This window comes from Protomyctophum bolini (genome assembly GCF_963924005.1).
Source record: "Protomyctophum bolini genome assembly, chromosome: 1".
Classification (NCBI taxonomy): domain Eukaryota; kingdom Metazoa; phylum Chordata; class Actinopteri; order Myctophiformes; family Myctophidae; genus Protomyctophum; species Protomyctophum bolini.
The window spans coordinates 22,138,602-22,272,079 of record NC_137862.1 but is presented as its reverse complement, the minus strand read 5'-3'; the positions used below and the strand labels follow the sequence as shown (position 1 = coordinate 22,272,079).

At 42.4% G+C, this 133,478-nt stretch overlaps 3 protein-coding genes across 6 annotated transcripts; 1 reads left to right on the top strand and 2 right to left on the bottom strand.

The window, feature by feature from the left end:
• Positions 1-4,211: 4,211 nt before the first annotated feature.
• Positions 4,212-28,996, bottom strand: lrrc28 (leucine rich repeat containing 28). 3 transcript variants are annotated; one of them, XM_080756411.1, is made up of 12 exons: positions 28,856-28,996; positions 26,941-27,031; positions 24,056-24,158; positions 23,491-23,665; positions 22,114-22,154; positions 20,820-20,857; positions 19,199-19,336; positions 18,361-18,567; positions 15,702-15,804; positions 14,732-14,907; positions 9,578-9,737; positions 4,212-8,387 (listed from the first exon to the last, which is right to left on the bottom strand). In XM_080756411.1, exons 4-12 carry the CDS (start codon positions 23,656-23,658, stop codon positions 8,318-8,320), a joined length of 1,101 nt encoding a protein of 366 aa, XP_080612537.1. In that variant the 5' UTR covers positions 23,659-23,665; positions 24,056-24,158; positions 26,941-27,031; positions 28,856-28,996; the 3' UTR covers positions 4,212-8,317. The 3 variants fall into 3 exon arrangements, with proteins under 3 accessions (XP_080612537.1, XP_080612538.1, XP_080612539.1); XM_080756412.1 differs by having other exon boundaries at positions 23,491-23,660; XM_080756413.1 differs by lacking the exon at positions 24,056-24,158.
• Positions 28,997-30,499: 1,503 nt separating this feature from the next.
• Positions 30,500-34,360, top strand: LOC308310096 (uncharacterized protein). 2 transcript variants are annotated; one of them, XM_080756194.1, is made up of 3 exons: positions 30,500-30,629; positions 31,475-31,570; positions 32,553-34,360. In XM_080756194.1, the coding sequence occupies exons 2-3, from the start codon at positions 31,507-31,509 to the stop codon at positions 33,683-33,685; spliced, it is 1,197 nt and encodes a 398-aa protein (XP_080612320.1). In that variant the 5' UTR covers positions 30,500-30,629; positions 31,475-31,506; the 3' UTR covers positions 33,686-34,360. The 2 variants fall into 2 exon arrangements, with proteins under 2 accessions (XP_080612320.1, XP_080612321.1); XM_080756195.1 differs by lacking the exon at positions 30,500-30,629 and adding an exon at positions 30,767-30,878.
• Positions 34,361-39,607: 5,247 nt separating this feature from the next.
• LOC308309492 (insulin-like growth factor 1 receptor) lies at positions 39,608-129,062 on the bottom strand. The gene is made up of 21 exons (XM_080755366.1): positions 128,407-129,062; positions 112,157-112,720; positions 85,860-86,169; positions 84,052-84,191; positions 78,436-78,580; positions 74,214-74,422; positions 73,805-73,931; positions 73,029-73,261; positions 71,998-72,165; positions 71,678-71,885; positions 68,653-69,011; positions 67,838-67,971; positions 66,976-67,135; positions 65,833-65,932; positions 64,688-64,758; positions 62,451-62,680; positions 62,157-62,267; positions 61,814-61,979; positions 56,155-56,284; positions 55,491-55,625; positions 39,608-49,545 (listed from the first exon to the last, which is right to left on the bottom strand). The coding sequence occupies exons 1-21, from the start codon at positions 128,486-128,488 to the stop codon at positions 48,741-48,743; spliced, it is 4,587 nt and encodes a 1,528-aa protein (XP_080611492.1). The 5' UTR covers positions 128,489-129,062; the 3' UTR covers positions 39,608-48,740.
• Between the last annotated feature and the right edge of the window lie 4,416 nt (positions 129,063-133,478).

The following is a 133,478-nucleotide window of genomic DNA, read 5'->3' as shown; positions in this document are numbered from 1 at the left end:
GACTGTTTAGGTTGTAATCAGGTCTCAGTTTGAGCATAGAGGAGAGCAGAGTCAACACTTTGTGCCACAGCCAACAGAGTCTGCTCTGCATGCAGGCAGCCCAACGCTGTCCAAGGATGACATAGACTTCTGTCTAGAGAAAATAAATCAGACCCGTCTGAACCGAGCTGAGCAGGCTTTGTGTGTGTGTGTGTGTGTGTGTGTGTGTGTGTGTGTGTGTGTTAGGCTGCTCAACAGTGACACTTTAGGTCACCCTGCAGTATTACCATACTCAAGCGGACATACATGGATAAATACATAATATACATAGGGACACACATTGCTGTTCATTGGAGCGGTTAGGCACGGCAAAGAAAAGAGAAAAAAATAAAGAAAAGATACCAGAATACCAGAATGATATGCAGTTCAGTGATATGAACTGACTGCTATTATACATTTGTAAGTGTTTCAATTGCACACTCTCGGAGTTAAATAAACACTGAGGATTTTACTGTGCAGCGGAGGCAAAAGAAGATAGTTGATTGAGGAAAGTGCAGGAGGATGTAGTTGGTGTTAGAGAGGAGAGGAGAGAACGGGACAGGAGAGGGAGGGGAGAAGAGATGAGAGGGTGGGAGTAGAGGAGAGGAACAAAGGCATGGTACAGAGATCAGGTAGGGGACAAGGCCCCCTGTGGAGCTTAAAGAGACATTTCACTAAAGCAAAACAGTTGACATGCATTACTGATAAAATGCTCCTTTAAAAGGAACGTCACACCTTAATGGGATTTGATAAGACTCAGCAAAAAGGAAAAAAGAAAGTAAACTCCCTTTTCTTCTGCAGGAAACCTTAAACTTTTTTAGTAAAAAAAAAAAAAGAGAGTAAGCCATAACTCTCCTTTGTATTTTATTTCGTAAGACATAAGAATAGTTGAGAAGGAGACCATGTAGACAGACAGCAGGAACCCTGACAGGGAGACAGTAGGAGAGACAGACAGTAGGAAAGCTGAGAGGGAGACAGACTGTAGGAAAAGCTGAGAGGGAGACAAACGGTAGCAAAGCTGAGAGGGAGACACGCGGTAGCAAAGCTGAGAGGGGGACAGACGGTAGGAAAAGCTATAGGGAGACAGACGGTAGCAAAGCTGAGAGGGAGACCAACGGTAGCAAAGCTGAGAATGAGAGAGGGAGTGTATAGGAGAGATAGATGGGGTGGGGGGGTCTTATAACCATATCTCTTGTGACCCCATTAAAGCTGATTTTACGGCCATAAGGTGTGAAATTATCTTTCAATAGAGCCACAATAGAGGAATAAATCCTTTTAACCCATTAAGACCTGAGGCTGATTCCGAATCAGTCGTTCTCAACGGTACCCCGCCAAATCATTTGGGGACCCACAGTTTGAGAACCATTGCTGTAGCCAACTTCAAATGGTAAGGAAAGGTGAAGAAAGGGAAGGAGAGGAGAATGGATGAGGTAAGGGGAGCTTGTGGTTCGTTCTCACCTTTTTGTCCGACTCCTTTCCACTCACTTGCATTGTAGAGCTTGTAGGTTGGCTATTTTCACCATTAAATAGGGCTTAGGCGGTCAATTCATGCTGCATTTATGTACGTCCAGGGTAGACACTAAATGTATATTTTGTGTCTAGCTGATGAAAATACATATTGGGGACCAATGTATTACATGTAATAATAAGCACTGTGTTCAGATATGAACCTGAATCAGAGCACCTGCCTGACCATGAACCCTGACCTTCTACGGTACTTGACCCTGTCCTCAGGACTATGTGATCTCTGATTGTGTGTCTTTCAATGCAGTCTGTGTGTAGCCATTGAACTTTATACAGACTACAGATGTGTGTGTGTGTGTGTGTGTGTGTGTGTGTGTGTGTGTGTGTGTGCGCGCGCACGCGTGCGTGCGTGTGTAAGGGGGCAGAGGGAAGGCGATAGCCAAGACATTGATGGAGACAAGGACACTTGAATGACACATTCACTGAGGGAAACAGGAGAGAACTAAAAAAAAGTGCCCCTCGGGGCACAGGTCTCCACCAGGGCAGGTCAGGTTGTGGCCTCCTGGTGGTGCTATAATAGGCCAATGTGAAAAGGGTGCCATTTCTTCTTACGTCTTGGATGGCAATTGGATTTCACATAAATTGAAAGATTTCATGTAAATTGCACGCTCCGTTCATGATTTGAGGCTTTTTGTTCAAAACGGGCCAATCCTGCAAACTTTGAAAGCCAATGTTAAGCAATAAGAATGGAATCTGAAATATCGGACAGATCCGTCTCGAACACATGACTATAAAGATAGTTTGTAACGATTTTTGGACAGAATCTGGAGGAGTAATCTGCCATCGACCGGGTTAACTGTGCCGGAGATTAGCTGTACACAGACGGACGGACGGACAGACACACGCACACAGTGCAAAACATACTCTCTCCCCATGCCTTCGGCCTGGTGGAGACAAAAAAGATGGGATGGTGAGGAGAGGAGAGAAGAGGGATTCAGGGATATGTAAAGGATAATGCACCGTGAGGAAGTCAGTTATGAGTAAATAAGCACACAGCAGGGGAGTGGCATTACTGTCTATGGCTATTTACTCAACTCTCTTGCAATGGGAGCGCCATGTTTTTGAAAACTGTTGTCCTATTTCAGCAGAGTACCAACTAGTAACTAGACTATACGATATACAGTATAGACACCCTGATGGGCTTGTTGACTGGAGAAAGATACATACATCATTATTATTATTATAGTGCACAAGTGCACTATAATAACAATTATGTATATTGTTGTTGGGCAAAAACCTCCAATCTCCATACTTTAACTTTGTAAATGAATGCCCTACTTGATCATACTACTACAGTGGCACACAAAAACATCAAAAGTAACAGATCCATAAGCTCGGTGCGAACACGTTTTGAGCTTGTAGATCTGCTACCATTGAATTTGAATCCTGAAAATTTACCGTTTTGGACATATGAGGTTTCCACCCAACAGAGATGATAAACCACTACTCTGTGTATGCTGTTATTGAGTGTAACTCATCGACTTCATCGAGACATTCTCCCATTGGTTAGGAGGCAAATGAACAGAGAGCATGGTGTAGTCTCAACAACTCTCTCTGGGACCAGAGGGGCTCATGGGAATTGAAGTTCCCTTGATGTTGGGACTGGTTGAGAAGCAGAGATTCACCAAGTATTCCCAACAGTCAGAACATAGCAGTAGAGTAGCAAAGCTGTTTGCCCGGTAGGCAAACAACACAAGCTCATTTTGTGTGTTTAAAAGGTCAAAGGTCAAGACTAAAGTTTAGATGTTCACGTCAATAAAACTGCCACTTGTAAATGGTATAAAAATATCTATGCCACCTCTGTAGCAGTAAAGGTCCTTTCAGATGAGCGTTTAACACGCCTAGTAATTAATTTTCAATGACACCTGCATATTTTATTCTGTGCGCAAAGAAGTCGAGGGGCGATGTCTGCGTTAATCGATGCCCGTCTGAAAGTACCTTAATACTTTAGCTGAACGACGTGATCTGTTTCCAAGTGGTTATTACTGGACTGGTTCCCACCTGTCTCCAGCCCTATATAATGAGTTTGTTGCTGTGTTTTGTTAGCCCTGCTGAAGACCGGTATAGGTCGAAACACGGAACACGTTATTCCAACCAGTTCCTTTCCCCTCCATCCTATAACCACCCCCGCCAAACCCTTTCCTCCTTTTTTTGAGTGGTGCAACCACTCCAAGGAACAGCAATGTCCGTATGTCATAACCTATGTTTAGAGTACCAATAGGGGATGCTGTTGCACCACTCGCTTCAGACTGGTCTGATTTGAACTATTAAGTGTGCTCCATCTATTTTTTTACCTCAATACTTTAGCTGCTAAAGTAGGCCTATCTGTCTATCAGTCATGTGAGAACGGTAAGTTAAAGTGCCAGTGTTATTGTTATAATTCTGTTTGTTGGTTGACAATGCTTATATTTTTATATATAAATTAGAATTAATTTGCCTCATGTGTGATAGAATGAGATAGGGTAGGTGGTACTTGGTGAAAAATGGTTGAGAACCACTGCTTTAGCAGATCAGGAGATTAATTATTTAGGATTTTTCACCTGGTATACGACAGCATAGTGGTTTGGCTTTAGGACACTTATCCATAACTACAGTATATCAACAGGATCTAATGTAGGTGCTCGAGTGGCACAGTGGTAATGTGCTAGTATATAATCAGGCTGACAGAGTTAAACATCAGTGAATGTTTATTGCCAAAAGCAAAGACATTCAAATGAAAACCAAACACTCAAAGTGTTGAACAAAGCAGCAGTAACACGGACATACTGTAATTAACTGCACATATTACACACAGACCATGTTCAGGTCAGTGAAGAAATTAACTCCTTAACAAGCCTCCGTGGGACCACACAGGCTAACTGAGGGATTTACCATTCTGCCTCTATTGGTTCAAAACTTGGACGGCACTGAGTCGACTGAATGACTTCGCAACGCTCAACACGGAGACTCGCTCAAAGTCACCTTCAGGCGGCTCACCTTCGTTGGTGAAACAGAGTGCACCTTTTACAATCATACTGTACATATAGGGGGTCCCCAGCAAAATGATAATTCAACATCAAAATCCTTTAACCATACGATATACACTTCACTCATGATAAAGAATCAACTGACTGTGAGAATACGCTAATGTTCCGAATTAGTTACAATTTCACTAGAATCAGACTGTATCAAACACCTCCCCGAGATTTTAAGATGACCCTGGTTTTACTTACACAAACCAGGGGATGAGCGAGTGACGTCAGGACTTCGGCACTTGTTTGTTTCTTCAATATCAAAAACATTACATCCATGAATAGGCTTGTCACAATTATGTGGCAAATTTGTCAATCGTTTCTGTGTTGAAAATCTTCATACATTTTGTTGAAAGTATAAAAGTATTAAATGTCAGTAATTTCATTATTTGTCATATCTTCCCTGTGCATATATTTTATTACGAAGCTATGTTCCCAATGTTAAATTCCCAAAACAATTATTTGTAGGACAATTAATAGGTAACTTATCGTCAACTGTATCAACAAGCTAATTATATTTTTCTTGATAAAACTTTTTTCATTCTAGTGATTTTTCTCAGGCAGAGTTTGCTTTCTGGCTTTTATTGGACAGAACAGGTCCTGGAAATATGTTTTGAGCCGTCAACATAGTCAACTAAATGAACCCCACATATGTACTGTAGGTATCAGATGACCATGGCCAATGGTCTGCACTGCGTCATCTATGGGCATCTGAAAAAATCTATCAAACATTTTTGATATTTTTCAAAAATAGCCAGATGTACAAGCTCGCAACGTGGCACGAATTGACACTAGTGAACTAGTAGATCTGCTATTTTTGAATAGCCAACATATACATGGATAAAAGATTGTGATGTTGTATTAACTACGGTAAATTGCTGAGGACCCCACTTTGAGTACCACTGATCTGGTGAGACGTAAAGGACAAAATCAATTATCACAATATTCTTTACCAAATAACTCCAAATCGATATTGTGACAATATTATTGTGGCAATAATATCGATTACATATAAAATAAGGCGTACACAAAAAAACACAAAAATCCCACACAATGTTTTTTGGTCTATATCGGTATTAGATCGATATTACCCACACCAAATATATTATCCCCAAAATGATTTAAAGTCAAACTAGAGGTTTTTAATTTCTTCATTTGTCAAATGTCTGTCTGTGAACAGAGTAATGCTGCATATGGCTGTAATACTGATACATATGTCATCAAGTCATTTAAAGTGACAGTAATGTTCACACGGAGCATAAGGGTCCATTTGGAACCCAGAGGCTCCCTGGACCCCACTTTGAGGACCACTAATACTGTATACAGTATAGGTCCAATATATATATATATATATATGGAGTGATCCAGGGATGATGTATTTCTGTAGTCGGAAGCAGTGGGAAGTTGCACCACTAGAACTAGGCTATGTTTGAACTTGAGGTGGTATGAGGTGGTGCAACTGCATTCAGGGAAATAGGCTCTATGCACAGTGCACACAGAATAACTTTTCCTATTTCCGGGCCCCTTCCCTACTTCCTAGGTGTTACAGATGATACTAATGAAGGCTCTGTTCCATTCTGGTCAAACAGAGTCAGGGTGCTGCTACTGTGCATGTTGCTACACACTCTGCTACATCAGTGGGTGTCTTGAAGTGTCCTTGAGTGCGTTCCAAAAGGACGTGTAACAGTACATTTTAACAGCGAGAGACCAACGGCGAGCGTTGCTTGAATTCTATTGGCTATCGCTGGGCGACGTCGCCCAAAAGATGAATTATTTGGATCTTTTCGGCCGACATTCCTCCGCCCACTTTTCGACCATTGCCTGTTCGCCTGCTATCGCCTCTAACGCCAGTAGTTGCCGGGTCCCATTGACAAATAATGCAATTCCGGACTCAGAGAGTGTACAAATGGAACAAATAGACCCATGGGGTCCATTTGGTTCCATTTGTACACTCTCAGAGTTATGGGGGTCCTTGAAATTTAAAAGTTTGAGAACCACTGTACACTAAAGGCATATTCATACTCCAGTTATAGGTGATAAGGTGACCATCAAAACAGGGGGTTAGTAAAAACAGAGAGATGTGTTGGGGTGAGCAGTGAGTCGCTTATCACCGTGGCTCAGTGACACCATGTTGTAGTTTTCGGTGGTCACCTTATCACCAAAAACTGTAGTATGAATAGGCCTTAAATGGAACAGCCTTCATTAGTATCATCGATAACACCTGTGAAATAAGTAGGGAAGGGGCCCGGAAGCAAGGAAGCTAACGAAAGGAAGGTCACGTGACTCGACGCCAGGGATGCACCATGACGCTCATGGGTGGCAAACCTCCCACCGGAAGTTCGATGAAATACATGGCAGTGAATGGAGCCGGCTGGACAAGCTCATGAAAAAACACTATTTATGAACGATTGCGACCCTTGTCGCTTCAGGAATATAAAAGAAGACATATCATATATTTTTACTTGCTTTTCAATGTGCGCAGTACATCATTTTATTGAGGCATCTAAACATCCGTCTCGGAGGTATTGCGAGATTTGGTTGCCAGACAGGAAATTATGGACAGTCTTGTGGTACTTGGCACGTTCAGAAACATACTTCTTAGGTCTTTAGATACCTCTATACACAGCAGACAATAATGTGTAATATGTCTATATGTCAGAAATAATGTTTTGCCGGACGGTTAGCTCAAACGTAGCTCCACCGGCTGCCAAACCAGCCGGACGGCGTGCCGCGGGTCTCTCCCCCTTTCCTGTCTGACTACTGTTTCCCATCAATAAAAGGCATAAAAAGCCCCCCAAAAAAAACTTTAAAAAAAGAAGAAATAATGTTTTGACTCCAATGTATTCCACCCGAGTTTTGGCAGCAGTTTGCCACCCAGCGTGACGAATCTACCGGCTGGAATTGCAGGGTAGAGAAAATGATGTCAGCAACCTTTCCTCGTAATTTTCCTTGCCCGGAAGTAGGACGAGTTATTCTGTGTGCATAGAGCCCATTGTTATCACCTTCCTCGTTCTCTTGAGAAAAAGGGTTAGGGTTGTTTATTGGATTTTTGATTACAGTCAAAAATAAGAATCTTACACATTTTGTTCCATAAAATAATCTTGACAAATAAATTAACACACGTTTTAGGATTATTATTTTTTTGCTTAAATGCAATCACCAGAAGTACAAAGTTAGCCAAAACTCATGAAAAAAAACTCAGACTTGAGAGAGAACCAGGAAGTACAAAATGCTAACTTGTTTCTGGGTTTTGAGACTATAAACTCTCTATGCCACTCCAAATATGAAATAACACAATCTTCATTAATTAATTAAAGGTGATCTTCATCAGCCCTTTAGGACCATCTATCCGTCCCACTTTTAGGGTCATGGCCAACATTGGTTTGGGGGAAATCTACAGTACCTTCCGAGATGCCTTTGAGCAAGGCACTTAACCTGCAGTTTCTTTCCCCCCAGTGGAGCTGCTCTGTGGTCAACAACAGTAGAAAGAATGTGGTAGAAGTTTAAAGCAGGGTGTTGCACTCTGTCCACTTACCCCTGGATAAATAAAGGTTAAAAAAGCACATCCACTAATTAGTGGCTTCAAATCCCGTCAATCAGGCTCCACAGTCCCAACCGTACTGGAACCAAGAAGAACCACAACAGATCTAACTGCTCTCAGAACCTGCAGGACTCCCAACAAGCCTTCATCTGTCAGGGTTGTTCTGGAGAAGCGGTCAGGAACATGATGGAGGAGGTGGAGGAGCTGAGAAGAGAAGGCTGTGTCATCCTTGGAGGTCAAAGGTCCGTAGGCAGTGACTGGAGCAGCAGTAGGCCACAAAATTCACAGTGTTCCTGCCAGAGAGAGAGAGGGAGGGGGGAGAGAAAGAGAGATAGAGGGAGGGAGGGAGGGAAAGAAAGAGAGCTTGGTACAGCAGTGTGTGTGAGGTTATGTAGGTGTGTGTGTCATCATGTGTCTACAGGTATCCCTAAAAAATAATCAATCAGACACTGCTGCTCAAGTGGCCTGTGTCCACCAAGATGTTTTGTTTTCTGGGCTGAAAGCGCCATGGCGCTCGCCTGAAAAATGCCTCCAAACACCCTAAATGCCTAACCCTAACCCACCACACAGGTCTTCGTTCTGTCCCCAGAATCATGACTAAACGTGGAGAAGCAGCCTCCAACTGAAAAACAATGTCCATTCTGTGTCTGTCTGCAGCTTCTACACAGAGCAGTGAGGCCTTGAACAGGCTGTGTAAAAGAGGCTTGTGAAACCTTGCTCCCACCGATGGGTGGTTATGCACTTGAACCCTAGCCTGAAAGTACCCAAGCTTTTCTTGGCAAAGAGGGGTGGATCAAACTAGCGCTGGAAACGGACGTCGGCTCCCTATTGGTTCACCAACCTATGTGTCCGCCTCCCATCCCCGGTGCAACACAGCTGAGAACACTGATGTCACTGGATTTGGAGCGACGCCCTAGTGCACTGTTATTGGTTAGGGAAACACAAGGTTCACTCCCACTCCTATGCCACATTTCCTGGGTCGTTCCCCCAGGCTTTTTTCCCCCCTTTTGAAACAAAATCACCTGGGTCTCTGAGGCTTCTTGAACCCTAGCGTCCACATTTTGGGGCGTCATGCCATAATATACCATACTCACACGGCGCCCATGTTGGCATTTTCCTTTGAAAAAGTGCGATGGCAACGGGGTGGCATGTAATTATATTGTGGTGAATAGGTGAACATTCACCCAAAATAGCAAATCTACGTGTCGGGCAGTTGTTTTCAGCGAACAGAGGCTTAGAGGGGTAAAAAAGGAGGGGTCAGTCAAGGATAGACCGATGGGGCACCCGGCCGTAAGTGGTTACAGTGCAACTGTACTTGGTACGCTGGTACACTCTACGCCAAGTCTCTTCGCCAAGAATAGCCGATCTACTGTACAAACTCACAGAGGTTTTAGATCTATTTTTCTTGGTTAACTTTCCCCCCACCCAGCATAGGAATGCTGGGTGGGGTATTGCCGGTAATTTAGCTGTACATGTTACTCACCTGCGATGCACGCCCGCCAGGGCGGTCTCCCTCAGGGGGAAGAGTTTGGGGTAGACGATGGTGAACATGGCCTGGCTGCAGCGATGGCAGTGCCCCAGAGGACACAGCAACAGGTCAAACAGACTCTTGGGCAGCATGATGGGAGGCAGCAGCTTCAGCCCTGATGACACAAAGACAACATGCTTACAATTTACAATGTAGGCATTTAGCAGACGCTCAATCCAGAGCGAATTACAGTAAGCAAGGTAAACATGTAATTATTACATGTAAATGTAATAAATCAGAAATGCATAGAAATTGTAATCTAGGATCACAGGTAAACCAAGATCAAAACACTAGAATATCAAAACATGAATAACCTGTACATTGAAACAAGTCAAACTATAGGACGCAAGGTCAACAAATGAACCGGGCGTATACTGAAACTGGAAGTCTCAAACATACGACATGCTCTCCATTGCTAAGCTGGAACAAATCCGTCATGACAGACAGAATACACAAGTTAAAAAAAATATGGATGCCATTCCTAGCAGTGCTTGACAATATAGTTGAGTATTATGTTCTGTATATCTGGCTGCTATGGTGCATCTTTCACTATTGGAATCATGACCATCCTGCTTTCTGATAGTCATCCATCCCACCCATGTGTACCCTTGATTTTTCTGTGTTTGTGTGTGTGTGTGTGTGTGTGTGTGTGTGTGTGTGTCTTGTATCATTGTATGTAGCGTTAATCTTACTTTTCTGTCATTTGATATCTTGTATTTTCGTGTAGTGTCTTGTATTTGACCAAAAATCAAAATAAAGTATGAAAAAATAATAATAATAATGAAAATAACCTGGCATCTGTCTACATAACATGCTATCTAAAATTACATTTTAACCTTTGCATAAGCCTGCAAGGTCATCAGGGCTAGGGCAAGTGCTAGGTCGAGTGCTACAAGTATTCAGTTGAGATTGCTGAAGAAGATCGGAAGCGAGTCTGTAGTTCTAACTGCAATGGGGAGTTGGTTCCACAGTTGGGGAGCCAGAAGGGAGAAGAGTCTGGGACGTGGTTAAATGGAAAAACACACACAATGACACAATTGTCCCAACGTTCAATATGGTGGCCATTTTGATGGTCGACGCATTGGTCAATGAAGTGCTTTTCCGCGAACAGCCCTGACCGAGTCCAGCCATGCCATGTTCTTAAATTAGCCCTTTGTGTGTGTGTGTGTGTGTGTGTGTGCGTGCGCGCACGAGCGCACACGCCTGCTTGTGATACAATTACTGCAAAGAGACAGACAACAGACAGTTAACAAGAATTCCTGTGGTCTGAAGCAGTGAGTCTTCACCAGCAGATGTTATGTTGAAGCCAGCACTCCTCACTATCGTCCATGTTGGGTGGAAAGCTTTGTACTGTATGTCCAAAATCTCTTGTTAATATTTTTTCATTGGTTCAAAATTGACCTTAACCCATTTTGGGCGGGAACCCCTTTTGGTGTTGCATTATGTAATGCTTTAGCTATTACAAAAAAAATAGCAGATCTACAAGCTCATAGCGAGCCACCGAGTGTCGCCCTATGAGCTTGTAGATCTGCTATTTTTTTTAAATCGAAGAACCACTGACATAGAAACATATCTTTTTCAGAAAACTGAGAGCTACTACTGTTTTTTTTAAGTATAGTATGAAGCATAAAATTATGTTCAAGTTGTTTGTAAATTGTCACATTCTCCCTGTGAGGTTTTAGTTTACGAATACGAAACCTAAAAGGCAAACAGAAATAAAAAATGTATGCCTTAAGTTCCAATGTCAAATGACAAAAACACAATTAAATCATTAACTGTGAATTACTTGTATGACAATTCATTGTCAAGTTAAATGTCATCGTGACAGCCCTGCCTGTACTGTAGATTTGACATCCAACCTTGAGAGATTGCATTAAAGTGTACTCTGGCAGAGGCCAGGAGAAGGAACAGACAGACAGATGGTAGGGAAGGAAGGCAGGGATGTTGTCCAAGTCCTGAGTGCTTCCAGTCAGTGGGTGAGTCGGGCCAGTGGTTACAGGAGGTCATCATACAGGGTTCAGCTGAGTAACACATCACTAGCATTTATGTGTGTTTGTGCGTATGTGTGGAGCAGCCGTGGCCCATGTGTCCGTGTGTGTTTGTATTACTATATTTCTGAGGACAGCCCAAGTATAGTATACACTGACGGAGGTCCTACAGTATGCTATGACCGAAACATTTGCAGATTTCTTTCACTTTGAGCACAGAACACTTTATGAAAATATATTTTCTTAGTCAATGCCTAAGGAGTCTTCCTTAAACAAGTATTTTTCTGCCAGTTTTCCTTTCATGATTTTGAGACCACCTGCAATCAACCCTGAACCAAATATCTGCAATTTTTACACCTTTAGGCTTACGGTTAGAAATGGCAGGGAATTGTAATGGAATGCCATTCATAAAATCGCCATCCTAAAATGTTGATGTCCTCACAAGCATAGTAAGAAAAACGTGTGTGTGTGTGTGTGTGTGTGTGTGTGTGTGTGTGAATGACTGAATGTGTGCAGTACATTGTGTGTTTATGAGTGAGCAAATTGTCACTGTTGGGGAGAAACCTTATACAGTATGTCCAACTCCAAAGTACAATTACTACTGCATTTGTAGAATCGACCTCAGATCTTAATGGGTTCAAGCGAACCCTGAATATTTTCCCTTCATTTGTTGGGTATATGTGTGTGCAGTGCACATACAGTTTTCACCACTGTATTGGCGTGGATGCCATTTGAAGAGAATAGCTGTACGGTTGGCCTGCATATGACATGTGTAATACAAATAAAAGGCCTGACCTGGCGTTGACTTGAAAGCTAACTGTAACATCAAAGACCTGCCCTGGTTTCTTCATCCAGTTAGTGAGTCATTCATTGCTGTGGTCTCCAGTCTTTAAGCAGTTTTTCACAAACTCCTGCTGTCTTTGTGTCGAGTGAGTGAGTGAGTGAGTGTGACTGAGTGACAGAGAGAAAGAGAGACTGGGAAAGAATATGAGCATATGTGCATGTGTGTGCATACGTCTGTATAATTATTTAATGGTACGACCAAATTTCCCCACAAGTAAGGTAGAATTTGAGACATCAGACAATGTGAAGACCATATTTTTGGTCCTTACAAGAAAAATGGTTGTTTTACATTACAAAAAAGATAGTTTGCAGATATGTTAACTATTACACAAAAGGATTAAGTTTGTGGTTAAAGTTAGGATTGAGCATTTAGAAAATAGGGTTGGAATTATGCCTAATTCATAGCTGCGTTCCAGGCAGTGTCGCACACCAATGAAAAATTATCAACTTTTTTGGCTTTAGGCTTATGTTTAAAAATGGCAATTTTCTTTGGTTGCATAATAGTATTCATAAAATCACCGCTCTAACATGTTGAAGTCCTCACAAGTTTAGTAATATAAACATGCATGTGTGTGTGTGTCTATCCTGTTCACTGGGCATTCATCTCTCTAATAGCAGGTGCTCGTGTGTATCAGTATTAGAGTGCTGTAAGACTCCGAGACATCACCAGTTTCAATTCCCTACCGCACCTTGGTCACCGCTCACATTGCACTTGAGCACTTTTGTCTGCATTTCGCTGTGCCTGAAACCTGCTCTAAAAAATAAAACAAAACAGGTTGACTTTGAGTTGAGCTGAAAGGTAGATCAAAGGTCTGGAAGGAGATATGAACGATTCTTGTTTCCCCATCCAATGAATGAGTCATTGCTGGTGGATGAGTTTTAAGCAATTTGCCAGAAACGTAGTGTGTTTTGCTGTTTAGACGGCTGACACCTCATTATGTACCAGTTACATCTACCATCTGTTCAACAGGCCCTGCTGTCTGTGTGTGTGTGTGTGTGTGTGTGTGTGTGTGTGTGTGTGTGTGTGTGTGTGTGTGTGTGTGTGGCGGTGTCGTGTGCATGCTGTCGAAGTCAGTCGGTTATCATTGAAAACACTTTTTGAGTTGCTGTCTTCTAAGGACTCCAATTGAAAAAACATTACACCCTAATATTCAGCTAAATTAAAAATGAAAATGAAAAACATCCCGTTTGAAGACGAGATCATCTCCACTCCACTTTTCTTTTCCATTTTGTTTCTCCAGAAATAGTGTGTGGTTGTCACAGAAATCCCCAGGCATCCTGTTTTAAATCCACTGTCATCGATCAGTGGCTCTAAAACATGTTCATGTCAAAGACCCTCCAATTGAAACACAGTACAGTACAGTACAGTACAGTATTAAGCCCCCTAGTTGAAATAAATTGATGCCAGACCCCCCCCCCTCCCCCATAAAAGATCTTAGTTGTTAGATTAAATACAGATTTATATGCTGTGAGTTGGGAGACTGAATCCCATGATGTGAACAGAATCCCATGATGTGAATATCATTACATACATTCGCTCATTGGATTGGACCTTCTCACTGTTAACCACTGTCATATTGGCAGTGCATCGTGTCATGTCACATCGTTCGTGACGTGTTGTGAGCTTGAAGATCAGCTTTTTTCACTATTTTTTAAATAGGACTCAAGTGAGGTTCCGACCTCATTTTGCTGGGGACCCTCCGGAACCCCCTCAAGGAACCACGGGGGTCTCGAACAGTGAAAGGAACTGTAGTTATCAACGGTCGGGTGATCGATCGTAGTGGACATACATATTCTGTGGCTACTTAAGTTAAAAGGTAGGAAGAAATCACACCTTTGTGAAGTGAGGGGCGCTAATAGGTGATGATAATTAGGTGCAAACAGTGCCAACACAAACATTAATTCCTTTAGAGACATCTAGTGTTGTAGCACACCTAAGGAATGCCACCCGTCCGCTCTCACTCTACGGTGCTTGTTTCCTTTCCAGGTTATTCAGGAAGGTTGGGGCTTTTGTTCTGAGCTTGTAGATGGATTATTTTCACTACTTCTTAAACAATTGTTTTCTAATGTCTTAGACTTTCTTTTATTTCTTCCTAAAATTACAGAAAACGTATTTGAAGTTTGTAAATTCATGAAATTGCTTGTTTTTTTTGTTCTAAACGTTTTTAAATAATAATTTAAAACTAAACAAAAAATAAGGGTCCCATAAAAATGTTTCTGCGGCGCACAAATGGGTCCCGACCCAGTGTTTGGGAACCAGTGCCACAGATGGAGTTACCGTTGGGGTTGTTTTGGTATGAGCAGTGCAGTGTCCTCATTGCCAGCTCCTCCAGTGGGACCACGCGGTCCGACTCCAGCCCGATGGCTTTGACCTCGCCGGGCAGCGGTACCGCCACCTCCCCCACGAACAGACACAGAGACTGGCTGATCGACTGCTGCGGCGACATACCACACCTATACACACGCACACACACACACACACACGTGTTAATTTTGTTAATGTTTGTCGACTACCATTTTTCACTGACAAAAACTAAATAAAAACTAAGCTACGATGACTAAATAGGAGATAACCACTGGAGAAGAGATCTGGTAGAACTTTATGTCCTTTGTTATGTCATGTGTTGATTGTCCTTTTGTGCCAGGGAAACAAATACATCTTCAATAAAAGAAATACAACACACCAACATAGCCAACGCAAAATGTATGCTTATCAACAATAAATAAATATCAGCTACTGCCATCGGTTAATGTCAGTTTTATTTGCCGATACAGATATTGACCGATAACGGCAAATATGGCCCCATACTGATATGTGGCCGATACATCCCTACTAATAACCCTGACTCTGGCCACTTACACTGGACAAATCTCCTCACCATTTTACCAGCTATCTACTCCTAATTCTATTATAGTCACAGTCGTTCTAAATCAAGATAGAATTAATTAATTTGAAATTGATAAAATTGTCTCTGTTCAGGTGGAAACCTCACATCACTCAACTGTTACTTTTCAGGATTAAAAAAAACAGCAGAAGTAGCAAATCTACCAGCTCAAAATGTCTTACGATTTGAGCTTGCAGATCTGCTACTTTTGATACTTCTGTGGGATACTGTAGTGTGATCCAGTAGGCCGCTAATTTTACGAAAAAACAAACACAAAAACATGAAGATAGGAGGTTTCTGCCCGACAGCAACGATATACTAACTGCATACAAGTAATATGATACTGAGATAAGTGAGTTGTACCCGCTGCAGCCGATGACCTTGTTGTACAGGTAGGAGGGAAGGCCTTTCAGATGGACGTTGTTGTCAACAAAAACAAACTGCAGCTCTCTGGACCGACCCAGGTCTGAAACACACACGCACACACACACGCACACACACACGCGGTAAGGGCTAGTGTATTCAATTCATTAACTAGGCAAGACAAAAAAGGTGCGTGAGCGACTGAGCGTAGCAGCAGATATATATACCGTTACTGTACATGATATGCTATGGACTTATTCTGTCCTCTGACTAAACTCTGCGTGGAAAGCCCCTGTAGCAATTATCAACCGACAGTGAGCGAGAGAAAGCCTTTGAAGACGGATCAACCAAAGCAGGGACTGCGTGTGCGTGAAGTGCAAACACACACAGATGACTCCCATAACCCCCGTGTTACAGTACGCTCCCCACAGCCCTATTAACATGATGGGTTCATTATGCTTCCAGTTGGGCGTACTGTACAGCATTATCGTCTTTGTCTGCCGGGTGGAAAACTCATAATCCGTTTGTTACTTTTCAGGATTCAAATGTAGCAAAAGTAGCAGATCTACAAGCTCGAAACCAAGCTTGTGGATCTGCTACTTTTGATGCTTGCGTGACACTGTAGTTTGATCAAGTAGTCAAGTACGGCATTGATTTACAAAAGGTTATAGAATATGGAGATAAGAGGTTTCTGCCCAACAGCGACGATGTCCTCAGGCCTCTCTCTCTGAGCGCCTCTCAGCATGGGGGTCTCCTGGCACCTGCTACGTAACCACGGTAACCACCTCACCACCTCACCACCCACTTCCACATCGTGCCCATCCCCCTTACTATAGTTGAGAGGACATCCCCCTCAGGATGTATGCACACGCACACATATGTTTGTATAACTATAGTTGAGAGGGCATCTACAAGCTCCTTGTAGATCAGCTATTTTTCCTGCGCACCATGCTTCCATAGAATGCTGCCTATTTTGTGCATAAAATAGGCAAACATGAAACATCCCGCAAAAATAGACAATCTACATTCTACAAGCTCGTTGTGAGGTTGTAGATCTATGTTTGGCACAGACTCACAGAGACAACTCCTACACTTCCAAGTGCCTGTCAGGGTGGGGCGTCAGGGTGCCCGTCAGTGTCAGGGTGGGGCGTCCCCAATTCAAATAGGATTATTTTGGGTGGTCACGGCAAGAAACGTTTGTTGTTCTAGAATCTAGACTAGAGGACAGTGACATCAATCTGTTTCACTCCATCCAGCGAACCACCGGTCAGCTGCATCCATATGTCCACCAATCAAACTGACAGCTTCACTGCTACTGAACTGCTATTGATGAGTGTCAGTAGCGACACAGTTGACCTATGACCTCTGACCTACATGGGGTGGGGGCGCGACCTAGAGGTTAGAGAAGCAGGCTCATGACCTAGAGATCACCATTAGTCACCATTACCAGAACAGTGGGCACAAGACAGTGAGGGACGATTGGTTTTCTCCTCCATCAACATTACCGGGGAAAATAAAAAGGATAAAAATATATATCTAGCCATTACATTTTCCAAATATAGGAGGGAAAGTTAAAGGCTGCATGATTTATTTATTTTTTATGAAAAAAAAATTGGCAAACTCAGTACTGCCTAACTCTTTATTTAATGTTTTATTGCACTTTGTATTTCTCCATGACACCAGCAGTCTGCTACTGAATGACACAACTAAAGACCAATTTGTCAAACTCCCCCCAAGTTGGTCAATAACACCAGTATTGGCCAGATCACTAGAGAGTGACCAATGCATCTGCTTGGCTGATAAATTGGCCATTATTTGACTTTTCTGATGACATTGCTCAGACGATTTTAACCACTCGTCCTGATTTTAACCACTTTCAACCAGGCGTTCTTATTTGGGCATTTAGTTCATTTCTGACCCAGAAAGTCGAGTCATGTCGGTGGTTCAAACTTGGGGACCCCCAAATAGATATGAATTTGGCCAAGGACCTCCATTTGAAAATGTTTTGTATCAGTGAAGATTTATGTTTACAAACTAAATTATTAAAAATGTTATATTATAATATTTTCAAGATTTTTCCAACATTTTCAAAAATAGCAGATGTACAAGCAGATGGACAAGCTCGCAGTGCGGCACGAGGTGAACAACCACACCCCACCCAAGGACCCCAATATGAGAACCAATGCTCTACTCAGCGGGTACAGGAGGGAGGCAGATGACATGGTGTCATGGTGCTCCATCCAACAACAAAACCGGAACTCAAAACTAGCAAAACTGTGGAAAAGGTCAATGACTCCACCCACGCACCCGCCCTGGAAAAGAAAGGTGTCACGACCTCAAATGGGACAATCACATCACCGGCACCTAAAAAGGATGTACTTCCTCAGCCCTCCTCAACGTCAGCCCACCACCACGCACCACCACCACCACCCATCATCCCGGTCCAGTTCTACATGCATCCCCACGTCCTCCAATCTAGTAGATAGTTCACTGTCATTTCACTCATTACAGTTTCACCGTCAGTTAATGCTTCATATCCATAAGAGTAAAATAGCCGGGCAGTTCTAATATGCCACGAAGCTATTGAGAAGCTATAAGGGCAGAGAAGTGAGACAGGTAGTACTACTAATCTAGAGGCAGTGAGACAGGCAGTACCGACCTAAGGGCAGAGCGGTGAGACAGTTGGCAGCCATAGACAGCTCGTTGAGGCTGTGCAGCTGACACAGCTGTCTGGGCAGCAGTTGGAGGCGGTTGCGGTCGGCGGTCAGACACTGCAGGGACAGACACTGGTGCAGCCTCTCTGGCAGAGACATCAGCAGGTTAGTGGACACGTCCAGGGTCTCCAGCTCACGCAGCTCACCTATCTCTGCAGAGAGAGGGTGTAGAGAGAGCGAGAGAGCGAGAGAGAGAGAATAGACAGGGTATTTTCAATCAGTGATCACTCACGCGCATGTGCACGAGACGTAGCTCTCCACTAGTTACAATATCCACAGTACATACTGAGCTGTTCTGAGCACGTTAATGATGACACAACCAGATGTTTATGGAGAACATGTACAGCCGTCTGCAACAGCAATAGGGCTGTCACCATCATGACATTTCACATGACGATTAATAATGATAACCAATAACTATTTGTGTTTCTTGTCATTCTTGGAACATATAGAAATTCCAAATTCCATTGCACAGGGCAGATATGACAAAAAACCTAAATGACTGATATATTTAATAACTTTATACTTTGAAAAACATTAATCACATCGCGACACGTTGTGAGTTTGTAGATCAGCTATTTCCTTTTTTAAATATATAAACATCTTTCAACATGGAATCGATTATGATGATTATACAAAAATAATTGTGATTAATTGATACATTGTAACTGTTGTACGTTACCTGGGGGAAGGATCGGAGCTGGTTATTGGCCAGTCTCAGGTGTACGTTACCTGGGGGGAGGGATCGGAGCTGGTAATTGGCCAGTCTCAGGTGTACGTTACCTGGGGGGAGGGATCGGAGCTGGTTATTGGCCAGTCTCAGGTGCCGCAGCGACCTCAGCCGACCAATCTCTGGGCAGATCACCTGCAGGGCGTTGTCACTCAGGTCTAAGGACTGTAGCCTGGCCAGGTTCCCTATGGCTGGGGGAGACCACATCCACAGAGGGCTGTTAGCAGTGTTGCCATGTCTGCTTATTAGAAGCTACTTTGAAGCTTATCTTTCTCTAAAGTTGCTTATAAATATTGGTAGTTGCATTTTTGGGCTTGTTTCAAAAGTGTACAAGCTTATTTGGGCTTGCCTTGTTTTTTATTATTAGTAAATCAGTGGTTCTCAAATATTTCAATGTCATGGACCCCCAAATTAATATGTATTTGTCCCAAACCCTAGTCTGAAAACATTTCATGCCAGGGAGAGCCTCATGCCAGATTTGTGTTGTTAGAATGTTAAATTGTTATTACTAGCCCTTACCCGTTGTGAGATATTTGCCATGGGTGCGTTTTCGCATTTTTCATTCACTAATAAATTCATTGTTCATTTATAAGTTGTTAAATTGGAAAAGGGGCTTCGTTAAGACCTCCATATTATTATGGTCAATGCCTGTGTGAAAAGTGGGAGCGATTGGTGCAGGCGGTGAGTAGATACGGCGATGTTTCTGACACACAGACAGACAGACACACACACAGACAGACACACACTCAGACATTGACTGAATTATAGTATGATGATGATTATTATTTCAAGATTTTTTGAAAATAGCAGATCTACAAGCTCACAACGTGTCCCATTGCGATGTGTTGTGAGGCTGTTGATCGAAGTACTCAGTTTCTAGGTTCTCATGTGGTATAATAATAGTCGCTTCTTTCTCACAATATCTGCCAACACTGGCTGTTAGCCGCTAGCACTTCACTTCCATTCACAACATATGGAGCAGTCACACCCACAGGGCGTTTGCTTCACTTCGCTTCCACATACAGTCATAAATGTTGGAAATGTTTGGTTTCCCCCAGAATTTGAATGCTGGGGTTCAAGTGATCGAACATGGAATTGGGAACTTAAAATCGAAATATTTTTCGTGGATTAGGCAAATCGCCGTGACACGCAGTCATACCAATTTTAGACAGGTGTCAAATGACTAACATCTTTTTTTTATTATTATTATCATTGAAGCAGTTTTGTTGTCTTTACTGTGTCAAATAAAAATGCACTCTTTCAAATTATGTAAGATGATGAGCTGTACAATGTTAAAATAATGTACAAGGTTAAAGGGAAACATTATTAGCAATATAAAAATAAAGAGGGCCAACTATCCCAATAGAAAAATATGACTTTGTAATTTGGTATAATGGTTTTGATTTATTTTTATCATAGACGCTGAACATGTGTTTTGTGTTGAAGATGATGCGATACGTGTGGTCCGTGTGGATTTGTTGATGTAAAACGTTATGCATTTCCTTTCGGAGATTAACTGAGGCTATGATGGTATGTTTGGCCAAAGGAAAAAAGAGAGAGTATAATTAATTTGTGTAGGTGGCCATGGAGGGATGGGATAATAGTATGTTTTAATGATGTATATAAAAAGTTAAAACATAAACAAAAGATGAAAAGAATAAATAACACACTCACCCTCAGGAATCATGGCTATGTTGTTTGAGTGCAGATACCTTCAATAAATAAATAAAAGTTGGAATATGAAAATCTATAAATGACAGCGATTACTGTATATATACTAAATAGTAAATAAAATGGTAAATGGTGCATTCATATCGCTTTTATCCAAAGCGCATTACATAGATATTCAACCATTCACACACACATTCATACACCTATGGAAGGAGGAAACCGTGCAAGGCACCAACCTGTACATCGGGAGCAATTAGGGGTTCAGAGTCTTGTTCAATACTAACTCTGGGGGAGCCCGGGATCGAACTGGGAATCTTGCGGTTGACATCCGGCCGCTCTACTGGCCACTCTACCTCTGAGCCACTTCCGCCCTAATCTGAGTTCCCAGAAGTACTTCTGCCCTATACTACTACTACTACTACTACTACTATACTATTCTTATTATTATACTACAATTAGTAGTGGTTACATTCAATTCATTGGTCAACGCTTCAAAATATGTTGAGAGGTTTCAGTCTGTACCAACTTACTTGACTGACACCTGTATAATATGGTACATCTCTGTCAATGTGTGTTATTGTTTGTGCTCTACTGTCTGCAGTGCACTATATTTTGCCACATTGCTCACTCTACATGAATCCCTACATGCTAGTTTATTTTTTGCCCATAATCTTTATTTGATATTATCCTCGTTGTGCATTATTTTAAATGAATTTAACTGAGCTGCATGTTTTTGTATGAACGTTTCACTACAAATGAAGATTATTGTGCCGTGATTAATATACCGATTCTGAACATTATTATTCTTTGATTCTGAACACAGTGTTCTAGTGACACCTGCTGGACATTAAGTGAAAGTGCGCCAACCGGTTTGCTATTGTACTGTGTCTTTCTCATATCTACTTATCTACTATATCTACTAACATTAACATTTTCTTCATCACCATCACTCAACATTACAGCACTCAAATAGACACATTCATTGTAAATCAATAATCAATGTGTAATGTGTGATGAATTCCTGTTCTGTTCTTTGACTATAACTAGAAGTGTCTATTTGTATGTCTCTAAATGTTTTGATGAATTGAACAAGGTGGACCATCTTGTAAACAAATGTAATGCTTAATTGGGTCGTCCACTCATAGTTAACAGTCTTTGTATTGAGTTTGTGCTTGAAATGTACTGTAATTCTGCAAACTGTTAATAAATATTTCAATCAATCAATGAATCAATCAATCACTTGTAATGTGTGCTTCATACACAGATAGACCATTGACTGTGCAGTGAATAGACTCACAGTTCAATCAGATTGGGGAGTTTCTGTGCAAGATTGTCCGGCTATTAGAGAAAGAGTTGACAGAACATAGAGAGATTTTACTAACATAAATACCCAGTAAACATTCTCAGTATTTATCTTAGCTATAATATCACATAATCATATATAAATACTAGTATGGATATATAAAGTATATATGTCAGGCAGAAACTATTCTCCATATTTCAAAGGACAATTGAAACAGCGGTTGAAAGATAAATAAATGTATAAGACATGCTTATACTTTTAGACTAAGGCACTCATTTATCAACACGGCGTACGCCGGAATCACCGCAATTTTCAGCATTTATCATTCCAGTATGAACTTGAACTTTGGCGTGCGCCCGACCAAATATCACGTCAGGTCGGGAGCTGTCGTAAGCTTTGTCCTCACCTGTATTTGTAAAAAAAAAAAAGGAAAAAAAGCGAAGCAGCATTGACTGACCAGCTGACACAGGCATCTAAACATATGTTTTCACTCCTAAAATGTATAAAACTAATAAATAGCATATATACATGTGAAAAGGCATGTCATATTAAATTGGTAGGAATAGTTTCATGCCAGGAAAGGCATTGGAGGGAGACTAGCGTCACTCGAATGCCAAATGTGCCGAGCCAGTGCAAGTGGGGACTGCATCCACCATCGGGACTTGTGAGATCGGAGATAGGTATTAACCCAGCCAGCCCACCAGCCACCACCACCAGTACCACTGTACCCCACACGTTAATGACTTTTAGACTACGCATTCATATAATTGAGCCACTGCAGAAGGCTATCTAATATAGACTGTCATAAACGTGCATGGTCACAGTGTCACGGACTACAGTGACAGAGACAGACAGGACAGGAGGAGGAGATGCAGCTATGCGTGTGTGCGCGGTTGTCACAGGCTGTGCACGTCCAAACTCATTCCAATGACATGTGAGCTATTTAATTCATGGTTCACAGTGACAGGTTCAGGTTTTTTACGAAATGGGATGAAAATTAAATGTCACGATTATTGTGGCAAAATTAAAGATATTATTGTGATAAAATATGCTTAAAACTTAAATTGCCACTGCTGTTAACCACTTCGCCAAAAACATGTGTTGCAATACGCTGTGAGCATGTAGATCAGCTATTTTTGGCAAATTGATTTGTGTAGAGTGAAATAAGAACATACTAAATGCAGTCTTTACAGGTCCGTTTTATCAAGTATAGATGGTTTATTGCAACACAATAAATTTAAATCTCTGCGATATGATTAGTGATACTATTTATTATCGTCCGCTCCCTAATGAGAATGCATTACACCTGTCTTGTGTTCATTAATGTGCACTGTCCCAAACAAACAAATAAACAAAGTCAAGTTAAAGTACCAGGGTTGTCAGGGAGTTTCTCTTCATGTACAGTCTCTCCAGGAACTGCAATCCCTCATCCTTCAGGAGTTCCACAGGGAACTTGTTCAGGTTCCTGTAGTTAAGGAACAGGTTCTTGTGCCTCTCCTGTTTGGCCATGGAGATCGTCTCATGAAGCTCGGTGGCCATATCTGCCCTGCAGAGGCAGACAGCATACAGAAACATGTCATTTCACAGTTTTTACATTTCATATCATTATCAAGAAGTTCAAGAACCAAAAATAAGTATTAAACTACACAACAGTAACAGGAAGGCTCGCCCCAAAACATACCCGTTACATTTTGGCATAGTTTTACTGAGGTTAAGTTTAGGAATAAGGTTAGGTTTAGGGCTTTAGGAATAAGGTTAGGTTTAGGGCTTTAGGCATAGTTTTACTGAGGTTACATTTAGGGTTAGGATTAGGCATAGTTTTACTGAGGTTACATTTAGGGGTAGGATTAGGTTTAGACATAGTTTTACTGAGGTTACATTTAGGGTTAAGATTAGGTTTAGGCATAGTTTTTACTGAGGTTACATTTAGGAATACCTGGTGGCGACCGTTCTGAGGTCACCAGGGGCGAGTGCGTTTTGTGGCGAGCGTTCTTGTATTCGTACCCCTCTAGACCAGAAAGCACACAGGCTGGGCCAGGCTAAGAAAAACCAAATTTAAACAAATTTAAAGTTGCATGTTCAGTGCCAATAAACATTAAATCGTTATTTGTGTGAGGATTAATCATCAACTTCAATATGACAGCTCCAAACAGGGTAGAGCAGAAAAGCAGCAATAGTCTGGGGTACCGGGACCAGATTTTGAGAGCCACAAAATGTGATCTGTCTCCACTTCAATAATTCAGACAGATTTTACTACTCATGTCATGTTCTCCCCGTGTCCCCGACCCCTAAGCCAAATTCCAATACCGCAACTTTCACACTCGCTCACTCCCCTCGCGTCCTCCACTCGCTCCTCGGCTCCGCCCCCAGCGAGGAGGAGAGGAGGAGGAGAGGATTCGATGCGAGGACAGAGTGGTGGTCGAATTTTCCTCTAGAATCGGAATGTACTACACTGTCATTTCAAAGCGACGGCACATTCCGCGATCACTAATGACGTGTATCAATTCAATTCAATTCAAAGGGCTTTATTGGCATGGGAAAACATACGTTTACATTGCCAAAGCAAAAGTGGTGGAACAATACAGTGTCACACAGCTGGATCACTGGAACTCCGAACAGAGCCGAGGCCAATGTGTATGTATTGGTAACATGTGCAAGGCAAGGCTATTTATTCCTGAAATAGTGAATAAGCGCCAGGATGCGCACACGTATAAATCACCCCCCCCCCCTCCTCCGACAGTCATTGCAAATAACGGACACTATAACAGGAATTAGGTATAGTCTCTCTGACTTACATATTCAGTTAAGTCCACATATGAATAAATACATTTTTGTCACCGTCATTCATAGCAGTCTGTGCATTCAGGCATGCACAGAGATAAATTAACTATAGCTTTTGAGGTGCGCACAATATAGCCGGCCTAATTTATATATCCTACTTTTATTATGCTTATATCACACAACGCAATAAAGCCAGTGGCTTGTTGTGGTTCTTTCACTTTCACATATGTAGGCTAGATAGGCTACTTTATCATTCTGAAGCTCTATTCATTCAGCGAAAATGTGTCTCTTCAACAAACAGCAAAGCTTTTTAGTGTGTGTGCATGCACAGTACGTGCATGTGTGTGTTGGGTCAGCGACTCAGCAGCTAGTGGATGGGGGGGGGGGGGGGTGCATAGTATCGGGTTTCAAGCAGTGTTTTCTGTGCCACATGTGGAGGAGGCGGACTTATGTCACTGGAGAAGGAAAAAAACATGTACAGTAGGCCTACACGTGATGCGGAAATATGCTGCGAGGAGACAAAATACCCCACTGAGCCTGCACCTGATGTACACTCGCTCTATGCGGTCTCGGAGAGCCCACTCGGCTCCACTCTCCTCCTCGATGGAGCACTTTAACAATTGGAACGTTAACCATTTCCGGGTCACGTGACGCTGGAATGACCCCGAGTGACCGAGTGGGAGTGAGCGAGTGGCCGAGATTTTGGGTATTGGAATTTGACTCTAGTACCGTCACAAGAAACATGCAGTAAACCTAGGCCCTCATTTATCAACCGTGCGTACGCCAAAATATGGGTGCATGCCGAAATTACCGACATTTTCGGCATTTACCATTTCCGCCAAAGCTTGAAATTGAACTTGAGTAGGAGAAAAAGTCACGTCTGGTCGTGAGCTGTCGTACGCTTTGTCCTCACCAGTTTTTCTGTCGTACACAAGCGGAGCAGCATTGTCTGAACTGCTGACATGCTGTCACAGGCATCTAAACATTATGTTTTCACTCTTAAAATGTATAAAACTAATAATACATGTGAAAAAGAAAAAAATTGTAAAGGCATATGAAATTGGTAGGATGTTTCCAAGTGTGCAAGCAATTAAAATCACGCAATTAAAAACAATGTTGCAAGTCATATAAGCCATTTAAACAGTGTTTTGCATGAGCGCAAACCCGACGCTTAATTACGTCGCTCGAATGCCAAATGTCATCCCCGGCCGTTAGGTGTGAAGTGTGGACAGTTTGGGCGACCATTTAAAACAAAGGCGGCTTGCATGCTGTGGTTTACTAACCAGAAAGGCAAGCGAGGTGAGAGGAGAAACAGACAGGGTAGGCCTTTATTTAATTCATGCAGGTGTTCGTTCTTTATATATTTAAGATACAATAACACACCAGATGGGCTTGCAAGTTGCGTGTGCGTGCGTGCGCCTGTGTGTGTGTGTGTATGAGAGGGGGGGGGGGGGGGGGGTGAGGCGGGCAGCAAGGGGAAACTTTATTTGCTTTTTTCATTGTGTAACTATAGGTTAACATGCGTTGTTTGGTCGTATTGCAGTATTGCATGTCGCAAAAACGAGGGCAAGGCTTGATTTCATAGGGCGTGCCAGATAGATTTCAGCCGTCACATTTATTAACGTCAGAACGAAATTAAGGAAGACGTGGGTGTACTACGAAACCTGCACTCGAATCTGTGGCAGATTTTACACTCAATTGATAAATGAGGGCCCTAGTCTCTATACTTATTACTGCCTCCCCCTGGTCAGCCGGGGCGCCTGATGGAGGGCAAAGGAACTGGTCGGAATAACGTGTTCCTTCAACACGCTAGGTCCTACTGGGGAAACTCTCCCCTATCAGGTGATAAGAAGCGGTCTGCTCACTCCTCATGCATTGAAGGAAGCATGAGCTCAGTTCGGTGCTCTTCCCAGGGTGCAGAGAGAGAGAGAGTAGGGGTAGGGCCGAGGATTACAGACATTAAGACAATTGGCACCGGTTGAAAAATGGCTTACAAAATCGTAGGATCAAAAATGTAAGGAAAAATAAATGGTTACTCACACTCACTGCTCTTTGGCTTTTTGGATAAATCTTTAAAACGTCCCCATCCAATTAGGGGATTTGATGATGTCGCCTTCTGCCTATAGCATCCCTGACACAAAACAAGAGCAGCACAAACTTAAAAAACTAAAGTATTTAATCCGTTTTTAATTAATGCAACCATCATCGTCTGTGGCATTGATTTGTTTGTGCATTCTTCTTCGATGCCAATAAAACAGCAGTCAGTGTTTTGATTGAATCATACGAAATCATAACTTTCCCAATAATTAAACCAACCAAGTTGGTTGGGTTCAATTATAGGACAATTTACCAATAATCAGTCCTAATGAATAGAAATGATGAAATTCCAGCTTTTTAAAATCAATGATCAATTATTCATCCTACTGTGTATGTGTAGTATTTACCTCTATTCATAGGATATACATTAGATTAGATTTAGATGTCTTTATTATCCACAAGAGAAAATCGTTTTCCTCTGGTCAATACATATATTAAAGACAATATACAATACAATTACAATTTACAATTTAGGCATTTAGCAGACGCTCTTAATCCACTTACATTAAGCAAGAACAAAAAAGCATGGGAATACATCACATAAAGACATTTATCATGAAACATGCGTAAGCTAAGAAAGTAACAGTGGAATATCTATAATGAAACTATACATATAAGCTATACATCTATACTACTATGCTACACATATGTACTATGACGTGCTATGACTACATACAATGCACTTATGCTGTCTACATAACATGCTATAAGTCTGTATCAAATGCTATCTAAGTCTACAGAATTGCTATCTAAGGGGGTGGGGTAAGTGCTATGGGCCATGATGGAGTCTGAAAAGGTGGGTTTTCAGACTACGGCGGAAGATTGGGAGTGATGCTGCAGTTCTGACTGCAATACATATATACACCATAAGTACTTAAATTCTATAAAAGGTAAGCTAATTCTAAATTTAAGTCTTAAGAAAAGCAATGGACATTGCCACACTTGTGGAATGGAATGGCCATAATGTATTTGTGTCGTTGGTTGATTTCCTGTTTTTAGCTATATAGAAGAGTTTATTTGTACATCTCGAATTGCTATGATGAATTGAACATGGTGGGCCCTATTGTAAACAAACAAGTGTCGTCCACAGTTAACAGTTTTGTATTGAGTTGTGCTTGAAATGTACTGTAATTCTCCAATCTGTTAATAAATTCATCAATAAATCAATATTGAGTGGTGGAGGAAGTAGGCTACTCACATTTTGTACTTGAGTATAAGTACCAAAGCCTAATGTAGAAATACCCAGTTACAAATAAAAGTCCAGAATTGAACATTTACTTGAATAAAAGTACAAAAGTATTTGCATTCAAATATACTTAAATACTGAAAGAAAAATTACTATAGTCACTATAGGCTATTTTCAAATAGCCTAAGTAATAGTATACATAGGGCTGAAGTGGCTAAATAATTTGTTTTGTAATAATAATCATTAAATATCTACAAACTGTACAAATGAAGTAACTACTTCAGTATTAGTCAAAATAAAAGTGCAGTACACGCACACGCACACAGGACAACTCGGTAAAATGGCACGGTCATTCATAGCCCTGAAACATGACTGTCATGATCCGAGCGTCATGTGAACCATGGCTAGGTCATTCAGTGATGTTAATATATTGTGTCGCTGGTATTATCTTCTAGGCTGATCTTTGAACCGTGAAATAAAATCATATTTAGTGCATCAGTTACTAGTATTTCCTTGCACAACAACTGCGCATGTTTCATGTAATAATTTAAGCATATACATAATGTTTTTGGATCAAAGCACAGCATGGTAACATCAACCGTTAGCTAACAATACAGCTTCATTTTGCTGTGATAGTACAACATCCTCATAAAACAGACTTCATGACTTTACCTGAAATGTCCAGCATCACTTCAGACAATAGTTTATTTTGATTTGCCCTCATGAATATTACAATCTATTTACCCCCAGCTGAAGCTAACGGACTACTAGGTAGCTAATACTAGCTATAGCTTGAGCAACAAACGTAAACAACGTGTGACGTCATCGTCCAGGCGACAACGGCGCCCGCTGGTTGATGGGAGTTGAAGTTTTTAATTATTTAATTATTTAAAAAAACTAATTAAATTTTAGACATAGACGTCACATAATAAATATGATTTTACACACTCAGTCTCACCAAAAATGTCCAACACATAACTTATTTTAACACTTAAATCACTTTATAACTTGCTTTTAATCGGTATAATTAGGTTACTTTTAATACATAGGATGATAGGACCACAATGGACTAGGGCTTTTTGTATAGCATCATTGTATAATCGCACTGCTGTAGGCCTTTTTTTGCAAACTATTAATAAAGGATTAAATCAATCAAGGGGCCAATGCCGAAGGGACTTTATTGCATTTTTTTCTTTTCTCTTCTCCTTCCGCCAAAAATAGCAGTTCTGGCTATTCCGTTTTTCACGAAACTTGGCAATATGGTAGAGGGCTATACTAAACGGTGAGGACGCGAAGCCCATTGACCATTGGCCAAAGGGTGGCGCTATAGCACTCAATTTAAAATGCTAACTTTAATAGCTCATGAACCGTTTGGCTGTCAGCAATACAACTTCGATACACATATGGGTCTCTTCATGCCGAGGACGAGGTAGCCGCATCCGCCTGGGTGACAACAGACTGCTGGGCGAGCGCTGGCGCTTTGGAATGGGGGATCAACATATGGAATGAATTCTCTACTGGCCATATATGGAGCATGTCTTGAGTGTACAGGGTTTGATGAGGTCAGATCAACATATGGAATTTCAGAACAGGTCATCTCATATGGAGATCTAAGGGTGGCAGCGGGGTACAGTGTCTTGAGTGTACAGGGTTTGATGAGGTCCCAGGTAGGGGCCTTAATTTTCGGGCCTGTTGAGAAGGTAACTTTGGGGAAGGCCCGTCCAGAGGTAAAATGAGCAGGCTCCTGCTGTTAGGGTCTTCAAGGTGTTTTTGTTGACCAGTGAGGAGATCCTGTAGTTAGTGTACAGGAATCTTATTCTCCACATAATAGTAGGCTAGCTGTTACTGTATAACTGTTGTCCATATAATATGGACATTACCCGAAACCAACAGTAGGGGGTAGCAATACACCAACTGGCTAAATCATCTTGTGTTGCATCTATTTGTAAATTATCAATAAACCAGCATTTATGGTACTAACAATCTGCCTGGGGACTCAGAGTAGTGCTTTTCACCTAGGCGTCACCACTCACCAGAGTTCTAGGAGCTGCGGCCTTTTTGAAACTAGCTCCTCACCCTAGTACACACGTCTTCCACTCGGTTTGAGCATATATATATAAATAATAGACGGTGCCGTCTCTATTATTTATATTTTATATATGTATGCTCAAACCTGGCTCTGGCTCAAACCAAGTGGAGGGCGAGTGGCAGACGCAGTACAGTCTATGGTCTATGGTGGCGAGGGGGTAGTTTAAAAAAGGAGGCAGGCTTTCCACCTCAGAGAAGAAGAACATATTAGTTACCCACAATGCAGTTGTGAAAACAACATGGTGGTTTGTTTACTGACTACAAAGAAAACTAAAACATTTCGTTTCAAAACAGTGTCGTTGTTAAGCAGCAGGGGGACGTTTGTTTTGTTAGCAGCTCAACCACTGAAACGCAGCAGGTAAGATTAACTGATTCATCTATCTATCATTTAAATATGAACGGACGGCTGCAATTCGAAACTGGTTCCCGTAAAAAGTCAGATTTCCCCCATCCGGCCAGCCCGTTTCCCCCCTTTCCCCTCACTGACCACTGACTGTATATGTTTTTCCCCTTTTTCCCTCCTTTTATGATGATGTACGTTGTACGCCAACAAGTACCTTTTTATACGTGTGGTGGGGTCACTGGGGTGTAGTGCGTCCTTTGTTTGGTGAGTAGGTAAAACGTTTTTTATATTTACGCTACAGACGAGAGGCTGGTCTGCATTTATGCTAGCTCTGGTCAATAGCTCTAAGAGCTATGGCCCAGAGCTACATTTATGCGAGCATAGGAAGAGAACAGATTGATTGACTGAAATATTTATTAACAGTACATTTCAAGCACAACTGTTAACTGTGAGTGCGTGGACGACCCAATAAAGCATTACACTTGTTTACAAGAGGGTCCACCTTGTTCAAATCATCAAAACATTTAGAGACGTACAATTAGACACTTCTAAATGGCCAAAAAGAAAATAACAGGAATTCATCATAAAGAAGGTAAAAAAGGGAAAAGAAACATATACAGTGAGGGGGAAAAGGGGTATGGGGGGGGGGGGGGGATTCAGATCTTTACGGGGGCCAGTTTCGAATTGCAGCCGTCCGGACGTAGGTGCCCTTTGAGAGAGGTTTTGAAGGAGTCAAGGGATTCACACATGTTCTTAATGACTGTTGGTAGGGCGTTCCAAATACAATATTTAAATTGTTTTTAATTTCAAATTTTAGTTATAGACTAAGGGTTATCTATTGATTCCTTCCTTCATTTCAGACCAGTGTGTGGAGTCCAGGCTGCAGGTGAAGATGTACTCTCCAGACTCAGCCAGGGATATCTCTATTAAACAGGAACCTGAAGACCATCCACTCGGTACGTTTCATGTTCTCTCCCTTTCGTTACAGATTATTTTCTGTTCAGTTGTAGAGCGGTTACGTCACAATGACAACACAGATCTTCAATGAACTTTTCCAGAGAGGATCCGATCAATCAGCCTCCGATCAGTGATCGGTACACATTTTACTCGATTGGTGATCTGCAATTTTACCCGACCTGGAGAAACCGATCTTTCATACCATTTAAGTGGTATAAAAGTCAATCAGATATATAGTATATCCTTTTGCATCCTTTGACAGTCCTAAACATTCTCCCCTTCCTCGCCACACCCAGGCAGTTTTGACATATAATAATTTTGGAAATATTCTAATTTTCCCCTTACGCACAAGATGGGTACATGAGTATCGGTATCGGACAATCGTGAGAAACTCACAGTAAATTGTGTCTTGGCGGTGTACCGAGGCTAAATTGTTCTGGACTCCCTGCATGCAAAACCTATTCTAAACATTTTTATTACCAGATCAGAGCCCACATGTGAACAGTATTGTGTTTTAACATAGTTTCATGACTCAAATTAATTATTTTTGCGGACCCTGTCGCTAGGAGGCGTTATTTGCTAGGTCCGTATATATGCGGCGGTACGGACCCCAACGTATACTCTGTGTATATAGTGGTTGAGGCAGCTTTTAACATTGATCCGGTTGCTATGGCAACGCCTCCGTGCTCCGTCACCACCAGCTATGGGACGTTAAATCCTATCTAGTTTTCCTCGGTTCTTTCTCTTAAAGTGAATGTGGGTGGTGGCACAGGGAACTACATTCATGCCAACAGCTAGCTGGCAGAGAAATAATTAAATAAGTAACTAAACATAGCAATTCTAATTACTACTCACAATATTTAAGTTGCTAATATGTTAAAACTTTGAAAGTGAGAGCTCATTTTCTACATGGACAGTGGAAGAATAGTTTTACATTTTAGGAATCTAGTATTAACTATTATGTAATTGTTCTGCTCCTAGACATCCTGCACATGGTTGTGTGTAACGAGGACGATTCTCCTGAACAGGAGAGGAGCCCCAGTCCGCTCCAGGAGGGACCAGAGCCTCCACACATTAAAGAGGAACAGGAAGATCTACTTCAAAGACCAGAGCAGCCTGATGGGTCAATGTTGACATTAATAGCAGTGAAAAGCGAAGAAGAAAATGATGATGATGAAGAAGACATCTCTTCCCACTGCTCTGAAGTTGAAGTTGAACTTCAAGCCGACACTGAAGTCACCGAAGACGAAAGTGAGAGAAAACCTTTCAACTGTATATTTTGTGACAAGAGTTTTAGAAAGTCACGTGATCTGAACAGACATCAGCGTGTCCACACTGGAGAAAGACCTTACAGCTGTACACTGTGTGACAAGAGTTTTACACATTCATCTAGTCTAAAAACACACCAGCGTATCCACACTGGAGAAAAACCTTTCCACTGTATATATTGTGACATGAGGTTCATGCAGTCAGGTATACTGAACAGACACCAACGTATCCACACAGGAGAAAAACCTTTCCAATGTAAACAATGTGACAAGAGTTTCACGGTGTCAAGTCATCTGAAGAGACATCAGCTCATTCACACTGGAGAAAAACCTTTCAAATGTGAACACTGTGACAAGGGTTATGCTGACTCATCTGCTCTGAAAACACACCAACATGTCCACACTGGAGAAAAACCTTTCCATTGTAAACATTGTGACAAGAGTTTTATACAGTCAGGTGACCTGAACAGACACCAGCGTGTCCACACTGGAGAAAAACCTTTCCACTGTAAACATTGTGACAAGAGTTTCAGTAACTCAGGTTCCCTGAAGACACACCAGCGTGTCCACACTGGAGAAAAACCTTTCCACTGTGAACATTGTGACAAGAGTTTCAGTCATTCAGGTGAACTGAACAGACACCAACGTATCCACACCGGAGAAAGACCTTTCAACTGTAAACATTGTGATAAGAGTTTCAATAACTTGCCTAACTTGAAAAGACACTTGTTTATTCACACTGGAGAAAAACCTTTCCACTGTAAACATTGTGACAAGAGTTTCAATGTTTCAAGTAATCTGAAGGCACACCTTCGTGTCTGTCCACAGTTCTCACAGGACAAATAAATGTCCTGGCTGTGAATGTATTCCTGGAGACGGGCCTTGTCCTTCTCTAAGGCTTGAAGAGAACACTGCAGTGTCTTAACGGACTTGAACTCATGCTTCCTTCATGCACGAGTGTCCAAGTAGCTCCTTTACATCTGACAGGAGTCTCCCTGGTTCTTCTTAAACGTGTTAAAATTAACCATTTAATTTATGTTGACTTTTGCTAGAGGATGCCATTCAAGTCATCTGTAATTGTAGTTCTGATTAGAATGTAATTAATTCATGTTTCAATCAATTCATGTAATTAGAATGTAATCTTGTGATTTATTACATGCCCAGTGGGAGGCACTACTTGCATTATAATATTACTCATATATCAGTTTAGGGATTTATTTATTAATAATTATCATGACGATAATAGATAAGTATAGGACATTATAACCTAGTATATCTATTATTCATATCTTAATCATATATTAGTACACAATCATGATAAAGTAATGTTCTAACTATATAATAACCGTATAAATAACATTCTTCTCATGTGCGACTCTGGATTCTGTGTGATCAAATCTGTCTACTGTTTTCGCTCAATGTATTTCCTTTTTGGCCCTTGTTATTTTTTTCTGTTCGTTCCCCTGAAGAAAAATACTTTTAGTTACTCCAGTTAAACTGTCTTTGTATTGGCGAGTAGCGAAAACGTTCTTTTTATTTTCACTACAGTCGAGAGGCTGGTCTGCATTTCATGCGAACGCAGGAAGTCGAGAGTAGCATAGCTCTAATGCAAAGGCATTAGAGCTATGGACCAGAGCAAATTTAGGCCTGCAACTATCCATTATTTTTCGAGAATAATCGAGAAGCTTTAATCTTTTTGCAAATATATTTCAATGATTCGATTAAGCATTTAAGCTCTATTTTATACTTATACTTATACTGTCACAGCATTGTCATGCAATAATTAGTCGTGAGCTTATACATTGTCAATTTTCACTATTTTTATTTGATTGGTTTGACCCAAAATGGGGATAAATGATTGTATTAATTAGATTGAGTCTAATTGCACCCTACATCCATTGCACAGAGCTCATCATGTCCTAGCCTTAGACACCATTACTCCATGCAGCCTACCTGCAACCTATGATCTACAATTCTACATCAGTGCTTCTTAGGCCATTCACACGTACCAAACGCCAATCAAGCAAATGTTTTCTTGATTGGTGTTTGAATGACAAACAACGATTTTTCTAAATCTTTCAAAAGTATCAGATCAACAGAGCTTGTAGATCAGCTACTTTAGAAAAGCTTAATTATAAGATAGTGGTTTAACCGTTATTAATTCTACTTACATTTTGCCCACTTTGAGAACCACTGCACTGCATGAACAACCAACGGTGTGCTAAAACGTGTTTCATAACATGCCTGATGACATGGTGTGAAGTTCACTGTATACATGTTAATCTTTATCACCAGTGGTGTCACTATATGGACACTTATGAAAGATTTAATAAAACATTTCATGCAGATTTTCAATGTTGCAACACATTGTGAGCTGTAGATCGGCCCATTTCAGCAGAATCCAGATGCTGTGGTTTAAGTGGTTTTAAATATAGCTCTGCAGCTAAATGCATATTTTTAGCTAAACTACTGCCTACTACTGTATGGACCTATGTGGTGATGGAGGTGGTCAAACCTCCCAAAAGTATCACCTTCTAGGACTCTAGGACGCTGCTTTGGTGGAGCGAAATCAAAGACCTGCTCTCATCTGACCCTGGAGATTCTGTGCTGTATGTAGGCCACCATTGATTGAATACTTCATTACCAAGTAAAAAGTTATGCTAAAATGATGTCTCTCTGGCCTTGCCCTCGGGGCGAGGGTAATGAAATATATGATAAAGTGGCAAAGAAAAATCTAATGAAATGAAGATCTGAAGGTTCAGATTGGAAAATGTGAATGCTTTAACATTAAGAGAACAACTATAGAGCTCCAGTGGCAAAAAGTGTACAGAAGAGCAGAGGGAAAAAGTATCACACTGTGCAATCATGTCAAAAGTAAGAAGAGTAACTATAATGAACTCTGGTAGAAGGGATGGTGTTGTTTTGGTTGACACTCACTGGAACATTATTGGTCTAGCCCAGTGATACTCAACCTCAGGCCCGCGGGCCACATCAGGCCCGCGGGACCATTATGACTGGCCCACCAATGAAAATCTAAAAAAAAGAAGAAAAACAAATCTGGAAAATGAAATAAAAATAAATAAATCTGAATGAAGTTATCTTTAATTACATTATTATAAGTAATACTATTAGAGTTGTACTATTACTCGAACGAAAATAAAAGCTTGGGGGGGGGGGGGAGATGCAATGCAAATGAAAGACATATACTGTGTATCCCTATTCCCTGACATAATTTTATAGCTAAACGGACAGAATTCTATTTTATTTGAATGATGAAACCCAGCTGCCATTAATAGTTGGAAATGGAAATGGAAATTGCGGAAATGGAAATTGCGGAAATGGTAATTGCGGAAATGGTGGAAATGGAAATTGAGGAAATTGCGGAAATGGAAATTGCGGAAATGGTAATTGCGGAAATTGCTCTTCACTTATAGCTATCTATTTTCAGGTAGATTGTTTTATTTTACTCAGTCAGCCATATCACTACTCATTTTTTTTCATGAAAAAGGTCATAGCTGGGTAATCTATTTTCAGGCAAATTGTGTTTATTGTATTTTATTTTACTCAGCCATAACAATTTATTTTCTGTTAACCAACTTGCTGGCTGGCAGGCAGGCAGACAGCTACTCATAGACAGGCAGACAGACAGACAGCTACTCATGGAGAATTGGACAGGCAGGCAGTCAGACAGCTACTCATAGACAGGCAGACAGACAGCTACTCATGGAGAATTGGACAGGCAGGCAGACAGCTACTCATGGACAATTGGACAGGCAGGAAGGCAGACAGCTACTCATAGACAGACAGACAGCTACTCATGGACAATTGGACAGGCAGGAAGGCAGACAGCTACTCATAGACAGACAGACAGCTACTCATAGACAATTGGGCAGGCAGGCAGACAGCTACTCATAGACAGACAGACAGCTACTCATGGACAATTGGACAGGCAGGAAGGCAGACAGCTACTCATAGACAGGCAGACAGACAGCTACTCATGGACAATTAGGCAGGCAGGCAGACAGCTACTCATAGACAGGCAGACAGACAGCTACTCATGGACAATTAGGCAGGCAGGCAGACAGCTACTCAGACAGGCAGACAGACAGCTACTCATGGACAATTGGACAGGCAGGCAGACAGACAGCTACTCATAGACAGGCAGGCAGACAGCTACTCATAGACAGGCAGACAGTAAGACAGCTACTCATTGACAGACAGACAAATAACTACTCATGGACAGACAGACAGACAGACAGGCAGGCAGGCAGGCAGGCAGGCAGGCAGGCAAAGAGCTACTCATGTTATGTTATTATGTTATTATAACAGCTACTCATGTTATGTGCAATAATTTGTGCAGTTATGGAAACAGCTCTTTGTGTTTATGCAAGAAAATGTAACACATTTATTTATTTACATATTGTGTGCATGCACATTGTACTTTAATACTTTTTGCGAAAATAAAGCAATTGAAAGAGAGAAGTTATCAAGTATCATTAATGTCGTAATTTTATCTACTGGCCCCTGGCCCCTTGCCATTTTTGTAATGTGGCCCACAGGTAAATCTATTTGAGTATCCCTGGTCTAGCCAGTTGCTGGAAATGTCATAGTTAACATCCAGACAGTGTGGACGTGTTCTCATGATAGGCAGCAACTGTTAGGCTACACATTAAACCTAATTGCATCAGATATTTGGAAATATATTCTGAAAAAAGTGATTTGTTTTTTAATATTTATATATTGTGACGGATGCAACGGACTGAACTCATGTTTCCTTCAATGCATGAGGAGTCCAAGCCGCTTCTTTTCACGTTGACAACAAGAGAGTTTTCCTGGTTGGCTGTAGTGTGTGGAAGGAACACGTTATTCCAGAGGGAGGCAGTTCAGAGACCAGGATTGCATGACCATGTTTTACAAAGGCAAGAGCTCTACCCACCGAGCTAACTGGACACAATCAGTTCTTCCATTGTTAACAGCAAAATCATTCAGTGTTTGTTCTGGTCTCAGACACCGCGGTGCGGTGTATTTGATATTCCGTTTCTCTCCAAAGTTGAATGTTGCAAACTCCACACAGAAAGGCCCTTTTGCTAGACCCACCTAGGGGGTTCTCAACCTGGGTTTGGGGGTCCCCAAATTAGATAGAATAGAGAATAGAATACCGGTAGATAGAATAGAGTTTACATAGTACACATAGTGCATGCATAAACTTTCCTTAATGATTCTCTGGTTTCAATATTTATGATGTATTTTCTCTATTATTAAGGTTATTGTAGCGGTCAATTTGTATTGGTGGTGGGGAGGGGGGCGGGGCCAAAGCATTTTCAGGGGTCCCCAGCCAAAAACATTTAGCTGTGAGGCGACAGTGCTACCGACTGCAGGCACCACCGTGCCCCATCAGCAGACCCTCTTAATCCGGTTAGTCTCTCAAGACTTTTTTGCCGATAGGATTCTCAGATTGACTAGGTATACAACAAATGCATAGGATCATAGGTAAACCTATCACCATGCAGTCTCTAAAAAGTAGAAATATCAACATTAATAATCGGTACATTGAAACTATACAAACTATAGGATGCCAGGTCAACAATGAACCTGGCAGCTGGCTACATAACATGCTATCTACTGCCATCACTGTACAGTATGTAGAGTGAAGATAATTGATGTTTTGTGCTTTGGTGTTGTTCACTCCCCCGGTGGTCCATGTGGTTGGGGGGGGGGGCACGACCTGGTCCTGAGGCCAAGTCTCCAGCAGGGCCGCTTTGTTCACCATCCAACTGCTTAATTGGTTTAGTGAAAAGACGGTTGTTGCTGCTACCAAACACATTCCTGCGGTAATGGGGAGGAAACGGCTGGTTTGAAGGCCATAGGACTTTGATCTGAAGCAGGGGTCTTCAACAGGGGGTCCGGGACCCCTAGGTCAGTCAGTGCTACTACAGGGGGGACCGCCAAATCTGTGTAATGGGATACTTTCTGGTTTTACATTTTTACCACTTGTACCCATTCCTATTCTGAGAACTTTCTTTAGCCACGCTATGGACCAGAGCTTAGCCAAAAATAGAAAATAGGTTTGGTGTAGAGTAGATGGGAAGAGCAGAACAATTACAGAGTGAAAGGTCAAGTTTACGGAGTGTCTGAAGAAAACCCTTGCAACAGTAACTAGTGATGTCAAATAAGCCTATGAAGTTATCTATGGATTCTGAGAAAAAGTTGCATCTGCAACACAATTTTATGCAATATGTAGTGTTGGCCCCTGCTTCATCTCTCTCAGCTAAGGCTGATCTAAAAACAGGCTGATCAAAACCAGAAATTATCTATATTATTATATGTGCAAAGGTACATAAATGTATGAAAGATGGTTAGGATAGAATAAATACGAACCTCCTCAGGGGAGTGTTATTAACAACATGCATGAAGAGATGCAGTCTTTTAAGAAGAGTTACCAAGAACAGGATACCTTGCAACGGTGTGCAGAACTGTGCACGATCTCTCTCGCGCACACGCACACACACACACACACACACACACACACACGACTATGTCCCCACCCTTATCCACCACTAAAAGTTGAACATTGGCTACACAAGCCTACCTCTCTCTCGCACACACGCCTTCCAAATTCAATTAATCCATTACAGGTATATTTTGCATACATTTTTATTCAACTTTGAAATCTTGTGGTAAACGCCTAGAAAAAGAATCAGAAAAACGCAATATTCTCTTTTCCTTCAGCCGTTCAAAAAAACACTCCCCCCCCCTCCCCCCCTCCAGTATGCAGAATTTTATATATATATTTATATACTGTATAGGAATAATTTCTTACAACTGAATATACAAAAAGAAACCCGCCTGAATGAAACCTCTGTTTTAACAAAAAAACATCAGTCCAACAATATAAACACAGGAGGTTGGAAGGTCGTGAATAAGTTACAAGACATCGTTACAAACAGATTGGCCATAGATTGCAACAAAAAACACAAATACAACAAAAAGAAAGGTTGCTTTGTATCAAAAAGAAGTACAAAATAAAATAAAAATAAAACAGTATATTGTAGTTTCCAGTGGTAAAAGATTGAAGAAAATAAAAAGAAAGAAAGTGAGATTATCATCCATCCACCATTGATTGACATGTTCCACCAGTAGTAGTAACGAGTCCAAACAGGTCTTAACCCAATAACACCTGAGGACCCAATTCTACAAATGTATTCGAAAAGGTGCTCAAACCTTTTCATTTCAAGGACCCCCAAAATAATTATAATTTTTTTGGCTGCCGACCCCATCTCAAAATATTTTGTTCAGAAACAAAGATTTGCTCTGTTCAGTTTTTTTTTAATAGCAGATCTACAAGTTCATGGTGCGGCACAATGTGACAGGCTATGAGCTTGTATAACTGCTATTTTGTAATAACCAACCTAAAATGACAGAGATGCATTCACGGTTTTAATGGGTTAATGAGTTCAAACTGGTTTCAGGCTGCACAAACCAGCTGGGATTGTTTTTTGCTACAAGAGAAGCCATAATAGCTCATGTTGAAGTTGATGTACTGTACACACTGAAGTACTGACAACCTACTTCCTCACACAGTATAACAAATGTTCATTTATCCATTTGCCATAAAAGTGTACAAATGTAACCATTAATGGACCCTGCGGTTCCATTTTGGTTCCATTTGTCTGAGGATTTTTACAGTGTAGTTGGAACGCAGACACCAACAGAAAGCAGAGGATGTCCTCTTATTCAGTCCAGACAGAGACAGACACACACTTCTAAATTATGTATAATAAAATGAAAAGATAGAGGGACTGCTGCAAGACAAGTGTAGACAGATATAGCCACCAAATTCAACAAAGAATAAGGAAACAATAGGCAGGAGAGTCCTATTCAACCAACAACCATCTCAGACTAACAAAAATAACATTTTACATTTCACCCCATGAAAAAGCTGGTAAATGAATTATTTTAACCAACAGAGAAAATCAATCCAAGCTTTCTTTCAACCTGTGATGTGCCTCCAATCCCTTAATTAGCTTCTATTTGTTACAGCATATAGTTTCTGTCGGGTGGAAACCTCATATGTTCAAAACTGTTACTTTTCAGGATTCAAAAATATCAAAAATAGCTTGTAGATCTGCTCCCTTTGAAGCTTTTGTGAGACGTTGTAGGATGATCAAGTAGAGCATTAATTTACAGAGGAAAAGGGTTTAATATTGGCGATAAGAGGTTTCTCCCCGAAAGCAACAATATAGGGGTTTAAGTGCCTGATTTATACTACCACAAATAGCTCACAAGTCGTATTTTCAGGCAAGTGTAAATCACACTTTCCACAGGACGAGTTGTTGTACTCCATGTGCTCTACTGCGCCACACGTGTGTAAAACATGTTTAAACAGCAGTAGCATTTTGTAAGCAGTTAAAACCGAGGGAAATGACCATGCATCGCTGTGGACATTATATTACAGCATTAATTAGCAGCATTTAAAGCTGCTATAAGCAATAATATGTCAACATTTTAATGACCTTTCTTTTTTGGTATTTAGACAGCCAGCAATGGGTAGAACGCTCCCAATTTTTTGTGTCTCCGACACATCTAGGGGCCGCAATCTGCATTCAATGATTTTCCTAGAAGCTTTGTCATTGGTCGATTTGCCTGTCTGCTTCGTGATTGGTTAGTCATTGCGACCGTTTTTTTTTCTTTTTCAACCAATGACAAAGTTTCTGGGAACATTTTTGAACGCTTCCCCTAAATGTGTCACAGAGACTACATTTTTGGGGGAGCGTTCTACCCATTGTTGTCTGAGTCATTACACTTTTGACATATATATATATGGGTATGGGTGGTGGTGGGGTTTCAAATACAGGAAGTGACCTTTTGCTGCATTTGTAAAAAACAAAGATTCTACAAAAGTAGAGATCTTAGGACAGTAGAAATGCAATGGCTCTCTTTATGTCAACTTCAATTATGGAGCGGTGGGGAAAAAAACACAATAACACTTTATTTATTTTTAAGATTTTGTTTCTATAAAGGGAGTGGGGGCATTGGAGTGGAGTGGAACTCATTTCAAATTCCACCACTGAGATTGGTCAATGGACACTTTTGGACAGCATTTTCTTTTCAGACAGATCTACACTTGATACCCTTTGATCAGTGTGTCTCAGCATGTGCCTTCAGAGGGCCGTGTGTGCATATTATGTTCATTCCAAAATGGATCTGGGCGGCAATACTTTTCCAGTATGATTATCAATGTAATAATTAACATATCTTTGTTGTCGGGCAGAAACCTCCTATCTCCACATATTAACGTTTAATTTTTTCGTAAATGAACGCCATACTTCATCATACTACAGCATCACAGAAAAGCATCAAAAGTTGCAGAGCTACAAGCTCGAAACACGTCGATCTACTTTTGATACTTTTTAATTTGAATCCTGAACAGGTTTAACTTTCCACCCGACCGACGATATGAAAGATTTGATATTGAGATATCGCAAATATCGGTAGTTTATTTTAAATTAAATAATTTAAGAGGAAATTTGCCACAAAAAACAACCTCCTCTAAGATCCCTCTGTTGCCTCCCCCGTTAACCCGTGTTACCTAAGAAGTCTGATTGAATTGATAAGACATAAATTATACAGTATAAAAACATGGAGGTACATTGTTGCATTGTGTAACTAAGGAAGTTTCGAGGAAACGTGACAATACTTGAGACATATTAAATATCAAATGTTTCGTCAATAGTCCTTTGAAGTTGTCATCTGGAGCACCAATTCTACTTAAAACCAATGAATACACTAGTCTGCTATCCACTCATATTACACCATTTGATGTCACTAATTAAGGAATTGATCACTCAAATCAAAGTTTGTTTGGAATGAAAAAAGAAGAAAATACATTACCCTCTGCCTGCCCTCCATTGTACATGACTGGACACTACTGCTACAGTCGGGTACATGACATCTGGGCACCTCCATGTAAAATTGCCTATTTTGTCAAAATTGTATATAAAAAAAAGGAAACTTTGTTGGAAAAAAGAAAAGACAATTTAACACAAGGTGCCCACTCAGTCAACACAGCAAACAGACACGGGATCAAACACAGTCATAAATACATACTGGCATAATCAATTTGCTCTCCTCCATTGGGAATAAAATAAAAATAAAAAAAACACATCTCATGTTTGCACACAATGACTTATCAAAACAGTACCCAACAAAATGTACCAGAACAGCAACCATACTATTAGCAGTTATCATGCAATAGTACACAACAATCGTACCAAAATATTACCCTCCCAAAAAAGGTCAATGTTTTTCAGAGAATCCCTCCAAGGTTTGGGAAGGACACTAAAGGTGTGAGACAGTGTTCATTATGTGTGGACAGAGGACAGTTGAGGCCATTGGGACATTAGGTATTGGGGGACACACAGAGAGACAAGAAGTTACTGGCAAACCTAAGATAATTAACTCCCAAAATGATGGTTTCTTCACTCAAAGTGTCTGCTAGAGCAGTGGTTCCCAAACCTTTTCATGTCAAGGACCCCCAAATTGAAACCAATTATCCCACAGACCCAATTTGAAGAGATATGCCATGGACCCCCATAAGAGAAGATGGAACAAATGGTTTCATTTGTACATTCTCAAGAGTTAAGAGACCTATAAGGGTCCATTTGGTTCCAAACTATCATTTAGCTGGGGACCCCCTGGAACTCCCTCAAGGACCCCTGGGGTCCCGACTCCCTGGACCCCACTTTGAGAACCACTGTGCTAGAGAGTGGACTAGTTTGCTGGTTCTCAAACTTTTCAGGCCATGACCCCCCAAAATAAATCAGATTTGGCCAATGTTTGACCATTTCTATAGTAAAGTTTGTTTGTTACTTTCAAGGTAATGGTCTTTGATACAAAATCCACAGTTTGAGAACCACTGGACTAGTTTACTAAACATGAACCAAGACTGAATGTCGGTGTCAAACGGGTCAGGGGATATTCTGTGTGATGAGGTCGTACGGACACAAACAGCACTAAGTCAGTCGCGTGGCGGACCGGTCCGTATTGCCCCAAAACAAGAGCCCAGAGCGATCGATCATGTATCGTCCTTTTCGTATACACCACTTAATGCCAGAAATTGAAAACATCTTTGATAAAGTTTTTTTTTAAAGAAGCAAGAAAACAGAAATAAAAACAAAAGAACAGAGTGAGGTAGATGGATGGTTTTGAACGAGGAGGGGGGGTCTTCAAAATCACAATAGATAAGACAAGGAAGAATAAAACAAAATAGGATGTACTGTAGCGGTGTTCGTTGTACAGCTCACAACTCCTAATAAAATAATTCATTATCAACAGTATACTGGGGCAAGGAACAAAAAAATCTTCTGGAGCCAAGGGGAGTGACTAACTACACAAGGTACTAACTGGAAAAGGTTCTAAAGCCTGCTTTGTATGGACCCTAAAAAGGTTCCACATTATTCCCATTTGAATCTATAAAGAATAGTACACTATAGCATTGATTACATGTAAATTATTCAATGCCAGAAAATTAAAAGAATAGAGGGTATGCGTGTGACATCATCATACCCAGAAGTTATGTGGGAACACCTACAGTGTCAAAAAACTGCTTTCTGGCCTTAACAGCCCATACATCCAAACAGAAAAGTCCCATCTTATTGCATTAAACGACAAACTCGATTTCCCACCCACCTTATGCATGCGCATACCCTCTATATATAAACAGTTGGGTCATTATAGTACCATATTGGTTATGACATCTGTTTTTTACTTGCATAACCTGGCCTGTATTTCAAAAGGTTTGGCAAAAGAACTGCGAGTGTTCTTTGAAAAGAACCGTAAAGTGAGATATGAAATTAATTTCAGGTAAATATAGAAACAGTTTTGCGTACATATACTGTCTGGTTTTATTTTATATCTAGAACCCTACTCATGAATAATTAGAAAAGACAGTTTTTGTAGGTGTGTAAGCTACAGCTTTGACCTATATGGCTAATGTATTGCAGTGTTTGGATGTGTGCTTGTTGCTGAGTGACAGGTCGTCTTAGCCAAAGTCTCTTTTTCTACACTGGACAATATGCATGTTGACTCTCAAGTGGTTTTCAACCACGAACCAAATTAACCAAATATTTTCATTCTGTATGAATTCACGACCAAAATTGGAAAATCACACGTTCCCCTGATACAAGTGAAGTGTTTACGTGACCCTGTAGAATAGATCATTGACCACCTCACAGTGTCACAACCCAATACATACACTGGTTGAGAATATGCTCCATGCACAGCAGCCACAGTGGAAATACATTAGGCCACTTCCTTACGGACGACCATCGAGTGGATTCTGCTCTATGGCTCCGAGACATGACACTTTCAAAGAAATTAGAGAAACGGCTGGATGGCACTTACACCCGCCTTGAGAGCGCAACATCTCTCTTGGAAGAGCCACCCATCGACTTCCTCTTCCCTTCTTCTCTGGAATCCTGCCTCAAAGCAGACCAGAGGCAGAAAACTGTTGTTCCCTGATGTCATCGCTAGGGACACATGCATCAGTAGGCAGGAACTGGCCAACTGGGGATGGCAATGAAGGACCAAGGACTGTCTAAAAAGGACGAGACGCGAAGACCAAATTTGTACAAATTTGGGCATGTACAACTTCCTGGTCTCAACCTTGCCAAAAGTGTCACAGAAAACTATATGTTCATAGAAGCTTTCTCCAGCAGCATCTCACTAAGAGTTGCATTTGGGAACATTATTTTAACTAACATTTAAATAAATGGGAGATTTCAAAAATATTAAACTCAGTAACTTGGTGTGAAAATAATAGTTCTAGGGGAAACATGGTGAGATTAGGTATGGAAATATTCAACTGTGTAAAATGCCTCATTAAACTACAAGTGGACTAATGCAATAGGGGCCCAGTAGAGAAGACTGTAACACCCCTTAGCAGGGTAATGACAACATCTAGAGAGAAAAGAAACATAATAGATTTGACTCCTTTTTAACCTGAGATTGAGTTGCAAGTCGGCAGCAATACCTTCACGACTTCAATTCTAAAACACCAGGGACTATTGGTGGAGTCAAAGTGTCCGAGAAGAGAAGTCAACGTGAACAGTACAGTAATATCAACACAATTGACAGATATCAACATTGGGTCTCTACTTACTATGAGTAAACATATCGGTAGACAGAAATATGACAGAAGGCATACTGTAGGACCAGTGGTGTTCAGTCCTGTAGAACCAATGGAGAGCAGAGTTTATGTTAGTCTTTAAGCTAGATCTGCACCAAACAGATTACTACTACAGACTGGCAGTCCAGTGAAGTCGGGAGATGAGTCGTTTGGAAGATGTGAAATAACCTTGCTGAAAGCACCTGAGAGCCGACACGACAGACGGCTACTGTGGTGCTAAAATAGCCTATGGCTTATGTCTTTTTCAACCCCGCTGCTATCTGACAGCCAAGAGCCTACCGAGCATGCTCGGCTTTCGGCGATTCCCTACAACTTGCGACCCAACGTGACAGTGTACCCATTCAACGATGGATATTTACCAACAACTGTGTGGTGGAGTGCTACTCCAACCAAACACTACAGCAGGCAGCAGCTGACTGTACTGTACTGGTTTATTCTTCTATTTTTCACAGAATGTTTGCCTATGACATAGGGGCATGTCTTGTTCTTAAACCCTGTCCATGATGATCCATTGATCCTATATGATTGAACACCACTGTGAATGGTCAATATGCTGCACAAAAGACCAGAACTTCAGAAGCAGTATTTCTAAGCAGTAACAGCAACAAGGTTGTGCCAGATGATTTTTGTCTCTTTTTACAGAAGTTGGAGCATGGGGAGTAGGGACTATTAGTGGAAAACTCTCAGAATGTGAACCTGAAGGATTGTATGTTTATCTTTACTTTATATAATAGATACAACCTATTTTACAACCACAAGAGAAAAATCAAAAAGAATAAAATAGCAGCTTCTTTTCTGTACAGACTAGTAAGAGATGAACGTCTCCCAACCGTAAAAAAGGTAGAAAAAGTGACAACAAACAAAGTATGTGTGTAAATGCTCTGTGCCCCAACATACAACTGTTAGAGCCATACAAATGTTTCTCATATCCGAGATATATATATATATATATATATATATATATATATATATATACACACACACACACACACACACACACACACGGAGTGAGAAACTAGTGACTAGTCAAAACAAACCTGCTCGTATAGAACAAACCTCTTATTTAAGACTCAAATGAAGGCTCTGTTAATACAAGAATCATCCAGTTTTTTGTTTTGTTTCTTTTTTTTTTCTATTGGCTTTTATTCTAGGGCAGTGGTTCTCAAGTCCGGTCCATGGGACCCAGCCTGGTCTTCCAATCAGCTGTCCAATCAGGAATTAGTGTAGATAAACCTGGATCCCCAGGTGAATGCAGTTAACTGCATGGTGAAATATAAAATTAGAAGCGGACTACCCTGGATCCCTAGGACTGTAGTTGTAAATCACTGCTCTAGTCCCTTCCCACCTCTCTTTTGGTTGTGTTCATTTAATCTTGTATTTTTTTTTGTATGATTTCTGCATTTCTTTTTTTTTTCCATTTCTTTGCTTGAGAATGGAATCATAGTTTCCTATCTTGTGCGCCGCCTTACCCCTTATGCCTAACACCTTTTAGGCATTTTATTTCTACCATTTTTATTAAAATAGCCGAGCTATAAGCTTACAACATGTCGGCTATGTTCACCATTTTAAATTTCAATTGTTTTATAAAATTGTAAAAAAGAAAAAAAATCCTTCAAAATGTCGGCATAAGGAGTAAGATTGGGTCCATGGTCTTCATGTAACAACACTTTGTGTCAGATGGGATGTGGCTCAATGCTGGAGATCTCTCTGAGATGTTGATCTATATGCGCAACAATGTGCATCCCTAATTTATGTTTAATGATGGAGGCAGTGGGAAGGGACTTGGGGGGGCGCTCCCATGTGTCACAATTACTCTACCAAAAACATAGTACCATAGAAATCAAAACAGATTTACCAGTGTAAAAAAAAAAAGAATAAGAAAAGAAAAGAAAAAGAGAAAGAGAAACCTCTGGAGTGATAATAATAATATAATATAATAATAATACAATAATTGGTTGCTTCCATGTTGAAATGGAGGAAGAGAGCCCAGCCCCCAAAAATGGAAGGACTGAAAATGGAGGACAACTGAAATATTAAGACAAAAATAACAATTTGGCAACACATTTGGCAGATTTGAACCATTCCTCCTTTCACGTGCCCCATGTACACCTCCCCCTTATGTTCGCTGACCTCAGCAGTCTCTGACTATGGGGGCGGAGCTGGGGCTGGGACCTACAGTATGGCGTTACAAAGACGCAACGCTAAACCACACACACACACACACACACACAACCGAGTGGTGTAACAGAGAGAAAAGCCAAGCCTGTTTGTGTGTGCGAGTGTGTGTATAGTACTCCAGTAACGAATAGCCTCCACACACGTCCTGCAATACAAAGTTTTCAATCAGTTTTTCCACAAATAGAATAATAATTAATGCCCGAACCCAACCTGCCTACCTATACCTTCCCAACTCAACCTGACAAAGGAGTTTATATTTCCCCTATTCCCAGAAAAAGAAAACAAAAGGGGATAAAACAGTCAGGCGGTATCCCGTCTAACATTTCCCATGAGTCTTTTCTACTCAAGAAGACAAACAAAACAAACTCCCGCCTGTCGGACAGGCAATTCAATATTTCAATTAAAAAAAGAAAAGGGAATAGGGGTGTTGTGTGCGTCCGTTTGATATTGTTTGTTTGTTTGTACGAGAGCGAGTAGGGGCGTCAGGACGTGTAGAAAAAGGTCAAGGGGAGGGGTCTAAGGGGCTAGGGGGAGGGGTCAGCAGGCTGAGGAGGACTGGGGGAGGGGCATGGCTCTCTCGTTCTTTCGTTGTCCTCCCGCCCCTCCCCCCTCTCCTCCTCCTCCTCCTCCGTTCATGTGAGCGTACGGTTGAATGTCGTCCAGGGACGGCCGCAGCATGACCACAGACTCCGCCCCTAAGCCCGCCCCCAGCCCTGCTCCGTTAGACGCCAGCCGGCCGGTGGCGGTCGGCGACGAGCGCTTCCGGTGCAGGGCGGAGCTGGGCGTGGAGGAGCTGGAGGAGGACGTGGTGGAGGAGAGCGGCGGGAGGTGGTGGGTGGGGCTCGACGCCGACGAGGGAGGCGTCAGCGGGAGCAACGTAGGGAGGACGGAGGAGGAGGGAGGAGGGGCCTTAATGTAGTCGGAGGAGCTAGGAGTGGGTGGAGTCTGTGGCTGCTGCTGGGTTTGGGAGGCGGCGGTCGGACAGACGGGAAGTCGTCCGGAGGAGTGAAAAGACGAGGAGGAGGCGGTGCCGACGTCCAGCGGAGGAGGAGCAGCCCTCTCTTGCTGCAGCTCCTCCTGGTGCTCTGGAGGAGTGTCCTCCTCCACGACCTTCTTCTCCTTCCGCGTCGACGACGACGACTGGTGGTGAGGAGGAGGAGGAGCAGGTGGTGAGGCGAAGGAGTCGTGAGGAGGAGGCGGAGGCCGCTGGTTGTCCTCGCCGTGGTAGAAGGAGACCTCCTGGAAGGAGGGATGCAGGTCCTCCCTGATGGTCTGGATGATCTCCAGGAAGGTGGGCCGCATTCGAGGGTTGTACTGCCAGCACAGGCGCATCAGCTCGAAACTACACACACACACACACACACACACACACACACACACACACACACACACACACACACACACACAGACACTCTAAAGTCAAATACAATCTCATGACTGAAACAGTTTGTCAGTCCTATTAGTGTGATTTGTGATAGTGTGAAAGGAATCCTACTCCCACACTAGCGCAGATTCCTAAACAATATGAACACAATTTGTAAAATTGACAACACAGATTGAGGCTTTAACTTTAGCTTTTATATGAAGAGAGACTATTAAGATTGTATTTATGGAAGTTGCCGAAAATGACTGAATATAGCCGATCTACAAGCCCTCAATGGGCTTCCGTAGAAGATATGCTGGCTTCTATGACATCCAAATGCACATGCACGTACACGCACACGCAGAACTCCATGTTCTCTGTACAGGAACAATATTGACTTTAGCTTAAACTTGAAGTTCCACTTCCTAACAATAGTTCAGTGTTTGTCAGTCTGGACTCTTCTAGATCAACGGCAGCCGGCCTAGCACTCCCGATTTGCCATTCACTTTATGCATGCACGTACCCTCTATTACTCAAGGGGTATGTGGGCTTTATGTGTGTGCTCACAGCGTGTGACCGAGTTGAAGTCCAGTTTATCCACCAAGTCAGAGAAAATGATTGACTGATTGAAATGACTGCCACTAGAGGCCGCTATCCCCCTGGGTCAGAGAGTTATTTTTTTCCCCATTGAAAATACCATACCAAACCACAGGGTCATCTTACCAGCTCATGGTCATAGTGGCCTTGTGGTCATAGGTTTTTAATGTTTATGCCTTGCTTTTTTTCTTTTCTTTTTTTTCTCCATTGCTCTGTAAAGCACTTTGAGCTGCATTTCATGTCATGAAAGGTGCTATACAAATAAAGTTTTATAGTTTATATAGTTTAAATACCATACCATACCACAGGGTCATGTGACCAGCTCAGTGGCCTTGTGGTTATAGATTGTCCACACCGGCTAGGTGTCTATAGTGGTAGCACACCAACAGCCAATAGAATCGCATCAGGTTTCCCCCAAGCAAGGCCCTGCAGTGTCCATGTCCGCATTGTCCGGCCAGGTGGAGCCAGCATAGCTTGATAGGGCCACTTTGAGGCCAGCACACATCACACCAGTATAACTGGCCACCAAATGGTGGCAGTATTGCACTGCAATAACAGATAGATAAAGCTTTGCTATTACACGTTAGTTACTATACGCTCTTGCCCGCGAACGGACGGCACATGTGGGTGTGGCGGGCAGCAGGGTCATCCCTGTCCATCATGGTAGTATGTGATATCATATCAGTCATGATTCACCCTGTCTTGCAATTTATGTAAATGATGAAATATTACACAATATACATAACATGGGGTAAATGTCCTTCATTTCGTGAGTCTGAAAAGGAGATATAGGGCTGTATTTTGCGTCTTAAGTACCAGGTCATAAACCAACTAAATGGAAAAAGCGGCACAAAAAATAAAAGATGCAAGACTGGCTTAGATGCAATTTCTCATGTTTATTTGAGAACGCTGAGGCCTTCTTCAGTGATACTGGGGATGTAGGTACCTTAAAGTCTAGTAGCCAGACCAACGTTTTATGTTAGAAATGTTTAGTATGGGTCCCCAGCATGTAGAAACTGCCGGATGCTAAAACTTGCATATGTTGAGCAATTTTTGTAATCGGTAACAACCTATAGAAGGCAAAATATTCAAATGCACACATGCTCAAATGCTTTATGTAGCATGTGACGTGTCAAACTAGGGGGTTTTCATGATGCTGAATCCATTCCAAGCATTAGTTTTGCAAAAATCACTCATTGGGCTAAAAACGGCCATTGCCGTCATCACAAATGTGATGATGTCAGCACAATTGGGTAAGTGGGCATGGCCGTTTTTAGCCCAATGAGTGTTTTTGGGAGGTTACATTCTGGCTACTAGACTATAAAGCCTAAAGCTCCGTTCACATTGAAGAAGCTGCTTTAAAAAGCAGAAGCAGAACTCAGAAAGACGCAGCTTTTTTTTGAGAAAGTGGGCGTGTACAAGGTACCTGTCACTCAAGCTGCCTGGACTGGCTGTCTGGCTTTGAGACGAGAGACAGGCAGTTTGAGCAGATGCGCATTTGAAAGTCTAAAATGTAAAATAGCGACTGTAGAGGAGACATACTTATATATTTAGTTACATCATAACCTATGTATGGATGAATAAATAATATAATCTTGGTAAACTTGTTTGTAAATAACCGAACGGACCGGATCTCAATCCTCCCCGTCTTCAGCGCTCATGTCTCCCCCCCACTCCGCTCTCCTCTCCCCCAGCTGGCCACGAGCGAAACCCTCCGGGCATTTTTTTAAATGGCGGCTCTGTATGTAATGTTAATGTTGATTTAGAAAGAGCATACCGTAGAAATACAATTGTATATATCCAGCACGTCGTAAAAGCAATTAAAACAGCTTATGTTTACGTGCGATTTCCGGACATTCAGTCCCAAGTCTCCCGTGGAAGGGAGCCCCCATCTCGGCGCTGTCTGTCTGTCACTGACCTCGGCTGGCTATATGTGGCAGTAGCCTAGAGTCAGACCGCTCCTCCACCACCCCCACGGACCCTCACCGTTTACACTGACTACAGCATCAGCACATTTAAAGTTTGCTTTTAATTAGCAGATGATGTGAAACATTGTGCCAACTAGTAGTAGGCTATGCATACTTTAATTACTTAATTAATAATCAATATCACGGTGATATTATCACCGGAACGGAGTCCAGTGCAACGGACATGTGCACATGCATATCATACAACTGATATAAACTTTATATCAGTTGTATGATATGCATGTGCATAGAGAGATCAATAATTAATAGCCTTTATAATAAAGGCTATTAATTATTGATCTCTCTCGCGCACACACACACACACGCGGTGCATACGACGCGCTGGGGACTCTGGACTTTAGTTCTTTGTCTATAGACTATATATATATATATATGCTCATTTATAAACCGTGTGTGTGTTTAGTCCACGGTCAGAGACAGCTACGGGGTTCAGTTGTTCACCTCGGTGGGAACCGGGAGGGGGTAATTACTGCAGGGGCACTGAGAGAGAACTGGCTCGCAAGTGAGCCCCGTGTCGGCTCCTCCACCGTCCACGGTGCTCAATATCTCACACACACACACACACACACACACACACACACACACACACACACACACGTGTTCTATCTATCTATAAATATAGGCTATCTACTATCTTTCAACTTTTGGTATGAGGTTCATCGATAGGCCTACATGAACGCAATAGACCAATTTAAATGATTCCCTCAAATAAATCTTATATGCGATTGGTTTATCGATTCAGAACGCAGCAAACCAATCACAAAACATGGGCAACATATTGCATAAATAGAGGGGGTACATACAACTGATATAAGGTATGATCAAGGCCCCACTCCTGTAGTACGTACATTACTAGCGCCACTGTACCACGGGTGACCTGCGGCCAGACCCCGTCGTCGAGGAGAAACCTCGAGCGAAAGTGGACCGACTTCTGGACCCTGTGGCCCGGCCCGCGGAGGACCCCCTAAATTGAGACTGGGTGTCGAGGAGCGTACACCAGTGGTCAACTCCCTGTGCTCAGGGCGAGGTCCCGCGACAAGGGCAATTAATTTTAGTGCGAGGAAACGTCCAGCAAAACACACGAGGACCGGCACAGAAACGCGCTGACAGCGGGCTGCTGTTTTTGGGAAAACTCCGACACAATATTGTTTAGTTGTTTGTCTATCTATCTATATCTGCTAATTTATCAACCGTGTGTGTGTGCGTGCACTGTTTAGTCCACAAACAGTCCACAAGCGACGGATAGCGTTCTGGAGAGTTCAGTTCAGTATAGTTCATCCATAGCTTCGATGAGAACCGGAGGGGGGGGTGAATGCACGATGACTTGTCCCCAGAAACGTGACACTCGCGACGGCACACGGAACACAACCTGTTTTCACCGCTTCGACAACTTGTTTCTCATATAAACTTTAATTTCTATCACAAAATATGCTATGGTCTTGCCAAATATCCATTCATATTTCATATACAGCCCATATTCAAAAAGTTTATTTTTTAATGCGGACAATTGGGTCGGACAGCTTTCCAGAGGGTTTTCGGTTTTGTAAAATGAGCTCAACTCCGCCTCCTCAAACCACGCTGTGCTCTGATTGGCTACACGCAGATTTTTAAAGCTCCAGCTTTTAAAAGCTGCTTTAAAGTTAAGGTCCGGTGAGAAAAAAAAAACGCAAAAACAAAAAAAAGCTATTGTTCCAGCTTTTAAACGCAGAAGCTGTTCAGCATAGAGATAACATGGGACCAAGAAGCAGAAGCTAGCTTCTGCTTCTTCAATGTGAACGGAGCTTTAGAGTAAGAATAAAAAAGTCTGCACACCAATTTCAGCTCCCAATAATTATTTACTTCGAGGTGGTAACGTTTCAGCTCCCAATAACTCTTTACTTAAAGGTGGTAACGTTTCAGCTTCCAATAACTCTTTACTTAGAGGTGGTAACGTTTCAGCTTCCAATAACTCTTTACTTAGAGGTGGTAACGTTTCAGCTCCCAATAACTCTTTACTTATAGGTGGTAACGTTTCAGCTTCCAATAACTCTTTACTTAGAGGTGGTAACGTTTCAGATTCCAATAACTCTTTACTTATAGGTGGTAACGTTTCAGCTTCCAATAACTCTTTACTTAGAGGTGGTAACGTTTCAGCTCCCAATAACTCTTTACTTAGAGGTGGTAACGTTTCAGCTTCCAATAACTCTTTACTTATAGGTGGTAACGTTTCAGCTTCCAATAACTCTTTACTTAGAGGTGGTAACGTTTCAGCTCCCAATAACTCTTTACTTAGAGGTGGTAACGTTTCAGCTCCCAATAACTCTTTACTTAGAGGTGGTAGTGTTTCAGCTTCCAATAACTCTTTACTTAGAGAGGTGGTAGCGTTTCGGAGCCAAAGCCCTTCCTCAGACCTTCAACCTCTTTTAAAGCCAACATTTGATCATCCCCACCTGGGTAGGGGGGAGGTCCTTAATTTGTACATTGCAGTATTGATACTTTTACTTAAGTAAAACAAAGTACTTTCCCCACCACTTCCATTATGTATGACTATGAGGCACACACATGGTATAATTTGCTAGCCATCCATTAGCTCACCACCACCAGTGACCAGGTGGTTACCATTTCCTCAGACTTCTACGCAGAGCCCTGTGTTTCTTTCCCACACCACCACTAACCAGGTGGTTGCCATTTCTTCAGTGCATTGTGTCTCTCCTGTTGCAACACGGAATGTCTCATATTGAGCTTCTGTATTTGAGCCAAGTGTTAATCATTCCAGTCTTTACTGGAGCTGTCTGTCATGTTAATGGACACATAACGATGACACTTGAGTACATTGCATCCCCCCCCCCCCCCCCCCGGGTACTTCTTTAACAAGTTCTCATCTATATGGTAGATATTTTTCCAGCCCAGAGTCCATCTGTCATAATTTACTCCCAATGAGTAAGCCAGTGTTGCGTCTCTGGCAAATCGGTTCAGGTGGGGGGGGGGGGGGGGGTCTGTGGACAAATACACTTGGAGGTCCTTGACATGAGAATGTTTGGGTACCACTGGGTTTAAACAACATTAGGAAGCAAGCCCAAATAAGCAACTTAACTTTAACTTTGGAAACAACGTGAGCCGCAACTACCAATCTTTATAAGCGACTTTGCAGAAAAACAAGCCCAAAATTTGCTTATAAAAGGCAGATATGGCAACGCTGCATGTATGCTGGGAGAGAAGGTGTGTGTGTGTGTATGTATACAGTAGAAAGATGGCGACTCACAATACAAGGACTGACAGGCTTCATTTTACGTTCATGTTAGACCCGGAGAACGCTTTGTCCATATTTTTTACAGTCTATGGTATGTATACAGTACTTACAGCATATCGGGACAGTTCTGTGGTTTGTCCAGCAGTCCTCCGTCAATGACGAAACGCAGCACCTGCTCATTAGACATGCCCTGGTAGGGCTGCTCCGCTAGCGTCGCTATCTCCCACAGCACAACACCAAATGACCTGCACACACACACACACACACACACACACACACACTTAATAGTTGTGGAGGGCGGATGTGGTTCTCATGGGTGTCTTGGCTTCAGTTCAACCAAACTTCAAGAAGCCAGACCTCCTCCAGGAAGTCTGTGCGTGCATTGCTGGATTGTAGGACAAGTAGTTAACAGTAAAGGGTCTGCACTGTAATTTAACATCTGGAAAACGACAAACTCCCAAAGACAGGCAGTGGGTCCAAGCCTAGAGACATGTCTCTCTCTCTCCTTTCACCCCCCCCCCCTCTCTCCTTCTATCCCATTTATCTTCTTCCTCTCTCTTTCTTTACTCCATCGCATTTCTTTTCATCCTCTCTCCATCAGGAAGTGAGATAATACGGGGGTTAACAGGCCCTCTGAACTTACAGGAAGAAAGCTTTGTGACACACACACACACACACACACACGCACGCAAACAACTGTCTGTTGTGCTGATTAATATGAAACAGGTGGTGTGTGGAGTGTGTGTGTGTGTGTGTGTGTGTGCATTGTCCTACCAGACATCAGAGTTAGTGGTGAAGACTCCGTCTTTCAGGGACTCAGGTGACATCCATCTGACAGGCAGCAGACCTTTACCCCCTTTACGATAGTAGTCCGTCTCATAGATGTCCCTGGTCATCCCAAAGTCTGTGTGAACGCGCATGCACACACACACACACACACACACACACACACACACACACACACACAGTCTTACAAACAGGCTACACAGACATTATGGTTTGTGTCGGACAGAAATTAACGCCCTACTTCCTCATACTACAATGTCACACGTCACATTTCAAGCTTGTAGATCTGCTACTTTTGCATTTGAATCGTGAAAGGTAACAGTTTTGGACATATGAGGTTTCCACCCGAAATAGATGACATGCACAGAGACACATTCACTCACACACACAAATAAATATGAGACATCTTTGAATCTTGAAAACACACACACACACACACACACACACACACACACACACGGCTAGAGATGGTTTGAGGATGTCGTCACGATGATAAACAAAGAGTAAACAAATAAATCTCGTGTCTATCAGGCAGCCAATAATGTCTTCATCTGGAGCCTGTGCACTAATGTGTTCCATACAGCTGTTAAATAAATGTCATCTCATCACTCAACATTTTAACTTCCCTGCCATGTGTACGGAATACTTTACTCCCCCCGTACATTCACCCACGCAGTAACACCCCTAAATAATGTGTACAATGGAATACTTTTACTCCCCCCATTCACCCACGCAGTATCACTCCTAGTAGGCCTACTCCTGAACATAGTTCAGAATTAACTCTTTGAGTGGCAGGTATTAATTATTCAATTCTTCCACCAGTGCCAAGGACCTCTCAGTCGGGTCCTTATTTTAAGGCAAACATGACCCCTGGTCGTCAACCGGAAATGAGTTAGCACACAGCTAACGGATCCTTCAACAATGAAATGAGTTAGCACACAGCTAACGGATCCTTCAACAATCTGAAATGAGTTAGCATACAGCTAACGGATCCTTCAACAATGAAATGAGTTAGCACACAGCTAACGGATCCTTCAACAATCTGAAATGAGTTAGCATACAGCTAACGGATCCTTCAACAATCTGAAATGAGTTAGCACACAGCTAACGGATCCTTCAACAATGAAATGAGTTAGCACACAGCTAACGGATCCTTCAACAATCTGAAATGAGTTAGCATACAGCTAACGGATCCTTCAACAATCTGTTTTTAATTCACCTGAAACATACATTTTGTAACCGTGATCAGCTACACTTTACTTACGCTGTGAATAAAGCTTGTTTTGATTAAAAACTGAATCTGGGAAAAGAATCTGAGGTAATAGCATTTGAAAAAAAGAAAAAAAGTGTTTCCGGTTCATTTCCTGTTGTATTTTTATCTCCTACATCTTTTATCCCACGATTTTTGTAACCCATTTTCTTTCACCCAGTGTTAAAGGTCAGGGATGGAGTTTATACAGTGAGGTTACATCATCACAGGGATAATAAAATAAACATAAAAAGTTACACAAGCTCACTGCGTTGCAAGCCTGAAAACCACCTAGATTCTGAACATAACACTGAAATATGTATGCATGGATTAAAGCAAAATATATCTTTTTTCTTTTCTTTTTTATTAAGATTTTATGGAATATTCTTCTTAACATATTTCTATGCTAGTGTGACCACTTCAAATGATGTCAGTGACACATTGGGAGTTTGTAGATCGGCTATTTTCACATCATGCATCCATAGAAGACATGCTGGCTTCTGTGGAATCCAAATGACTGAAATCTGTCAGAACTTTAATTCATGCGTATGATGGTCTAATTTATACTTTGTTTATTCAAAGTATAAATCAGGCTTGAGGGCTGTCCCACCACCCGTTCTAACAGTAGTCAGACTCACCACATGGTACAGTATATCAATGATATTTTTGAAACTTCAACTCTTTTGGGGTGTAGTTTATTTGTAGAAATTGCAGAAACCCATTGTATCCATTATAGTCTTGTAAGCTCTTACTAAGTAAGAGTCGCCGGGGGGTCCCCGCAACATACAGACCCCCAGGAACGAGCCCAGGGGGCTGGCCCGGTTTCCGGCAAGCTTTCCTGTGGCCAAAATGGTCGAGAAATTACAGAGTTACCGTGTGGGGGTCCCCGGAACATCTGGACCCCCAGGAACACGGCCAGTAGGCTGGCCCTGTTCCGGCGAGCCTTCCCATATCCAAAACGGATGTGACAGAATAAATGACAGAGTTATTGTGTTGCAGCTTTCCGTGCTCATCTGTGCTGGGACGCGTAGACATACATACATAGGGACACACATATTGTACCTGCGTAATGGAGCGGAGACAAAGTTATGCGGTCATTCTGAGGTTACGGCATTTTTTTTGTTCTGTGGAAGAACTTACATTTTTACAACATTGGTCTGGGCTGGAGACGGAGAGAGACACACAAAGTGCTGTAATGGTAGCAACATTAAAAAAGATTGCAGCTTTCAGTAAGAGCCAGCCAGGTGTTAGTTATAGGTATCCTTGCCTCCTTAGAGCTTTGGTTTGGTTCAGGGTCAGTCATGGCCTAGGGGAGGATATCCTCTCCTTACCTCCTTAAGAGATATGGTTTGGTTCAGGGTCAGTCATGGCCTAGGGGAGGATATCCTCTTCTTACCTCCTTAAAGGTGATATAGGCAAGTTTTCAGCCAAAAATCAACATATTTATCTATCTATATTTGTGGCCTTATTCCCTCTATCTTCCCCTATATTTTGATGCTGAGCTGCTGCCCTGTAGACATACACTCTCCCTTTGTCTCCCTCTATGTGTTTGTATCTGTTTATATCCACTGTTGTTTATGTCGCGGGACGGAAGCGTCGTGTTGGGAGGAGGGTCTGTGTGGGGGGTGACGCGGAGTCTTAGCCAATTGCAGCGCGAGGCTGTGACTGTGTGTTCGACCCAGCAGTATTATAATGAAAACGCAATGCGATTTCATTGCAACTTGCAATGAAATCGCATTGGTGAAACTAAGATATGGGGATAATATTATACTTGCAATTTGCAAGTATAATATTATCCCCATATCTTAGTTTCACCATTGTTCATGTGAAATAGTATGTTTATGATGTAATATGTAAGCCTGTTGAAATTATGAGAATCGCTATGTATAGCGCATGGTTTGGTGGTCCGGCCGGCTTGAAGCTTGCATTCAACCCGTGCTCGCCAACGGTGACAAGCCGTCGCTGATCATCATAGCGATGAATAACCGTGGACAAAGTAGTTCACATGAACGATGCTGTAGTGGCTGGGGCATTTGAGGGGCAATATGTTTTATATGCACGATTACAAATGAAAGATAATTGAATTGAGAGCCAGTGAGTCTGCTCCACTACTTCCTACTTCCTCATTTGCGGGACTCGTCGTGTCAGTCTTGTGATATTGTGATTACGCTACAGTTACCCTTAAAAAAACATGTCAACTCAATGTCATTGTTGTAACTATGATATCGATAGAAATTCATAATTTTTTAATGTCATATTTAGCCATACGAGCGCAATATCCATAGCGTCCCTCCCAGCAGCAACAACAACCCCATAGCCTGAAGTGACCTGGCTCAGCCAATAGAATGACGGGGGGAGGGGGGTGGAGCTAGATTTTAATTTGTTTGGAAACACTCGATCAATTCTGTGTACAAACACTGAAAACTTGCCTATATCACCTTTAAGAGATATGGTTTGGTTCAGGGTCAGGCATGGCCAGGGGAGGGCCATGCCTGACCCTCTTTGCGGACAAAACTAACAAACCCATGGCCTTGGTTTTTCAGCAGTTCTTTGCACTGCCAAGGTTTTCTAACAAACTGAACATCATCACAGTGGAGACACCAATGCAAACATCATGTGTGAGCGGTCAGAAACTCAAGGCTCATATTGATTTATATAGTTTTATTTCCACAAACTGCCCGGCAATGAACCATGGACAGTTTTGCAGAAAGGTGGGCTGAGGGGGTTAGGAGGTACATGGTACTGATGACCTGATAGATAATTTAATAAAGCGGGTAGCAAAACACTCACACTAAAGTTAGAGGAACACAGCTGTCAGGGTTTGTTTTGTTTAACGTGGTTAAACAACCACAATGGTACCACAAATGGTATGGTATTGGTACCACAAAATCTTATCCAATGATAAACTATTCTAGTTTTGGGTCTGAGAGGCAAAATCTCACAGTGGTCCGTGGCTTAAATGCCAAATAAATAATGGACCTTGATATAAAAAGGGTTTGAAAAACACTTCCCTATAGGACCACAGAGGGTCAACTTCATTCACAACCCTAGAGACGCTAATCTGGGGCAAAAAAAAAGAAAGAAAGAAAACAGGTGAAAATAACAGATATGCAAGTGCAATGCATTGTGAGCTTGTAAATCTCCTATGTTCTGCAAAGATATTCAGTGTGTGTGCAGGGGGGGCAAGTAGTAAAGGGGACTCCGGTCAAATATATAGGGTTTAAGTTGTCTGTGATGTTCTTTTACACGGAGGCATCAAAGCTCACAGCTGTATAACAAGTTCAGTAGTGTAAAGTCTCATACAGACGCATCACTGTTAATCAATGATGGACATAACTATCTCCACATTCATTGGTCAAAAACCTAACTCCACTTGAGCTGGATAAGGGTAAAGTAACGATAATATAATGACACATGCAAGTGTATAAAGTCACACCATACCAACTTTGATGAGGCAGTATTGTTAACATTTTGGACATGGCTGGTTTCTGCCAGACAGCCGAGATATGACAGTTCTTTAGAATCCATGCTAAATATCAAACACTTGACAATGTTATGAGCAGAGACGCAGCGTTATTCTCCATAACGATGCATCTCACCTACTGTATGTCTCTCCACTGCATTTTACTGTCATCAAGGTAATATACTCCATAATATACATCCTTAATACCTTGATATTCTGAATTGCCTTAACCCATTTTGGGCGGGAACCCCTTTTGGTGTTAGCATCATGTTATGCTTTAGCTATTGAAAAATAGCAGATCTACAAGCTCATAGCGCATTATTAAAAAAATGCAATTCATATCTTTTTCAGAAAACTGTCAAGGTACAGTAGAAGACATTTTTTTAATCTGATCTCAGGTCAAAATGGGTTAATACTAAATAGACCACAGGAGAAAGCGCACAGAGGCAGCCATTATACTTGGTTTTATATTATAGTGTCACTAGAAGACCCTGTGCTGGCTCTAGATCTGTAAAGTTAATATATTATAGCGTCACTAGAAGACCCTGTGCTGGCTCTAGATCTGTAAAGTTAATCATGTGTGTCTCTTAGTGCTTTCTGCTGTGGCCCACTTGGTACTTGAGTGAAAACAAAACCTGAATTGACAGAATTTGAGATTAGGGTTACAAAGTTGTTCTGGATACGGAACATTGCGTCTATTCAGAATGTGGTTTAAATAAAGCAGGTCAATCAACAGGAATTCAATACAAACTTCTACTGAATGAATGGAAAGAACACATTGGCAGCATCGCTGACAACAGTCTTAAGAAGACTTTACTTCAGAAAAGAACAGAAAAGAAAGTGTAATTAAAAGTACGGGCTGCTACACAGCCCGAGGGGGGTCAGACTCAGGGTTAGTGTCAGGGTGGTCAAAGCTGGGACTACTTGTCTCTTACCTCCTATTTTGACAGTGTAGTCCTCAGCCACCATGCAGTTCCTGGCAGCCAGGTCTCTGTGGACAAACTTGTTGGCGTTGAGGTAAGCCATGCCGTCCGAGATCTCTCCCGCCATCTGAGTCATCTTACTGAGAGGAGGGAGGCATTCACTGAGGTTTGTATGCCCCTGGAGGGGGGGGGGGGGGGGGGGGGGGAGAGAGAGAACCTAAATGTTGGTACCATAAACACCACCCATACATTCCCATGAGGAGGAAGCAGGCAGGATGTCCCACTGCGATCATACCAAATAATTGCAATTAGATGATTTTGTAATAATTGTAACAGTATCAGTAGTTGTACGTACCTCTTTCCCAGACCGTAGAGATCTCAGGTAACTCTTCAGGTCTCCTTTGGTCATCAGCTCCATGATCACCAGGGTGGGCTGTCCCTGAGAGACCACACCCAGCAAACGGACCTGCAGCCAATCACAACACAACATGATTGACCAACCACCAGAGAGCGATTCGATTTGGTTTGATAAAAATGTCAGACATACCATATAGGACAGTGGTTTCCAAACGTATTAGCTCAAGACCCAAAAGAGAAATTAGACCCAAACTAGTGAAAATGACTCATTGCTGTGGGTTCTACTGCGTACCACGTGGTGACAGTTGAACTCCTTCATGACGGAGGCCTCGTTGAGGAACTCGATGCGCTCCCGCATGCTGGCCGACTCTGTCACAGTCTTGACGGCGACTCGCGTCTCCGCCTCGTCCTTGACCACGCCCTTGGCCAGGCCCTCGTACACCATGCCAAACGACCCCTGACCCAGCTCCTTGCTCAGGACTATCTTCTCCCGCAAAACCTCCCACTCATCTGGGACGTACACTGCACAGCAGGAGAGGAGAGAGGAGGAGAGAGTGTGAGAGGAGGAGAGAGGATTGGGGGAAGGGGTAGGTGAGCAGAGAGATTTTCCCTTTACCACTTAAGCCCTATACACTTCGTATGAGAAATGGTCCATCTACAAGCTCACAGCGTTATCACGTTGTCAGTCAGCAACATGTTGTGAGCTTGCAGACCGGCTATATTCAAAAGAAAATTACAATGTTGGTGTATCGAAGGCTTTCACCTAGAACTCCATGTAGGGAGACAATCTAGAGCGGCATATATGATCACGGCTACATCCAGCACTGACATCAGGCTAAAGTTAGAAACCTCATATATGGGTATACATGTTTGACATCGTCATCATGACATGCATCCAGTAGAGCCTTGTATGGATAGAATCTGCAGAGCATTGGGGTAGCTACAGTAGCAGGATTTGCTACGCTCCTCGCGAGCAGTGTTGTAACCAACGCCCTTACATTGCGTTACGTTACATAACGAAACTACTATTTGCAATCATTTGTAACCTAACGCTTTACATTTCCCATTCCATAACGGCGTTACAGTTACTGTGCGTGTGTTAACCGCGTTATGGCGTTATTATGTCAACTTATGTGATCAGTGAAAAGTCTCGCCATGCAGCTCCGTGAGTCTATCATACAGGTGTCTCTGTGCTGCTGACTGCAGAGAGAGCGCTCTCTGTGTCGACAGTTTCGTTTGTGCTGCCTCTCATACTAGCCTCTGAGCCCACATGGCTTATTGGCTTCACACCCTAACGTGAACAAAGCACGTCGCAGAAGAGGTCATTGATTGGCTAACGTAGGGCCAGATTTCAGGGTAAGGCAATCAGAGACAGTCTACAGAGTAGGGCGGGCTTACTGGCTGTAGTAAACAGTAACCAGACAGACACACAAACCCTTGTAACGCATACACACTAGACACTACACAGAAATCGGCGGTTGAACGAAAATTATAATACCAGTACCACACGCTAAAATGGCAAATGCGGGTCATGACAGCGAGATCGGTTGCTTTGGGGGTTGGAAATATAAACATTACTTTGAGTACTTGTGGGTCAAGGACGACAAAAAAAAACATTGAGGTGAAATGCAAATTGTGTGGCGGACATAAAACATTGTCCTCAGCCAAAAAGAGCAATGCAAAGAGAGTGTACTCATTTTTTATTTGATTATTATTTATTTTCTTCATATTGCACAGCACCATTTGTTTTGAAGGCAAGTTGAGGCTACAACAAAGATGCCTGTCAAAATTCCTGAACATGTTTTATTGTTCCACTACATTTCATAATGTTAGGAGGGAGTTGTCTTTTCTCTTACTGTGCGACAGAACAAAAACCTTCTTTTAAATCGTTTTTTATATTATTATTTTTTAAAGTAAAGTAAAGTAGTTACTTTCATAATTTAATTTAAAGTAAAGTAACAAATTACTTTTTTAGATAAGTAAAAGATAAGTAACTATAACTATAATTCTTTACTTTTTAAAAGTAACTTGCCCAACACTGCTCGCGAGAGACTCCATCGCTCTCCGTACGAGACAGGATATTTGGCCTTACAACCCAGATATTATTCTCAGCGATGTCTGGCCTTACAACCCAGACATCATTGTGTTAGAAGTTTCGGCATCCCGGTTAAGTTCTAAACGGACACCACTGCGGCGATCCTAGCCCAGACAACCAGCACTAGTTTGAGCCATCTTATAGTTGGCCTATAATGACATGCCGGCAGGTTACAGTTATATTAAATTATATACAATAAAATACTGACATTTAATCGAATCGAATTTTGTTCATTAAAAACACGACTACCATGTAGTAGACCGGAGATGGCGTGTCTTTCTTTTTTATGTCTTGGAATGGCTATAAAGCTGTCTGTATCCAGTTCCACGGCTGTCTTCCTCTGTGACCAGCCTCCAACCACACCACCAGGCCTCTCTGTTTTCAGTGTGTACATAAATGTGTGTACATACAAGCCACATATCACACAGACTCACTCTCGGCAGCGCTGAAGTACTCTGGGTTGACTGAAGCATACAGAACTCCGTTCCCCAAGCGGTCACTGTTACTAAAGGACACAAATGGGCAGAAAGGATTATTGCACGCACGCACACACAGGTTTGTATTACTACACATACTTGTGAGAACATCAACGTTTTTATGAATGCCCTTTATACATAAATGAATAAAGCGGAAAAATTGCTGATCTACAAGCATGCTGTGATGCATTGTAGATCTGCTATTTTCTGGTGTATAGCACCGGCGTGAAACCACACACACACACACACACACACACACACACACACACACACACACACACACACACACACACACACACACACACACACACACACACACACACACACACACACACACACACACACACACACACACACACACACACACACACACACACACACACGACTGATGGAAAACATTTTACAACCACGCTGATGTTTTTCCCATGGTCGTAATAGTCAAACGTTAGCTGAACCTAACTCGACGCACAGAGCCAGAGAGGCTAGAACTTGTAATCAGGTCTTCAAGTCAGCTGTGTTTCCTTCCACAGCTGAGCTCCATGTAGGGAGACAATCCACTCTTTCTATCCAAACACTTTTTTTCTCTGTTTTCTTCTCACAAAATTAAAACATGAGCTAAAACTGGATAAATTGTTAACGGGATTTTGCCTGAAATATGCGAGGCGCCTGACACAATCATAATGGTAATCACACACTCACACACCCTAGCCTGGCATTACATGGCATCACTGCGTAGATATCACCAGCTCAGTGGCCTTGTGGTTAGAGTGTCCGCCCTGAGACTGAGAGGTCGGGGTTCAATCCCCGGCCAGGTCATACCAAAGACTGTAAAAATGGGACACAAATGTCTCCCTGCTTGACACTCAGCATCAAGGGTTGGATTGGGGGTAAGTCCCTGCGACATACCAGTGTCATGTCCAGGGGGTGTACTTGTACATCAAGCTGCCTCACGCTACAGAAACAGGAGATAGGCTCCTGCCCTATGGGCCTCATGGCTCGGCAAGGCTACTTTACTGCGTAGATATTAGTCTGGAACTTCGGTGTGCAAGATTTATTTTCAAGGGGTGGTTGCAGACAGATTCCAACATCAGAGCAAAACACACCGTTTCTTGTTGATGGCCAGCACTGCGGTGACCGCCAGGCAGGTGAGGAGGATGGCAAGGATGGGGACGAAGATCATCACGTAGAGATGACTCTCATATCCTGGTGGAACGAACACACACACACACACAAACACACACACACACACACGGTAAAGTTCTAATGTGCGATTTGTGAAACATTGTGAAAGGCGGCCCCCACCCACACTAGCACGATTCCTAAACAATTAACACAATATGTGAAATGATGATGTTTTAGTAATATTGTTCCTGCTGTTCTACATGCTGCCAACCAGGTGAAGACATCACGGACTGAGGCTTTAAACCTTTGCTTTTAATATGACATTTAGGGTTTTACGGAAGATGCTTCTGAACATGCTCTAATCTTAAAATAACCAAAAATCTTACTTAAGATCTAGAAGCTCTCAATGTGTCTCTTGTTTGTGTTCCCCACCTCCCTTGATGCTGCAGATACTTTGGATCTTTGGCTACTGTAATCAGTAACATTCGCTCTAATTTCATCCACATCTTATATGGCATTTATTTAGTACATTTTGTCCTAACTTTACAATCGTATCCAACAGGATCACACACACACACACACACACACACACACACACACACACACACTAAAGTGGTTGGCAGTATGGTTGCGCTGCATGGACGCCAAAAAGAATGAATCGAACATTTTCTAATAAACCGTGGCCTCATGGGCATGAGTCGAGGGTTATTAATACTGCCAGAATTGTTTCAGTCTGTGTCCCTTCCCTGCTGAGGTCTTTTCAGACAGATATCTTATAGGCCACAACTCAGTGGCCTAGAACCGGAAGTAAAATCAACTAGGCTACCGGTATGTTAGCTGCAATCTTTTTATAAGTCACCCGAAATGTACATTTTGTAACCTCGACTAGCGACGCTTTAGTTATGAGCCATGAACATCGCTGTTTTGATCAAAAACTCAATCTGGGGAAAAGAATCCGAGATAAAGGGGTTTAAATTTTCAGTTAACATTGAAGTGAATGGAGGCTTTTTTACTGACGGACCATAGCCTAGTATTGCCTAGCAACAGCGACCTAACAGACGATTAGCGATCCCAAACTGAATCAATAAAGATTCGATGTGTGTGTGTGTGTGTGTGTCTCTTACGTTCCGGGACATAGAAAGCTAGTGGTTGAGTCCAGGATCCATTCCCGGCCAGGGAAGTAGCTCTGACTCTGACCGAGTAGTTCCCTGGGCTCAGGTTGGAGAGCTTCGCCCCACGCTGCTCTGCATACAGCTGACGAGACACGCACTCGTGCTTATCAGACTACACACACACACACACACACACACACACACACACACACACACACACACACACACACACACACACAAGCCGAAATCAGATTAAATGGTCCACAAACAAACAGGGTAAAGACTTACATAAAACCTACTGTACCATGTGTCTAAACTCTAAACAACATGCTAACTTAATAAAATTCTTAACATTGGTGTTCAAGCAAACAAAATAACACACATAACTAACGCAACATTTTTTATTTAACCTTTATTTAACCAGTAAAGTCACATTGAGACTGCGTCTCTTTTACAAGTGGGAACTGGCAAACATACAGCAGCTCTGCATATAAACTAAAGGTAGCAAGAAGGATACATGAATCACCTTCTGTTGAACTTCTATTCTTGCTATTTTTTTAATTTTTGAAGAAAAAAAAAAAAAAAAGGGGGACAGCAGGGTGAACGTGTGCAATTACTGATTACATTCAAGTAGATCAGAGAGGCTTATTGTTGGTATCAGTCTATCCCCGTTACAATGCGCTAGACCTCTAGGAGATGGATTGCAGAAGAGCAGCGCCACACCTAATCAGTTCCCAGTACGAGTACTGGGAACTGATTAAGTGGTCGGTGCGTCGGGGATGGAGCCCTGCCTTGACCCTGTGGTCCAAAGACGAGCCCTGCCGACACATACATTTCCTTCTATTCCATTATTCTGTGTTTGAGTAAGTCGTACCTCGGTGGTCAGTCTGAACTTGATCTCGTACATGAGGATCAGTCCGTTGGGTCGCTGGGGCTCAGGCCAACGCAGGAACACCCAGTCATCCTGACCCTCCCAGGTCACTGGACCCCAGATGTCGTCTGCCTTGTCTGGATGGATGAATGGAGACACACAGGTTCATAATTAGTTTAACAGACGTACTGCTTGTGACGTAATGCTCCGCCATAAGGAATGTAATTAGCTTCTCCTCTTCTGGCAGAATGCTCCGTCTGATAACCTTTATTATTGATATCAAACCGGATCGCTGATTTCAATTTTTTCATTATTATTTTGGCTTGGCCTTTCCTTCTTTAGCGATCCTAGACCGGGTTGAGCAACCTCCCTCCCGTCCGCATCCCATTATACAGGCTGACTAAAAAGCGGAATAACTCCACTCCAAACTACGGAGCTCTCCGTGGTTTGGATAAAACGTGCGATGTTCGGAGGTCTTTGCTGATTATCTGGTGGGCTAGATGGAAACATTGGTGCTTTCTAGAGCAAGGATGGCTATATTTTAGCTCGCTAGCATTGACGCTATTTATTTAGCATTACGCCCACAACAGGATATCCGTCCTGTGTGGATCACAAGTGGATTACTTTTTCGATCAATCAATTATAAAAGCAAGTATTTAAAACTAATAATAATTATGTGACCAAACTTGACACACAGTAAGTCATTGGAATTCTATGCAACACCTACATAGACACACAGCTCTATGGGGGGGATCATGGTCAGTTTGGCATGAAGGATTTGGGCGGGGTCAACAAAATGGGTCAGGGGATCAGTTAACCTGCAGGTTTGGTCCTGGAGAAGAGGAACTCGGCGGCGCTGCAGCGGCGAACCTGGCGGTCGCAGGCGTGCACGTCCAGGCGGTACACGGTGAACGGTTGCAGGCTGGAGATCTGCAGCTCACGCTCCCTCACAGAGCGCTCCGAGAACTCAAACTCCTGGTCCGTGGGCTCCGCCACGGCCCCGCCCCCCGTGCCGTTGGAGGACAGAGTGGGTGAAGAGGAGGATGAGGAGGAGGTGGTGGTGGCAGCGGTGGTGGTGGTGAGGGAGGTGTTGGAGAAGCGTGGAGGAGGAGTGGAGCGGAGGACTGACGTGGAGTTGGCCACGCCAAACACGTCCCTACGACGACGGTCTGGAGGACTGGGTGGGCAAAAATAATAATATATATATTATGAATTAATGCCAATTAATCAAAGCCTGCAGATGAGGGGAAGAGAATGAATAAAAATTTAAATAAAATAAAGATCAGTGGTTCTCAACCTTTTCCGGCCGCTACCACTATAAGAATTGTATGACAGGTTTTACTCTGGTTCCACAGATGCATATTGTGACTGGGAATTCTATAGGTGAGGGGACTTGGGCTCATTAGGTCCACTGGCAGAGCCTGACCAGAGCCTTTGGGGACTGCCCATAAGTCAGACATACCGTTAATGACATGTTACAGAGCCTTTTGTGCCGGTTCTGGACAACCGTGTATCCGTGAAATAGGTGGGGTGAACGTTTCTCGAGTTACGTGGATTCCAGACATAGACACGTACAGAGAAGTGGTACATTTATTGTAAGATAGTTTGATTACTTTTGATGCCGTAAAAGTATTTTTTTCTTTTTTCCTTCTTTAGGAATTACGTCCTTAAATTGCCACTTCACTGTCACCTGGGGACCCCCCAAAATCATGTGGGCAGCCCCCTGGGGGTCCCGACCCACAGGTTGAGAACCACTGGGATAGATGCTGCAACAGTCATTACCTTCCAAACAAGTGTCACTCTCCCATGCCACGTGTTACTAAATTAAATTTCCTTTTCGAAATTGCACAAGAATCTTTTGCAGATTGTTAAAGGTCTAGACTTAAGTTTTTGTCAGAATTGAATTGAGGACAGGAAACACAATTAGGCATCAGTGGACATCTGACTTATTTTTGGGACGAGGCATCTTAATTGATGAATTTACAGACTAGTCCAGTCATGGTTGTTTCTGTTTTAAGAGAGCTTCTGGGAACTGAGGTGCGGTGTGTCATCGACAGTGTCACACCAGAACACAGAAGACGGTTGACTGGCAGTCTGACTAGCTGCTGTATTATTATAGCACGACATAATGTTAAATCATTTACCATATCAACAAGGCTATGATGATTTAAAAAAATAAAGCTTTGTCTGTATTAACCTTGATAACCGTCTTGATCCAAGGCTGTGAAAAATGGCAGGTAGCAAACTTTAGTTAAACTTGCAGAGTGACTAATGAAATAATAATCCCGTTTAGTGTTTCATAATAAGAATACAGCTTGGCCTAGCGACGCTGCTGATCAATGCAAGTCGAGAGGCTAGGATGCACTTTTATGCAACGTTGTGCTCGAAGCTGGTTATAAAGCTACCAAGGCTTCGTCAGTGATGTCGAATCCTGGGACATGCGTTTATAAAATCCTGGTGACGCCAGGTTGCGTTGCCTGCGCTGCACATATTTATTTTGTACAATCCCTCCACCGGCTTCTCACGTAGCGGTGGTACATGTCCTGTGGACCGGCACGTTCTGCATACTGGTGGTTGAGAACCCCTGGCTTAGCCGTTCGTTAGTTTCAGGTCAAGACCCAGGGTAATTTGCACCCCTTGAATAAGGCACCTCACGGAAAGGGGACCTTTGGCAGGGAACGGACATGGACTGAAAACTATTCTGGCAGTCACAGAGTTTTAACAAGCCCACTATGGATCCATGTAGAGTTGAGAGACGTGTTGCACCTCTACAGCCTGTCAGCTAACGGTAATGTAATGGTAATTGGTGTCATTGCAGCATGGATTGCTGACTGCACATTCCTAGCCCATCTCACACACACAGTGATGCCTGTCCTCAAACAACCCAGAATGACTCTTCACGTGCACGTGTACGTGTGTGTGTGTGTGTGTGTGTGTGTGTGTGTGTGTGTGCATTGATTTGTACTGTCTGGCTGCAAGGAATCTTCCCTTGATTTCATTACTACTCCAGATGAAACAACAGCACACAGCCTCACAGCTGTGTGTGTATGTGTGTGTGTGTGTGTGTGTGTGTGTGTGTGTGTGTGTGTGTGTGTGCGCGCGCGCGCGCATGCAGGAAAAGGGAATGAGAAAGCAAAACAATGCATGTGTATTTTTGTGTGTGTAGGTGTCAGCGTACAGTACAGTAGACTATGGATTGGTATTCGTACAGTACTATTATAGCAGTTGTGTAATGGGGATCTGCACGGTGGAACGACAATTTTATGTGCGAATAGAGCTCCGACGACCAGCTTTAGGAAATATGCATTTCACCTTAATGTGTCATTCATTTTACTTAGGTTTATAGTAGGAAACATGAATCCTGAGCTGGAGAGACATCACATGACTCCTGTTACTGAACCAACACTCACCTTAGCAATGATTACTACCACAATATAGAGCCGTTTAACACATACTTAACCCATTCTGGCCGGGCACCCATTTTGGTGTTAGCACTATGTTATGCTTTAGCTATTGAAAAATAGCAGACCTACAAGCTCATAGCGCGCCACCGAGTGGCGCGCTACGAGCTTGTAGGTCTGCTATTTTTGAAAAATCAAACAACGACTGACATTTTTTAAATCTGATCTCAGGTCAGAATGGGTTAATCAGACCAGTGTGTGTCCATGTGGAAACCTCGTATGAATCTGATCTCAGGTCAGAATGGGTTAAGGAACAGCAACTCAAAACACTGTCTGGGGTGCCAGGCCAGAGTATAATGTAAAAATGACCTCAAAGTCGTGTTTGAAATTGATTCAATGTCCCCAAGAAGCAGCAATAGTAGTAGTGACATGTCTTCCTTACCGTGGGGTGAATATGGAGTTGTGCAGGAAGTTCTCAAAGACTTTGCGGTAGGAGGCGTCGGCAGCCTCGGCCTCCAGGTCCTGGGCTGACTTAGGACAGGGGCAGCACGGACCCTTTGGGTCCCCGTCAGGGTCCGCCTTGGTGGGCTTACTCTCCTCCTCCTGGTCATTCACACCTGTGGCCGCTAGACGGATGGGAATCTTCAACTCTGGATGGAATCAAACACACAGAGAGGAAGGTGAGGAGGTGTGTGTGTGTGTGTGTGTGTGTGTGTGTGTGTGTGTGTGTGTGTGTGCGTGCGTGCGTGCGTGCACACTAACCTTTGGAGCAGTAGTTGTGCTGGTACAGCTCTCCGTCCTCAGCCTGCTGCTGCCAACGGAGCAGGTAGTAGGTGTGGTTTCCGTTGGGAGAGACGGGCGGAGACCAGCGCACCACCAGGTGGGTAGAGGAGTTGGAGTACGCCCTCACATCCAGAGGCATGCTGGGAGCTGAGAGAGAGAGAGAGAGAGAGTTGACTTCAGGAAAAGCACAAAAATATTGGCATCAAAATGTACATAAAGTGCCAAAGGTAAAAAGGTCCTCATTGTGTCGAAGTCCCATTTCACAAGTTTTCAAATGTCCAAAATGTGTACAAATCCTATGAAAATAGCCGATCTACAAGCTCACAACAAGTTTGGCAATAATCTAAATCGAAAAAGTAACTAAAGTTTTCAAATAATTGTAGTGGAGAAGTAGCAAAGTATTGAAAATTGTACCAACACAGTATAAAGTAAAACAGACCTGAAAATACAATTTAACTTTGACGGCCGCTAATTGTTTAATCCAGGGTTCCACCTCGCGTAATAGGACATTCCCGCCTTTTGTTTTATGTGTTTAAGTTGCCGTATTTTAATATTTAAAAAGAAACTCCCTCTTTGCCGCGGAGCTGGAGACGAGACCTTCATGTTATGATGACGAAACCGGAAATCAACACATGATGTGGGCTGCTAGGGCTTCTGGGAAATTGAGGCCAATGCAAATGAACGGGGTATAATTCCTCATGGAGGAGGGTCTTGTGGCGCACCAAGATGGCGGGTGGTGCGATCGTTCATAAAAAACGGACGAACCTTTTTTCGCCGGATTTTCACGGGTCAAAAGCCCAAATACTTCAGTGTATGCTTTAAAGGTAATAAAACAATCTCGGCAGCGTAGAATATTTGATTAAAATACGGGTAAAGCGTGATTCGCAGTAGAACGTACAGTACTGCAAATGTACTTATTTACTTTCTACCATGGCATAATAGGCAAACAAATAAATCCATGAAGTGAAGCCTGTTGGTTGCCAGTAGTACTGTACTGTACTGTACTGTACCTGCAGGGCTGGTGCGTATGTAGACCACCTGACTCTTGGCCCCAGGCATGTGCTTGTCCTCCACCATCAGCGTGACGGCCTTCACAAACACAGCGTACTGGGTGAAGGGCTTCAGTCCCGACAGCAGGACGCCGGGGTCAGAGTCGTCTCGTCTCAGCTCCACGTCCACCATGTTCCAGCTGTTGGAGCCACAGCCCTCCTGGCCGTCAAACTCTGTGATGTTGTGGAAGGGCCTGTGACGGACGGGGGAGGGATGAGGGAAGTACAGCTTACAGTTAAGCCAAATTCCAATACCCAAAATCTCGGCCACTCACTCACTCACACGTGTCACTCCAGCATGGCGGTGTTATGGTGAAATTGGTGACCTGCCGACATTTGTGACCATCGTGTGGACTCCAAACAACTTACATGGAGGTCTTTAAATACGTGGCCTAAATACAGCTAGGTTGAACTCCGCTAATAAACAAACTGCAACGATTTCCGTTCGGACACTGACATTATGTGATTGTATACACAATTGTCACATATTTCCGCTGGTCACCAATTTCACCCTAACACCACCATGCTTTTCAAAGATTTCCACTCCGGAAATCACTTTTCATCAGATATTTTATTTTGCCTTTTTCCTCCAGACAACCTTTAAAATGATATACTGCAGTTGAAGGTAACCTATTCCTTTCATACAACAGTATTAAGCTGATGGCAGAGAACATCATCAGATTCAGGGGTTGGGGTTTATAATAGTCCAGGGCTCTCGTAGGGTTACGGTAACTTACGCCTCCTTATAGTACACTATGAAGCTGATGAGGTCTCTGTAGTCGGGCGGGCGGTATCTCTGCCAGGTGAGTTTGATCCTGGTGCTCCTGGTTGTGTTGGACTTGAACTTCAGCAGAGTGCTTTCACCTGGACACAAAGCAAGCACAGCTGTTGCTACACAACCGGCCTCTTAACCATTTAAACCCAATACATTTGGTCCCTCAAGGATCTGTACTAGTGACTATGATGTAACCTTGTAGATCTGCTATTTAAAGGTTTTCCCCTGGAATATGGATGCATGGATGTGTTTCCATCCAAATAATAATTCTAAGCACTTTTGACTGAAAACAAAAACTGAAACTTAAATTTTCCCGCACAACAAGTATATAGGGTTTAAGTGGGTTGTAACGATGCTCTCTCTCATCTTACAGCTCGCACGGTCTCCGTTGTTGCGGCAGTCATTTTCGCCACAGGTCCCCAGCACTCCGGTCTTCTGCCACATCTTCTTGATCTCCGATGGGCAGAGCTTGGGGTTGGCTCTGAAGAACATCTTCCCTGCTCCGATGGTCAGGTTGTGCTGCTTCCAGTCCCACAGGTACTGCAGCTGCTGGTTGTCAAACACTGAGAAGGCATACGCTCTGCCGGAGAGAGAGAGAGAGAGAGGAATAACAGAAGAGAAGAGGTACAGAGAAGACAAGAGGAGAGACGATGACAGAAATAGAGAAGAGAGAGAAGAGAAAGATAAAACAAGAGATGGAGAAGAGACATAAGAGGAGATATAAAAGAGATAGGGACAGAGGAAAAGAGATAGATAAGCGAGAGATAGAGGAGGAGACAGAGGAGAGGAGAGAAAAGTTGGTTGTGTAAGGATAGATATTGTTGCACTGACAGTTGCATTCCATAACAGATACAGTAAGTCAGTAACTACTCAGGATGTGTGGGTTTTTTATATCTACATTTGTTTTGTTTGTCTCAAGGCTGAAGGAATGGGTCTCTGTCTGTCTGTCTGTCTGTCTGTCTGTGTGTGTGTGTGTGTGTGTGTGTGTGTGTGTGTGTGTGTGTGTGTGTGTGTGTGTCTGTGTGTGACTGTGCATGCATGTGTGCGTGCGTACTGAAGCGTGGGTTAGATCTTGTGTTGGTCTGTGACCTTGGAAATTATCTATGAAGGAACAAACTTCTAGACAATTCTGATAGGAATGTCTGGGGTGTGTGTGTGACGTGTGTGTGTGTGTGTGTATTTGAAGGTCTTGGTGTGGTTTTGCTGTATGCATGAGCAGGCCTTATGTATGCTCTGCGTTCATAAGTGCAGTCCATCTACTTCAAAAGAGTGAGCAATGCCCACACAGGCACACCACCAACAGAGGGAGCTACGCTGATCTCATTCCCCGCAGATTCGGCACACACATGGGGATGAATTCATCACTATATGCCACCAAAATGTGGAATGCCTGACTCCCTACTCCTTACTCCCTACTGTTTTTCTGTAAATATACTTCTGCTCCTGACCTAGGATTGATGATTTCTCGTATAGTATTGTGTCTTGATGAATTGAATACACAGGACCACAATGGAAACAAGCCCTCTGGGCTTTTTTTTTGTTATCTATTAATTGTATGTGCATACATATTTTATGTACATCTGTACTTTTTGCAAACTGTTAATAAAGTATTCAATCAATGATTCAAACTTCTCAGCCACATAACGTAAGCGATGAAGGAACTGAAGCCTATGCTACAGTTATTCTATGGTTGTAATGATGGCGAGTGTCTCCTGATGAAAGCGAGTCAGCCGTATGTCTGCAGTGTGTGTCAACAGCTGTTGACCTGCCTGTATGTTAGTCCGTTTAATGAGCCGCTCCAAAGCTGCCTATCATCACACACACACACACACACACACACACACACACACACACACACACACACACACACACACACACACACACACACACTACAAGTTTACGCAGACTGAATGGAGAATAAATGTGTGATTTTTCTATTCTTTTTTATCATTCTTAGGGCCTGAATGCATTGTGTGAAGAGAAAGTCTAACATAGGATGGAATAATGGGAGATTGCAGCGTGGCCAATATATGCATGCCGCCTATATTTGTCTCATTGGATCGGGGCAGGGAGGGACGATAATTATGCTGCCGCATGTTAGGATGCAAATCAATTCGGACAAAACTAAGTCTAGACCTTTAACAGTCTGCAAAAGATTATTGTGCCATTCCAAAAAGGAAATTAATTTAGCACCCCGACTCTGACTGACCAGAAATGAACAGAGCTTTCATTAATGCCATTGGTAAGACCTATGTAAGGACTAAGGAGGTATGGTTCTGCTGTGCACATCAGTCACCCAATCAGTTCTGCATGTAAACAGTTGGTCATAGAACCTAAACGGAAAGAAGTCCCCAGGACTTTTTAGTGTTACCCTTTTAGCCCAAATGCCCTGCTGTACCTCGTGCCGTTTACATGTCTAATAAAGTATCCAAACAATCCAGTCTGAGGTCAGATGGTTACGAGTTTGTTACTGGATCAACTGAGACAATCTAATATACTGTAAAGGCAAAGGAAAGCTCCACTCCTTAGTCCTCATCGAAAGGCGGTGTCATTGATTATCCTATAAGCTTTAATGTCTTACTGTACCACGTGCTGTTTACATTTCTGACGTATTCAATCAACCAATCACAACTCAACTACTGTACTGTCAAGGTTTCCTTGAGCAAGGCACTTCAATGTACACACACACACACACACACTGTCCTTGACTTGTTATGCGACTCTTCTTCTCTGTTCACATTCCAACACCACCGCAGTACAATTCCACTGCTCTGTTCCCATGGCAACGCTCACCGCCACACACAGCACATTAAAGGGAGGAATGTGACGGAAACACAGCGCTGGCCGTAACATTTCTGATTTTAAAATGTGTTTTTTTTTATACCGTTTATGCATCCTTGCATCCATCCAGCCATCCATCCAAGCTCACAATGCCTCACTATTTTCACAATTCTTGCTCTTTCTTATATAATTTGACAATTTGGCCAGTTTTTATAGTAGATTGTTGATTACTTTTGACGCAGTAATGGCCTTTTTTCTTTTTTCCCCTTTTTAAATAAATTGCCACTTCACTGTCATCTGAGGACCCGCCCCCTAAAACAAACCCTGGGCGTCCCCCGACCCACAGGCTGAGAAGCCGTGGTATTATGCCATACTGTAACCATACTGAAAGCTGTGAGCGCCAGGACCATACTGTAAGCTCCATGTGAACACCAGGAGGACCATACTGTAAGCTTCATGTGAGCACCAGGAGGACCATACTGTAAGCTCCATGTGAACACCAGGAGGACCATACTGTAAGCTTCATGTGAGCACCAGGAGGACCATACTGTAAGCTTCATGTGAGCACCAGGAGGACCATACTGTAAGCTTCATGTGAGCACCAGGAGGACCATACTGTAAGCTGTGAGCACCAGGAGGACCATACTGTAAGCTTCATGTGAGCACCAGGAGGACCATACTGTAAGCTTCATGTGAGCACCAGGAGGACCATACTGTAAGCTTCATGTGAACACCAGAAGGACCAGACTGTAAGCTGTGAGCGCCAGGAGGACCATACTGTAAGCTGTGAGCGCCAGGAGGACCATACTGTAAGCTCCATGTGAGCACCAGAAGGACCAGACTGTAAGCTGTGAGCGCCAGGAGGACCAGACTGTAAGCTGTGAGCGCCAGGAGGACCATACTGTAAGCTCCATGTGAGCACCAGGAGGACCATACTGTAAGCTCTATATGAGCAAGGACCAGGGTTCATGTCACTACACTCTCTGCTCGTGGTTTCCAGTCTCTTTACACCAGTGCTTCTCAAACTTTTTAAAGTCAAGGACCCCCAATTTCATATGTATTTGGCTGCAGACCCCCCTCTGAAAAGGTTTTGTGCAAAGAGAAAATTGTGTTATTCGAAAAATTGCAGATGTACAAGCTTGCAGTGCGGCACAATGTGAGCTTTGACAGTAGATCTGCTATTTTGAAGAGCCAACGTATAAATGGATAAAGTGGTTAAAGTGATGCTATGCTAACTACTAATACTATACTACACCTCTGAAACCCCACTGAAGGACCCCAGACCCCACTTTGGGAACCACTGCACTACATCACCCAAACTACGTTGTTCTGCCCCATGCTACACTGCGCAAAAAGCATGGAATACGGTTGAGTATAATAGGAAACACCCGGTAAATCTAACAAACTCCGGTAAACTCCCGAAATGTACCATCACCCACATATATTACTGTATATTACTGAATATGCCCGCTAAACTTGATGTGTACGGGCAAATCTAGTGCCCAGAATTGCCCGTTAATCCCTCTTTTCACGCAGTGCTACATGTCTGTAATTACCCAACAATGAATGCCAATTTTCTTTTTTGAAATCTTTCATTCTATAAAAATCTAAATCAATTACTTCCTTTGAACGAAAACGTGGGGCGTGATGACGTGTAGAGGAATAAATAATTAATGAATAATTAATGAATAATTTTATTCCATTAAAAACGGGATTATATTCATGGGTTGAAGCAACAAAAAATGAAATCTTACGACTGAAAAGTTTGTGTTGTGTGTGTGTGTCTGTGTGTGCGTGTGTGGGGGTCCTTACTCCTCCAGAAGTTCGTCTCCGTCGATGAAGCGGAGGTTCTTGAGGAAGGACAGAGACACCAGTGTGTGAGAGTGTGTGATGCGGACATATCCCGTCACTCTCTTGATCAGTCCCATGAAACTCTCCAGCTCTGACATGATGTTATCTGACAGAGAGAGAGAGAGAGAGAGAGATTCAGTATGATTGAGATAGAAAGACACTGTGGTGTCATTTCGTAAATTAATGCCTTACTTGATCAAACTACGTTGAAACGTGGCGTGAAGAGGTACGCGCTTCGAGCTTCACGAGATCCGCTTCTATTGCTATTTTTGAGGGGCGCCAGCCCATCCTATACTCAGCTATTAATGTAGATTTTCGTCTTACACAATCATTAAATTCCCATTGACAATGAACAGAGAATTTAGGTCATATGTGTGTGACCAAATCGACATGTTACGTCATGTTACTGGCTGTGATGATTAGTTAGCTGATTTGCTGGTCTAAATATGACGTACATTTTTCCTTCATTGTCAATGGCGTTTACGTCCTATTTAGCGGGCATTTGACCTGAATTTCCCAAAAATCTTGAGATGTGTGGGGACAAAAGCTGTATATAGGAGGGCCTCTCAAAAGGAGCAAACTGATTGTGAGCTTGTAGATCGGCTATTTTCCGTGCATAAAAGACATGCTATGCTGCCAGTCAGTAACCATCATAGACGTATATAAAGGCTAGATGGCTCAAGGTGAAGCGGAGCCATCTTGCTTTGGTGCTACAGTACAGTATGTTCTATGGCAGCTCAAACAAAAATACTCATAACTCGCTCAAATCTTGACGGATTTACAAACGGGTTGGTTTATTACAAACATCAACGTGGCTATGATTCAGGATGCTTATCTGCTTAATGATATTTTCCTATGAACGTCATATAAAAGCATATAAGTATGCAGTCGTCTCTGACGTTTATAACAAACGAAAATCGGTTGAAAATTGAGCAAGTTATGGTTATTTAAAAAGCACATGCACAATAGACACAATCTGCTGTAAGATGGCCGCCACGTAGCGACGTCGCTCTCCATTGGCCAGCAGCACGGGTGAGCCATCTAGCCATTCTTATATATCGATGGTAACGGCACTACTTACATCCTCTGTGGATGTTGTTATATATCGATGGTAACAACACTACTTGCATCCTCTGCGTACAGTATGTTGATGTGGATGTTATATATCGATGGTAACAGCACTACTTACATCCTCTGCGTATGTTGATGTGGATGTTATATATCGATGGTAACAGCACTACTTACATCCTCTGCGTATGTTGATGTGGATGTTATATATCGATGGTAACAGCACTACTTACATCCTCTGCGTATGTTGATGTGGATGTTATATATCGATGGTAACAGCACTACTTACATCCTCTGCGTATGTTGATGTGGATGTTGTTATATATCGATGGTAACAGCACTACTTACATCCTCTGCGTATGTTGATGTGGATGTTATATATTGATGGTAACAGCACTACTTACATCCTCTGCGTATGTTGATGTGGATGTTATATATCGATGGTAACAGCACTACTTACATCCTCTGCGTATGTTGATGTGGATGTTGTTATATATCGATGGTAACAGCTCTACTTACATCCTCTGCGTATGTTGATGTGGATGTTATATATCGATGGTAACAGCTCTACTTACATCCTTAAAAGTTATCCATGTGAATATCCGGAGTCTAGAACATAAAATGGTGCTACTTAGGCCATGGGTTGCTCTATATAAACCTAACATTATTACACTCTCTGAAACATGGCTTACCAGTGACATTCCAGATAATAGATTAAGCATCACTAATTATGTTCTCTATAGATCTGACAGGTGCTCCAAGAGTGGAGGAGGCGTGGCCATATATGTTTCCACTGATCTCATAAGTGAGTTAATCACTCCCACAGTAGACCCTCTACATTTTGAAGGTATCTTTGTTAAGATACATTTTCACGAAAATAAGTACATAACTATTGGTAGCATATATAGGCCACCCTCCGCACCAGCTGAGTCATTTAACTGTATCATTACTACTATCAACTCCATTCCCTTCAGGAATGAACTGATTGTTTTGGGTGACTTCAATAAAAACTATTTACACAGATCTTGCTCCAAAGAAAAATACATGATTAACAATATAAATCTTACTCAACTAATCACTGAACCAACACGAATCACACCTACTACTCAGACACTGCTCGACTGGATACTCGTTTCACATCCTAACAGAATTCTGAAATCAGGTGTGTTAGCTGACTGCTTTAGTGACCACTCCATTATATACTGTGTATGGAAAATTAAATTACCCAAATCCCCCCCAAGAACAATAAAAATCAGACAATATAAAAAAATAAATGTAGATATTTTTATTAATGATTTGTTGGCGATAAATTGGGATAGATATCAACTCATACCTAATGTTCAAGATGCCTGGGATTTTTTCTGTTCAGAATTTACCCTGATTGTTGACAAACATGCACCATGGAAATTAGTGAAAGTGAAGGGCCAACATCTCCCGTGGGTCAGTCCTGAACTTATACAGCTTTTCAGGCAAAGGGACAAAGCGTGGGCAACATTTCGGCGGACGAGGAGCGGTGCTGATTGGGAAGCTTATAGGCAGCTTAGAAATAGGAGCAAGACAAAAACCAGAGATGCGGAAGCAAATTATTATAAAGAAAGTCTCACAAATGATTTTAAGAATCCCAAGCAATTTTGGAAAAAAATCAAATCGGTTATGAATACATCAGATAAGCATCATATCAATCAAATAAGATGCAATGACACAATATTAAATGACTCATTATCAATTGCCCAGGCTTTCAATCAGCATTTTTCCTCTGTCGGCTCCACTCTAGTAAATGACACATATCTTACCCCTGGTTCTTTCAATAATGGTCCACAGTGTACTAGCCTGTTTAACTTTCGGAGAATTTCACCTGTTGAGGTCCAGGAGGTCATCAATGAATTAAAAATTGATGGTGGTGCTGGACTGGATGGAGTTGAAAACAGATTTCTAAAATTAGCTGCCCACATTATTATGTATCCACTTGCCGATTTATTTAATCTTTCCTTGTCTACATGTGAGCTTCCTGTTATCTTTAAAAGTGCCCGTATCACACCACTTCACAAAGGTGGTGATGTACTCAATTGTGATAATTATAGACCTATTTCAATTATTTGCTCTACAGCTAAAGTCTTTGAAAAATTGATATATAACCAACTTTCGCAATATACCAATACGAATAACATTCTTTCGGAATTTCAATCTGGTTTTAGGCCCAATCATTCCACTACAACTGCCTTACTTAAACTTACTAATGATGTATACTCTTCAGCAGAAAAAGGTCTACTCACTGGTGCCATATTTATTGATTTAACCAAGGCGTTTGATTTAGTTGATCGATATCTTCTTTTGGATAAATTACATGCGATTGGCCTCTCTCAAAATGCAATTCTGTGGTTCAACTCATACCTCCATAATAGAAAACAGTGTGTTGTCATGCATGGGAAGAAATCTGATATGGTGGTTCAACTTAAAGGTGTGCCCCAGGGGTCAACTTTAGGACCCCTTCTTTTTTCTATTTATGTGAACAATCTGCCATCAATTTTTAGACATTGTTGCTCCCAGCTATATGCCGATGATACGGTCATCTACACATCTAACTCTGATTTAGCACAAATCCAAACTTCTCTTCAATACGACTATAACATATTACAAAATTGGCTCCTACATAATAAATTACTGCTCAATAAGTCAAAGTCTTTTATTATGATCTTTGGTACTAGTCCTAAACTCAAATCCATAACAGATTCCCTTACTATAACCAGTAATGATGGCACGACTTTGCAAAAAGCTGACAACATTAAATATTTAGGCGTATGGTTGGACCCAGAACTTGCTTTCAAATCTCACATTAACCATGTGTTAAAAAAGGTTAACTTCGGAATAAATGCTTTATATAGATCCAGAAACTGCTTTTCACTCAGTGTACGTAAGAAACTGGCTTTGCAATTAGTACTTCCACTATTTGACTATTGTGATGTGGTTTACCAAAATGCCTCAAAATCAGATCTTGTGCCGCTTAACACTGCATACAATAGACTCTGTCGATTTGTCCTTGGCTGTCCTTTTCTCACACACCATTGCATAATGTATGAAAGACTTCAATGGACACCTTTACATATAAGAAGACACATGCACTGGCTTCAACTGGTTTTTAAATGTATCTATTTCAATTATCCTATTTACCTCAAACGTTATTTAACTTCTATCCCTTCAACACAACGTACCAGACACTCCACTCAGGTTTATTTTAATGTTCCTTTGGTCAGTATTGAATTTGGTAAATATGCCTTTTCCTTTAAAGCCCCGTCAGACTGGAATACCTTACCAAATAACATTAGATCCATCTCATCATTCCCAGTTTTCAAAAGTGCATTGTCTTCATACTTCAAAGTCTTATGTTCTTGCTTTCAGTAAATATGCCATTATATCACCATGTTTATTCCGTTATTTTATTATAATTTTTTTAATTTTGTATTACTATTATCATTATTTAATTATATTTTATTTTATCTATTTATTTTTTTGCACTCACTGTATAGGACATAGAATCTTCATATGCTACATTATATTATGGGATTCAAAGCCGTAATGAGGTTGTAAGGTTTTCAAGGTTTCAATGTTTAATGTTTTGTGTTTTTGTGTCCATGTTAGGTGTATGTAATTTGTTTTGTTTTTGTTTACATGTACAAAAAAGTTGTGACATGTAACTGTTGGGAGCCCCTCGAAAACGAGATGATACATCTCAAGGGGTCTTTTTCCTAATAAAGAAACTTTAATCATCATCATCCTCTGCGTATGTTGATGTGGATGTTATATATCGATGGTAACAGCTCTACTTACATCCTCTGTGTATGTTGATGTGGATGTTATATATCGATGGTAACAGCACTACTTACATCCTCTGCGTATGTTGATGTGGATGTTGTTATATATCGATGGTAACAGCACTACTTACATCCTCTGCGTATGTTGATGTGGATGTTATATATCGATGGTAACAGCACTACTTACATCCTCTGCGTATGTTGATGTGGATGTTATATATCGATGGTAACAGCACTACTTACATCCTCTGCGTATGTTGATGTGGATGTTATATATCGATGGTAACGGCACTACTTACATCCTCTGCGTATGTTGATGTGGATGTTGTTATATATCGATGGTAACAGCTCTACTTACATCCTCTGCGTATGTTGATGTGGATGTTATATATCGATGGTAACAGCACTACTTACATCCTCTGCGTATGTTGATGTGGATGTTATATATCGATGGTAACAGCTCTACTTACATCCTCTGCGTATGTTGATGTGGATGTTATATATCGATGGTAACGGCACTACTTACATCCTCTGCGTATGTTGATGTGGATGTTGTTATATATCGATGGTAACAGCTCTACTTACATCCTCTGTGTATGTTGATGTGGATGTTGTTATATATCGATGGTAACAACACTACTTACATCCTCTGCGTATGTTGATGTGGATGTTATATATCGATGGTAACAACACTACTTACATCCTCTGCGTATGTTGATGTGGATGTTGCCTTTGATGACCGTGCAGCCTTTGAGCAGCTGGGCGGCGTTCACAGAGTCAATGGTGACTTTCTCATCACAGATCTTATCACATAGTCCATCACATGCTGTACAGAACATACTGCAGAGAGAGAGAGGAAAGAGGACACAACTACGTTTACATGTTGTTCTTCAGAGGCCTGATTTCACAACGCAAACATAGACGATGACGACGCCTCTTGCCGAAAATTGATGATAAAGATGAGCTGTGGGGTTGCACTGGGAGAATGTAGACACTATCACTATCATTTATTTTTTTAGATCCCCATTAGCTGCCACCTAAGTAGCAGCTACTCTTCCTGGGGTCCACAACAAACAAAACAATACATATCACATATTAAAAATATAAAGGGAAAAAATAATAATTATATATTCAGCTGAGTAGTTAATTAACACCACGAACGCCCAGGGGTATTTAGGAGCACATTTAGCGACGCACCAGGCGCTATCCCGGATAGCTAGATGTAGCTAAAACACCCCCGAGGCGATAGACAACAACGGAAGGTATGATTTATTCTAACGCGACTAGCGACGGGACCGCGATGGCCCGTCTAAAACATAATCTTTGCTTAGAATTGGATGGAACTAGGGATGGCCAAATGGAAAGATTGTATTAACCGGTTACCGCCAGGACTTGCCGGCTAATTAACCGTTAGCCGTTAAGGAAAAAAAAGCGCTGTTTTGCGCATTAAAAATAGACAAATACACCGTTTACACGTGGCCTGCTGTCAATCAGTGCACTAGTGCGTAGGCTACAGTCTTCTATCCGCACATATGTATCACGGACCGTTCAGGAAGGATTAGAGAGAGAGAACGTCAGAGAGAGAGAGAGAGAGAGAGAGAGGGGGGGGGGGGGGGTCCCGTTAGCAACAAGCTAACAGCATACCGGTACGTTCGTTCTATGATCCATAAAACGACAGATCTGCCGTTTAAGGAACCAACGTTCGTTGCATGAAGGGCAGATCTGCGGGCGCGCAATGCTGTGTGTGTTTTCGTCTTTTTTTCTTTTTCCCTCCTGCTTCCACAGTCCACTAGTACTTCATGCAGTTGCGTTGGTGTTTTTGTTTTGGGGGAAGTAAGTCACGGCACATGCGTGGTTGCACTGAGTAAAGGTGGAAAGAGGGGGTGTGTGTGTGTGTGTGTGTGTGTGTGTGTGTGTGTGTGCGCGCGCGTGTGCTTGGTGTTTTGGCCGCGGTGCCCGCTCTCGGCGCTTCAAAATAAAATATATTTTTTTTTATCGGTGAACCATTAGCCGTTATTGTTGTCGGTAAACAAATTAATAAACGGCTAACGGCTAACGGTTGTCGGTGGCCATCCCTAGATGGAATTATTTAGATCAAAAGTTATTCACGTTTTAAGATTTTCGGTCTCATCCACTAAAATGGTGGGGGAACATTTTGAATGACATCCCAACCGGAAATGACATCGAATGTTGCCCAACAGACGCTCCCAGCCTGTGGAGCTATCCGATCGGTTTTGATATAAATAAATCTGTCCTTTTATTAATCTCCGTCCTGAGCGCTGGGCGTTACTATTTGATAGGATGAGAACTGTGTTTATGCTGCTCAGGTTGTTAATATTAGGGTTATTGATCATGTGTTTTTAAGGAGTTAAAACTCACTGGGTGCTTCAGTGATCATAAGTGGTGACGTAGTCTATATTGTAATTAATCAGGCTTTAAAAATATGTTACACCCATTGCACAGAGTTCCACCTCTCTCCACCCTACCCTCCTCCCCCACAGATCTCACCTGTCAGGGTCCGTGCGGGTGTACCCGGATGGACAGTCGGGCATGCACTCCCCGGCGTGGATGACGAAGGTGTCCGAGTCGGGCAGGTGGACCTGGGAGCAGACGTCCTCACTGACGCAGCGCCAGCCCTCAAAACGGTAGGTGCCGGCGGGGCAGTCGGCCACGCAGCGGCCCTCGTGGTAGTAGTGGACGCAGGCCACGCACGCCAGGTCACTGCCTGGCGCCCAGCAGCTGCCCAGACACTGGGGGTGGCAACACTCGCCCTCCTGGGTGCATGCCCGACGCTCGCGCACACACTTCTCCGGACACTCTGTTGAAATAGTAAAAGATAAGGATTGAGTGATTACTTAATACTTTGTGACAGCCCTAGTCGCACACAATTATAACACCTACAACAATGTTTGTAATGATCATGTGTGTGGTGTGGTTGTCACAACAAAAGCCAAAGGCATCATCTTACTAGATCTATACTGTCTTACGGCCGAGCTACACCGAGCGAGCCCCGCACATGCTCACTTTAAAATAGGACTGGATCTAAAAGTGCGTGTGGCTGAAAACGCCTGGTGTAGCTCGGCCGTTATGCGTTTGTGTATAGACCCGTAGTGTGACAAATACGGTCTATATACACAAACGCATAAGGCAGACACACACACACACACACACACACACACACACACACACACACAGTGAGTGGACAAATATCGTCTCCGTCGGGTGGAAACATCACATGTCCAAAACTGTTACTTTTCAGGATACAAACTCAAAAGTAACAAAAGTAACACCCTCAAAATGTGTTGTGTGCATATTAGTACCTACAAAACTAAGACTATGCACGAGCACACATAAACAAACAGTAAACTCAGTGAAACAGGGTCACTGTCTTGTTTACATGTTGCTGAATGCACCAGAGAGCCGACACCGACAGAGGGCTAATATGGTGCTAAAAATAGCCTATGGCTCTTACCACCGCCAACATTGGTTCGGTGGGAGTGCTAACACTAGGGCATTCATTAAAAAGTTGATGCATCGATTTCATTAACACAAGTCGACTCAAATTAGGAGAAGTCGGAAAAAAAACTCACACCCATTTGAATTAAGTGGTGCAACTCCGTGTGGGGGTCCCCGGGGGGGTGGGGGTCCAGACCCACAGGAACGCACCCAGGGTGCCGGCCCGATTTGAACAATTTCATTTGTTTTCCCCATTATCGCATATTTATTAATATTTTATGTGTGCGTGTGTACAGAATTCAAACTGTAGGATTGGTTATTGTCACGGACAGAATCGGAGTTCAGCAAACTTTATCCCCAAACTTTACCCCCACCCCGTGCTGACAGTGACTGTCCTGTTTCCGGTTTAACTTTATGCGCGGGACACATGAATCTCTCCGTCTCCTGTCAGTGCGGGTTGTTGTTCATTTACTGCATATGACTCAGAAAATAAATGAAGAAGTTGTTGAAGTTTGAGTCGGATGAGAAGGAAGACATGATGTTCACATCTTGAATGTGGAAGGTAATAGCAGATTGTATTCTGATGATGTGCCAACTGCTGCTATAATGCTAATTATACCTATGACCTATATATTCTATTGTGTTCTGAAGGTCGGGCTGCTGTGCCAATGTAGTTTTAATGTTATCTTTTCATTATTTTGTATTGTGTTCTTATGGCTGGCCGCTGCTGTGCTGCGTGCCAATTATGCCCCATATCCGTTGCGTTCCGTTTTCTGGTCTCTGTGCCAGTGTGCGTGTGTGCCTGCACCGTTTAGTGTTTACGATTACATTTTTATGTTCTGATAATCAGCACCTTACATACAGCGCCATACATACATGTGTTGCCTAGCAAAGTATTTTCGAATGGGTTTCTGTGCCATAGATAGATAGGCAACATCAAGAAACTCAACTGGCACTATGACAGTGTTAAATCAGTGCACAGAAAGTGCAACTTTATGACAGTGTGAGCACCACAAAGTAGCTAAACTGAGACATGGTGTGTGTGTGAGTGGCCTGGTTAAGACGTTCTGTGAAATGGACACATTGGTTCTCAAAGTGGGGTCCTAGGGGGGCGTTCTAGGGTGTCCCCACTCCCCAGCATAATTACTTATTACCGGTAGTTACAAATGTTTGTAACTCAAATATTTGCTTCTGGAGGTGGTCACAAAATATTTCCAGATGGGGGGGGTCTGTGGGCGAATATATATTTCTATCAATTTCGGCCACTTGTCTAAAGTGTTGTTAGCCTGATGGTTGCTACCAGTGGGTTCACCGGGGTCAGCACTGTTGTGAGTAGAGCCACACACACACACACACACACACACACACACACACACACACACGCACACACACACGCACACACACACACACACACACACACACACACACAATAGGCTGGGTTTACTCGGGCAGAACAAAGCTGTTTGTGTGTTACCCGTTTTCAGCTCATTAAGTAGAGAGGTCACTGTGCACCGTCTACACCCAGAGCCACCTACTGAGTGTGTGTGCACAGCAGGGCACTTTGCTGACCAGCTCCATAAACACAAATTAGAATATTTCTACATTCCCGTGTTGCATACATAAGTATGCAGTTGTTCTTCACTTCTCAGAGTAGGTCTGTCACACATTATTATTATTAATTACATTGGAATTTATTGTATAATCGTCACACTTGAATAAAAATGCATACAGTACATTTCAAGAGTATAGAAAAGTATATAAATTAGCAATCTAAAAGCTCAGAGTTGCACACCTGTAAGGGCCATGGAACTCTCCTCAAGGAACCATGAGTGTACCTGGGGACACAGACCTCTTTCACATGACAACGGTTTCCATAGAAAATGGCAAAATTAAGTATCGTTTGCAGGGGTCCGTTTAGACAGCAACAGTGTTTTTGTGGGTTGAAAATGCAACAAAGTGAAAACGATGAATCCGTGTTTGACATCATGGCTCATGTTGGCTCACGTCACTTCTGTTGATTACGTTGGTGCAGAGCCGTAGGCGATATAGTAGATTTTGGAAGTGGTTTTACTACGCATGCGTGCCTGGTCTATCTGGCAGTGCGTCACCGCTACCTAGCCACCTGGCATGCACATTACAGCGTGTGCAATCAGTGTTGCGTCTCTGTGTAAATGCTGAATAAAAAGTGAGAACGCAACAGGACTTTGCCATTGTAAGACCGTTGCCGTGTAAAAGTGGCCCGAGACCCACTGGTGTAGCAGAGTGTTTCCAGTGAGCCAACATGCACAATATCAGCAGCACCCTGACTCAGTTTCAACATAGCCTTCATTTAATAGCATTGGTAACACGGTACCTAGCCTATTGGGCACAACCTATAACAATAACTGGCACAGAAAAGGTTGTCATTGTATCGCCTCACAGCGTCTCTTTAAAACACGACACCTGGCTTTAATTCAAAAAATCACCCAAAACTACACAGTTATTGTCCTAGTGTTCCCTATGTAAGATGACACCTGTCCCAGGAAGTCATGTGAGAACACACACACACACACACACACACACTATAGTGTGTATAGAGGGACGAGAACAAAGGCATACGAGTTTGTATGAAAGTGAGGTTGTTTTTCGGCCCTTCATGCCAATCCACAGTCGACAGACTAGATCAGATCAGAATCCACATATTAGAGAATAAACTAAAAACACCTTTTTTCATCTGCCTTTGAAATCACCTACATAGCTAGTCTGAACCTAGCACTACAGTACAGTCATCCAGCTCATTGTTTTAGTCTGAACCAAACACTACACTACAGTCACCCAGCTCATTGTTTTAGTCTGAACCAAGCACTACACTACAGTCACCCAGCTCATTGTTTTAGTCTGAACCAAACACTACACTACAGTCATCCAACTCATTGTTTTAGTCTGAACCAAGCACTACACTACAGTCATCCAGCTCATTGTTTTAGTCTGAACCAAACACTACACTACAGTCATCCAGCTCATTGTTTTAGTCTGAACCAAACACTACACTACAGTCATCCAGCTCATTGTTTTAGTCTGAACCTAGCACTACACTACAGTCATCCAGCTCATTGTTTTAGTCTGAACCAAACACTACACTACAGTCATCCAGCTCATTGTTTTAGTCTGAACCTAGCACTACACTACAGTCATCCAGCTCATTGTTTTAGTCTGAACCAAGCACTACACTACAGTCATCCAGCTCATTGTTTTAGTCTGAACCAAGCACTACACTACAGTCATCCAGCTCATTGTTTTAGAGTGTTCCATCACTCCAAGGAACAGCAATGTCCATCCCTATGTATGTCCCTTTGTTTGGAGTACCAACAGGGGGGCGCTGTTGCACCACTCACTTCAGACTGGTCTAATTTGTATCTTACATTTTATTTTATGTGTGATTTGTACGTGCGTATGTATATATACACACATGGCAGTACTTTTGGATGTCTTGTCATGTTTAAAACAGTTTTCATGCAGGAACACAATTGTCCATGAATGTTTTTTATAACCAAGTGCATGTGTTTGTGTAACATACAGACGGCTGTCTTGACAGCACCTGTTGTGACTGCTCACCATTCCTGCATCATTACACAGACTCAAGCAGTCACACATACGAAAAACACAAAAAATCTATCCGCAAATCCGATCAGAAAAGCTAAAAGCTGCGCTGCGCAGTTTACATCCAAAATAATGTGTCACTCTCTCGGTTCTGCACTGCTGTACTGGAGAAGTATATAGCACTTTCGGTTCTGTCGAGGGCAGCGCAACACAGCGCAGCGAGAGAGAGAGAGAACTAACCTTTTTCTCAAATTGTGCGATCGTGCTGGTGTGTGTGTGTGTGTGTTTGTTGCTGATTGGCTGATTGGCTGCAGGCCCATCACCAAATGAATGTGCACAGGGGATTTTGGAGAGGGACAGCACAACAAGGAGATAGACATAACTTCTGACAGGAATGCACTAGAAACTTTTTTTAACATGCTCATATCACATTCTCGCCGAGATATATTTTCGAGTTAATAAAAAAGGGAAAAAAATATATACATTTTTATAAAAAAATAAAATAAAACGAATGGTTCAAACCCATTAATTAAGATTCGAGTGCCAACCCTAACGAGCGAACATTCGAACCTTGAATGTTTGGGGACAGCCTTAGCACACACGCAAGTGTGCGTCGCACACTGGTACACAGACCAGGGCATAATTGGCACACAGCGCAGCGGCCCGAGAACACGATACAAAATATAACATTAACACTAGTGGCAGTACAGAAGCCTGACCTTCAGAAGACATAGGTCTATATTAACATTTATAGCAGTTAGCACAACACCAGAATAGTATTAGTATTTTCAGTTGACTAAATCAACTGTTGATTTTGTTATATACTGTATGGTGACTATGGTCTTGCTATAATGGTCATGATATAGTAGGACAACCATGGCATGACCATTAGTATATAACAGATTTAGTCTAGTCAACTTTAAACAATACTAAAACAGTTCTGAGGAACGTAAAAGGGACACGCACCACACACGTGGTAACAAAAGTGCCCGTGCCGCCTCAGTTTCTCGCCCCGTCTGTCCACCTCTCTCTCTCTCTTTCTGTGTCTCTTTTTATCTACTCTCTACCATCTATCTGCAGGTAGTGTGGGAACTCACCTGAGACAGCACATAACTCATCTGCACATCATCCACCTGCCAAACAACCCGCTACCTCACAAACAGAGTACTAACAATCACTTAATTTAACCCATTAAAACAGGGATATCATTTTAGATTTTAGCTATATAGTTTTTTTCAGAAAAGATATATAAACTCACAGCGTGCCACTTCATGCCGCTATGCAAGCTTGTACATCCTCTATTGTTTGAAAAAACTTGAAAGTGAAAGTTTGAAAAAACTTGAAAGTTCAAATTGAACGTGTGCCAGGACAAAAATCACGTCTGGTCGGGAGCTGTCGTAGGCTTTGTCCTGTTTTTCTGTCGTACACAAGCGGAGCAGCATTGTCTGAACTGCTGACATGCTGTCACAGGCATCTAAACATATGTTTTCAATATTTTGTAATGGCATGTCATATGAAAATGGTAGGGTATATGTGCAAGCAATTAAAAACAATGTTCAATTTAATTTAAACAGTGTTTTGCATGAGATGAGCGTATAAATGTGACTGCCGAGCCAGCGCAAGTGGGTACCGCATCCGCATCTATAGGTACGCTAACCCAGCCAGCCTGAGCCCACCACCACTATAGCCTACCACCAGTACCACATAAGGTTTAGGCTGCGCAGGAAGGCAGTCTAATATACAGCAATGTCACCAGTAAGACGCACAAACGCGGGAAGCGAACGCAGCTCGTACATATTTGGGTTTTGGATGTATAGCTGCTTTGGGGACTCCTTATATGGTTATGGCTGAGTCATGGTGACACAAATCACTCAGCTCCATATATGGGCACAAAAGCGGGACAGACAGACAGACAGACAGACAGACAGACATGATCTGCTAGGTCTCATAGTAAGTGCTCATTGCGTTCGCAATAAACGTGCATGCAGGTCACGACAGTAACAGTCAGAACAAGAGTGGAGGAGATGCAGCTATTTGCAAAACAGCATTTGTCACAGGCTCTGCGTGTCCAAACTCATTCCAATGACATGAGCAATGTTATTTAATTAATGCTTCAGTAGGTATTGGATGGAGCCCGCACACCACAGGTACAAGAAAGACGTTCTTTATTGAAAATACGGACAACGTTTCGATCTATTTGATCTATGTCATTTAAGTAATGCTTCACAGAATCACAGGTTCAGGTTTTCGTTCACTAATCTTGTATATTAAATGAATAAACATTTTAATAATTGTATATAGACAACTAACAACACACTGTGACAGTTGCTTGCAAGTTGCATGTGCGTGCGTCTGTGTGTGTGTGTGTGTGTGTGTATGAGAGGGGGGTGAGGCGGGCAGCAAGGCAAGCGGGGGAAACGTTTTTGACTTTTTTCGTCATGTAACCATGGTTTCCAAGGTCGTACTGCAGTTGTTCATGTCGCAAAAACGAGGGCGAGGCTTGATTTCATAGGGCGTGCCAGATAGATTCCAGCCGTCACATTTATTTATACGTTGGAACAAAATTAAGGAACAATTAGCTGTTTGCGATCACTTTATAAATGCCGTGGCGACGTGGGTGTACTACGAAACCTACACTCGAATTTGGGGCAGATTTTATACTCAATTGATAAATGAGGGCCTATCTCTACATGTGTTCAAGACGGATCTGTACGATATTTCATATTCCATCCTAATTGGCCAACATTGGCTTTCAAAGTTTGCAGGTTTGGCCCGCTTTGAACAAATCATGAACGCAGCGTGCAATTTACGTGAAATCTTTCACAGACTTTCCTACTAGGCTGAGGAATATATCCCACCCTTTTCACATTGGCCTGTTATAGCGCCACCAACAGGTGGATTTTTGCAAAACACATTTTTGGAACAAAATGCCTCAAATCATCCAATTGCGTAGGAAGAAATGGCACCCTTTTCACATTGGCCTATTATAGCGCCACAGGAGGCCACAACCTGACCTGCCCTGGTGGAGACCTGTGCCCCGAGGGGCACTATCTATTTTTTTTGCGTACTTTTTTCTTGTCCTTGGTCTATGTTCAAGTGGAAGTGATTGTTCCTGTAGTATACCTTGGGGGTGGGTGGATAGGTTGAGGACAGCATTGTTAATTGCTGCCCAAATAATGTGAAAACCACAGACCGACAGATACAGATATATAAAAGGAAAAATAATGGAATGAATCTTCTCTTCCGGGGGTCCCTGGCACTAAAGCATTTTCAGGTGGGGTCCGCAGCCAGATACATATTATTTTTGGGGGTCCTTGGCATGATAATGGTTGAAAACTACTGATTTAGAAGACATTTGTAGAGTTGGCCTCCGGTCTTTATGGATTAACAGTTGAGTTTTCACTCATGAAGAATGTGATTTGCTCACCACACACACACACACACACACACACACACACACACACACACACACACACACACACACACACACACACACACACACACACACACACACACACACACACACACACACACACACACACACACACACACACACACACACACACACACACACAGAGAGAGAACGTTGAAAACCTATTTACATCACACACACAGACATGTATGCACATGATTCATGATTCACCTACAAGATGACAAGCAATGCATGCACAGACAGACACACATGTACTGTACACACGCCAATAGAATGTTTTTCTATTTCTAGCCGTTTACCTTCAGGCATTAACACCATCGGTCATGTGCCCGAGACAGAGATTGATCATCTCCGTCAAATTAGTGCTATGAAAACTGATCGCATCGCTCTACAGCCTAGAGGCGCTTGTTGACGATGGGCACATTTTATTAATGGATTAAATAGGCCCGGGCCCTCAAGGTGTAGCATCTGTACTTCCTGGTTAGTGGTGTTAGAAAAAAAGATATTATCTGTGGGTTCGGCATCGATTCAGAAAAATCTAATATTTTATTATTTTATACAATCTACATCTATACAGTCTCACTTTCCAACATGGTCCAAAATGGGGTGGATGTTATGGTCGTCTTCCAGGTCTGTGTGACCTCAGCTGTGTGGAACACGATACACTCCCTCATTCCATCCTCACATCATAGAGACTGACTTTAAGACACAGTCATAAAAAGAGCGTTTGTTTAAACTCTTAACTTTCAGATTTTAAGATGGGGTAAGTGATATTTGTTTTCGGTTAAAACAAAAAGGTTTTTGTTAAATTGTTGAAGCTCTATTTTCTGATAGTAATTACTGCTATAGTGTTTGACTTGATTCAGTAACTGGAGTGTCGTTGTCTCTCCAGCTCTTTTATAAGAGCTTATAATTCCTTCACTCTTCACATCTCTGCTTAAATAAAAGGTTAAATAAAAGATGCCCTGCTTTCCTTTTTAATTTTTATTCATTCCGTCTTTCCTTCCATTCATTCTCGTTTCTTGATTCTTCCTTCCGAGACCCAGGAACAAAACAATAGTTAACTGAAGAGTACAGCTGTTTTCATGACTGGGTTCATATGCATTATTATCTGTAAAATGCCCTTAGTCAACATTAATCAGAATTCAGAACTACATCAATGGCTGTCTGAGATATTATTAGTAGATTAAGATATTGTGGTCAACAAGACTACATAATTATTATTGAACATAATTAAGTGTTTTTTTCCCCTTCAAATTGACAGTTAGGAAAGCTTACAACACTGGAAACAAAAGACCGGCCTTATACTTCAAAGCTGAATACTTAAAAAGACTTCCTGTAAATTTGAAGTCCTTTTTTTAACAAGTTCAAACTCATACGGTCCGTTACTGCTGATGATAGAGGATGATAGAGGAGAACACAGGAGACTGGAGGAAAGGCAAGAGGAGAGCATAGGAGAGGAGACTCGAGTATCGGACATACGAGACCTGAGTATACGTACTAGGTGAGAAGGGTAAGGATATAGGAGAGAGGCAAGTCTGCCCTCAAAGTATAACCTGTGTGTGTGTGTGTGTGTGTGTGTGTGTGTGTGTGTGTGTGTGTGTGTGTGTGTGTGTGTGTGTGTGAAAAGTACAAATATTCAAAGCAGACCAGAGGTAGAAAACTGTCGTACCCTGATGTCATCGCTAGGACACATGCATCAGTAAGCAGGAACTGGGGATGATAATGAAGGACTGGGAGGTCTGGCGTGGCATTGTGAAATCTGTGATCTCGAAAGATGATGGTGTTTGTTTGTTTGTTTGTTTGTGAGAGAGAGAGAGAGTGTGTGCGTGCGTGTGGAAATAGAAACCCACAAGTAACATCACTTTACAAAAGTTTATAGCAAGCCAGGTTGCTGACTCCAGTCCCACATATGCATATGAGCAGGACAGTAGTGTACACAACTACACAGACAGTGGTGGCACTGGGCAGGGCAGCTCCCAGGTGCACAATGTGTTGTTAACGTGCTGCTGGTTGTACCCAGTCAACTTTCCCTGGATAAACAGAGGTCTGTGGGTGGCTGTGTGTGGTGTCCACAACATGACATCACCATGTGGGTTAAACACTCTTTACAACAAGGACAACAGAGCGGAAAATACAGACAAAGAGATCAGAGACAAAAACACAAGACCAGAGAGAGAGAGAAACAAGGACCACCGAGAGAGAGAGACAGACAGACAGACAGAGAGAAACAAGGACCACCGAGAGAGAGAGACAGACAACATGCCATATGTTCACTGAACTCCAAGAGGGTACAAACTACAAACGGAAGTCGGAACCCAATGGGAGATTATAAAAAATGGATTGTATTGTGCTGTGCACAAACACACACACAAAGACAGACAGAAACATACACAGTAGTGCGTGCAGACAGTGTGTCTCTCTCCAGACACAACAAACAAGCCCCACCCCCAATCCCCCAAGGACCACCGGAATTCTCACCGCCTGACCTTGCCCCCCCCCCCACACACACACACACACACACACACACACACACACACGCTTGTGTGTCTACGTACGTACACACCCCTATCTGCTTACCCCTGCTCCCCAAACCACCCTCCTTCCTGATTAGTTTTTTTGATACTGTATATTAATATTATTTTTGCATTTTGTAATGCTTTATCTTAGCCAGGACAAACAGAAAACCAAGGGCACAGAGAGAGACAGAGAGCGATACAGAGAGAGAGAGAGAGAGAGGGGCATGGGGTTCGTTTTGGACCCAGGTCCTTATCACATTCACTCCAGCACATGAAGGACTGTGCAACCAAGTGACTGAACCACAAGCCTTCCCTCCTCCTTTCTCTACCTCTGTTTTTCTCTTTCTCTCCTCCCCCCTTCCCACTGCCTCCCTCGCTCATTCATAAAATGGCTGTTTAACAGGAGATTTATGGATGTTAGGGTTTTTAGGGGAACAGAGAGATGGGGGGGCGTTCCCTCTCCCGGTGTTAGGCTAGCTATTGTTGCCGACATCACTTCCTCTCAACCCCGCCCCAGCACAGACCTTAAAGGAGTACTTCACTCAAAAACTATCCCTGAGCCATGCTGCTGAAGTAGGGAGCAAGGAGACCAATAGAAAATTATATAAAAAATGATCATAAACCTCACTTTAAAGTACTGCTCTTGCACCTATGGGTGCTTGGACTGAATTGCACAAGGGAACTTTGGCATCATTATTTATCATCATTATGTGCATGGACAAACACACATAGTGGTGTAATAATGGTGTTTTACTATCAACTAGAGTGGTGGCAGTGGAAGTTGGAGATCCATGCCCCACCCGGCTATGCAATACCCGTTGTTCCTGTGTCAGAGTACCTGTTCCACCCATCTGTCTTTGTCCCTTTATTCCTATACGTATATGGAGTTCTGTGTCAGGCATGCCCAAATATGAAGGGTTGTGATGTCAGGCATGCCCAAATATGAAGTGTTGTTATGTCAGAACAGGTCAGCTCCATATATGGACCATGGGCACTTGGGCAGGGGCCCAAGTGACACACGTGTCGAATTTGAAGTCGGTGGGGCGACATAATTAGTAAAAACAACTAGTCGACTAGTAAACTAGGCAACTAGTCAAAATCTAAGTGATAGCCCTACCGTACATACGTACAGACAGACGTATACTGTAGATAGATGGTCACAATTATTAACTTCAATTAGTGAAATATTGGATCATTGGCTCAGGAATGCCCCAGAACTAACTACTGTAAGTCACACCACCAGCTACTGTGTCCTGCACACAGCATGACACCGCTGACCCGTCTACATACTGAAACTCCTGTTTTAACCACATTATGACATTAACCATTGATCCTCTCATTTATTTTCTACACCAAATCTCCTCACCGGATATAGCCGAGACATGTCTACTAGACTACTTCATGAATGGAGAGAACAATGATTCCATTCCACACACACAAACACAACAGTCAGTCAGTGAATCAGTGAATCAACGAATGAACCAGTATAGCCAGTGTGAGGGCAGCACAGTGTCAGTGTGTGAGTCCAGAGCAGCATTGTGTTGTGTGTCCAGCCTGTTTGAATAATCTGTCCTTCGTTGAATAACAATGCATTCTAGTCACTCTGTCTAACAACTCTATACCAGAAATCACACAGGCTGGGGCAGGCTATCCAGACGGTGGTGAAATTAGCGATCTGACTTAACTCATTGACTGCACTGGCGTAAAATGATGTCATAAAGCTCTGAGGTCAAGAGTGCCAATGACGAAAAAAAAGGGGAAAAAATCAGAGGTTTTACACTAGATGGCGCTCTTCACTAACCTATAAACCTTTTTTAAACTAGCTCCTTTCCACTCGCCCTGCACACTTCCACTTGGTTTGAGCATAGATATATAAATACAAGTAAGACACGCGTGAAGCGAACGCAGCTCGTGTGTGTGCATGTCTGTCTGTCTGTCTGTCTGTCCCGCTGTTACTGTATATGTGGACCTGGCCCCTTTTGTGCCCATATATGGAGCTGAGTGATTTGTGAAAGGGGACACACACACACACACACACACACACACACACACACACACAGATATGATCTGCTAGGTCTCATAGTAAGTGCTCACTGCGTTCGCAATTAGAGACTGCACTGGATGGGAGGGGAATCCCGGTGCAGTCTCTAATATTTATATACTGTATCTATGCTCAAACCAAGTGGAAGTGTGTAGGGCGAGTGGCGAGGAGCTAGTTTCAAAAAGGGCCTGTGACTCACTGTTTAACCCTCAGCCATATATGGAACCAAGGAAGCTTCCTTGTATGGAACCAGGAAATCACATGATCGCTAAAAATCCGCTCCCATTATGGGATTTTAAATGAATAATTAATTAGAAGGATTGGCACAGCCGTTTGAGGGTTTTTTTGCCCCCAAAAATTGCCGATCTACACGTTCACAATCTACCTCGCAATGCAATGTGTATCTTCACAATATTTATCTGTGAGACAAACTAAATGTAATGCCTACAAATCCAAGTGCTTGTTGTCAGGGTCGGGGGTTCCAGTTCAAATAGGATTAATTTCTTTTGGGGGGGGGGGGGGTCACGGGGGTCACGGCCTGATGGAACCCTTGGAGTAGAGAAGATCGTATGTGGACTGATTATAAAGAGAGCTACAGTACACTGGGAGAACTGTAGTCAAATTGTTGTCCATTCTTTGGTAATGATCTGAATCAACACCATCAGATGGTTTGGGTTAGTACTTAGTAGAACACACAGGCAGTATTAATGCCTGTAAGGACAGGGACTACAGCTGGACAAGTTGGGACACGGCGCAAACCTTTTAAAAACAGGATGCATGAGTGAGTACAGAACACTGCTAATGAATGGGGACTTCAAGACTTGTGACACGTTACACAGCTGTCACACCTCGTCTGCAGATGTGCATATTTTTGCGTTTCAAATGGAGTCCATGTGGAGTCCTGCATGGGACCTTACATCTTTTTTTTTTTTTTCAAGTGGGTCCCCCCCAGGGGTCCTTGGGGTGGGGTACAATGGGTCCCCCCCAGGGGTCCTTGGGGTGGGGTGGGCTATAATGTTATCCCGCACATGGAAATGCATTTTCTCCAGCTATATAAAATAGCTGGAGAGACGGGAGGCCCCTGTCACAAAAAAAACACTCTCTAGCAATGATTGCTATTAGAATGTACAACTATTTAAACACTTATTTTCATAATAATAACTTACCCTACCTTTAATCGTGCATCAAGAAAATTCCAATAAATGCACTTACTTTTATTTTAATGATTCATAGAAGAGCAGAACTTACCTGAAGAGGAACAATGTGGTAATGCAAAGCGACAAAAATAAAATCAACCAGGTGCTCGATGAAGATGCAAAACATAATGATGTAAAGTAGGCTGCTGCTTCAAGGATCATCAGGACTGGAAAACTAAAGACAGGACGGCGATCAGAGCACTCAAAAAGTTAACTTTTTCTTTTTTTTATGTTTTATCCCACAATTTTGTAACCCATTTTTTCACCCAGTGTCAATTATCTAATGTAATCCTGGGCTCTACACTACTTAGGGGTTAACTTTTATAAATAAAGTACATCTTTTTTTATCCTACCCTCTCCTCATTTTAAACCTTTGAGTGCTCCTCGGACCGCTGTCTTTAGTAATGTTGTGGTAATATTCAGTAACACAAAGCTTCTGATCATTATCTTGATCAACCTGATCAACCTGACCATACATGTGATGTTGAATCACCCTCATCTGGGTAAGCACATACTGATACACTTAATGCCACGGCCATCACCTACTTTAGCAGATAAGACAGTCTATCTGATAAAGGAAAGGCTTATTACCAACATGACACCGAGAGGTGACATGTCATGACGACCTACACTATCATCTGTAGGACCGTTCTGTTGTTGCCATCCCTATATTTGGACAGCAGTGCACCTCTCAGACATGGCTTTCAGCTCAAAGCAGTGAGGACAGACTGAACCTGCCTCCCACACACTGCCATCTTGACAAGCAGCGATCAGGCGGTAAGCAGCCGTACATCGGGACTGTAACAGTCCTGAGTGATTTATTTAACTCAACATTACCATCTGTACAGTCTCAGAGTTACAACTGGATAAATCAACACTTGACATTTTATGGGCCAAACCATGTACAATGAAGCCTGAAGGGCCCGAAATTCATTTTTCAAATTGGAGGGGAATTCCGCCCTTATATGCTTCAGCTTCACACAGTTATAATACATCTAGAGAAAGGATGGCCCCGCACCTCCTATACATTTCAATGAAAGGTGCTCACAAACGCATGGAGCACCCAGAACACTGGGGAACACAGATTTATACACTTTGGGACGGGTTGGTAAGGGGATATTGACCGTTTCAGATTGCATTTTATCACTCTGCTCCAATTTAATGTATAGAGGTGTGCGTGTGTATGTGCATTTTCACACCTTTGCAGTCCATATACCGGTATATATATATATATAAGTATCGGAAGACGTAATGTACACTATTCCAAAACAGAGCACAAAAATACCAGAGCAGCACAGCACTGCGTATATGGACTGCCCCATGGGAAAACACTATCAGCTATGCCATCGCTAAACCATGCCCCAACCTCTCAAAACCTTATCTTTCAGGTCACCTGTCTTGCATACAAAAAGAAGATTCAAATTTCTCTCCCCCCCCGGGCCTAAACAAAGACAGCAGAGTCGGAAGAAGAATCCTATGAAATGGTTGTACTGGTTCCAGTCTGAAGAATCTGAAAACACTGTATTGTAAGCTCAAAGCTTGTGTGCGTGTGTGTGTGTGTGTGTGCGCGTGTGTACATGCACATGTCTATAGGTTTATGTGTCTGTACATGTATGCACATGTCTGTCCCCTTTGTATGCGTAGCCTGTGTAAGCATTTATGTGTGTGCGTGCGCGACAACCTGACTAAGTGAGTGAGTTGCTGAATTCCTTTTAAACAGATCAATTAAGTCCGAGAGCAGTGTTCTGGGATATGTGGGAGAGGAAGTAAGACAGAGAGAGAGGGAGAGGTTTTAAGCTAGAGGTGCAGCACATGGCCTATAAAACTGGCCCTCCACACACACAAACACACACACACACAGGAACCCTTTTTGAAACTAGCTCCTCACCACTCGCCCTACACACTTCCACTCGGTTTGAGCATAGAAATATAAATAATAGAGACTGCACCGGAATTCCCCTCCCATCCACTTGCATTGCACTTGCATATCTATGCTCAAACCGAGGGGAAGTGTGTAGGGCGAGTGCTGAGGAGCTAGTTTAAAAAAGGGCCAGTGTCATTAAGGTGTCTGTTCCCCTCAACCTCCCCCCCCCCCCCCCATTGTCGTCTGACCACAGTTCCCTGGTCTCCCTCTCTATCTCATTGGCTACTCTCCTGGTCTCCCTTCTCTATCTCATTGGCTACTCTCCTGGTCTCCCTTCTCTATCTCATTGGCTACTCTCGTGGTCTCCCTCTCTATCTCATTGGCTACTCTCGTGGTCTCCCTCTCTATCTCATTGGCTATAACTAGAGTCACATCAAGACGGGGTGAAGAAAAGCCCGGGTGGCAGGCGTCTCTTCCAGGATTTTAAACAGCTGCCGGGATTTTAAGCAGCGATATTAAACAGCTGCGCGGCTTCAACTTGGAGCGTGGGCAAAGCGTGTCCGGTTTTCCCCTTATAAGGGGGATAAGACTTAAAGCTGCTTGACACGACTGTCTGGTTACAATCCACGTCTCAACGGTTACTCGCCTGGTATCCTCATTGGCAACTCCCCTAGTCCCTCTCTCATTGTCTCCACCAGGCCAAATAAAAGGCATGGGGAAAGAGTATGTTTTGCACTCCATTCGTGTGTGCTTGTGTGTGTCCATCCGTCTGTCTGTCTGTGTACAGCTATCTCCAGCACTATAGAGCGCCCCCGCCCCCTCGAGAGACCAGGAAAAGAAATCTCCGTTCATTTTCCTCATAGACTTTTCAGAAAGTATTTATTTAAAGACGTTTACGCCGCGGACAAAGCCAACTCTTGTCGTGAAAAATCATGACAACAAACACAATTTTGGCAAACAAAGAATTAGAAAGTAGAAAAGCAGGTTATACTTTTTTTGTTGTTTTTCTTCTTTGTAATAATTTGTTTGGTCCAAAATATTGTGTGTTGTCATGATTTGTCACAAGAGTTGGCGTCGTACGACGCTTAAAAGGTCTTTAAATAAATACGTTTTGAAATGTCTATGGGAAAATGCATTGAGATTCATTACCTGGGCCTGGCGATGTCATGAAAGGGGGCGGGACTGCGACGCTCTATTGGCCCGGCCGATGCCAAACTGCACACACGCTCCCTGGTTGCCAACGACGAATCTCTGCCCCAATTTTTCCACAATCTAATCTTTGATTAGAATTAATTTGGAATCATTGATTTAGATTCAGAGTTATTAGCGTCAGAACCCTTTTGATGATGCACAAACCGGAAATGACGTTGAAAGTTGCCCAATAGACGCTCCTAGACTGTAGTGTATCGCTCGTTGATATCAAACAATTAATTCTCCGTCTTTGGCCAATCTCCCCCTCTGGCCAATCTCCGTCCTGGGCACATAACTTCATTAATTAAAAAGGATGGAGATCTCCGTTATGGGCAATAAAGGTGTGGTAGACTGTTGGATGATTCTACCAGCATCATCAACAACCCCCCCACCCATCATCGGACAGACAGACAAACAAACATGTCCAAATCACCTTCACACTAATACCTCCATTAGCGTACTTTACGCCTCAAGCTGCATTCACCTACTTAGCACCTTAACCACGACCTCAGACAACCCGCCTTGCTCCCTTTCTCGGCCCTCTCCATCCCCCTCTGGCCTTGTTGTTTTCTTCTCACCCAAGCTGACCTCTCCCCCCCCCCCCCCCCCCCCACCTCTCTCTCTCTCTCTCTCTCTCTCCCCCCCCCCCCCCCCCCATCTCTCTCTCTCTCATCCCATTATCCCTCCGTCGCTGTACGGCCACACGTTCACCTCCTTGTGTCAGAGGAGGCATGGCCTTCTGGTTAAGGCTCTTAGTGGTTGCATAACGACGCGTAGCGCTTGTTTGGCAGCACCATCAGTGTTTTTATTAAATAGTAATTCATAGTAATATGCGAGAGAATGCAACAAAAACTAAGGAATCTCCATAAAAAAGCTTTATGGGGTATGTAATTGATATTAGAAAATACCCAATTTTAGCGGTGAACTACTCCTTTAAACCCCAGTAAAACTGACCAGCCCTATACTTGGTCTGATCTTTTTTCCCTCTCAGCTACAAGCCAACAATGTGTCTCTCTGCGAGCTTGTAGATTGGCTATTTTCGGCGAATGTTCCTACCCTAGCATAATGAGCAAACAGGTGAATGTTCCTACCCTAGCACAATGAGCAAACAGGTGGATGTTCCTACCCTAGCACAATGAGCAAACAGGTGGATGTTCCTACCCTAGCACAATGAGCAAACAGGTGGATGTTCCTACCCTAGCATAATGAGCAAACAGGTGGATGTTCCTACCCTAGCACAATGAGCAAACAGGTGGATGTTCCTACCCTAGCATAATGAGCAAACAGGTGGATGTTCCTACCCTAGCACAATGAGCAAACAGGTGGATGTTCCTACCCTAGCATAATGAGCAAACAGGTGGATGTTCCTACCCTAGCACAATGAGCAAACAGGTGAATGTTCCTACCCTAGCACAATGAGCAAACAGGTGGATTTACACACATTTTCTTCTCTCTCGCCCGTCAGTCTCCATCTCCTTTCCGCTTTCCTGTCCATCTCGTTATAACCCGAGGCTGGATAACAAGATAAGAAACTAATTGAGAAACTCTCCGTCTGACTTGGTATGTTAGCTATGCTTCGGTTCTGTTAGGTCACAACACACATCTCTCTCACCTCATACCAGGTGTCAAGAAAGCTCTGTTGGATTTGAAACCCAGTAAGTGATCCTCATTCCCTAAAGAGTGCAGTTCCCATTAATGGCCCAGCAGATGTCGCTATTCGTTCCCCCTCCTGCTGGCTGAAGAAGCATTTGCGCTCCATTCAAGATGTTTTGGACAGACTTTATACTTCATTGCATTACCTTAGTAAATAAACATTTGAATCAATATACTTTGTTTTCAATAAAGTATGGGAATGCTTTTCTGGCTTCTACTTTGTTTTTTGGGTCCAGAAGTTCAAAGATGGCAAAAAAACGGGTGACGTCGCTGTTCCGTATATTTTTTTACAGTCTATGATTTACACACATTTTCCTCCTCTCTCTCATCAGTCTCGTTTCTGTTTTCCTGTCCATCTTGTTATAGCCCGAAGCTGAATGTGTGTCTATCTGACTAATTGAAAACTCTCTGTCTGACTTGGTATGTTAGCTATGCTTCATGACGGTTAGGTGTCACAACACATCGCTCTCTCTCACCTTCTTTTTCTCATTTCTCGTAATTCTCTCTTCATGACTCCAGATGTCAACTACATTTTACCTTTGTCTTTTTCAATAAACAGACATGACAAGACAGAGAGAAAAATGGACAGGCAGGTGGAGTAACTCTGGACAAAGAGACAAATATTTTGTGTATCCCTTCACTGTTTAAAGCAAATGACCTCGGTACATAGAAATAGTGTACACACGAACAGAGTGACCATCTTTACTTAAGTAATATTCTTTATTATATAATATATCATTAAATATTAAATAATTAAATTGAATAGATGTATACCAAGTGATTGCAAAACATTGAAAGCTAACCTTTCCTACATGTATGTACAACTGTCTGACAGAAAATGAACAATCTTTATAGTTTCCTAAGATAGATAAGTTGCAATGTAAAACATAATTGCCATTATCTCAAATAATTGTGACAGGCGTAGATAGACAGCCAGGCAGAGATACAGGCAGACAGAGATACAGGCAGACAGAAATACAGGCAGACAGAAATACAGGCAGACAGAAATGCAGGCAGGCAGTCAGACAGGCAGACAGACAGAGATACAGGCAGACAGAAATACAGGCAGACAGAAATACAGGCAGACAGAAATGCAGGCAGGCAGTCAGACAGGCAGACAGACAGAGATACAGGCAGACAGAAATACAGGCAGGCAGTCAGACAGGCAGACAGAGATACAGGCAGACAGAAATACAGGCAGGCAGTCAGACAGGCAGGCAGAGATACAGGCAGGCAGAGATACAAGCAGACAGAGATACAGGCAGACAGAAATACAGGCAGTCAGACAGACAGGCAGGCAGAGATACAGGCAGACAGAAATACAGGCAGACAGAAATACAGGCAGTCAGTCAGACAGAGATACAGGCAGCCAGAAATACAGGCAGTCAGACAGAAAGGCAGCCAGAAATACAGGCAGCCAGAAATACAGGCAACCAGAAATAAAGGCAGCCAGAGATACAGGCAGGCAGTCAGACAACCTTCATCTACATCCTGTCCTCAGGGCTATGATGACTCCTCTACCAGTTCAGACACATACCTGAAACTCTGTTACCGTAACAACACGGGTCCCCTGACACACACACACACACACACACACACACACACACACACACACACTTAAAGACATCCATCTATCCTTCCTTCCTTCCTGCTGTGTCTTCTCTCTCCATCTCCATTCTCACTACGTACGTCTGTCTCTATGTAAACATACACATAACCCCACACCCACCCCCAACACACACACACACACACACACACACACACACACACACACACATGCATAAGTACTCGATCTCCTTGCATCCTCTACTCCAGTGGTAACCAACCTTTTCAAGCCCAAGAGCCCATTTTATTCCCAATTGTAAGCCAAGATCTACCACTAAAACGTGTTAGAAAAAACACTTGTTTTTTTGCTATTTCTGACAGGCTCAATGCATGTGCACACATCCACACAAAGACTAAAGCTTAAATTAGAATAAATACTTATAGTAAGTTATATTATCAATGTCAAATAATATTAAGACAAATTAGAAATAATTAGTATTAGAAATATTTTGTTTCTCATTTCAATGAATATTCACATTGGCAGATGTTCAAATGACATAGGCATAACATGACCATATATATTTGCACAGATATGGTGACATACTCTCAGGGTCAGCCCACCTTTAATGAGACTGCTGTGACTGCACTTTATCTGCAAGCGTTTTGAAATCTGGTTCATATTTAGTGATTGCCAGTCTGAGGGTGTCATTAAGATGTGAGTCAGTCATACGAGTTCTAAACTTGGATTTTATTATTTTCATTTGTGAAAAGGCCATTTCACATAAGTACGTGGAACCAAAGTATAGGCATGCAGCTTCAGTGCACACGACACAATCAGGGGATACTTCTCTGCTCACAAGAGACCAAAATTCCTTCTCTTTAGCTCTGACCTGCAGGTGACAGTCACTTACTAATCCAATAATCTCCATTTAAATATCTTAAGTTAATGCAAACACATCCTGCATTTTATCGGACAGCAGTTCAATGACAGTAGGCTCAGTAAAGAGGAAAGGGTTTGATACAAAAGCAGCTACTTGACTCATGTGTTGTACTTCAACAAGTTTTCATATTTCATATTTATCATATTTTTTGCTCTATGTGTGCATGTGTACAGAATTCAAACTGTAGCATTGATTATTGTCACGGACAGAAGTCATTCTTCCCCTTTGCATATGCCCTGGAGTGCCCTCGCCTATTAGTTTGCATTGCAGACTGGTATATTCAGTATATTTTTCTCATTTTTATATTTTTGTTGTTGCTGCGCAGCAGTTGAGAACGCAACTATGCATTCCTTTAAGCAACACAACTTCTGCAGCTGCATCCATATGTTTAGAATTTGCATCAATGATCAAATCCCAATAATAAAAAATATTATAACAACGAACAACGAAAACTGAAGGAGCAGGGCGCTATCGGCTAGTAGTCCCAACTCAAGTGTCTGCAGCCTGTCACGAGCCCGTAATGAACGCACGTTGTTCCGTATTTTAATGTCGGGTCGGAGAATAAATATAGTATGAATGACGGCGGGATTTATTTGACAACTCTGTCCTGCTTTCTTCACGAGAAGAGAAGAGCGCTCACAGCTGCTAATATGGTAGCAGCCCTGTGGCTGACCTGTCAGTTCTCTTTACGGCTTGTTGTGAACCTTGATGTGAACCTGGGTCTGGGAAGCTCAGAGCTGCAGCCATTGGCTCATGTTACGAGCACACGACCAATGGGACAGATCATTCAGTGTTGCTAAGATACCACCCCCCCACCACACACGCACACACACCCTTGGACGATGGGGTCTATTCTCAAACTCAGAGCCACAGCGCTCTGCTCAAAATTAATTTGCATGTGACGAGCGGCACTGACATTATTCAAATGGGTCAGACACTTCGCGATCGACTGGAAACGTTCCCGCGATCGACTGGTAGCTCGCGAACCCCTGGTTGGTTACCCCTGCTCTACTCAGTCTGGACTGCACATAAATAAGCACATGGGCTTTTTCAAGGCTGGTTTGTGCGTACGTGCGTGAGTGCGATAGACAGTAACATCGTCATCAAAGCAGAAGGCATATATTAACAGACAAGGGATGAATGGGCATTTGATGATTTCAAACATGAATCTTGCCAATTTCATTCCATCTTCCTGGACTTCCGGCATTAAAGGCATTGGCTAGACTAGAAGCTCGACTGGTCTCACTCTAGCGAAAAAGGGGGAAAAAAGACAGTAGTATCCGTACTGTACCGTACTACTCATACTGCACTGCACTATGCGTACTGTATTGTACTACTCGGACTGTACAGTACTGTACTGTACATACTGTACCATACTGTAATGTACTACTCGTACTGTACATTACAGTGCTGTACTGCTCTAGTCTGTAGTGTTCATGCTAGGGCATTAACCAAACGTGATTTTTGATAGTCGACTCGAATACCATCAAAATCGATTTATAGTCGATTAGTCGGCGGTAAAATATGATATTTATTCCATCAATCAAGCATTAAAACTTCGTGTTCTGAAACAGCCAGCGAGCGAAGCAAAACAGAGCCGGTGAATGCAGGCCAAGTGAAATAGTACTAAGAGAGTGGCGACACCTACTTATGGGCTATAGTTCCAAACATTGGAACTATCCCATTGAGATAGAATGAGCACTTCCCCATTCCATTGTTACAGTGGGAGTCAACGCGAGTGTCGCCACTCTCTTACTAGAGTACGCTGAATTCCGCTCTGATTGGCCAAAATTAGCTCAGCTGTTTCAAGTCAAAGTTGCAAGTCCACAATGACTCACGGGTGGACGCGTTGTGAGCTTGTAAATCTGCTATTTTTGATGCGCAAGACCGTTCTACGCCGGTGAAGCATAGCATGTTACGTTGTTCACAACTTCACAATGTTTGGAGAGTGGAGACTGGAGCGGGGAGGAGGAATGAACCATGCGATGTTTTTCATACAACGCTAAATGTTCAACAACAAGTTACAACCACAGTTCCTTTGGATTTTTAGAAGGAGCTACAAGCTAGGAGGAGGTTATGATTACATACTAGGTTTTCTAGATAGCAGGCTCAAGGCTGCCAGGCTATGTGGGTTGATCAACTACTTAACTTCATCGCGACTATTATAACTATGATCGTGCGGCATAGCGGTTTGTTTTTTTGTTGGATAAGCATGAAGAAAGATGAAATCACAGGCTTCACGGCAAGAGCTACTGTAGTTTGACTGTCACCAAACTGGATAATATTGGGCAGAGTGAGGAGGAACTCCTGCTATACTTTACTGTACCGGACGACACGACCACACGTCTCCAATCTAACTTGTTGAACAAACTACAGTAATAAAGTCACCAATTAATAGTAAAAGTATTTACACACTGTAGTTGTCCCCATATAGCGTATGAGCCTATGAGGCATATCGCATTATGCTTTTCCCAAAGAAAAACTGTCTTGAATGCTGCTAGTCTCCACCGCCGATCCGACGCCCACCGCACTTACACGAGTGAGGGTGACGGCAAAACCCACGTACAGTAGGCTTGTATATGATATGAAAACAATCAGCCAGGAATGGATTAGTACTGAAGTTGGCGAATTACCAACAAAACAACCGAGCTCACAGCTGCATGCCTGCATGTCTGCTGTAGGAAAAAAAGAAAAAAGAAAACATAAAAATCATAAAAAAATATTAAAATTAATATTAGCGAATAATCGGATGTCAATTAACAGTGTCGAATAGTGTTTTGCTAGTCGACTAGTCGATTATTATGTTAATGCCCTAGTTCATGCTGTGCTGTGTAGTTTGCTTGCAAGCAGTATGATGGCATTATGGTCCGTCAGAAGACTCAGAAATATCGCTCGGGTCCCACCACCCCGAGATCGACCAGTCTTTCTCAACAAATTTTCATGAATCACAGGTGCCCCATTTGGTTTAAAAACTGCGATTTTCGCCGAAAAGCTACACATTTGCATGTGAATACAGAGGAAGATTTGTGGAAAGCGTGGATACATTTGGAGCATGCCGGTGTAACGCTCCTCCGAACTCCAAAGCGAGCTGTTGTCAATTAAGTAGCAGGATTCTGTTCAGGATGTCTGTGTGGTAATTGGAAGTCACCATATATGGTGAAGGTGATGGTTCCTGTGCCCGTGATCTGTACCCTGAAACACTTTGAGTTTCCCAAGTTTGTGCATCTACTATTGTTTGTGTGAACGCAAATAAAGATGTGTGTCTGTGTGTGTGTGTGTGTGTGTGTGTGTGTGTGTGTGTGTGTGTGTGTGTGTGTGTGTGTGTGTGTGTGTGTGTGTGTGTCCTTGCTGCTGACAGTGCTTGTTAGTGTTTTCTGTCTTGTGACTCCAGCTGAACTGGCCTTGCTTTGCACACACAAAGACAAATGTACACGCAAAACCATAAACGCACAGATGCACACACACAATAGAACGCTATTTTATGATATATGTATAAATAATATCTGTATATTTTTACAGCTACAAAGGCATGAACGAAAGAAAGAAGCATGTATCGTCCACAGAGAAATAATCTATTATTAACCCATTAAAACCATAAAGTAATTTTAGATTTTAGTAATGGATATTCCAAAATAGCAGCTTTTTGAAAACCGAAATACTTTCAACACAATTCCGAGGGTCTCTGGCACAGAACATTTTCAGATGTGGTCCGATTGGGGGTCCTTGGCACGAAAAGATTTGAGAACCACCGATTTAGAATCGGCCTCAGGTCTTACTCTTAATGGGTTAAAGTAGTGAAGGCAAGAACGAGGCCAGGCAGAGATGTAGGTGACACGAGCAAGAGGCACACACACACACACACACACACACACACACACACACACACACACACACACAGGGGATCATTCAGGATAAAGTCTGGAGACCTTGGGAAATTGTTCACATCCGTTCCTTTTTCCTCTGTTAACAGTATGATGTTCTTCTCACGCTAATTGTGTATGTGATCATCCCCGGATCACCTGGGCATCCGTTTGTTTGTTGCATGAGATCGTCCAACCCGAAGGGTTAATGCAGCCAGTGCCCACATGTCTAACAACCATGAATGCTGGGCGGTAATTTGTTCATCTCATAGCCTTATTTATTCATGAAGACAAAAAGAAATTTGTATGAATGTGACCAACACATTTCATGAATAGTTTAACATTACTGTTAACGAGGAACTGAGAAAATGAAATTAGCTTTTCCAACAGTGTGAGGAGGGAGTTTTCTGAGAAGACAGCAGCTGCTGCTGCTGGCCCTCTCGCCCTGGTTGGTAGCCACTCTGTGAACCGTAGAAGGTCACCATTACAGTGTTTTGGTTCCTTTGCAGACAGATAAGCTCCAGTTTCTCCTTCAGAAGTGAATTTTTATCGTTACTGTCTGTCTGCAGCACCCAAGGTCATTTACAGTATAGCGACGGCTCGGCGTACGTACGGAGGAGTTGACCAATGAGGTTTGAGTCAATGAAATGATCATGTGCAGACGGGGTGGATGGTTCTGCCAGTCTGACATGCTTCACTTAATCACTTCATATATTAAAAATGTAATAAATCTGTCCTATTGGAAATATTTTCCTAGTTGTCTCTTTATCAGTGATGGTTTCAGATCAAAAGCGAAGCCTATTATTTATTTTTAAAAGCCAAGCACAGAAACTGCAATTTTATATATACACAACACAAAGCCATCTTTCTCCCTCAACACATTAACTGCCAGGCATTAATTAATTCTTCCACCACTTCAAGTGTTTTTCAGTGAAGACCCTTATTTTCAAGACCCACAAGAAACAGAACCAGATGTAAACAAACGCTGTGTGGACCGTGGAGTCACTGGAGCGGCGGACATTATCGGTTCTTTAGTTATGGGCCGTTGAATACAGCTTGTTTTGACCAAACAACTTTAAAGAAAATCCATTTCCCTTGAAACAAACAAATGTATCTCACCTTCCATCATGTATAAACATGACCCACGTGTATAAAACTCATGAATGTCCAGCACACAGGCAGACAAGCACGCCGGTCAAGTTCCTGCAAAGCCATGGCCATTGTCGGTTCACTCCGACAAAAGACTCAGAGTGTCACGCCATTAGCGCAACTGAGCAGAGACGCAGAGAATCTTGGGCAATGAAGTCCAAGACATTAAGACAATGGCTGCCATGTTATGTGTCCAAAGAGCCCGCTGATACACAAAACGACATTAACGCCGACTACATAAACACCTTCTAAATCATAACCTTCAAGTTTTATGAAAATCATATTACAAAAAACACAAACAATAATAATAATTCCATGTCACTATATACATACTGTAGCAACATATAAAATGACACAGATGTCTTAATTTGTTCTTACCTTTCTGACAGTGGCTGGAGGACCAGCAGCGGTAGCTGTAGTTGTCGTTGAACACGGTCCGTTTGCACTGGGGGTTGTTCTCCATGATGCCGGGGCACACGTCGCCGCACTCCTTCGACTGCTTGTTCCCCGCGATGAAATTGTTGAACTCGGCATCGGCGATCAGCGACCAGTCCACTGAGTCCAAGTAGCACAGCTCGGGGTTCTTCTCGATGCGGATGGCCCCGCGCGTCACATTCCTCAGGCTGTACAGGCCGATGTCCTTGAGGCTGGTCATCTCGAAGATCACCAGGGCGTAGTTGTAGAAGAGGTTGCGCCCGCGGATCACCGTCAGGTTGGGGAACAGCGTGCTCAGGCTGTCCAGGCCCGACACGCGGAACAGCAGCAGGTAGTCGGTGATGACGGTGAGCTTGGGGAAGCTGAGGGAGCGGAAGGCGTCGTGGTTGGCATTGGCGTTGCGGTCGCCGATCAGCAGGATCTGCAGGTAGCCCTCCACCACCGTGCAGTTCTCCAGCCGCCGGAACTCGCTCAGGTCGTTGCCGATGTCGATGCTCGGCCCGCAGACTGGGGAGGGAGAGGTTAAGAGGTTAGAGCAGGGGTCTTAGACAGAGGGTCAGGTACCCCTACAGGGTCCTCAGTTACTACAGGGGAGCCACCAAATCGTTGTGTGATAGGAACCTTTAAACCCTAGCTTCCCTATGCCGAGGGGGACATTAGCCGAAAATAGACGATCTACAAGCTTACGCTGTGACTCTGCGAGGCGTTGTGAGCTTGTAGATTCGGCAAAGAGGTTCGGTTTGATTAGTCTGTCTGAAAATGCTAATATGTCTTTCCTTTTTATCCACCAGTCTCACCAAGTCCTGCTCATGTGTCAAACAGTGAACTGAAATGTCTACAAGAAACATGACATTATGCAGATATGACCAATATTGAGATTTTGTCTCACATCAATGTGAAATTGTGCATTATTTCACTGTACAAACTTGCCCGGCTAGTGATACTAGTTAAATAAAACTAAAACTAAAATTAAAAAAGAGATGGTACACAATGGTAACAACGAATGGTAACAAACAACAACAATAGCTGAAAACCTCCCAAGATGGAGCCACTGGCTCCTCCTAAATATCAAAAACCATGCTATTAAATGATCCATTATGAAAATATTTGTCAATATTTAAACACTTGACTTGTGATACTTTGACACTACTGACAAGTCTGTTTGCACTCCCACATCATTTCTCATTAACCCCAAAACAACAAGGCACTCAATGCCATAAAAAACCCACTAATACAAATACCAATGATACAGCTATTTTGGGACGCCGTGTTTACTCTGGATGTGCATATTGGTCCATAATGATTAATGATTATACATTTGACCCGAGGTTATCTGACAATGTTGACGCAAGCCGTTCACACTGCAATTGTCAACTAGTCCACCGATTGACAAGCTAGACAAGGTGTGACAGGGTAAATAGTGGACTGGACTGGAGTAGGTAGGTAAACACTGGAATACAGATTGCTCTTGGTCTCCGAGTTATTGTTGCCCTTGTATTTGTTGCTCTTTTGTATTTGTCACCCATTAGCCTGGTTCCATCGTGCCTTTCATAATATAATAACGTGACCAGTTCAAAGTGCAATTATACAACAGGTCCTTTTGAGGAAGCAATCAGATTGGTTGAAACAGCCATCTATCTAGCTGTGCTTAAACAAACCTAATCAAAACATAGAAATCAGCTGTACCGAGTCACGCTGCTCTCCCAGAGGGGTGGCTAGACTAGCGATCTTCTTTGTATATTTTTGGTCGTAGTGGCTACATGTCTTTAAAAATCACACCTGTGTGAACCGAGTGGTGCAACTCTGTGTGGGGGCCCAGGGTGACGGCCCGGTTTTGCGGCGAGCCGCGTCCGAAACAGTTGAGAAATGACAGTTACTGTGTGGGGGAATTAGCAGACACCACACACTCTCTCTCTCTCATGCACACTCCACATTGTAATTAGCAGGCAACAGTGCAACACAATCTCCCTCTGTTTCTAGCACAACAGCGCCACTTTTGCTCCTACTTGTACCCTAAACATACATAGGGATGGACGGACATAGGGACATTGCTGTTCCTTGGAGTGGTTGCACCACTCAAAAATTGTGATTTATGGAGTTGTAATGAAATTGAGTTGACGTGTTTTTTTTAAATAAGGGTAACTGTTGTATAATCGCAATATTACACTCAAGGATGTGTGTTACTGTCATTAATGGCACTTCTGTGCTGCCTACGGAACTCACCCATTGGTGCTCAGCAGGTTGCATGCCAATCTGTTCTTTATATTTGGATGGTGATCCTTTGTAATTTGGAAAGATTCTGCCCAAGGGTGGCTGCAAGAGGAAAGGCCATGGGGACTGGATTTGATAAAATGACGGGGATGAAAACTGTCAGAATATAATCCCAAGTGAAGAATGGTACATGAATGTGTGCTTGGCAAACACCATGCCCTGGATCAGTGCGAGGTTGGAGATCCTGTAGGTTTCTGAATACACCTTTTGTCATGTCATGATGAAGGATTACAAATTCACCATTCAAGGTTTGTACAATAAAAGGTGCAAGTTCAAGCTTGTTTCATGGTAAAATCCAGTGTTTTTCCAGCACCTCTGTGAAAAAGGATTGCATAGTCTCTGTTGGGTGGAACTGGAAATGTCATGTCATGTCCAAAACTGGTACTTTTAAGGATTCAAATTCAAAAATAGAAAAAGGTAGCAGATCTACAAGCTCAAAACACAATGCTTTGTACCGTGTTTCGAGCTTGTGAATCTGGTACTTTTTTGTGACGCTGTAGTATGATCAAGTAGGGCATACATGGGCAACTGGTGGCCACATGCGGCCCCCACCTTCACCTAATGCGGAATAATAATGATATTATTGTGTTCAACTGTCTATCAGTACAGGGGTTCTGATCGTTTTTGGCTGGGGACCTCCGGAAATGCTTTGGCCATGTCTTGTGACCTCCGCTTCGCCCCCCTCCCCACCACCAATACAAACTGACTGCAAAACTAACCTTAATAATAAATATATAGATATATCATAAATGCATACTGAAACCAGATATAATCATTAAGGAAAGTTTGTGTATGGACCACATACTAACATTTTCCAGCCATTCAGTTTTTAATAATTTGGCGACCCCCCCCCCCCCCCCCCCCGAGGGTTGAGAACCCCTGTATTAGTAGATTAATAATAAATTAAATTAAATTAAATAATCTTTTTTTATGTCCAATGTATTTGTATTAATGTATTTTATGTTCATAAAGTTAACATAAGTATAATTAAATTAATTTGAAATGAAATAAAATAAAATGAAATTAAAATAGCACAAAATAATTCTGAATTTCAATTAATTTGTAGCAAATATTGGCCCTCTCTCTGGAGTGAGTGTGGAAATATATCAAAGTTGCCCACCCTGAAGTAGGGTATTAATTTACGAAAACAAACAAGAATATGGAGATAAGATGTTTCTGGCCGACAGCAACGATATGCAAGGCATAAATACCATCCAATGTACTCAATGGAAAAACCAAGGGGTGTAAACAAGTTGTCCTAATAGCAATTCAATCATTTGTGTAAAATTAATCATTGTGTGTGAGAGAGTAAATGTTGTGTGCGTGCGTGGTCGTCATAGGGCCTTACACATACGTAGGGGTGTGTGTGTGTGTGTGTGTGTGTGTATCATACCAGACAAACGGGTGATAATTGTGTGTTAGTGGCAGACACGCCAAGTAACACATACTTCTCATTGCCTGCTGTCAGCAGCACTGACTGACTGTAGAACTATGAAACAAATGCTCTCGTTAAGTATAGTATAGTATAGTATAGTATAGTATACAAACAAATCAGACAGCTCCATATATGGACCTCGGCGACATAGATGTAAGATCCGCGAGGCAGACCGAACTCAAACCTCTAGTGACATAAAAAAGTACTGAACTGAGCGGTGCAACTATACTTTTATTGTGATAGTTACTGTACTCTGTAATGAATTAAAATTTTACAGCGCTTTTCCAAGTGATCAAAGCGCTTTAGATACATTGGGAGGTGAAGCGGCAAAAAGTAGATGTCAGCTTCCTCACTTACCACATTCACGCACCAATGGTGGCAAGCTCACACCGACCGACTCATTGGAGGCAATGTAGGGTTCAGTGTCTTGCCTAAGGACACTTCGACATGTGGACACAGGAGGAGCCGGGATTCGAACCGCCGACCCATGGATCATTGGACGACCTGCTCTACCTCCTGAGCCACAGCAGTCCTCTGTACTGTAATCTACAGTCCAGTTTTATAATTAGTTATACTTTTGTTATAGTTGTGGTGCTCAGTGAGTGGCCCTTTGGCCTGCTCAACAGTGCCACTTTAGGTCACGCAGCAGTATTGTAGCTGTTCATACCCCAAACGGACAGACATAGGGACACACACGGCCAGTCATTGGAGCGGTGTGCAAAACTGTGCACCACTTTAAAAAAGCACAAATACTCAACTAACAAAAACCTATGGTCTCAAAGTCCAAAAACAAATTAGTCGACCAACTCCTAGGAGTGGTCAGTCCTACATACAAAATATTTGTTAATATTTATTAGCTATATTTTAAGCAGCTGGTGCAGTGTGCAATGTTTTGTCTTCATATTTGTCTTATATTTTCATGGTTCATGTAGGGCAGCTGGCAAAAGCACCCGACAGTGACATCATCATCATAATGACAATAGTCTCAGTACCGCCGCAGCTGAAATAACATGTTATATCAGAGCCTGAAGACACACCCTGACTGAGCCGTCACTCTTACAGGTGTAGTGATAAACTAAACAGGAGGTAACAGAATGGCTTTGTCCCAGCAAGTATGGAATAATTCTCCTAGTACTCTTAGTACTCAAATCCACACATTTCATATCATTGCCGTCAGGCAGAAACCTCTTATCTCCTCCGTATTCTAACTTACTAGCCCTACTTGACCATACTACACAGCATCACACAAAAGCATCTAAAGAAGCATCACGAAGCTTGAAACGTGGCGCAAAATGCCGCGTTTCGAGCTTGTAGATCTGCTACTTTTGATGCTCTTCATTTTGAATGCTGAAAAGTAACAGTTCTGGACATAATGAGGTTTTCTACCCGACGATATTCATAGAAACTCTGAACAATGCTGAAGGTCAAGAAATTGGGTACTGGGTCTTTTCATTGAATTCATTTGATTCATTTATGTGGCTATGAAATGGAAACCCTAGACATGGCCTGTGACCTCGTTACAACAACACACAGCCCCCACTGTTGCAGAGTGAGAGAGACATGCCTTTTAGGGACCTTCTCCCTCTCAGTTCGTTGCCACGATGTCTTCTTTTTTCTCTCTCAACAACCTCAATACAAGAATGAAAGTCAACCGAGCATAGATATGCTGTTTTCTAGCAACGCCCTGCTTCAGTTCACTCTCGTAACAGTTGTGTTACACACATTCTGACATCTGAGAGAGATGCCCAAATTGCCCAATGTTGACCACAGCCTTCTGCTGCAGGCCACTGGGGGCTGCCCCAGAGCAAGCCACCCTAGTCTTCTACAGTCTACAGTTGGTGACTGACTGAGCAGAGCAGCTCCAACAGAGCGGTTGAGTGCCTTGCTCAGTGGCCTGATGAGAGTGCCTGGCTCATTCACTTTCTTTACCCACCCCACATCAGATTTTCTCAGCCACTACTGCTAACTGACAAAAATCCCCCTCTTAACTTCAAGGTTAGATGTTAACAAACGAGAAAATAAATTGAAGATAAACACTGCAGCTCCACCCAGAATGCAACTCTTTCGTGAGAAACCGCTTCTACAGACTACAGTCACTCAAACCCAAGAGCTGTGTTGCCAGATCTTGCGAGAGAAATAAGCAACTACGTTTATGAAAACAAGCACCCCCAAAAAGAAAGTGAATAGGTCACATGAGCACATTAAACGTGTATCCATCAGATATTTAGACGATCTACAATCTCACGGTGAGCTTGCAGATCTGCCACCTTCAAAACAATCTGGGGGGTGAACATTTTGAATTCGTGGGGTTTCCTTGACATGAAAAGAATGAGTTCAAGAACCACTGGTTTAAACAACATTTAGGAAGCAAGCCCAAATAAGCAACAACTACACTTTAGAAATAAGCCCACAAAACCACAACTATATTTACAAGTACCTTTAAGAAAAGAACAAGCCCACAGTGGCTTATAATAAGCATACAAGGCAACACTGCCCACAAGTTGGGGGCTAAGTAAACTAGACAAAGTTTCCCAGCCGCCGCCCGCCGCCCGCCCCCCCCCCCCCCCCCCCCCCCCCCCCCCCCACACACACACACACACACACACACAGTATCAATGGTATATGTGCATGTGTCAATACAGGTATGTGTAGATGCCTGTTGTGTACTGTTCACGTGTGTGAATGTTTGTATGTAACATACACACCGACATTCTGTGTGTGCCCACGCATCTATGTGCAACTGTGACTGTGTGAGTATATAGGATGTCAGTTTATATTATGTCACTGAGTGTTTGCATTTAATTGTCACATGGATTTGAGTGCAAGTAAACTTTCCGAATGGCTTAACAGTTGAAATGAACCCTGTTGAGAAACAGCTTTACAGTAGGACAAGAAGAAGATACTGTCCTCTTGTTTCAATGTGTCAACGTCAATGGGCAACGGCAGTAGGATTGGGATCCTTTAGGATTTAAATGATTCCGGTTCATTAACGAATCACGATTGCCTCTCAACTTGCTTTCCAATGGCGACTTTCTTCAAAGGCTCACATTGCCAACTAGAAAAAGTGTAGAAAATGTTTAGGAGTAATATACTGTTTTTGTTGTATACTATTTTCTTCATTTTGTAGAAGAAATGCAGAGCCAGATCACTATCTCCGAGGATAGAATTCGGGATGAGCAGGTCATTTGCAGCATTTTGTACGAACGGGCCACTCCTGACAACTTTGGAAGGCAATCTTAGCCAATCAGTGCAGAATCTGAGAAATCCCACAGACTCGTCTTGATCACATGACTACAGAGATCATGTGTACCGATTTGCGTGAGATTTGGATGAAATCTGTGCGACTAATAAACAATGTGTTTCGCGGCCGGCCTCATGGTGGCGCTATAACCGGCAGATGTGGAGGGATGCAGGGCAAATGTTTTGCCATGGCCTCTAGGGAGTGAGCATACAAAGTTGTACACAGATCGGTGCAGTTATAGGTAAAACAGGAATTGCCCTGTTATAGCACCACCGTGAGACTGATTTGGAAACAATTAAGTGGCCTCGGCCTAGTGGAAATGTGCGTGTATAATTTCACGGAAATTGCACACTGTTTGTGATTCGTGGCATTTTGTTCGAAACTGAACAATCATGTAAGCTTTGGAAGCCAATCTTAGCCAATCAGGATGGAAAATGGGAAATGGTGCAGATCCGTGTTGATCACATGACTATGGAGTGTATACCGAATTGTGTGATGTATGGATAAAATGTGTGCAAGTAATCTTCGGCCTGGTGGAGACAAAAATAGACTTTTCTCTGCTTTCTGGTGTTTTTTGGCAAAAACAAGTGTCCATAACTATGGAATGGATTATCACGGCCACACATCACTGCACAGCACTGATGGCTCGCCGAATCAGCTGTTTATTTACCGATACTATAACCTAGAGAAGACAGTCGATGCTTACACTCCAAACAGAGAAAAGAAAATTCTCTATACATTATTCATCCACTTAAAAAATAAAAGACACATTCCAGATCAGGTTACGACGTGATGAGCTTGAAGATCTTCCAATCCCCCCTCCCCCAAACAAATTATAAATATATTTGTTTTGTATATGTTTTTTATACATTAACATTTAATGTGCCACCGCCGCAAAAATAAATAAATCTGTCTGGAAGACATACTGCTAAACAAGGCTCCACGATTCATCCTATCCATCACCAGTGGAGGAGGGGGGCAGTGAGAGAAAAAAAAAGGGGAAAATGGTCAAGGAGTTTTTAAAATAGAACCCCCCCCCCCCCCCCCCACACACACACACACACACACACACAAACACCCTCCAAAAAGGGGAGGGCAGCAACACAGACTAAGTCCTGTTGAACAGAGTGAGCAGTCTGTCAAACTGTGTTGTTGGCTTTACACAGAAAAACCCCAACCTGACAGAGAAAAACTGATCAAATAGACTGAGTGGATGGAGTGGCAGAGAGAGAGAGAGAGAGAGAGAGAGAGAGGACACAGGAAGAGTCAAACGAACAAGAGGAAGAGAGGGAGATGATCAGGAGGGAAAGAAAAAGACATCACGCACTCACACCGAGAGAGAGAGAGAGATTCAGCCCTATTTTCGCCAGTGCCTTACCCCTAAACGTCTTTGGCTTATTTTTTTGGAAAGTTAGTTGTGGGAGTTGCGGGTTTCTGTTTTTTGTGCGTGTCCCAAAAGTGTAGTTGCTTTATTGGGCTTGCTTCCACATATTTTTATATATATATGTATTTTGAAAATACTTTATTTAAGATTTACAAGCTCACAATGCGGCTATTTTCAAAATACCCGATGTATATACAATATATATAGTAGAATATAGGTTTAAAGTGCTCATGTGGCCTATAGTCACTTCTTCTGGGCTTGTTTTCCTAAACCTGGTTGCTTATTTCTCTCACAAAATCTGGTTACACTGCTGGCAGGCTACAGTGTGTGTAAAGCTTCCTTGTGTGGGCTGAACCTGTGCAGTGTCTTGAGTTACTTTACCAGTGTGGGATAAGTCAGGGCCAAGCTGGCCTCGCGGTTACCAAGTTCACTCTTTGCCGTTTGTTTTATATACACAGCATTAACCGATTTTGGGCGGGAACCCCTTTTGGTGTTAGCATTATGTTATGTTTTAGCTATTGAAAAATAGCAGATCTACAAGCTCATAGCGCGCCACGAGCTTGTAGGTCTGCTATTTTAAAAAAAACGAAGAACGACGACATAGAAACATAGCTTTTTCAGAAAACTGTCAGGATGTAGAAGACATTTTTAGAATCTGATCTCAGGTCAAAATGGGTTAAGCTACAACAGCATTGCTTTCTGCTTTTTCCTTCTTCATATTTCTGTTAAATATTAAAATTACAACGTTAATGTGTGTGGATATTGTGCAAAATAATTGTACGGGGCTCAGGAAAGGAGGAATCCCATGGTAATAATTTGCTCAACATGGATTTTAAAAAATACATAAATCATTTCCTCCCACATCATGCAACCAGATTTAGGCCTGCGATTCTGCACAACACTAGCATACCTTGGTTAGAAAGCTGACCGAAATAATCGTCCATCGTTTGCTTTTAGAAAAACAAAAAGGAGACCCTTGTGATGTGGATATTGCAGTAGTGACATGGGGGGTTATCAAATGGACAACTTAAATCGGTTAAATTAGACCCCCACAGCTATTTTGGAAGGATCAACCGAGAATCCTGACTTCCCAAGAGCAGAGAGCACTATTAGACTACAACACTGTGTGCTATGCTGACTGACTCTTCAGCCATGTAAACAATTTAAATTACACAACTTCCAAGCAATGTAGCAGCAAAGTCAAATATTTATTTTCTAGAATGTTCCTTCAAAAACTAAAAGTGCATACTGACTTCTTGGCATTTTGAAAATTGCCCATCAACTATGTTACTACATAAACATAGACATTGTAAGTTAATTTTGGGTACTGTAACTGAGGAATTCTGCACCGATACAAAACATTGCATTTGCTAGATGCCTCATCTAATGAGAGCCTGCTGGGTGAAGGATGGAGTCAAGATTTTATCACTGAACAACACCACAATGAAAGATAATTCCCAGGTCTGACATGTTGGTTGTGCCGGTTTACGTTTATTTGCGGTTTAATACATGTTTCATGAAATCTTGACTGTCTCATCGGACAAACCGCTGTCACGTGACATCTGCGTTGGATGCCCGTGATTACGGTTTACGGAAGCAGCAGAGAGAATGGCAGCGTCAACTCTTGTACCCAGAGTATTTAAAATAGTGAGTGGTTGTATCACATAGGACTCTGTTGTCAACGCTGTTGATGACAGACGCTGTATCCTCGTGTGAGTGCAGCATAGTTATAATCTTTGGTTATATTATGCTGCTATGGTGAGCGGTTGTTTACTTTCTGCTTGCGCATGCGCAATGTGCATAGTGTGCGCAGAGAAGACGGCAAAGATGATCAAGGGGAAAGGCTTCCTTGAGTGATGACATTTCTCGAATCATCTTGGCTGTCGACGTTGCGTACACTATGCGCAAGCAGCTCACTACTGGCCAAACACAGCTGGGGTTTCCTAGAAGAACTGTGCTGCTGTGGGATCACCACGTCGAGTCGCCGACCATAGTTATAAATAAGACTCCGACAAAAGATACAGATCTGTACAGTTCCTTCACCATTTGGAATACATTTGATCATTTTTTATATTACAGTAATGTTCATAACATTTTTGAACAAGCCATTACAAAAATTGAAAATTTAATTGAAAGAAAAAGATTTTTCAACTTCTATTTTTTGAGTCGAGATGAGCATGATACGAATCGAAAGTCGACATACTTAATGAACTGGTGGGTGTGGCCGATACTTTCTTTACACTTTAGGAAAAAAATATTTCTCCTAGGATTATCATAGTACCTGATGATCATTGGATATAGGGGAGGGGAAATCAAGACATTCCATCTTTAAGCTTCTGTGAGAGTGTCGTTTGACAACCATTCATCCCATCGACTTCACACTTGGCAGTTTGTTGCTGAGTGAGGAGGACCCAAGGTAGAGCAATGCTGAGCGAGAGTTGATCGAATGAGCAGTTCTCGAGAACAATGCCTGAAGCCATACACTGAGGATCAACAACATTGCAAGCAGCACTTCCAGATGCTCCGAACGGATCACACGTTCCATGAGCCAAGAAATGGGCTCCCATTCTGAACTTGGCACGTGTACCGGACATCCATGACCTTGGCACTACAGTACTTTCTACAAACATCGTTTACATGCCCAAAAAGCAGCAGAGAGTAGAGAACGTTACACTGATGTATCAAATAGATGTACCATAGATACTGCCTATAAATAATAGCTATTCAGTCATCACATTTGTGACAAAATCAGTCTAAACAGTGTAATAATACAAATTAAGTAATAGCGTTTTGAATGTTCTTAAGACTGCACAACAGCAATAACACCAGCCTAGAACCAGAACTAAGTTATTGCTTATGTGGAAAGAGTAGTTAACTGGCTGTGTATAGTGGAACTGGGCAAAAATACTTCATTCACCTAATTAAGTAGACAGTATTGTTGTTTCTTTAGGTTGTTTTTTGTTAAATCTTAGTCTTGGTAAGTGCTTGAAATGAGATGTTTTGGCAGAATTTCCTCTTTTGTCAAAAGTACCCACAAGACTCTAGCTTTCAATGCCATTTGATTATGCTTGCACCTCTTCTCCGATATCTCAATGTCACTAAAAAAAACGAAACTTCAGACCTCCCAAGACAAACTGATATGACTACTTCTCGGCCTTGGGCCATCTAATTACAACAACTTTGCTAGTTTGGGATGGCTCAGCGGGTATAAGACGGGGTTAAGCAAATCACTGGGATTGGTATTTCAGATAGTGAAAGAGACATCGTCCCAGTGCCCTCAATACCCTCAAATCTAACCAACTTCTTCTCCAAAGTGAGTGACATGACACCCACAGTCAAAACACTAAAGGGAGCGAACACGATCTGGTACTAGCCAAATTTAGAACAAACATGGAAAATTCTCATTCTACTGCTCTGCCACCAAAATGTGGAATTCCCTGACACCATCCATCAAAGCAGTGGTTCCCAAACGTTTTAGCTTGAGACCCAAAAGATAAACTAGACGTTTGTGTCTTACTGTACATGTGCTGTTCACATATCTGATAAAACATGTATTGAATAAAAATGTACTTTCAACCCTTGCAGGGCAGAACATGTCTATTGTCTTATCTTCTCCATCCCTCTCTTTCCTCCACTATTTTCTGCATCTCTCCTGCCTTCTCCCTCTGTCCTTCTCTGACCCCGGAGGAAAAAGAACTTGGGTCAGGAAACTACTGATATTCATGAGGAATGTACAGACCGTCGTGATGAAGCCTAAACTTAAGACACAACATAGTTTTATTTTTTTAATCTCAGCTCTATTCTGGAAATAAAAGGTCCCCAATTAGATCCCCATATGATTTTCAAGGATTGTCTGTTCACTGTGGCTCTGAGCCCCTAATGTTGACTGCATGTGTAATTCCGATGATCTAGGAACTGTTTACTTAAATGTTAAATCAAATTATAAAAAAGGCAAATGGAATTTGGTCTCCTTCTAATGGCAAAATGAAAAGGCTGACTGTGGACTGGAACAAGAGTGAACAAACGGAAGTGTACTCTTAATTACTGGGACATCTGGTGATAATTAATCTGGTCGGTTACGAATGGCAGGTTACTGGTTCCAGTGTGTGTGTGTGTGTGTGTGTGTGGGGGGGGGGGGGGGGGGGGGGGGGGGGTACAGAGAGAGCTAGAAATATAAATACAAAGAGGGTGTGTGTGAGAGAGAGAGAGAGAGAGAGAGAGAGAGAGAGAGAGAGAGAGAGAGAAATCAAATTGGTCAAACAAAGTTTGACAGACAACATAGTGCTGTATTGATCTCTTGATTATTATTTATTTTTACCAGTACCGTTCCGTTTTCTCTTTCTTTGCTTTATTTTTCATTATTCTTGTTTTTATTATTAATATTACTATTGATATGTTTTGCTTTTATTGTTGTGAAGCACTTTGTAACTGATGAAATGTGAAATGTGCTCTATAAATAAAATGTACTTACAGTAACAAGATATTGTTCCAGCAGTATAACAATGAATGTGACCATACATAAAAAGGTAGACGGGGCATGTGTATCGTATGGCGGCTTCTATATTGAGCTCCAATATGGCGGAGAGTGGAGACAGCACACTGAATCATCACTTCCTCCTCCTCAGTAACATCACTTCCAAGTCACGGAAAAGACGCGCTGATTGGCCAGTAGTCACTTTGGGTGGCAGGCTGGCAGCGTGCCGTGCCTCCACCACATTGAAACTCTAATATGGCCTCTATATAAGATACATGTCACTCCAATGAACTGCAGTATCGAATTAGCCATCTACATTTCTGCCTATGAATGTGACTGCTTCAGCTAGCTAACTCCACTGGCTAATGGTTACTGCCTGTGGTGTGGCGTCATAATAAACACTAGATCATGTCTGTCTGTATTCCGCATGTTTTACTGTTTTGTCCGTAATAGATGAGTTTTCAACTTGGTTACAATACATACTGTATGTATCTGACCAGCACAAGTAAAATAATTAGCCTTGGAATGGGAAGTGAGAATCAACAATTAATGAGTGGCCTATAGCCCAGGAACCCCTCTACTGTTTCCTTAGTGTGATGCATGTATGGTGATGCACGGTACCGTCCCTCCCTGGACAATACCCAATGTCAGGGAGGCATTGGGTACCATTTCTATAGTCCTTGGTATAAGTCAGCCAGGGACTGAACCCCCCAACCTCACAATGTCAAGGAAGATACTTTAATCACACAAGGACATTGAAACACAAACATTAGTTGTATTGCTTAAAAAAGAAAAATCACACCTGTGTGAACTGAGCAGTGCAGGCTGTCTGTCTGTCTGTCTGTCTGTCTGTCTGTGTGTGTGTGTCAATGGATCAGTGTCGAATGCAGCCCCAATCAGCTGCAGGGGTCAATGGTTCATACACTATCTGTCTATCATGTCTGGGAGGACACTGGGGGGACACTGTCTGGGGGGACACTGGGGGGGTACACTGGTACTGTCAAACAAGTCTTTGAAGCCATCTATGAAATCTATGAAAAGTTTAATCTGCAACACAATTTTATACAATAAATATATAGTGGCCTTCTCTCTCTCTTTCTCTCTCTCCCTCTGTCTCTCTCACATGCTCGCTCATCTCCACTCTCTCTCTCACTCACGTACGCTACGATCGTTCGCTCTCCACTCTCTCACAAACTTACGCTCGCTCTCCACACACGCTAATGGTGGATATTGCTTCCAATCTCACGATATATATGTATCACTATACAGAGGCCACAATAGGATATATATATATATATCTTGATTAAACATATTCGTGCTGTATCGATACAGCAGCATCTCGATCGATTCACCTATCATCCGGATTTCGATTGATATATTGTATTATCGATTAATAGAGGCGCGTGATATCATCATCAAACCCGGAAGTTATGCAGGAATGCCTACTGAGTGGCATAAAACTACTTTCTGGTCTTGACAGCCCCGTACGTACATCCAAACATAAAAGTCCTATCTGATTGCATTAAACAACGTTAAACAATGTTAAACTCACTTTGCCTGTTGCTTTGCCACTCGATGTGCCATTCACTTTAAGCATGCGCATACCCTCTATTGAATGCACCACTAGTGAGAGATCCCTTTCCCTAATGCAGGGGTCTTCAATTACAAGAGTTACTACAGGGGGGGGGCCGCCAAATCTTTGTGCAATTGGATTATTAAGGGACCAAACCCAAAGGGACTTCTTGGTCCCTTAGCTTATTGTATGTGTCCATTTGTTTCTTCTCCCATCTTATCACTGCTTGTAGCTATGTATATATATTCTTTTCCCTCTACACAAGAACACAACAATGCACCTCTGCGAGACGCTGTTGTGTGAGTTTGTAGATCAGCTTTACTAAATTCAGTTTACTAATAAATACAGTTTAAGTGGTTAACTTTCTGAAAATACACATTAACGTGAATCCAACAGATTAAAAAACATGAATTTAAACAACACTGAATAAGTCTATGAACCGATCTATGAATACATTTAAGTTGAATCTGCAACACATTCATACAATCTGAAATGGGGGTCCCTGCTTCATCTCTCTCTCAGCTAAAATGTTGAAGAGCCATACTCTAATATATTTGAAATAAAGTACCTTTATGTGTTTAATCATTTAGCTGATGATCTTATACAGAAAATGACTTACAAACAAGTACAAAACGCTTCAGTTCAGTTCCCCAGATCAAACATCACAAGGAGCCAATAGTAAGGATTTGTAACTCAATCCCTTGGAGCCACCACCACACACACAGGTGTAGCATCTCATAAATACATAACTGCAAAAACAAAACAATATAAATAAGAGCATGGCAGGCTGTTTTGTTGTGGTGCCATACTCACATAATGCACAGGAGGCTGAATGCAAAAGCAGTCAGCAACAATACTAATAGCCTTAATGTTAGGCCATAAACCATATGAATAGCCAACAGTGACTTTAATCCTAATATTAACCTTTATTCACCTTGCATCTTTCAACTGCATAAATTCAAATAATTCAGCAAAAGCATCTCCTCTGCTCTCTCTCTCTCTCTCTCTCTCTCTCTCTGATTGCAGCAAATGAACACATTCATTAATATAAACCCTGGAGGCACACTGTTGCAAGTTTAGAGAAAATGTTAAGTCAAAAACAAATCTGGATACTTTTCATGGCTTATGTAGGATGATGTCTGTGTGCGTGACTAAACTTCACTAAAATCCACAGTATTTTAGTGAAGTTTGACCACAAAGTAGGCTAATAGGCTATATATTTCTTGAAGTATTGAAATGTTAAAAAGGGGAAAAACGTGTGTGTGTGTGTGTGTGTTACCATAAAATCTGTCCTAGAAGATTGGCAGAAATTCCTTGCAATGCTTTTTGCTACTGAATGTTGATACCATGTTATTAAACAGTTACACTACACAGTACAATTTCTGGGGCAACTATAACTAAACCAAATAAAACTACCGGTATACAAATAATGTATACACCAATGTCAAAACTACCGTACCCCCACATTTGATCAAATGGCCCAAATTAGAGGGCAACAACATGATCTAGCGGTGTGTGTGTGTGGCAGAAGTTAGTGTGCGTTATTGACATTTTCTGCCAACGTCGATGTTAATTAACCAATTCCAAGGCAGCAGCGAGTTCAGGTGTGTGCGAATATTGTTTAACGTTATCAATTAGGCTATGTAGGTGGAATTTGGAGAAGCGATGATATGAATGGTGATCAATGGTGATTTTGACTTGACTTATTTACTCTCTCCGCCATCATCATAGTTATAATCAAACACGTGTGGGAGACAATAAATATACGAATAAAATCAATATACAATAATAAATGTTTTGGGGGACTTGACTTACTTTCTCCATTAGCAGCAGGCCAGGAGGACACACTCAGCAGCAACAGACCACAAAACAAGGTCACAAAACCCTGTCTCTCCATTCCTGTCGAAACGGTAGAAATCCTCCCCAGGCGTCCCACAAATAAATATGGTCCAAGAGGAAGAAGAGGTATGGGGAAAAAATCTAAATAAACAACACAACTGGTTCAGAGTTTTAGCTTTTTACACGCAGACACACTGTACTGCTTAGCTTAGCTTTAATGGGAGCTGCTAACAGCTAACTGGCTTGGCTAGCCGTTTAGGATTATCTTTGGGATTCCCAGCCCTCCTAAAATCACCGTGTTGTTATCTCCGTTAACAGAACACATATGTTCGTTATCTTCATCATTAGTATGATTTATTATTGGTGTAGCGTTATTCTATTCTTCCCGACGGCGCGGCGGCGTTGCTGTGCAATAATAACGGTGGGGAATGGTAAACAAGAAAAACAACACGCGTTGTTGTTGCTGGTGGAAATTCCTCGGGAAGAATCATCCGCATCTTCTCCCATTTTTCTCCTCCAGGAGCCAAAGAAATGGACTCGATGCAAGGGTGTGTTTTAGAAATTGAAAAACAAAATAAGATATATGTGTCCTGTTTTTTTTAGACGTAGCTGGAAGAAGAGCGGTGCAGATAGAGAGCAGGTTTTACGGTGTGGTGCTGCTGCGGGAGGGAGGCTGGCTGGCGCTGGCGGTGCTCTCAGCGCTACTAGCAGCACATGAATGAACAGACAAATAACACTGCTGCGCTCAGTGCGCTGAACTGGGCTGAGGGCTTATATTGTTGCCATGTCCGCTTATTATAAGCGACTTAATTTATTTTCTGTAAAGTAGTTGATTGTTAAAGGAGTAGTTCACAAAAATCACGTATTTTCTTATTACACACTCCACGAAATCTTGAAGTCATGGAGATTTATTTTATTTTGTATTTTTTTGTCCTGAGCCAATAATCTGATGACCAGCGGAGCGGACTTAGGGCCGATTCATATACTCCTATTTTACCGCTGTTTCGGCGCCGCTCCCTCCACTGGCTCCCGGCCGCTGCCCGCACAGAATACAAATTAATTTGTTAATTAATTGTCCACAGACCCCCATCTAAAAATATTTTGTGCCAGGGACTCGGGAGTAGGCCTATAGAGCGTCGCAGTCCCACCCCCTTTCATGACGACGCCAGGCCCAGGAAATGATTACCAATGCATTTTTCCCATAGACATTTCAAAAGGTATTTATTTAAAGACGGTTACGCCGCGGACAAAGCCAACTCGAGTCGTGACAACTCATGACAACAAACACAATATTTTGGAATAACAAAAAAACAAATAATTACAAAGAAAAACAACAAAAGAAGTGTTGTAACCTGCCGTTTTTTTCTTCTTTCTAATTATTTGTTCGGCCCAAAAAATGGTGTTTGTTGTCATGATTTGTCAAGACAAGAGTTGTCTTTGTCCGCGGCGTAAACGTCTTTAAATAAATACTTTTTGAAATGTCTATGAGGAAAATGAACGGAGAATCATTTCCTGGGCCCTGGTAGGGGGCGGGACTGTGACGCTCTATAGTCTATAGGGACCGGTCCACCATACAAGATTTGTTTCATTTCAGGATTTCTTTGAAAATAGCATCGAAAGCTCACATCAAGCTTGTAGATTTTCAACCGTGTGATAAAACTGAAGCAAACCCAAATAAGCAACTACACTTTGGAAACAAGCACCCAAAACGACCAATGTACAAGCCACTTTACCGAAAGGATATGACAAACAAGCCCAATGTCGCGTATAATAAGCAGACATGGCAACACTGGTGCTGAGCTGAGCTGAGCTGTGCTGTGCGAGGCAACGACGCGACGTTTGATCTGAAATACCCCAGAGGCCCGTTTACACGCCCATTGGTGCACCCAACGAATTCTGTGACAACAAAGTGAGGCTTTTCTTTTTTTAATTTAATGTTTGTGTTAGGACAAAAATCTATATTATAGCTGAACATAGGAGGGGCTAGTGCCCCTCAAAAATGTCTAATTATAAGTTTTATATTTTCCCAATTTTGTAACAGCTGGATAAAAAAAAAAAATAACAAAAATGTCATCCATCCATCCTTCCGTCCATCTTCAACCACTTATCCAGAGTCGGGTCGCGGGGGTAACAGTTCCAGCAGAGATACAAATTTGGTGGTATAGGGCCTATACCACCATACTATAGAGTGGCGCAGTCCCTCCCCCTTTCAGAACAACGAACGGCCCAGGAAATGAAAACGCAATGCATTTCCCAATAGGTAGTTTTTATTTAATTTATTTAAAGACCTTTTAAGCGTTGTACGAAGCCAACTCTTGTCGTGACAAATCATGACAACACACACAATATTCCGGGCCAAACAAAGAATTAGAAAGTAGAAAAAACCGGCAGGTTACAACAGGTTTCTTTGTTGTTTTTCTTCTTTGTAATTAGAATCAGAAGTCTGAAACTATATATATATACCATGAAGTGCTAGGACTACTCTGGTCCATAGCTCTAATGCGTTTCATTTAGAGCTATGTTACTCTAAACTTCCCCGCTCGCATGAATGCAGACCAGCCTCTACTCTTTGGCGTGAATAAAAAGAACGTTTTTGCTACACATCAAAACAAAGGCGAGTTGTGTCATTAGAAAGCCTACTTTGGTAATTGGTTCTAGTTCTAGTGAACAGAAATAATAAATAAATAGACTTGGTAACCTAACTGTATAGGGAGTGCAATGAACCATGTAAATGTACAACAAATTGAGCAGAGCACTGCAGGGAGTTGAACCCTCACAAAAAACATGCAGTAATCCTGGTCTCTAAACTACCTCCTGGCCAGCCTGATGGAGGGGAAAGGAACTGGTCGGAATAACGTGACGCACTACGTCTGGCCGGGGAAACTCTCCCCTGTCAGGTGAAGAGTGTATAGCGCCCAGGATTACATTAGATAATTGACAGTGGGTGAAAAATGGGTTGCAAAATCGTGGGATACATTTTTTGGAAGAAAAAAAGAATTAAACATAATTTCACAATGTTTGGAGCTCATCTTCATGCATATTTTGATAAGCCACCATTCAAAGCAATTTCTCTCAAATTGACACTTCTATCTTGTAGCATCATCCTTCTAGTTCTATGAGTGCTGGCACTTTTATTATAGCCGGTCGCAGTGGGAATCCAACCCCTGACCCTGACAGCGTAATTGTAATGGTGGTGTGGGCAAGGCTGGCTAGCCACAACATGTTTTACTCTTAACTCTGGCAAGCATGTCCATCCATCCATCCATCTATCACACATCCATGCTTTATCCATTCAGCTCTACAGAGGATGGGAAGGAATACAAGTGTGATACTGGACAAATATATATACAGGTATATAATATATTTTTGGATATAGGGAAATGCCTTCTTTCTATCAGGATCCATTTAATTATTGATATTGTTATACATTTTTGACTTTTGGCCCAAGCCGCCGGTGTGGTGGTCCGGGCACCACAGGCTGCAATGCCAGCCTCGAAAAAAGAGCTGACCAAGTACAGACTGAAAGGTCAAGTTTACTTAAGTATTTACTTTACTTTAAGTATAGACGGTTTAAGTGGTTAAATGTCTGAAAGCACACATTAACATGAATCCAACATGATAGTGCCATTAAACATGGCTGCTTCATCTCTCTCTCCGCTAAAGGGGTCCTTGTTGACCTGAGAATTGTTGAAGACCCCCGGTGTAGGTGTGATGTCATGTGGTGAGAGAACGAGAGGGACACAGACAACAAAAGAAACCCATCTACAGAAGAATCCCAGACTGTATCTGAAGTACCCCCACCACCCCCATAATTAGTGCGGCGCCTTCCCTGTCCCATCTGTCCCAAGGCCACACATTACCTCAGCCCCTGGCAGCCAAGCGGCAGGCATACTGACACATCCCAACAATTAGCACAGAGGAGGAAAATGACAGGCCAAAAAGATAAAAAGAATAAAACTGAGCGGGAAATATCAGTGCCCACCCAAGTGCTCCAAATAACAGTGAACCACTCCTCCCTCACAAGTACACACTGTACTCACACCATCAGCACATCACCCGACTCCTCTACAACGGACTGTGTTGTGCCTGTCCACTCACATTTGTTAAGGGCTCATAAATGACCCCCCAACACGCATGCATGCACTCTCACACACACGCGCGCACACACACGCGCGCACACACACACACACACACACACACACACACACACACACACACACACACACACACACACACACACGCCAGTGTTGCCACATTGTGCGCTCATTATAATCAACTTTGGGCTTGTTTTTATGTAAAGTTGCTTGTAAATATTGGTACTGTAGTTTGCAGGTTGCGCTTTTCTGTTTGTTTCTAAAGTGTAGTTGCTTATTTCGGCTTGTTTCCTAATGTTATTTAAACCAGTGGTTCTCAAACATTTTCATGGCAAGCACCCCCAAATTTGTCCACAGTCCCACCCCCATCTGAAAATATTTTGAGCCAGATAATACTAAATATTCCAAAATCATAATTTTCTATTTCTTTAGAATATAGCACATATCTACAAGCGCACAACATGTTGCATCGCATTGTAAAGATGCTATACCCTAGTTTCTTATTTTGGGCTTGTTTTCATAAACCTGGTGTTTGCTCATTTATCTTGCACGCACGCGCACGCACGCACACACACTCAGTCAGCCCACCTACCTAGATGGCCCCTGTTGAATTCATTCTCCCTCCGCGCTCATGCAGAAATAAGCTGTTTACCATCAATGGGTTCTAACGTGTTAATGAACGGCTGTTTTGTTTCTCACTTTTTGTATTTAGGTAAAATAATATGAGGGGAAAATGGCATTGATTGGGTCCTTGACAATAGGCTACTAATGACAGAAAATGCTGGGAGACAAAATTAATGGAGCAGAGATGACCCAGCAGGATATGATCCCTGACATGTTGATCATTTTCTAGAGAATACAACTGTGTGGAGAAGATTTGGTGGTCGGATTTGAACTGACAGTACTAGGCCTATATTGTGTTTTCTACAGGCAAATTATATAGCCTACAGTAGA

Coding starts and splice junctions, on each gene's coding strand:
- lrrc28 (XM_080756411.1), bottom strand. CDS start 23,658: ATGGCCACCGAGCTTCATGAGACGATCTCCATGGCCAAACAGGAGAGG. Junction 20,858..22,113: donor CTCCCCAATCTGATTGAACT/GTGAGTCTATTC, acceptor TATTTATTGAAG/GTATCTGCACTCAAACAACA. Junction 9,738..14,731: donor ATACCAAAACAACCCCAACG/GTAACTCCATCT, acceptor TTGTGTCATCAG/GGCTGAAGCTGCTGCCTCCC.
- LOC308310096 (XM_080756194.1), top strand. CDS start 31,507: ATGTACTCTCCAGACTCAGCCAGGGATATCTCTATTAAACAGGAACCT. Junction 31,571..32,552: donor ACCTGAAGACCATCCACTCG/GTACGTTTCATG, acceptor TTCTGCTCCTAG/ACATCCTGCACATGGTTGTG.
- LOC308309492 (XM_080755366.1), bottom strand. CDS start 128,488: ATGGAGAGACAGGGTTTTGTGACCTTGTTTTGTGGTCTGTTGCTGCTG. Junction 74,423..78,435: donor GGAGACGAACTTCTGGAGGA/GTAAGGACCCCC, acceptor TCTCTCCGGCAG/AGCGTATGCCTTCTCAGTGT. Junction 69,012..71,677: donor AACTCCATATTCACCCCACG/GTAAGGAAGACA, acceptor TTGCCCACCCAG/TCCTCCAGACCGTCGTCGTA.